At 37.3% G+C, this 121896-nt stretch overlaps 7 protein-coding genes across 9 annotated transcripts in view; 4 read left to right on the forward strand and 3 right to left on the reverse strand.

Moving 5' to 3' along the window:
- Nucleotides 1–4574, forward strand: part of phc2b (polyhomeotic homolog 2b (Drosophila)) — a 38119-nt gene extending 33545 nt beyond the window's left edge. For all 3 annotated transcript variants that reach the window (XM_067460315.1, XM_067460313.1, XM_067460314.1), the window contains exons 10-15: nucleotides 423–631; nucleotides 1469–1601; nucleotides 1890–2010; nucleotides 2102–2228; nucleotides 2342–2618; nucleotides 3069–4574. In XM_067460315.1, coding sequence (XP_067316416.1) covers nucleotides 423–631; nucleotides 1469–1601; nucleotides 1890–2010; nucleotides 2102–2228; nucleotides 2342–2618; nucleotides 3069–3223 — 1022 coding nt within the window. In that variant the 3' untranslated portion in view covers nucleotides 3224–4574. The remainder of the gene's footprint in view (nucleotides 1–422; nucleotides 632–1468; nucleotides 1602–1889; nucleotides 2011–2101; nucleotides 2229–2341; nucleotides 2619–3068) is intronic.
- A 336-nt stretch (nucleotides 4575–4910) lies between these two features.
- cttnbp2nla (CTTNBP2 N-terminal like a) lies at nucleotides 4911–24902 on the forward strand. Its single transcript, XM_067458525.1, has 5 exons — nucleotides 4911–5110; nucleotides 9359–9466; nucleotides 20973–21245; nucleotides 21418–21525; nucleotides 22621–24902. The coding sequence occupies exons 1-5, from the start codon at nucleotides 5096–5098 to the stop codon at nucleotides 23689–23691; spliced, it is 1575 nt and encodes a 524-aa protein (XP_067314626.1). The 5' UTR covers nucleotides 4911–5095; the 3' UTR covers nucleotides 23692–24902.
- A 3870-nt stretch (nucleotides 24903–28772) lies between these two features.
- On the forward strand, nucleotides 28773–40267 carry wnt2ba (wingless-type MMTV integration site family, member 2Ba). The gene is made up of 5 exons (XM_067460317.1): nucleotides 28773–29224; nucleotides 34848–35068; nucleotides 37408–37685; nucleotides 37878–38142; nucleotides 38913–40267. Exons 1-5 carry the CDS (start codon nucleotides 29055–29057, stop codon nucleotides 39140–39142), a joined length of 1164 nt encoding a protein of 387 aa, XP_067316418.1. The 5' UTR covers nucleotides 28773–29054; the 3' UTR covers nucleotides 39143–40267.
- A 9480-nt stretch (nucleotides 40268–49747) lies between these two features.
- st7l (suppression of tumorigenicity 7 like) lies at nucleotides 49748–70597 on the reverse strand. The gene is made up of 15 exons (XM_067460318.1): nucleotides 70331–70597; nucleotides 67917–67999; nucleotides 67680–67839; nucleotides 67536–67590; nucleotides 67336–67451; nucleotides 67167–67245; nucleotides 63749–63837; nucleotides 63562–63662; nucleotides 62036–62150; nucleotides 61860–61932; nucleotides 61619–61721; nucleotides 58864–59014; nucleotides 58549–58641; nucleotides 54227–54366; nucleotides 49748–49948 (listed from the first exon to the last, which is right to left on the reverse strand). Exons 1-15 carry the CDS (start codon nucleotides 70497–70499, stop codon nucleotides 49853–49855), a joined length of 1623 nt encoding a protein of 540 aa, XP_067316419.1. The 5' UTR covers nucleotides 70500–70597; the 3' UTR covers nucleotides 49748–49852.
- A 942-nt stretch (nucleotides 70598–71539) lies between these two features.
- On the reverse strand, nucleotides 71540–86226 carry capza1a (capping actin protein of muscle Z-line subunit alpha 1a). Its single transcript, XM_067460319.1, has 9 exons — nucleotides 86150–86226; nucleotides 80557–80620; nucleotides 79866–79917; nucleotides 79525–79588; nucleotides 76710–76916; nucleotides 76511–76590; nucleotides 74552–74702; nucleotides 72696–72758; nucleotides 71540–72550 (listed from the first exon to the last, which is right to left on the reverse strand). The coding sequence occupies exons 1-9, from the start codon at nucleotides 86186–86188 to the stop codon at nucleotides 72410–72412; spliced, it is 861 nt and encodes a 286-aa protein (XP_067316420.1). The 5' UTR covers nucleotides 86189–86226; the 3' UTR covers nucleotides 71540–72409.
- A 1048-nt stretch (nucleotides 86227–87274) lies between these two features.
- mov10a (Mov10 RNA helicase a) lies at nucleotides 87275–99734 on the forward strand. Its single transcript, XM_067460321.1, has 22 exons — nucleotides 87275–87467; nucleotides 87688–87793; nucleotides 87965–88137; nucleotides 88287–88528; nucleotides 88697–88952; nucleotides 89243–89383; nucleotides 90338–90500; nucleotides 90642–90793; nucleotides 91485–91655; nucleotides 91914–92061; nucleotides 92153–92314; nucleotides 92717–92820; nucleotides 92936–93033; nucleotides 93138–93236; nucleotides 93321–93432; nucleotides 93508–93625; nucleotides 94524–94715; nucleotides 94875–94937; nucleotides 95028–95153; nucleotides 95873–95961; nucleotides 98067–98179; nucleotides 98263–99734. The coding sequence occupies exons 1-22, from the start codon at nucleotides 87349–87351 to the stop codon at nucleotides 98319–98321; spliced, it is 3006 nt and encodes a 1001-aa protein (XP_067316422.1). The 5' UTR covers nucleotides 87275–87348; the 3' UTR covers nucleotides 98322–99734.
- Nucleotides 99735–100225: 491 nt separating this feature from the next.
- rhoca (ras homolog family member Ca) lies at nucleotides 100226–120580 on the reverse strand. The gene is made up of 5 exons (XM_067460322.1): nucleotides 120396–120580; nucleotides 110234–110391; nucleotides 105219–105339; nucleotides 101470–101600; nucleotides 100226–101073 (listed from the first exon to the last, which is right to left on the reverse strand). Exons 2-5 carry the CDS (start codon nucleotides 110387–110389, stop codon nucleotides 100900–100902), a joined length of 582 nt encoding a protein of 193 aa, XP_067316423.1. The 5' UTR covers nucleotides 110390–110391; nucleotides 120396–120580; the 3' UTR covers nucleotides 100226–100899.
- Nucleotides 120581–121896: the final 1316 nt, after the last annotated feature.

The raw sequence follows: 121896 nt of genomic DNA on the forward strand, positions 1-121896 counted from the left end.
CATAGTGAGTGAAAAAAATGGCTGCGGAGATCTGTATCTTGTTCAGCAGAAGAAAGATTCATACGTTCAGCAGATGAAAGATACCCATCCCCCCCCCCCCCCCCCCCCCCCCAATCTGTTTGGTTTAAAACATTCTTCCCAAATATCTTCCTTTGCGTTCAGCGAAGGAATTTATACAGGTCAGAAACAACTTGAGCGTGACTGAATGATGACAGAATTAAACATTTTTGGGTGAACTATCCCTTTAACTGTTCCTTAAACGTTTGTAAGCTATTTTATAAGCTTGCTGTATTTTATTTCCAGCAGCTGTCTCGTCCTGGCTTTCGCTTGAACACTGGTGGTGGAGACCGCTGATATTTGTGCTGCTGATGTTGTTGTGGTTGCTATGGTGATGAGTTGATGCTTTGTTTCTTTGCCACCAGGCTCTGTGGAGATGGCGCGTGACCCCACGGGAGCACCGGTAACGTCGACCGTGACCTCAGCGACCTCAAACGAGCCGCCCCCGGCAGCTGTGACCGGAAATGTGGCACAAAACGGCGAGAACAAGCCACCTCAAGCCATAGTGAAGCCACATGTCCTCACACATGTCATCGAGGGATTTGTTATCCAGGAGGGAGCTGAGCCATTCCCTGTGAGTTGCAATAATAATACAATTTTAATAATACAATTATAATTTATATTAATGGTAATAATTGTATTGTTACTCATAGTAATTAGTGCTGTTAAATCGATTAATCACATCAAACATAAAAGTTTGTAATATATATATATATATATATATATATTTATATATACATACACACACACAAACTTTTATGTTACATTCAAGTATTTGAAAGCACTAATAATAATAATACAAGACAACAACAATATTATTATTATTACTATACATAAAAATGTATGACAAAAATCAAGCTTTATTATTATGTTTATTATTACCATTAACAATAATTCAGTAAATAATATAAATGTTTAGAAAAACTAAAACAATTAAAACAGGAAATTAATGTATTATTGATAATAATAATAATATAATTGTATTGGTATTCATAATGATACTATACATATTATATAACAACATATTCATATTATTATTAGCTTCATGATTATTTTACTATTTGTAATCATTTTAATATCACAATAATAATAATAATAAATACAATTACTATTATTTTTATTGCTATTAATTCAGTCCTTTATATAAATTAATTATAAAACAAACAAAAATAAAACTGAAAATTATTTTAATAATAATATAATTTAAGTTATTATTCAGTTATTTATAATTAAATAATGATTATTTTTATTTATTTTTTGATAGAAATACTGCATGTATCCATGTATGTTAGGGAGTTGTGCTGATTTACAACATCATAATAAACTGTAGAAAAGACATTGTCTGTTGAAGGTATCCAGAGTGTTACAGTAATCACCCTGACATCAGGACTTTTGAATATTGTATCATCAGGTGGAGAGACCTCCGGTGCAGGCAGACAGCCCCAAGAAACCAGACACGCAACTTCCCTCAGATCCAGAGAAAACGGCCAGCAGCAACTCCCTCAGTGCCACAAACTCAGACATGGAGGAGGCTGGACAACCAGGTGGACATTTCACTTAGTGGATTCAAACACACTGCATGATCTTTTAAGTGTCAGGGTAAAGTTTTGAAAGATTGAAAACTTGCATCATTATGAACAAAGGAGTGTCACTCATGATGCATTAGTGATGAGAGATATGGAATTTCCTGTTTGTGAACTTTACGATTGAAACTTTGTGTAATAAGGTGTGGCAAAAAGATAAGCTTTGCACCGTTCCAAAGATTACAAAAAAACACTGTTTTAGCTAGTCATGAATAAACTGTAGCTTAATACTTTGTAATTTTTCATCAGACACTCAGGCTCAGGAGGAATTGGAGGAGCCCAAGCTCACATGCGAGCTCTGTGGATGGGTTGATTTTGCCTATAAGTTCAAACGTTCAAAACGCTTCTGTTCCATGGTCTGTGCTAAAAGGTTAGAAATTCAAAAAACTTGTGATACTGAAATAATAAATATAACTGTTTAAAGTTTTATCTTTATGCTAACATACAACACTCTTGATCAGGTACAGTGTTAGTTGCACGAAGCGGGTTGGTCTGTTCCACCCCGACAGAACTAAAACAACCAATCAGATAAATCAGTGGAGAAGGAGAAGGTCTCATAGTCCCAGAGGCAGGGAGGCCAAAAAGCAGGTGAACACCTACTTTAATCCAGTTGTGCATGCCACAATCTTTATTATTATTATTATTACTACCTCATTTTAGTGCATGCCTATAATTTCTTGTCTTATTCTTGTTCCGTCCAGCGGCTCTCTGTATCTCAGCAGTCTCAGGGAGAATCTATATCCTCACCCCTCCAATCTCAGCCTAGTCAAGGAGAGTCCAGCCCCTGTTCGGATATCTCCAGTTATGAGGAAGCAACTTCCCCACTCTCTGCAGCCAGTTCTGGCCCAATCGTTTCTCAGGGTGGGGTCGCTGGAAATGATCCAGAAGAGCTTCCTCTCCTCAATCAGCACTTCCTACCATGCGACCCCACCAAATGGAATGTGCAAGAGGTTTTTGAGTTCATCCGCTCTTTGCCAGGTAATTTGCTTTTTATAATGTATATCCAAAATATTAAGCACCACAACTGTTTTCAACATTGATAATAATAAGAAATGATTAATGGAAATCATCATATTAGAATGATCTCTGAAGGACCTTGTGACACTGAAGACTGGCGTCTTCCATCATAGGAATAAATTACATTTTTAAATATATTAAAATATAATATAACATTTAAATTTGTAATAATATTTCACAATATTGCTGTTTTTAAATAATCAGCATAAAAGACTTTCAAAAGCTATTTTACAAAATATTTCTGACCTCAAACTTACTAACAGTATTATATAAATGCACACACATTTGATATTATACATTGCCATCAAAAATTATATAATGATTATGGCAAGGAAATAAATGCAAAGCTATTTTGAAAATTGACAAATATGCTATTAAATTTATGCAATGTTTTTGTGACTCAACAATTAGGTTGCCAGGAGATTGCAGACGAGTTTCGTGCTCAGGAGATTGATGGACAGGCCATGCTGCTACTGAAGGAAGACCACCTAATGAGTGCCATGAATATTAAATTAGGACCCGCCCTCAAGATCTTCGCTCGCATAAACATGCTGAAAGATTCCTAGCCTTAAAAAGGCAGTAAGTGTATGTGTGTGTGTGTATGTGTCCTCTGATGTCACAAAAACTTGACCTAGTGACTACAGCACCCCAAACTGCACTACAATTTTTTTTTTAAATAATTAATTAATAACTACAAATTTTATATACAAAAATTGGGGCTAAGCCCAATACTGCACCTCCTCATGAGAAGAACTGATGTAAATTCAGCTGGAACAGAATCTGACCCAACTACCTATGAAGATTCGCACAAATATGGACTTATACCAAATGGAAGGCATTATGAATCAGTGATTTGGAATTCAATTCTGACTGGGACTCGCAGATCACTGGACTTCACTAGTTGTACCGGTGCTCAGAAAAAAATTCTTTGGATAATCCAAAAAGTCCAAACGGAACTAATAATATCATGTGGTTTCACAATCCCACATTTTGGCCCAGATATCTCTGGAATGTACATTTGTTGTTTTCAGGTTTGATTTTGTCTTATTGTACATGCCAGATGCTTTTGTACAGTATAAATATGTTTAAGTAAATTATTCTTACCTATGTGTGTGAGTATTTGTAACAGAGTTGAATTACAACAAACTGGTGCTATTTCACTTTCACCTTTACTTTGAGAAGACTTGAATAACAGAAGCACAGTAACAAAATATTCAACGTTGAACCTGAAAACCTATAACTTAAAGAAAGGGATCAAGACTGAACAAATCCTGTCAACAGCGCCTTATTCAGTGTGTGTCTATACTCTGCTTTTGAGATGCACATTGTATTTGTCTTGGATATTGGGAATGACATTATGTTTGGTTTTAATTGTGCACAGATTTGTCATTGTATGTTGCTAGAAATGATTGTGATGATGGGTTGTGTTTTTTTTAGTACAATGCTTTGTGAAATGCCTGTATTTATCAGATGAATGAAATTTGTAATATAACATTTTTAAGGAAGGAACTTGTTTAATTTCTTGATTTCACCTTAACCGCATACAACTTCATTTGTTCATTTTTTTATTCCACTTAATTTTTCATCACATTCATTAGAAAACAAAATACCCAACAAAGTCACATCTGAAAAACATTTGGTTTCTGGTTTCACAGACTAGGCTTATACTAGTCCCAGACTAAAATGCAAGTTTGAGCTGTTTTAGCTGAAAGCAACTTGCACTGATGGCGTAAAATATGTCAGTGCTGTTGTTTTGTCTAGTAATAGACTAGTAATGTATTTCTTTTTATGTTTATAAAAGTTAATTAAATGTCCGAATTGAACAAAGGCCTAACCCTGGCCTAATCTAAGCCCTGTCTGTGAAACGGGGCCTCAATGTTTTGACATTAACAACCCAACAAACTTTTTTAAACGTTCTGCTTTATTACTCTTTAAAATAAAATACCATGTGTAATACACATGCATTTTATTATTATTTGTAATTATGACATTGTGGATGATGTTTTTGTGCTTAGAATTACAATAAGACGCCACTAGGTGGCACACGTGCATTCCTTCAAGCTTAAAACTACCCCGTCTACATATTTTCAACATTTAAGATTACTTTTAGAGTGGTCGCCTACCTAATTCGACTCTGATAGATAAAAACGTGATTTTTCAAAGAAACCAGTACAGATATGTTAAGTCGTATGGGAGATGAGGACCAAAGAGTGCTTTCAGCTCCCACCGCCGCACAAAGAATCCCAACTTTTCACGTTAAGTCCCGCCTTCTGTCCCCCGTCTCGTTTCTCATTGGCCCCTTGCGCCGCAACACTTCCACCTCATTGGCTTCTTAAGATGTCCGTTTGCGTTCTTTCACAGCAGATGATCCTCGGTGAAGCCGATCTTCAACAACGGTGCTGCTCGATGAGCGATATTGGAAGCCGATCAAACCTGGCATGGCACCCACGACGGTGAGAATGTTTTCTTTACAACATATAACTTACTATTTATAGAGAAAGAAAGTAACGCTAGAATAAAATGAGCACAAAAGGGGGAGTAAGAGTTTTTGCAAAGACAGGATACAGATTGTATGAAAAGTTTGAATAGTTAATGCTCATTACAGTTCTGACAGAACTGTTTTAAAAACGCTGAAAGCAAAAGTGCACAAATCCTTCCTGAACGGAATTTATTATATGAGCTTTACATGGGGGAAGAAAAGGAAACTTTTTTCTCTCGCTCGGGTAAACAGTAAAAAGATTTTTCTTAACTGATTTTCTTTGTCAGATCTGCATAATTTTAAAAGGCTGTGTCTCAAAACGGAGTAAGCTGTCTACCTGGGCATCATTTTTGTCTATTAAAAGGCGCGAGCATCTATGCTGTGCACATATGATGCCCCAAACTGCATAATAACTTAGATAGGCAGTACACTAGGCTTGGAGGCACACCACCAGAGAATGCCAACTAAAAAGAGGAACTTAACTGGGCCACACTTTAGTTTAGGATCCAATTCTCACTATTAACTTTTGTCTTTCGCCTCAATAAACTTCTAATTAGTGCTTATTAATAGTTAGTAAGGTAGTTGTCGGAGAATGATTAAGGGATGTAGATTATGGTCAGGCAAAATAAGGCATTAATATGCTTTATGCTAATAAACAGCAAATATCCTAGTAATATGCATGCTAATGAGCAACTAGTTAATAGTGAGAATTTAACCGTAAACTAACTTCTTGCAGAACTTTTTTTACAGTATAGTATAAAATAAAACTACATTTTAATAAATACAGTACATTTTCAATATAGTATATGCTCAAAATACTATCATTGATTTTTTTAATGTATATTTTCGAAATCCTGTTTGTAGAATGGCAATGATGTTTTAAAGTGTTTAAAAGGTTTAACAGTAAAAAATATTAGACTTTATGCAGTATGTATACAGCTGATCACATCAACAGGCAGTTGACATTGGGCCATCTGTTTTGTAGCTCACAAGCAGCTTGAGGATTAAATTAATTACCCTCTGACATGTCGGGTGAGCTTGGACTCGAACACTGACTGCTTCAGTCTAGCTCCAGGGGAAAACGCTGGGTAATTTAAGAAGCATTTGGGCTGTTGTTGAATGCTGTAGCACCCATTAATTCAGAGAGGCATGGGCACCATTAAAGAGGAAATGCCAAATTAGTCAACCATGAAGAACACTATCGTATAATCCTCAATTGCACATTTCTTTTTTTTTATCACCTTTTCCTCATGTCCGCATAATGCTGAATTACAAGTTTTAGTAAAGAGACAAAAAAGCAAGTGAGTCTAATATTTTTCACACTTGATCTATATGACTGTTATTTAGTTAAATCATCTAGTTGAAAGCATCTTAATTTTCCTTTGGTTTTAAGTGAAGTTGTGAAATTAGCGTGTCTATAAAGTATTGCTTTGCGTTGTAACAGGCTTCAAATTAGCGCTGTTTGAATGGGTAAACCGCAAACCATGAAAGCTTTCTTGCATACTCTTGGCTTAGATCTATTGTGCAGTTCCCATCGGTGCACAATACATCAAAAGGAACCTGACTGCTATTTACACGGACAAATTTGACTAAAAGTTGCAGAACACAGATGAAAGGGAGAATTTGTGCACTGTAAAGTACAGTAATGTGATTTTTATGGGAGCTCTGACGTGGAAGTCAAGCTTCCAGATTTCAGCTGGAGCACAGTAGCTGGACGTCTTCCGTCTCTGGGCATATTATGTAACACTCAGAGACTCCTTCGTGACTTCATGATGTGGAAACTTTGGCTAACCACACAAATCTCAACATGAAGCGCCATTAAAAGCAAAGTGGGGTCAGAGCGAAGAAATCTAGATTCAGTTTCATAAGATTATTTCAGTCAAGGCTTGCAGCGCAGGGTCAAAGCATTTGGTGGGCACAGCTATATGGCAAAGTGAAATTTGATGCTTTCAAGGTTATCCATGGGCAATTACTGAGTATTTAAAAGCGAGTGCTCGGGAAGGAATTTCAGTCAATCGTACCCTGCCAACAACAAGTCTCCTTCACTAGCTGTCTATCAATAGAAAAGTTGTGGAACGCTGCTTTAGCTTTGATGTATGAAAGATGCTTTGACTCAGAAGAATAAAAAGGAAAAAATGACCTGCTTTTTTTCTTTTTCCTATGAACTGCACAACATGGGAATGGGAGTTTTTTTCTGAGATCACAGCTTTGATCTATTAGCCATTATGTTCTTGGGCAAGCCTAATAAAGGGATAGTTCAGCCTAAAATAAAATTTAAGTTATCATTTACTCACCCTGGTGTTGTTCTAATGCCGTATACCCTTCTTTCTTTAATGGAAAAAAATATTTTCTTTTATTAATAAAAATGTCCCCACTCAATATGGCAGTAAATAGTGTCCAGCATCAAGCTTTTTAAAAGTCTTTCATGTATCACAAAATGATCCTATGCGACCTGTGCTGAATATTCCAAGTGTTTCTGGGGGTACACACTAGGGTTTAGTGAAAATTTCAAGTAGGTAGGTATAGCTGCAGAGTAGAGATCTTTAAAAGTGGGCGGGGTCTCCACATGCAAAGACTTGCGCCATTGACTCTGGATTCAGCCAATTGTTATTAGCTTACTTTTTAAAAATAAAACATTCATACATTAAACATATTTGATCTAAAATAAAACAAACTTTTTACGCGTGGGAACATTTTATTCTGTTGCTTTTTTTCAAAATTATGGGTCTCAAGATTCGCAGGGTAAAAGGGGGCAGTGACGCTATTGGTGCAATTAAAAATGACCCATTCTTAGGCGAGGTCCGGTTGGAGAGTAACAGACGGCCCAGTTCGGCAATCTCATTTCGTAAGATTTAAATAACTGCTTATCTGCTGAACTGCCATTTTCTTTCGCAAGCTAGAATCCAACATGCAGCGCAAATCCGACATGCAGTCAGTTTCATTGCTTAGGGTGTTGGGTAAGTTTAGGGGTTAGCATTTGTTGTATATACACAATAAATAACACAATAAATAAATATTGGTAATATACAATATTATTCCAATAATATTGGTCGATCACTAATACCTTTGTGTACATTTTTTTTTTTAAACGGATGCTGATCGCTATTCACTGCCAATTTTTAAAAGCGCATGAGCAGGAAATAAAAAAAAACAATAAATTACATTTTTCCTTTTGTGGTCCATAAAATAAAAGAAGGGTATACGGCATTAGAACAACACCAGGATGAGTAAATCATGACTTCATTTTCATTTTAGGATGAACTATCCCTTTAACCCTTTGAATGGTCCAGGAGAACAGGCTGACTGTATTACTTTTGATGACGTATGAATGGTTGCTAACAAAAGATAAATAGACCTAATATTGTGATGGGTTTAATTCAATGTTACTATATATATATATATATATATATATATATATATATATATATATATATATATATATATATATATATATATATATATATATATATATATAATTATTATTATTATTATTTTATGCTCTATTAAAAAAAATATATGAATCTAGAACATCAATAATAATAAGAAATGTTTCTTGGCAGCAAATCAGCATATTAGAATGATTTCTGAAGGATCATGTGACAGTGAAGACTGTAGGAATGATGCTGAAAATTCAGCTTTAACAGCACAGAAATAAATTGCATTTTAAAATATATTAAAATTTCAAATGGAATTTTTTTTAATAATATTTGACAATATTACTGTTTAACTGTATTTGTTTATTAAATAAATGCCAGCATAGTGAGCATTCTTTCAAAAACATTAAAAATCTTACAGACCAAACTTTTAAACGGTAGTGTGCATGTGACAAATATGCCTGCAAGTTGAACGGCACCGTTAAGTGAAAACATTTGCATGCTGCATTCAGACTGAAAATTATTTAGTGCACTTGTTTACTATGGGTTTGCCTTGTTTATCTCCTTATTCCATGCACTGAATAAGTAGCACACTACAATCAAGACAAGCACATCAGTATTATAGTAGACTGCAGTCATTTGGTCTGCAGATGGGGAATAAAGGAGAGGATTTGTATTCTTGGATTTTGTTGCCTGACTGCATGTTTTCCAAACAATTTTTTCTAACCTTTGCTCTAATGTAGTGTACCGTCTGTTGAAAACAGTCATTAGAATCCCTGAATACATTAGAGTATTATTTTGTATTTTTTCGCCCATTTATTAGCCTTTTTGTGTTGTTCTCTTTTCAGGAGGCGAGGCTAAATGTGGAGGCTCTGAGCAAGAGAGACGTGCTGCTGCTTTTCAGTGTTCTTGAGGGAGAGCTGGAGGCCAGAGACTTTGTCATACAGGCACTCAAGGTTAGTGCAGTCCCTTCAATGCTGATGCAGGACAAAAATGTTTCTATAGTGTCTTCGTAAGCTGCAATATATGACAGTACAGGCAAATTGTGCTACTCTTGTGCTCTCTTAAAGAAACAGTTCAGCCAAAAATTAAGATTGGATTATTTTTTTATGTAGCCATATGTCATTCCATACATAACAATACCAGCATTCCCTCTAGCAGCATTTTGAGCGCTGTTGAATGAATTCTTAAAGTCCTCTGATTGGCCATTGTGTTCACATGCTCAACATATGTCTGTGATTGGCTACATTGATCAACGCTCTTCACAGAATGCTTCAGTGACATTCGCTTTTTACCAGAAACGCCCAGGAGCGTTTAAAAAGGAAGGTCTATTAGCGGATCCCTAATATATCCACTGATTGGCGAATCCGCTGATAGACGCCTGCTTTCAGACACTCCTGTGTGCATCTGTGTAAACACTTGTTGGAGAGTGTCATTGAAGCACTCGGTGAAGAGCGTTGATCACTGTAGCCAATCACAGACATATACTATATGTTGAGCACGTGAACACAATGGCCAATCAGAGGTGTTTAAGAATCTGTTCAACAGCACTTAAAATGCTAGTGAGTACTTTTGACAACTTTTTTGCTCACCAGCCACTGTGGCTAATGGTTTTCCAAATTTACTAGCCACTCAGCATTTTCACTGGCCACAATTTTGATATCAATACCATTGGCTAAAACCCCCATATAGATATTTTTAATATTATCTCATAATATGGCAGCAGGTATATTAGGGTACTGTCACTTTAAGACCTGATGCATGGATCCATTTCTGTTACATATGCGTTTTCTTTCTCAACTGTTTACGTTCATACTCACCAAGACTGGCATTTTGACATTATTTTGTGTGTATTTTATTGTTTAACTGGCAATAAGTGTTGAAAACAAGGCGGCTTTATCTGCGTGCGCACTTTGAAAAGTTTAAAATATGCACAGTCCCACATCCGAAATGTAAGCCCTGTAACACCAACAGTATTCATCCAGAGCAAATGAAATGAACGAGTATTGAGTGGTGAGTCTGTGTCTGCTCAATGTCAAAGAGATGAGAGAGTGATAAAGCGCAGCTGGTAGATATTTCAGTATCAAAAGATCTGTGCTTTATGACAACACTACATTGCATTAATTTATTTTCGATACCTTTTTAAAAGACTACAATAAAAAAATGTACATGCTATATTATTTATAACATTTAAGTGGCTAGTAGGAGTGAGTGTGTTTCACGCATTTAGCGTGTCAAGCCCTGTCTGTGTCATCATGTAGAATTTGTTCAGGAGCATCTGGACTTATTTAACCATTCAAGATGTTTAGATGTTTAGCTTCTTACAGTGCTGCATGTTTTCCGAATAGCTGCAACCTAAGTCGTACATCAGTTGCAATTTACACCATTAGGCAGTGATTGATAGTTCTTATGATCGTGTGGTGTGTATTCCTTGGAGAGTTCCCTTCATCCATACTCAACTGAGGCATTTGACTGAGAGCTAAAAACAAACAAAAACATAAACAAGCTCAGATTTTCCTGAATAATATTAATTTAACACATTTTATCAATACTAATAAATCAATACTTCAATAGTTATATGCCTCAATTATTGTTTATTGACACTCAGTAGTTCGCTGTCAAATAGATTTAACTCTTCGCACAGCATACTAGATACCCAGGATAGACATTATAGCTGCATCACTCAATGAAATCCAGATGGCTGTCTGGTTCATAGCTCAATCGTGCACGCTAGCATATTAACGCTAACATCCTGTTAGTGTATTAAACATCAGTGTACAGTTTATCTATGCCAGAAGCTCAGGTCATTTAAGATGTAAAGGCTAGACATTTATAAAGATAACTTTAGCCTTTGTGTAACTAGAAATGATGCCGTTGGCTATGCAGAGTTCTTGGCTAGCTGTGTAACGAACATCTCACATGGTTTGTGGGATAGTTGCAGAGAACCTACACTCAAATAAATGCCATAGTGATTGATATTTGATCATACCCGCCGTTTTGTTGTACTTCCTGTAACTTAAGTCTTTTGCTATTAATTTGCATTCTCAAATTATTTTCAATAAAACATTCATCAACCTTTAATTAAAGCCAACTGGATCTACCTTACCTTGCTTTTTCATCAGACTCTTTTCTGTTTCATTTTTATTTATTTATTTTTTCTGTCTACTCCTACTACATTCCAGCACTGTTGCTGAGCCCCATCCCACACTCCTGCGGGACACCAGGCTCAGCAGACAGAACTACACTTCTTTTAAAGCACTTTAAAGAACCATTTAAAAAAAAAAAAAAAAAAAAAAAAAATTATATATATATATATATATATATATATATATATATATATATATAGCAATTCAGTTCTGCTATATTGGTGAATCTCTCAAAAAACATTAAAGAACATTATATAATATATATAACATAATATTAACCAGTTAATATTTTAGTCATAATATGCTAATTATGGTCACTCTTCATATTAGGTGTCCTTAACTACCACTTACATCAAAAAATAAGTACAATGTATTTATTGGGCCCTATCATACACACCCGGCACAATGCATTGCCAGGTGCGACCAAGTGTTTTTGTTATTTTCAGGTCCAGCGCCACATGGTTTAAATAGCAAGTGCACTCGTGCCAATTTGTTTGCCCATGGGTGTGCTGGTCTGAAAACGAGAGGTGTGTTCAGGTGCATTGTTGTCACATTGTGCTATTGACACTGTATTTTTTGTGTTATTTAAAGGGCACGTTAGCTACGGGTGCACAATGTGCGTACACTCTACTTATTAGACACAGCAGCACAAATATTTTTAAATATTAAAAATAAAAGGATTCCTCTCTAGAGAAGCATTGAGTTTTCCGCGTGCAGATTTCGCCATGTAAATAGCGAATCCACCGTGGTGCAAACACAACTGGCTTTTAAAGAAAATGGGAGATGAGACTCTGATTGGTTTATAGCACGTTACGCCCAAACACACACCCATGACTCATTAAGAGAAAAGGGACAACTCAGCCATGTACCTGGACCATGCACCTGGTGCACATTTTTTTCGTCGTTAAACTAGCAAAAGTGGATTCGGACACTCCCTAAGTGCACCTGCACCATGTTCCTCAGACCATGTGATTAGATCGTTAAAATAGGGCCCATTTTTGTTCATATTGTATTGCAACACTCTAAAGAATGCTGGGTTAAAAACAACTCAAGTTGGGTTGAAAATGGACAAACCCAGAAATTGGGTTGTTTGAATGGATCCAGTCACTGTGGGTTCAAACAACCCAACTTGAGTTGTTTTTAACCCAGCATTTTTTAGAGTGAACACACTTTTGTTGCTATTAAAGTGGGATACAGGTAAGGTTATTGACAGGTTTAGTGGTATCTTTAGGTTTTAAGTGTAAGGGAAGGGCCAAAAGTGTAATTATAGATATTTACGGAAATTACAGCTGTAATTACATGCAGGTATTTTTTTAATATAAGTACAATGTAAAACATGTATGTACAACAGGGATGGGCAACTTATGTCATGGAGGGCCACTGTCCTGCAGAGTTTAGCTCTAACCCTGATTAAAAAAAACTCACCTGCCTGTACCTTTCTAATAATCTTGCTGTATCCCATTTCACATACTATCAGTATTAAATAGTGCTCAAAATTAGAACTAGTGTGTCCCAAATCGTTGCCTAAGCCATTACGTGTTGGACGAAAATGTAATAACTCAGGAAAATGTGTTAAAAAACTACAAACATGATGGATGTTTGAGGCCGACAGTTTAGCAATTAATGATCAGTATCTAACCTGACGAAAAGATATTCAACGTTATTCACATTTTATTTAATCTGCAACAGCATTATGAACTTTTTTAAATATACATTTGGTCAAGAACCTTTAAATGAATCTTTATGCAAACACATTAAGAGTCTCCGCATGAAAAAGAGCTGTCGCGCAGTTGCATGACTGCATACACGGTATAGTATAATATATTTTGGGCAAAGTATAAGTAGGCGATTTGGGACGCAGCAATTGATTAGCTTGTTAAGGTGTGTTTGATTAGGGCAGGGGTTTAACTCAGCAGGACACTGAGTACCTGATGTACACTATAAGTGCATTGTATCAAATAATTAATTTAAATGTAGGGACAGTAGTTGTACCCAAATTATATACGTACAGTATATATAAAGTGGATTTACTTATTTGGCAATTCAGGAATGACTCAGAATCAGCCAGACAGTGAGCAAGGCAACTTCCTTTTTGAGCATATCATCTGCGTCAGTACAAACGACAATACTCTGGGTCCCTGGTTTTATTCCCAAATATGCTTCGTAATGTTATTTGTCCTCTGTATAAACATGCACAAACATGTCAAACATTATTACGCACATTTCCTCTTGTCTATAATCAGCTTTAAACTTTATTGTAGTGCCGTTGGTTCATCTGATCATGGTAATAAAACTCAGCATCTGTGCTCTCAGATCATGTTTTTTTGCGAGTAAATCTGTATGGAAGGCTGCACAGATATAATCTACTGCATTCCTGTTCTTTAAAGACTGGACTGAGGCTATGTGAGTTTCACAAACAGTAGATTTTAGGTATTGACCATTCTTTTGAATCCCTAAGTGACTTCTTAAATAGCACATATTTAACCCAACTGCATATTTCTTCTAAAACTCTGTGTGGTTTTTAGGGGTGATGTTCTGGCATGCTGGGATTACAATCTCTGTCACTCAATGCCTGCTTTGAATGAGGTCATTAAGGCATGACTTTTCTGCTTTGACTGTCTCACACACATACACACATTACAATGTCCCTTATGCATTTGGTCAAAAGAAAAAGGGAAAAAGCAGGAAGGCATAAGTCACATCACGAAAGCTCCTAATCTCGGTATAACTTCATTAGTTATGCTAATCGTACATACAAACACTAATCATTAGTTCCTTGTGGTGTTTTCTCGGAAAAAAAGGGAAACTAAATCGTATTTTGCTCAAATAATTGTTTCCATACTTATTTATGCCCCTTAGCGGCTATTGACTTTTGAGGGAAAACTTGAAAACATTTAATGGCTAAGTAAATAGTTTTAAATAGTTAGACTTTGAGTTCCAGAAAGAATGCCTTCCAGGTGTCCATCTCAAAGTTTAAAGTAATATTAACATCTTATCAACCTCAGAAATAACTTCATATGCTTTTTAGCATAGCATGGAGGATTTTGGGAGTCTATGAAGTAGATAACAAAAGTATCTCATTGTTGTCTGTATGTTGTTTACCTTTATCCCCTGTTCTCTTTAATGAAGATACTTTTTATGTTATCTTTCTCTATGGGAAACACACACACACACACACACACACACACACACACACACACACACACACACACACACACACACACACTAAGGTAGTTTGAAGGCACCAGACTGGCTGACTTATCTTAAGTCATTAGTAAGGTTAATCTTCCCAAGGCCCCCATAATTGCTCAAGCTTTTAGCCTAAACACACACACACACACACACACACACACACACACACACACACACACACACACACACACATACACACACACACACACACACACACACAAATCATCATAAATATAGAATGGAAAATAGACATCCATTAACTTTTCAAACAACAGATTTTGCATTCAGAACAGCTGTTATTTATTTGGTACTTGCAGTACCTTCAAGTCCCTTTATTTCAGATTTAGTGCAATATTCTTATTGACAAAATGGAAAAATATTAAATCAAGGCAATATAATAAAATATATAGAATATAATAAAATAATATTATATCAGAGTGTTGTGTTTTAGGACTAGACTAAATTCCCCTTCTCGTCTGATTCTTCTTTTTAAACATCTAATACTGGGCTTATTTTTATTTTGTGTGAAACAAAGAGTTTCCAAGACAACAAAAAGTAGCTATGAATTCTGCAGCTCGTGAGATTTTGTTTACAAGGATGATTATTTATCTGTCACACATTAATGATCTGAAAATCTCAACTCAGAGCAAGTACAACATGTCGCTGTGCATGTGAGTGGATGTGTGCGTGCTCACAGAAAGTACAGGTCTCAGTACCATTCTGCCTTTCTTTCCTGCTTTGTTTGTGACTTCTTCTTTTTTAACTTAGTAAAAAAGGCAAATATTTTTAGTCTGGCCTTTGTTATGTTGCAATCAACTTTTGACATTTCTTTTCCCCACTTTTCTTTTTGACTTTACTATCAATTTAAATCAAAACAATTAAATAAGATTTTACTTATTATGTAACAACTCCTAGATTCTAATCTTCATGACTACTTCAGAAACGCCTTTCCTTACTTTTTCCTCCTTCATTTTCTCATTTTTTCACATAATTTACAGGATGTTTTCTAAAACAGGGAATTTAGCCATTTTTTATTTGCCCACTAACTTCCAAAATGTTTCAGTAGAGAATATGTCACAACTGGAAAGAAAATGGCATTCATCAAAGACAAATGGCATTCATCTTTAAAGCTGCTGTGTGTATTTTTTTACTGTATTTTTACAGCTTTGTAAGCACCAAGCTTTCATTGAATTATTGGTAATGTCTTATTAAGCTCCCCAAGACAAAAACACAGCTTTTACTCCCTTTCTACCTCTGTAAAGCATTTGCATCTCACGTCTCATGTGTCACGTCTGCACGGCACATTTATCTGTTCCAGCATCAGCACCACAGAGGTTCACAAAGAATCAAAGTCTACACTTATTTGCCACATCCATCATGACTAGTGTGTGATGTGAGTCTCCGATAATCCTGTTTCTGTAGAAGCAGAATCTTAGAACTGCCTCAGGTGGCAAGGTTTTATGTTGCTGAACTTGAGTAACTCATTAAAACACAAAAACTCTCACACACATTTACCATATGGACATGCGTGTTACAACTTTTGACAATGCAGTAGAGAACCTCACTGTAATTTCTGTTATTTATTTTAACCTGGTCATGGTACATGGTGTATATACATATACACATTATACACATTATATGCTCATGTACATACGTTCATGTTAAAGGGATAATTCACCCAAAAATTTAAGTTACCCCATGATTTACTTATCCTCAAGCTATGCTAGGTGTATATGACATTCTTCTTTCAGATGAACACAATCTGAGTTATATAAAAAAATGTCTGGGCTAATCCAAGCTTTATAATGGCAGTGAATGGGAACACAAAAATATTGCATACATCCATTAAATAAACAATCTATACGGCTCTAGGGGGTTAATAAAAGCCTTCTGAAGTGAAGTGATGGGTTTGTGTAAGAAAAATATCCATATTTAACATGTTATAAAGTAAAAAATCTAGCTTCCTCCAGACCATGGAGTGTATTTAAATACAAACTCCCCTTTACTTTTACTTTTTTTTTTTTTACTTTTTTTTTTTTTTACTTGTGTATTTAACGTGTATTTAACTTATCAAGAAAGTGTAAAGCCTCTTGCAAAATTCTTATGCAACGTCCGACGTCATATGTCAGTTACGTTTTTTCCATGAATTGAATATGGAAGACAATCTAGAGGAAGCTAGATATTTTACTTTATAACGTGTTAAATATGGGTATTTTTCTCACACAAACGCTTCGCTTCCAATCGTGACTGCTTAGATTAGCCAGGACATTTTTAATATAGCTCTATATAAGACTATATATTTGTCTGAAAGAAGAATGTCAAATACACCTAGCATCGCTTTAGGGTGAATCAGGGTGAACTTTCCCAGGGTGGACTTTCTAAAAACAGTCCTAAAAACATTTCTCAACTGGTTGCGTCTGTGCAGTCAAAGAAACAAAATCAACATAAAATGTAAATCTAAATGTTTTTCTGATGCAAAACTTTTATTTTGAAAGAAGTGCATGATAGCTGTTAACCCTTCTGTCAGACACAGTTTAACTAAAGCATGCCTGACAGAAGAGATATCGCTTTTCCTCAAACTGATTTTGTGATTATAAATATAAGATTGACCTGAAGAATATCAGCTAGATGCAGGTAACGCACTCGTTTAGTCACATAATACCTTCATTACTAGTTTTAGGCTCAACTGTTAAACTGTCAACTTGAGATTTGAATCAGTGACAGAACGAAGAGGTTCCACACAAAAGAGGCTTTTTAAATACGCTTCATTGTTGTTTCTTAGTTATTTACACACTTGTGCCATCGAACTGTTGTATAGCTGCAGTGATGCCAGTAACACGTTACTCTTATCTGACTACTTTATTTCAGTAACGAGTAATCTAGAGCGTTACTATTACCAAACCAGTAATCAGATTAAAGTTATTTATCCAAGTCACTGTGAGTTACTATTTTAGTCATTTTCCTTAGTAAAAAAAAACAAAACACAAAAAAACAAAAACAAAATAAATAAATATATATATATATATATATATATATATATATATATATATATATATATATATATATATATATATATATATATAATATAGGCGATATATATATATATAGGCGATATATAGTTGATGTTACTATTAAAAATGCAATTCCAATAAAGTGCGGTGTTGTCAAAAACGGTTGTCATTTCTATGTTGAGGCGGCAGGGTGTTGTCGGCAACTGCCGAATGTAACTAATAAAGTAACTTGTAATCTTACTTAGTTACTTTTAAAGTCAAGTAGTCTGTAAATTAACTAAGTTACTTTTTAAATGAGTAATCAGTAATCAGATTACTTTTTCAAAGTTACTGTGGCAACACTGATAAACGCAATATCACACTCATAGCTATGCTATATGTCTCTCTCTCTCTCTCTCTCTCTCTCTCTCTCTCTCTCTCTCAGTCGAGAGCCCCTGTTCTACTATATAAAGCTTTGTGACTGGTAATAATTATTTATGGTCAGTAAATTCTCATCCTCCATTGGCAGGTGTAGACATTTTTTTAATGTTGGTCCCTGAGAGTGTGTTTAGATGCATATCTATCTGTGTGTCTTTACCCCCTCCTCCTGACATTAATGTTCATACCTCCATTCCCTGCAGACATCTAATCATTTTTCAACAGCTCCCACTCCCACAGCTTTTAGCTGGAATCACGAAACATGCCATGTCATTTCAAACTACCCTGAAGGAGCTGGAGTATTTCATCCCTTTTTTATTTTTTATTCCAACCTCCTTTGTTACAAGCAAATGTATGATTATAAGTTTAAGTAACCACACAGAACACCCTAGCATCCACCTAGCAACAGCCCAGAACACCCAGTAACCACATAGCAACTGTCCAGAACACCCTAGCAACCACCCAGAGCATCCTTAAGGCCCCGATATACTTTAAGCAACATTGAAGCACAAACTTCAAAACAGCTTGCCAAAGTGAACTTTCCAGAAAAGTTCTGGTGATGATGTATTAGGTAGGTGTGGCTCAGAGGCTTTTAACTAATCCCTGCTGGCAAATACTCATGACCATCCGATGTGTATTATAAAATACTTTTATTTAGAACCCTAAGGGGAAATCATGTTAACTGACCTGCCCATACATAGCCAAGATTTTACGATATAATCAGCCACCATGGATTCCAAAAGAAAACCAAAAAAGCACTACTGTTTAGTCGAACAGTGAATTTTTTTAAATAAAAGGCAATTCAGACCAAGCCTGCAGCACTCCTCTCAGAAACTGAAGCCTCCCAGCCGCCCCTCTGTGTTTTCTAATGGACATGAGTCAAATACATTTTATATATACATGACATGTTAGTTTATGTCATTGTCATCAGTTATTGTCATCAGTTATCATCACGATGATTTCTAGTGTTCATTTTTTAAATAAGTTTAGTTTTAGTTAGTTATTTAATGCTATAAAAAACGGGGGGAGTGACCTCATGATTGACAGATGAGATGAACGTCTTCTCTGAGTGAAGTTGTCACTGAGGCACTAACAGACTTTTTGGGGGATTTTTGGGAGCAGATTGGAGTTTTAGCTTTAACTTCTACATTTCCATAACTGTTAATTTCACACTAACATGATAAATTGTTCTGCATCTGTGAGAGTGTGGGCGGGCTTTTGATATCACGACTGTACTTCCTGCTCTCCACTTCACAGACTCGGTCCTGAAATCACTACTGCACTTACTCCGGTCCCAAGATGTCACCGCCGTCCAAGCCATCTGAAAGCTTCAACTCTGGTCAGCGGAAACGGATGAAGTCGCCCATATTTACAGCCTATGGTTCAGACCAACATTAACCAGTGCTGAAAAAGATAATGCCTGCTTTGTCCAAACGATACCGTTTGATTTCACTGCTCGTTGTCAAACATTTCAAAAACATTCTTCCTCTCCTGAAAGATTTGTGCACATCTGTTTCCTCAGTGCTATCACGAGCCCCTACTAGCAACTCCTAACCACTTGAGAGACCTCTCGAGCTGTCTTAAATAACTAGAAGAGTATAGTGATTCTTAGCTTTAAGAAATGTGCTGAGTTGCTTTAAAACTGAAGTTTGAATGTAGGAGTACATTTCATAAATTCTCAGCACTTAAGACTAAAATGGCACTTTGAGAAGCTTGATAAATACGGGCCCTGAGCTGTGCATTAAGACTTGCTGTGTAACTTGATACTTTTTTTTTTTAATGTATTCTAAAGTGGCTTGCTTTAAAGCAATATCTTGTTGAAAGTAGTATGTAAATAAACATGACGTAGCTGGAGCACCAAATTTCTGGGCTTGTGCAAACACGTCGCTATGATCAGATGCTTTCTTAACTGCTGTTTTCTCACCGCTGGCTGTGTGTTCCCCTAAGCAAAGAATAAAAAAAGAACTTCACTGTGAGTATATTTGGCTTTATGCATCAATGGCCGGGCAACCCTGGGTAACTTTTGCCAGAAAGATTTTTTTTTTTCTGTTGGTCTGGAATTGTCAACATTACTTGAACCCTGTAATATAAGACTCTCCTCTTAGCCTTCGGTGACTCTCTCTTTACTATTCAACAGTTCCAATCCTTATCCTTGTGTTGTTGTTTTTTCTGGGTCAAATGAGCCCTATTAGTTCAGAGTCATTTCAGGAGGTATTAAATTACTCCAGCTGGAACTTTTTTTGGTGTCCCATTCACTGCATTGACCCTACCTAGACTGAAGCAATTGTTTCATCCCTATATGGACCCCTTGCTTGACCTCTTGCTTAAAACAGCAAACACAGAAAGCTGAACACGCACACACACACACAAGAGCCTTAGAGAATGGTTTATGTTGCTTTTGGCAGGGTCATATGCTCTGTATCATCTCATTTCCTGTTTAGAAAGCAAGTATGGAGTGAGTGTGTCTGTGTGAAAGAGAAAAATTGAGGCCACTTTACAAGGCTTGCAAAATGAAATGGAAGATACAAAATTGAGCCCCTAAATACTAAGATAACAGATCTCAAATAGTTGTTTCATGTCAAAAGATTATGGACATTTTGATCTCTTTAAACAGATTGTTTTTACTGAAATGCACAGAAATCTAATAAAATCCATTTACAATAATCAAATAAATCCCTGTCTCTTTCTCACTACAGGCCCAGCGTAGAGATTCCTACATGTGTGAGCGATATGGCAAATACAACCTGAGCGACCCATTCTTGGCCCTGCAGAGAGACAGTGAGGTCCTCCAGAGCTCCGGCCAGACCAGGGGAGACGGAGAAAGTTCCTCCCAGAAACGAGAGGGTGTCTGTGGGGCCACGGCTCGCTCAGACCCTTTGGCGGTGCTGAAGCTGGTGGTCGGACACTGCAGAAAGATGCAGGAGAAGATGCTGAAACAGCTGGCAGCTGCCGAGAACAGACACAGGAGGGTGAGTTTATGCTGCCTGCAAAATAGCTAAAGGCCACTGACATCAATATTAATACGAACATCATATCATTTAAATTGGATTTACCAGAGTTTAGCAAGTCAAGGTGAGATTGGATTGGTTTATAAGATACTAATCTTTGTCTCATGCTGTCGCCCCTCTGTGGTGGTTTCAGGTTATTGCTGATCTGGAGGAGGAGAAGAGAAAGCATGCTGAGGATACTGCAGAAGGAGATGATGTCACTTACATTCTGGAGAAGGAGAGAGAGCGCCTCCTGCAGCAGGTACAAAGAACTGATCATATTATAGGTAGAGGCTACAATTTTCCTTTACCTTAATCAGTTTTTGCTCTATTAAAATATACAACTTTTTTAATGATGTATGGTTTTACACATTAAAACGTCTCATCAATATTAACTGATTAATTGATCCCACTGAAAAGGTATTACACAGACCTGATTGTTAAAGCCTTTGTTTCGATTCACCAAAGAAAAAAAACCTTGAAAAAAATGTATTGTGGATTCCATAATAATATTTAAGCAGTGCAACTGTTTTCAACAAGACAGTAATGATGCTAAAATGATGAGTAATGATGCTAAAAATCCAACTTTGCATCACATGAATAAATTACATTTTAAAATATATTGAAACAAAAGACAATTTAATTTGTAATTATATTTCACAATATTTCAGTTTTTACTGTGTTTTTATTTAATTAATGCAGCCTTTTTTTTACATTTAAAAATCTTACAGACCTAGTTCACACAAAAATGGAAATTACCCCAAGTTACTCACCCTCAAGCCATCCTAGGCGTATATGACATTTTTCTTTCAGATGAATACAATCAGAGTTATATTAAAAAATGTCCTGGCTAATTCAACTTACTAAAAAGCGTAACTACCGTGGCGATGACGTTGGACGTAGCATGAGCGTTTTGAACTGCGAGAGGCGTTACATTTTCTTCATAAATTAAATATGGTAGGGTGAATGCTAGATATTTTACTTTATAAAGTTTTAAATTTGGATATTTTTCTTACACAAACCCTTCATTTTACTTCAGAAGGTTTATATTAACCCCCTGGAGCCGGTATAGATTACTTTTCAAATGGATGGATGCACTATTTTTGGGCTTCAAATCTTAGGCTGCCATTCACTATCATTATAAAGATTGAATTAGTCAGGACATTTTTAATATAACTCTGATTGTATTAGTCTGAAATAAGAATGTCATATACACCTAGAATGGCTTGAGGGTGAATAAATCATGGGGTAATTTAAATTTTGGAGTGAACCAAATTTTAAACAGTAGTGTATGTTTGTGTAAATCCATGAATTAAGTGTATTTTTAAACTGATTTAGATTTTATACATATGTTTAGTTGGAGTTTGAGAAGGGAAGAACGTCCCGAATGGAGAGGGAGAACAAACGACTGCACGATCAGTTAGAAGACCAGCGAGTCCAGCATAAACAACTCATGACGGCGCTGAGTCGGGAATGCAAACGCTCTGGCACACGCGCACACGAGGAATCCCAGCGAGCCAACGAACTCAGCCATCACCTTGACCGTGAGCGAGCGGCCAATCAGACTCTCAGGGCGGAGCTTGAGGAGGAAAAGAAGCGGGCTATGCAAATGGAGGCGAGGCGAGAGGAGCTGTTGGCCGAGTTTGACACCGAACGAGAGCAGCTTGGGCTGAGAATACGAAAAGAGGAAGCACGCTGTAACGCACTACAGGAAGAACTAGAGATGTTGAGTAGAGCGATGAGCAATGCTGAGGAGAAATCAAATAAAACCGAGACAAATATGAACGGGCATCTCACTCCTATGGAGGAAGATGGGAGTGTTGAAAAGCAGAGTATGTTAACCAATGGGAGCTCTCCAATCAGGTCCCAACCTCACAGCCCAACACCCATCAATCAGTCACCAGACATGCCCAGTATTCAAGCTGCGTACCAGGCTGGCATCAACCAGCGTTTCCACGCAGCCCGTCACAAGTTTCAAGGCACCAATGATCAAGATTCTCAGTTTGTCTCTTCCCCTCCGAACAGCCCGTGTGATCTTTCGCCCTGTGCGGCCCATGTGGCTTCACCAGACAACATTTCATCTAAACAAGCTGCCCGCAGCACCCTCACACAAGCTTTGAGTCGCTTCAGCACCCAGCAAGGTACCAGCTCACCAACATCCCCCAACAGTTCCCCTTTCGGCACAGATTATCGCACGTTGGCCCACTCTGGGATGTTGTCTCCCACCATCAGGTCTCCAACTATTCCCAGAGCAGAGAGAGGGAACCCTCCTCCGATCCCACCCAAGAAACCAGGCCTCGCCGAAACCCCTCCTTCTCCGGCCACCCTCCGAGCTGCTCACTTGGCTCAAATGTCGGCCGGTTGTGGACGCAGCAGCAACCCAGAGAACGGCAAAGAACCAGACCTGGTGCTGTCATCTAGCGGCTAGCAAGCACGAATGATGAACTTGATCACGTCAAACACTGTTAATATTTTTGTAGGGGGCGTTTCAGGTTTTTGAAATCATTTTGGAAGATTAAAATGGTAAATATTTTTCATGTAATTTGCAATGTTACAATATCTCATTCAAATGCATGTTGATTGTGTGCAAGATTACATTATACATTCAGTATTTTCTGTACATCATCCAAGAGAAACATCACCTGTTTATCGCTAACAATCACCAGCTTCTATAAATAGCTTTATATATTATTATTCTGACAACTATTTATAGACACACTACCATTCAAAGATTGGGGATTTTTTGTTAAAGAAATTAATATTTTCATTCAGGAAGGATGCATTACATTACGCATTATATAAAAAAATAATCAAATAATCCTGTATTATTCCTTTTCAACATTGATAATAATAATAATAATGAGAAATGTTTATTGAGCAGCAACTCAGCATATTAGCAGTGAAGGATCATGTGACACTGAAGACGGGTAGTGATGCTAAAAAAAGGCTTTGACATCACAGGAATAAAATACATTTTAAAACATATTAAAAGTAAAAGTAGATATTTTAAATTGTAATAATATATTACAATATTGTTTTTATTGTATTTCTATCAAATAAATGCAAATTTGGTGAGCATAAGTGACTTAAAAGCATATTAATAAACCCCAAACTTTTGACTTCTGACCATTTTACCCTTCCCTGTCATCTAGTTTATACACTGAACTATATATTTACAGATTGCATGTGCAAACAGTCCTTTGCTTTCTCACATAGCAGTTTGTTTTTGTATATCTAAGACATTGGATATTTAGTCTAAATATTCACATCTTATTGTACAATATTGTTCAGAATCATGTTACAAATGTTTGTATCACCTTATAATGTTTTGTTCTGTTTATCTTGAAATTCAATATCTGATATGAATTATTTTTTATAACCAATATCATCTATAAATTCTTTGTTAAACTTGTAGACATTGCGTGGGACAAAATATTTTAGATTTGCATCTGTATTGCCTAAATCCAGCCAGCAGGGGCCACTGGGTGGTAAAGTTACAGTACCGCCCATCCTCAGACATTTATAGGCTATATTTGGAATGGAATACTAGCAGACCAGCTTACTGCGCAGTATACACCATATACTGCCCTCTATTTTGTAAACAAATAGGATGCAAAATAAAGTTATTTTGATATTGAATCTTGGTACTTGTGGTAGTCTGTTCGAATAATGGTGGTCAAAAAAAATCACAGATGATATTCACTTGTCACTAATAAATAGATGGTCTGAGCATTATAGAGTATTCATGCTAAAGTACATACAAATTGGCTATTTTATTAGTAGACACTTTCATTAAAAGCATTCATACGATTTTATGAAGCTTAAGAGATTGGCAATATACATTCAGATGATTACAAATTTCATTAAATAATCTTTATTTTCATACATATTCATATTTGAAACCTATAATGACTTAAGTAAAAACACCTTGCAATAATGACCAATTATGTTATCCTGCATAAATGGCTATTTACCTAATTAATTGATTGAAATTTAAATATCAAGGATAAGTTAATATATTATTCAGGAATAAATAGTACAAAGTAATATAATAAACATGAAAGTAGCTCAGCTATGAAAGTAATTCAGTGTAGAAAGCTGACCAATCAGAAAAAATCCAGAGAGCCATCTAATAATGAACGTTGATATAAAGTGTTACCCCTTAACGTCATAATGAGTAGATCATATATAAGTTGCCATGAAACAGAAGTTGCTATAGTGTTTTTTTTTTTTGTGTGCCATATTTTGATGTATATCCGATTGAAATGGTTATGTAGGCCGGGACTTGATTTTGTCCCATCATGAATTGATTGGATGGTCAAGGTTTTCTATTGGTTGATCTCATACGAGTGACAGGTTGCTCCGCCCTCATGCCAGTAAACGCGTCATCAGAGGAGGATTAATAATTTATGATAAACACTGTAATATTCCATAACAAAATAAGAATTGTCCATTTAGATTTTCTTGGTAACGTTAAACACTACAAGCTCAATCCCACAGAAATGGTAAATAAATGTAAGATCCACATTTTAAAGTCATAAAAAAAAAAGCAATCCTTAGATCTTCCAGGACAAAGCGTGTGAAAAATGTGTGCATCACAAGCATCCATGTGAGACTAACAGGAGCAGGGATCACAGTTTAACCAGCCAGGAGCCTCTCCCTAAATCCTAAATCCCCTCTTTATGTGTGTGTATATGTGTGCGAGTGTGTGTGGCCCAGGAAACCGAGAGGCAAACACGCATGAAGTATGTGCCACTCTGCCCCCCCGGCCACAATGGCCTTACCAGTTTCCAGTCAAGCGCAAATTCACTGCTTATTCAGTTTAAAACTGGACTCAACTTGAAAAATCGAATTTAAAAAATGTAATCTTTAAATTATGTTTAACATTCGAATTTGAATGTGTCATTATTTAAATGATGTACTGATTATAAATAAATAATGAAGTATTTCAATTTTAACTATTCCTTTAATGTCCCCTTAAAATATCAGCGCTGCTATTTCTGCTGACTACATTGGTTTATCTGTAGATGTCCTCTGTGTCAGGGGATGGTCACCCCCTCTGGTGGATGCTGCTAATTAACATTCCTGTTTGGGACAGTAGGTCGAGGTTGCGAGGCCGACAGGGACGCATGCCTGGCCTGGTGAAATCTGTCTCCCACACACTGCTATAATCACCAGCTCCTCTAGATCAGGGGAGGGGAGAGCACTGACCCCTCAGTACAGAAAGGACATGTCACTAATTATTGGTGCACATCCTGGGTCCCAAAGGGTTAAGAATTCTGTTTAAGAGACAACCAAATGTTAAAAGTGATGCTCTCTACTCTATGAGCTCTAATAGTAGTTACCTTTGGAACCAGATTTGGTTCCAAAGGTATTTAGTGGTGGTTTCTCAGACAAGCATCACTACTGTAGCTCACACCGTGAACCTATTAAGCAATTTGGCACAACTTGTTTGTTTAATACCTCAAATAGGTTGCAATTTATTTTACAGTACCTAGTTATTTCAATTACTATATCGTATCTACATGAGAAACAGGAATGTAAAATAAAATGCTACGGTCAGTCTGTTTCCAAGTGTTTCCCAGAATTTACAAAACTTCTAATATATAATTTATTAATATAGCCTATATGTAAATAAATGGCATTAAAAAAAAACAACGGATACTATAAAATATTAACTCCTAATGTGGATATTTAATCCATTAATGATCTTGGCAGGAAGCTAAAGGACAGTCTAAAGGAGTCAACGTGACCAGAAACATTCTTTCTGGTGCTGTTTGTTGTTTACTGTGCATTACTGTGTGTAAAACAGTTCCCCCTCCGTTTATTTTATGAGCAAGGTGGAATAATTATATACATTCACAATGTCACTTCCCAAAATATATGAGCAATGGCTACTATCTTTGCTGAGAAGATATTCATGGAGTTATATATAGACTTGAATAAGCCAGTTTGGCATGTTAATACCAAAACAAACACTGGACGTCTGGGCTGATATAACATTATAGCCTATAATGAAGCATGTTATAAGGCGATAGATTATGCTCCTCGAACCATTCCTGAACCAGTTTTGCTTTGTGGCAGGGCAAATTATCCTGCTGAAAGAAGCCACAGTCACCAGGGAATACTCAGGTAATAATCGGGTGTACATGGTCTGCAACAATGCTTAGGTGGTACGTGTCAAAAGTAACATCTACATGAATGGCATGACCCAAGGTTTCCCAGCAGAACATTGCCCAAAGCATTACACTGCCTCCGCTAGCTTGCCTTCTTCCCATAGTGCATCCTGGTGCCATGTGTTCCCCAGGTTAGTGACGCACACGCACCCGGCCATCCACGTGATGTAAAAGAAAACATGATTCATCTGTTTTGTGGTCCAGTTCTGATGCTCACGTGAACGCTGTTGGCACTTTCAGCAGTGGACTTGGGTAAGCATGGGCAACCTGACTGGTCTGCAGCTAGCTACAGTTTCACTTTCTGCCTAATATATCCCACCCACTAACAGGTGCAATGATAAAGAGATAATCAGTGTTATTCACTTCACCTGTCAGTGGTCATAATATGCTTGATCAGTGTAGATAGATAAACAGACAGACGGATAGATAGATAGATAGATAGATAGATAGATAGATAGATAGATAGATAGATAGATAGATAGATAGATGATAGATAGATAGATAGATAGATAGATAGATAGATAGATAGATAGATAGATAGATAGATAGATAGATAGATAGATAGATAGATATGCATTGTTTAATTTAAATATTGTTTTTGAAATGTTGTGTTTGTGCTACACAAACAAAAAAAGGGTGTCAAAATTGTACCTTTAGGGGTACAACAGCTTGTCGCTGGGGCAGTACCATTAAAATGACATCTTTGTACCATTTTTACCACAAAAAGGTTCATTATAGTACCTTAAGGTACGCATTTGTACTCAAAGGTACTAATATGCACCTTTTAGGAGTAAAACAAAAGATGTCCTTTTAAGGGTACTGCCCCAGCGACAAGCTGTTGTACCCCTAAAGGTACAATTTTGACACCCTTTTCTCTGTGTGTATCTGCCTTTAAAATAAGTGATGCTTGGTTTAATATTTGTTAAAACTGCAAAGCCATTCGAACATTTTTAAGTGTAGGCCTAGCTTAAGTTTCCAAACACTTTCGAATAATTTAGTCACTGCGAGGCACGTCACCATTACATTACCAAAGACATACAATTATATTATTATGTTAATCCACAGAAATATCATGGTTTTACCACAATGGTAGCGTCCAAAAATGATGGTCTGCTTCTTTGTAAGTTGTCAGAGTAACGCCTCTGAGACTGACAGTGTGTTGAAAAGCGCGGCTGTTATCAGTGACAGCATCAGGAAATGTGTGTTGACGCGCGCTCATTCATCTCGTCTCCTCGTGCTGATTCCAGCCAATGAGCGCCAGGACACCCCCACCAACCAGAGATATCCCTCTGAATCTGATTCTGCGGGACAGATACTGTACCTCACCCAATGGACCGGCCCGGACGCATGAGAACCTTGATCACTATTTTAACAGACATTTTCAGATTCCTCCTGCTGCTCGAGTGAAAGGAACTCAATTGGATACTAATTCATATTTCATTAGGCTATGTCAGGCTATATGGATATTTCTTTTTTCATTCAGAGTACGTTTATCGATCCTAACGTGGAAAGATACATTATTTGAATTATGAGGAATACAGTATCTCAAGAGACGTAATGAACCTGTGACTTTCTTTTTTGGACTAAATTTGTTAACAAACTGGCCGTGCGTAACATGAGAGAGTTTGATGGAGTTGGATGCGCGTCAGCGGCGCGCAGGGACAGGCAGCGCGCGCGTAACGGCTTTCTGTCACGCCGTGAGCCGAGCGGCAGCGCTCACCGGATTTACCTGCTCTTTATCTTACAGCTGCTCGTGTTTACCCCCAGTGTGGACTCTTCTTGGTGGTAGGTGTTTCTAATTGTTTATTTAAGTGGCATAAGAGCCACTCATTGGCATTCGTTCATTTTCTTTCCGAAATCGATTTTAAAGGCCTAGAATAAACTGTCAGTAGTAGGCCTATTGGGGTTGTTTACCTTAATTTACTGCATAGATAAATAAATCTCATCATATCAAATCCTGAAAGTACAAAGTTGTATTACAATTTGGGAACAATCATAACAAGAATCCTTTAATAAAACAGGAAAATATGATGGAAATTCCTAGATTAGCTTATAAGGAAGTACTATTACAATTAAATACAATTCAAAGAAATGCATGATTTTAATTATTAACACACATTTATCGAGATAAAAAAAAGATTGTATTTAAATGTGTATTTAGTTTACATCATCGTATGTAATAAATTCACTTATATCAGTATATCAGGGAAGAACAAGTCATTTCCCAGAAAGCATTAACTGGGTTAAATTTCTTTGCATTACAGTGCAGTAAATTCCTCTTCCTGCCATTTTAATTCTTCAACTCAAGTTCTTTCCGTCCCCTTTCAATACAATGTGAGTTTGTCATTTTTCTGTTTTATGATCCACTCAGCCAGAAAATAAAAGCTTTCACACACACACTCAACCACTGGTCTATGTGGTTTACAGGGACTCTCCATAGGCGTTATTGATTTTATACCGTACAAACCGTATTTTCTATCCCCTTACACTGCCCCTACCCCTAAACCTACCCATCACAGGAAACATTCTGCATTTTTATTTTCTCCAAAAAAAAAAAAAACATAATTTAGTATGTTTTTAAAGCTATTTGAATTATGAAATGTCCTCATAAACCAGATTTATAGTGTAATACCAGTGTAATACCCATGTAGTTATACAAATTTGTGTCCTAATAAACCACCTAAACAGGCACACGCGCACACACACACACACACACACTTACACACACACACACACTTACACACACACACACACACACACACACACACACACACACACACACACACACACACACACACACACATGAATATAGTAAAGTAAATATATATTCTTTAATATATATTTTTCCCCACACCAATTCCATTCATAGTCCAGAGCATAACAAGGAAGGGTGGTCTTAGGTGGTCTTGACTACAAGTAATGTACAGTTACTTGTAGTCAAGACCACCTAATACGAGACCGAGTTGAGACCAAGACCAGACCAGCACTCCTTAAATTCATAAAGATCCACATTACTGCCTGAGAAATGACTTATTTTTAATCAATAATAGTCAATAATACATAATTAGAATAAGACACTATAGAGCTGTTACACCAATCCAATGAAATCATTAACAAACAAAAAAAAATATCTTTGCACTGGTGGTGGTACAGAAGATGCATCTGAATTGGTAAATTAAAAATGCATAAATAATGTTGAGAATAATGTAGATTTTTTTGTATTTAATGATTGTATAAAAGCAATATAATGTTTGCAGTCATGCTCAAATTTGTGAAAACATCTCTCTTGCTCTTGTGATATTGCTTAATTATAATGTGTATAAAAATCCGGATCTTATACAAATACTTTTTTGCAACAATATCTTGAATTTTGTGAGCATTTGTATTAATTTTGGTGTCATTTTTGACACAATCCCCTATTTCTGAACCGGCAAAATAAATAAATCAAAGAAGAAATAAGTAATTGTTGCATCTGAAGCAGTAAGTTTTACATCCAATCACATTAATGACGTTAATTATTAAATTAGACAATGCACTCAGCAATTTAGTAATATTCCAGGAGTTATGGTCTTGACTGGTCTTGAAACAAAATCCCGAGACCTAAGTTTGAGACCGAGACAAGACCGAGTACAAATGTGGTCCAGACCGAGACATGACCAAGACCTTCAAAAAAAATGGTCTTAAGTCTGGTCTCGAGTACTAAAAGTAAATAAAAGTACTAAAATGTAAAAAAAAAAAGAAAAAAAAGGGGGGAAATAGTTGATATAACATCATTTTCACAGATATTAGTGAAAAGATAAAACGAGACAACAAGAAAGAAGAAGAGAGTAAATTAGCTCTAGATGTCTGGCAGAAATACGCACCGTGTATTACTTCCTCAGAGCAGTTGTTAGTAAAGACAGAGGAGTCTGATGTCTTAAACTGACATTGATCATCACATTACAGACTGTTCTATAACACGTCTTGGCTGGATCAGCAGACCTACTTGTGTGCTAACACACCATATAAACACACTTGCTAGGGTGATATAGATTTGAAGTGACTTGGTTCAGAAGTTATAGCTTTTCATCTCCATTTCTTCATTGTAAAACAGCAGACATGATGACACAATGGCAGACTTCGCCTTTAAAAACGTCTAATTGCAGCATTCAAAAGTTCCCCATCACGTCTCAGAGGTAGCAATATCAACATAGTCAGCACACTGCCTAGTGCCCCACAGCTGAGTAAACAACATAATCTCAGTCCACGCTATTTTTTGATACTTTCAATTAAAACAAATGCGGGGTTTCTCTCATACACGCACGATAAGACAATAATACCGTATTTCATGAATGGGAAAAGGAGGGTTATCTTTTGTATCATCTCTGTTAAAATAACTATACGTATGGCCCCTTTTGCTCTCTATAAGGCAGTGGGGATTCGACGGCGTGAGTACGCAAGACAGCCATGGCGGCATGCCCAAATCCATGTGAGCCAGTGGTGATAAATATCTCTCAGTTCCTAAGGTAATTTATACAGTTATGGGGATTGTTGTCATCATTGCAATCAATTCACGCGTAGCGGTTTTCTGGCTCACGTGCAGCAGCCTTTCCCAATCCCAGCCGCATGCAGCTGATAAGTGTTCTGGAACAGAGAGGCAGAGCGAGATTGTGTTTCTGTGTGTCAAAGATCAACAGGGCAACCGTGCAAAGCCGGCAATAGCAGGCCCTCCCATGGATGCTATAGCGTGAGGAATAAGTCTTTCATTGGGTCGTATGTTTGCACTAGTATGTCAGTGTGCGCGAGAGAGAGAGAGAGCGATAGGGACAGGGACAGCCATAAGAGGAGTGGAAATTGTTCAGTAGATTTGTACGGAGTGCTGTCACACAAACCCAGACACGACTGACTGGATAATGAGATCCGGGAAGGAGACAAGGGCGCGTGAGCACAGCGTAAACCTCGCTGAGGGTGTCTGTGTGGTGCGCTTAAACAAAACTTGTAGAACAGAAATGACTCCAACACAAATATCCATAATGGCAGACATTTGTAGCTGGAATTCAGGTATACTAGTAAGAATTGTTTTACATTTATGCATTTGGCAGACACTTTTATCCAAAGCGACTTACATTGCATTCAAGGTACACATTTAACATTTTTGTCAATTATTGCTTTCCCTGGGAATCGAACCCATGACCTTGGCGTTGCTAGCGCCATGCTCTACTCATTGAGCTACAGGAAAGACATGGGAAATAGGATTCAATTATGCAGTAAGAAATAAAGGGATAAAAAGTCCTTAAAGAGTCCTTAAAGGGATAAAAAAAAAAAACCTGACTCTGTTCCACAGCGTAAAGAAAATCACACAGGTCTAGAATGACATGTGATGACAGATTTTTATCATGGTATTTCGTAACTATTTAACATTTTCATGAAATGGTAGCTAATTCAGATAACTTCATACAATCTCAAGTATGATTTCACCCACTTCGTACAAATCGATTAGTACAGAAGTGTAGGGTTTTTAGGTCCACCACTAATCCAAACTCTCATTGGGGTGAAATTGGACGCAATTAGATGGTAAACTATCCCTTTAAAGGATTAGATCACTCCAGAATGAAAATTTCCCAATAATTTACTCCCTCCATGTCATCCAAGATGTTCATGTCTTTCTTTCTTCAGTAGAAATAATGGTGGACATCAGGAACCAACGGGTTGAAGGTCCAAATTGCAGTTTCTATGCAGCTTGAAAGGGCTCATGATCCCTGCCAAGAAATAAGGGTCTTATTTAGCTAAACGATCTGTCAATTTCTAAAAAAAATACTCTAAACCAAAAATGCTCGTCTTGCACTAGCTATATGATTTAAATCTATGCATTACCTAATCAAGTTGGAAAGGTCACGCTTGGAAGGGCTTAAAAGCTTCTAAAGGCGTTAGAGTAGACCTGCATCCCAATGTCCATACTAACATCACAAATAGTATGTGAGATTACAATAAGTGCGACAAAGCATAGTATGTTAAAAGTCCCTGGATGGGCTAGATTTTCTGCTTTGGAGGAGGATTCGGTTCAGAACTACAAACACACTAGTAAAAAGTGTTTAAAAAAATACAAAACATGGCAGATATGTACGACCGACGAGGTTTAGATAAAGGTTTGAGTGACTAATAATACAAGTTTAACCTGATATTGATTTAATGTTATCCATGCTATATTTCATCTGCAATAGCAATGTGGACTTTTATAAAGATCTGTTTAGCCATTAACTTACAAACACATGAGGAGAGTCTCCACATAAAAGACCCGCGACTGCAGATCAAAGTGCTACTGCATTTTTCTCTGATACAGTAGGAAATTAAATTAAATGTGGAGGATTTTAACTGTTTAACTACCCTTATTCCTCGGCTTGGATCATGTAGAGCCCTTTGAAGCTGCGCTGAAACTGCAGTTAGGACCTTCAACCTATTGGTCCCGTTAAAATTCACTAAATGGAGAAAAATCGGTGAATGTTTTCCTCAAAAACTTAAATTTCTTTTCAACTGAAGAAAGAAAGACATGTACATCTTGGACAACATGGAGGTGAGTACATTTTTAGGAAATTTTCATTCTTGAGGGAACTAATCCTTTATGACTCATTAAAGCACAAACTGATTTTGGGGGGGGGGTTTACAAATTAGATTAATGAATTAATAAATGGACTTTTTTATTAAATTATTATACTACGTTAAGGTTCCTCAAACTCGGTCCTTGAGCTCCAACCCTGATCAAACACATCTGAGCTGATCACTAGGGCTGAATCTGAAATCGCCCCCTATACCCTTAAACAGCACACTTATTTGATGGGACAGCCATTTGTAGTTGTGTCCAAAACCATAGTGGACGTTATTAAGTGCTCATTCAATCCCACATTGTACCGCAATAACAAGTGTACAGCCAATGTAAACTCAACAGCTGTCCAACTTCAGGCACTCGTTTTCATTTACTCCTTCAAGTGAACTGTATTAGTGGACTGACGTAGGGAATAGTGAATGAGGGTTAAGGGAGTGATTTCAGATTCAGCCTAGAAAATCAAATCATAGGTAGGTGAGTTTGATCAGGGTTAGATCAAAAGTCTGCGGGTCAGTGGCCCTCTAGGACTGAGTCTGAGGAACCCGTGATAAAAAACAAGCTGCGAGAGACATAAAAATAGCATAGCTATTAGAAAATCAGACAATTATTAAATGTAGTGGTCTTTACGCTAAAAATATTTGACAGTCGAATGATTGACTATTCTAAAGAACCGTGTAACATGAACTTTGAAGGTTTGCTCTAACTAAAGATGACCCAGAAGTTGTAATTTTCTCTAATCACAAGACTGCCAACTACTGCAATAGAAATGCACGTTTATAATTATTCATTTATCAGATTCTTAGTCAACTAATGTGTCTGTTTCTGTAGGTACATTGGTGCATTAGGTGCACGGGTCATATGTGACAACATTCCAGGGCTGGTGAACAAGCAGAGACAGCTCTGCCAAAGACACCCAGACCTCATGCAATCCATCGGAGAGGGAGCCAAAGAGTGGATCCGAGAATGCCAGCACCAGTTCCGACACCATCGCTGGAACTGCAGCACGCTGGAGCGAGACCACACTGTGTTCGGCCGCGTCATGTTGCGCAGTCAGTATTTATGCTACACTTTATCATCTTCATCATACAGTACTTGAACTATGCAACCCTGCACTGTAAAAAAAAAAAATCAGGCCCCATTTGCAAATTTTCTAAAGAATGATCACATCTAAATTTTTTAGTTGGCCAAATTTAACTTCTTTGAATTAAATTGCATCAATTCACAGAAATTCAATTTGGCCAACTGAAAAATATAGATGTGATCAGTATTTAGAAAATTTGCAATTGGGGCCTGCATTTTGTTACAGTGCGTATCATAAAGAAAAGCACCATATTTCAAATGGTTAAATTAAAAAAAGCTGTTTGCAGAGGTAATTCTCACCAAACTCAAAGTCATGAACATATCACACCAAAATCAAAAGAACGATATAAGAAAGCATATTTTGCATAAAGAAAAAGCGGCTATACTGCCCAGAACTAGGTTTTGGCATATACTGTACCTGTACAGTAAATGCATTACAGCCATCAACAACAATCACTTCAATATATCTGTTGGACAGTGGTAGGGACAAAAAGGTCTCCACTCCAAGAATAGGTGAAAGTCTTAGAGTCAGTGGATATTCTCCAAATACAAGTGGCTAGTCAGAGGGGGTTCTCTACAAGCTGATGTATAAACAGTAATAGGAGATGTAAATATTTGTGCAGATGACTCTGGCAGACAGACAAAGTTGCTCTTTTTGACATATCACCCTCTGTTCTTGTTCAGTGCATAAGCTAGAGGAGGAAAATGAGCAAAATAGGGGTCATTTTGCACTACTTTGGCAAAAAAACACACCTCAAGGCTATGAGTGCAATCGACCAAAGAAACTAAAGGTGAAGGAGTGTCAGCTTGAATCAGTTGAATGTTACAAAACTGTAGGGTGGCCTCCTGCACTTAGTTCAGCCAAGAGGATGATGTTAGAGTTGATATAACTAAAGCACAGTGGATTTAAAATCCTATTAAGACTCTTATTGGCTTGCTTGACTCTTTTAAAACTACTGAAAAGTTACTTTTTATGTTAAAACACTTTAGGACAGCTGTAAGTTTTGTTCCAGGCAGTGTTGGTCGGGTTTCACACTCTCTTGATTCTATTGAACCCTGGCGCATTTGTGTTCATCATTCATCATCAAAAACATGCATAAAGCATGATAGAAAGCACACGCAGGTCAATTTATAATTTTTGTTAATTTGCTTAACAGCAGACTGAATGCAGAGTGAAAAGCAGAGTATGTGCATCGCATAAAGGCGGAAACTGACTTGCAAACTGACTCTTTTGAGGAGCCATTCATTTTTTGCCCAGAGTACACTCGCTCCACACGATGACACTGCATGTGTATCGATGTAGACCAGCGAGTGTGTAAACCTCACTCCCCTGGCTTGCCAGAGATGCCGGTTCAAGTCCTTCTCAAATAGGACCGGTTACATTTGGTGCCATTGACCGGGATGGGAGTAAGGTTTAGGGGGGTGAGAGTAACGGAAGTAGGTCAGTAAGAGCTGTGCATTTAAACCTCACTCCCCTGGCTTCAAGAGGAGCGCTAGTGGCTGCGGTCTTTAACGTCCTTGTTAGCACACTCGCCTCCCATACCAAAATGCCGTTTCGAGTCCCACTTGGAGCAGGTCGAGTAGGACCGGATACATTTGGTGCCATTGACCAGGATGAGAGTGAGGTTTAGAGGGGGTGAGTGTAACAGATGTAGGCCAGTAAGAGCTGTGCATGTAAACCTCACTCCCCTGGCTTCATGAGGCACGCTAGCGACTCCCGCTAGCGGCTTCGACCATTAGCATCCTTGTTAGCAAGCCTGCCTCCAATGCCGGAAACAACCGGTTCGAGTCCCGCTTAGAGTAGGTTGAGGTTGGACCGGTTACATTTAGTGCCATTGACCAGGATGAGAGTGAGGTTTAGAAGGGGTGAGTGTAACAGACGTAGGCCATACAGAGCCGTGCGTATAAACCTCACTCCCCTGGCCTCAAGGACTAGTTACACAAGCTCACTCTCATTTGTATCCAAGGTAAATCATCACCACTGTCATCCCCTACAGACGTTTTGTTGAATTAGTGATGTCATCATCAGCTAAAACACATGTGCAGGTTACCATACTTCCTGAATAAGTGCACAACCAAATCGGAGTTGTTTTCAAATCACGCCACTCAGATCATATATTGTGCTCATAACCTCTCCTGTGTCTGCATGACAGCTGTCACAGTGACCCGTTTCGAACTAAACTGCCAGTGTGAAAGCACTCTGAAGTCAACAGTATACACCATACATGAAATTCTTTTTAAAGCACAGAGATATACCACATTTTTCAACATGCTAATATGAAAAATACATATTGTTCTTCTCCATCAGGCAGCCGCGAAGCAGCGTTCGTTTATGCAATTTCCTCTGCAGGCGTGGTTTATGCCATCACCAGAGCATGCAGTCAAGGTGAGCTGAAGATCTGCGGCTGTGACACGCACAGGAGAGGTCGAGCCAGCGATGAAGAAGGGGACTTTGACTGGGGCGGCTGTAGCGACAACATTAACTACGGTATCAAGTTTGCCAAAGCTTTTGTGGATGCCAGAGAGAGGATGGTCAAAGATGCCAGAGCACTGATGAATCTGCACAACAACCGCTGTGGGAGAATGGTAAGTGTCAAGATTCACACATTGGATTGATTATCATTGCAAGATATACCCCAATAGGCAATTAGGTTCTGACCCTGAAGGGGGTTTGTTTTGTGAAACATGGGGGGTAAACCAGCAAGCTTATTATGAAAACTTTTTAATCTGTGTTATGGAGTGGTTCATAGGTCATGGGTTGAGTTTTGTTTTCTTTAGGCAGTCAAGCGTTTTATGAAGACTGAATGCAAGTGTCATGGAGTCAGCGGGTCATGTGCTCTCAGGACATGCTGGCTGGCTATGTCTGATTTCCGGCGAACGGGGGACTACTTGAGAAAGAAGTACAATAGTGCTGTGGAGGTCATGATGAACCAGGATGGTACAGGCTTCATGGTTGCAGACAGAGAATACAAGAGGACAACCAAAAATGATCTAGTATATGTTGAGAACTCTCCAGATTATTGCCTAATGGACCGATCGGCAGGTAAGCAAAAAAAAAAATCTCAGTGTTGAGTGTTTTTGTACCATTTTTCCATATTATAGTATATAAGAATGACTGGGCAAAATTTACAAAAGCTGTTAAAAAACATGTCTGAGTCATATTTCACCCAAAAGTCAAAAAGAAATCAGAAATTATATATTTTTTTAGAGAGAGACTAATTTAAGGGCTATTTGGATTTTGCATTGATACAGTTTTAAGCACATTTCTCCCCCAATTGTATTACTGCAATGACAAAACATTACATTCTACATTAAATTCTAAAATATTTATCAAAGTAATACTTGTTACACTACCTTAATTGTATAAAATATAGCATTTTTCTGTAATACAGTAATGATTTACATTTATTAGAAATTATCATAGTAATGAGAATCTAATGAGAACCACCAGAATGTGTGAGGAATAAAGTTGTACACAATCAACATTAAAATACTGTCATAATGCATAATAAGTCTTAAACATATAGTCCTAAAATATGCTTGATTTTGTATGCCTTTATTAAATATAAATAACATTTAGATTTTATTATAATTTATTTGTGTTTTTTTGGTTTTGGGGCAGAATGTGACCTAGACTTAGTGCAGTTAGTGCAGAAAATAGTGCCGTTGTCCCATGGCAAAAAACATGGTACATTTCTGCAAAGGTCGTTATCTCAGAAAACGTGTTTTAGGAATATATGAGTTGCCTATCGATTCACAATGTAACATTTTACAACTGTACCTGAAAAATCCTTTCCTGCATTTATGTTTCAGGTTCTCTGGGTACAGCTGGACGGGCGTGCAACAAGTATTCCCGAGGCATGGACGGCTGTGAGGTCATGTGCTGCGGCCGTGGGTACGACACCACCCGTGTAAAACGTGTGACCAAATGCGAGTGCAAGTTCAAATGGTGCTGCGCCGTCGAGTGCAGGGACTGTGAGGAAACGGTGGACTTCCACACCTGTAAACCACATAAGAAACCCGACTGGCTCGATTTGACTTGACTGCCGTGACCACGACCAATCAGCAGCTACTGGTGCTTTTCTGTTCTCAGGTTTTTAAAGTGGGCCGCTGCACTGTGCGTGGTGTAGTTTAAGACTATAATGCACTTGCAGAACCCTGAACTTTATTCGCCTTCAATGATGCAAGCGCAGAGATCACAGGCCAGTCTGGAGTACTGGTAGACGGCGGGTGTCATGGGAAATTAAACAATGGGCATTGTTTGGTGTTTTATAGAACGAACTGTGATCAGGACAATCATTTCACTATTTTCAAACTGTAAAACACCTTTTACTGATAATATGTGTGCCTATATACATCGAATTATGTTTTTGGACAGCTGTGATAAATGCATTAATGCACAATATACAGCATCAAGCTTCCCAAAGAACATAGCAATAAAACGCATTTCACGCAAAGAACAATTCCATTTAATTGTCCAAAAAGGGCGCTGTAAAAATATTGCTAAACAGTGATAACTGTGTATCCCTTCATTTACTTAAAGGAGCTGTATGTATGAAATGTATTTCAATTAATCATAAATGGCCCTGATGTCATTAGACATTAATAAATCATGTTAATTTCAAATACTTATATCACTGAAAACAGCAGTCCGGCCAGAATATTGTCATTTAAAAGTTTTTGTTGCAGCCCTCAACTGATGTTGTGTTTTGGCCTGAAGCTCCACCCTCCACCTATCTACCAATCACAAAGTCAGTAGAGATTCGGCATCCAGGGGGGGAGGGGGATACACCGCTCAGCAGTCATTTGAAAGTAATTGCAGTACCAGCTTTGGCCACAATCTTACATACACTTTCTTTAATAGACCATGATTTTTGATACACAAATTGTGCACAAAAGAATTAGATCAATGTATCATGACACATATACCATTGTCAGTGTATATCCGAGAAATATATTTCATCTCTTGTTATCTTTTTAATACCGAAGCACTTAAACATCCCTTCAAATATGAGCATTTTTGTTTGGTTTGGTAGAGTTTTGTTCTGCTTAACTTATATCTATGATTAAGTCAGTGATGGATTTCTCATTGAAATGTAATGTTTATTGAAATAAAATGTCCAGGCCATCAGACTATAAACTATGCACACAACATATGAAATTGTATGCTCAAATTAGTTTCTGAGAATAAAAGTGCACAGATTTGCTACAATGAGCACTTGAAAATACAGTTTTGGTTGAAGCTGTCAGTAGCAACTATACAAGATACCTTTAAGATGATATGTGCATGAAATAATAGCCAGTCTGAAGCCAAATGGCCTCTCTGAATATATTACTGCTTGCTTCATACTTATGTCCTCATGTAAAACCCACACTAAATGCCAAATCATTGCTAAAATAAGACGGCAGCTTACTGAGATTGAGCAGTAAAAATAGTCAGGTTAGCATGACTCGCATTCTTCGCCATTCATTTTGTTGGTCTGAATGAAGCACCTTGGTTTGACAACATGGTTGTTTCTAAATTTGCTGTTGAGATGGATGAGTGAAGCAATCGGGTTGTCATGCTGGTGGGTAATGCGTGTTCAAAATGGTGGCCCCATTAATCTAAAGCAACCTGAAACTTTGTCAGGTAAAGGCCATGGAAGCTTATTTTGTCACTGTACACTGTCATTGATGAAAGAGACCAAAAAGGAAAGCAGTTACTATACAGTTACTATCCATTTATTCATTTGTGTTCAAAATTGCCTCAAAGAATGAATGCGGATTCTTTTAAATAAATATTTCATTATTCAATTAACTTAATTAGCTTTACCTTGACAATACAATTATTCAGACTTCAAACTTTCCAGAGTTAGTAGACAGATTGATATGTCATTGATGATAATTCTAAACATAATCAAAAATCATTCTTACTGCTTGAATTAAACCATGTAAATGTTTGCAATATCTACATTTTTTAGCTTTATTAACTCGCCAAAGGCATTGTTTACTGATTTTTGGCTCTCAGCGAGTGTTCGCTTTGGATCCTGCACAGAAGTGATTCTGATTTCAAGCCATTAAGTGGTGTCATGCTGTAAGACAGAGTTGCTTGTTGGTGTTTGACCAGATTTGTTTTCAGCTCTGTAATTCTTATATCAAGATTGAAGTCTCAAAGTGCTCCAATAGCTCTCTATTGTTACTTCATTTTCAGCATCCCATCCAAAGATACATTTTTCCAATTGTGGAATGTCAGAAATTTCCCACAGCTCGTCTGATTATGTTTTCCGTTGTTCAACAGTCCCACCTCACGCCTTGTCTTTGCCAGAAAAACTTCTGCGTTGAGAAAGACTTGTGGAAAACATGTCAGAGTATGTTTACTTTTGAACATTGTAAAATTACCCCCTTGGCAGTGTGTAACCACGATGTGGTTAGTGTTGAAATTTATGCATGTTCCTAAACAGAATCGGCTAACATTTTAATTAGCGCACTAATCCGTACAAGGACATATTGATAGAGTCAAGGCACTGAAAGCTAAAATAGTATTCACAACTTTTTTCTTTGGAGAGGACTTTGTGTGTATTCATCCGAGTCACATGATCACGTCCTCAGAGCCCAATATGTGTGTGGTCCTTACAACTGCATTAATTTTCCGTCAATTGTCCAAGATAACAATCTTGTTATGCCGAAAAACAAACCAGCTGTTTCAAGTTGAAAACTTGAACAATTACATACTTTAAAATGTTCATATTAAGGTACTTTTTTTGGTTCTAATAACACTTAAATACTTAAATAATATCTTTATTTGTGCAAACCCTATAACCCTAATATTAAACTTTTTTATGCATAACCATATGGGAACGCCCTGACGACCACACAAAACACCCTAGAAACATAAAGCAAAACAATGAAAATGACGTGGAACACTTTAGAAAACATATAGCAACACCTTGGCGACCATTCACAAGATCTTAGCATAATGGTGGTAGGTGTTGCACAAGCAAAAAAATATAATATATAAATAAACTACACCATGACTTAAAAATACATTTGCATCCCCACGAATACCCTTGCTCGTACCAGAACGCCGCATTGGGAACTATGAACTTCCCAGTGTAGGCTTTAGTCCACAGATCCAAAGCAAGTGTTTGGTCTTGAGGGCAGATTTATAGGTGAGATAAGCGTTATATATACGTGACCTTTGGGGACGAGTGTGGCTTGGCTCCCAGAAGCGAGTGGGTGTGAGCGTTAGCACACTTGCTGTCAGACGGAGCTTACCAGGCCGCCGGCGTGGGATTAACACATAAAAACTCTTATCTTGTGAGTCAGCTGGCAAGAATGTAGCTCTTCCAAAACTTTCAATACAAAACAAAGGCACATCAACACTCCTGTGAGTAGCACCAGAGGACTTTCATTTTTGCTTAAAGACGTATGGGGAATGAGAACCATAGATGTATATACATAGATGTTTCACTAGCAGCTGCTTCTATGGGGCGCTATACCTTAGCTGTCCGCCATGTTGGAAATGTCAAACCTGGCCCGTGAACATTCGAAAATAATAATGCTGCCTTCATGTGCTCTTGGAAGTATCATAAATACCAGTTTCCAAAGTAAAAATTGCACATGAACGCCCTCCCACTTAAATGCGATGAGCTCGTAATCATGACTTCAGAAGTGGGAATAATTTCTGTGACGGTTTCTGTGATCGTGGCTCCTAATCAGTGGTCCCGTCATACAATGAGAGTGGTTCAAAGACGGCCGTTGTCAGTCTTGAGACCAAAGATAGCCTACGACCATTTTCTGACAGTGTCATAAATTAAGTATATGATCAGCGCACAGTGTTTGCTAGCTACACCCTACGTCTACGGACCAGTTAATAAAAATGCGACATGAAAACAACGCGACTTGGTGCTAAAACTTCAAAATGCTTATCTCAAGCTCTTTTCCCTTTCTCTTTCTTTCAGCACAAATAAAAACTAAAACTGCCAAAGTGTGATTCATGTTCTTTTTGTTTACCGCTAGAGAATGCTGATGACGTTTTATTCTTCTATACTAACTTGCATCGTAGCCTATGAGTAAATATAGGTGTGATTTGTAATGAATTTATGGGATTGCAAAAATTGCTCGGTGTATCCCGGGCTTAAAGGCTAGGTTTACTAACAGCTTGAGCCAGCGCAAAACCTCATGGACAGGGTAATTTTGCGGCTGACCTTATTGCATATGAATTTGTAGGAGTTTCCCTTTCAGACGCAAAATTTATGGGAGGAGAGTCTATTTACTGGTTTTTGCACCATTTTTACCACCCCAAAAAAGCATGTTTTAAACCAAATGCTAATTTGCACTATCTTGGTAGATTGGTCATTATGGAAATGATCCGGCGACGTCTGTGTTCATTCATTTACGTGTCGTCAGTAGATCACGTGTGTAACGTTTCACTTCCAAGAGCGCTTTTATGGGATTGCGCTCTCACGCTAATTTGTTCTGTTTAGAAAATCCCTAAAACTCATTAAGAACACCTTTTATACTAGGTTGCTGCAGATGGTTGTCAGGGTGTTGCTATGCATTGCTAGGCAATTACTTACTGGCCCTCCAATATCTCTTTATAATATTCTAGTCCATACCCAGACAGCAACAGTGTCGGCCCACACTCTTAGAAGAAAATGTCCTTAAAAGTTTCTATCAGGCGCTACCTATATGGGACCCCTAAAAGGTTCTATATAGAACCCTTTTTAAGGGTTCAATCAAAAGAACCCTTTAGGGTATTTATCTCATTTTATGTAGTAAATCAATATCAAGAGTGTCATTTCAGTTTTTCTCCTCCAAAAATCAGCATGATTAAAATGTGATATTAAGTTACTACAACAGTTTAATAAACAATAATTTAAATACAAATACAAAATGTTCCAGAATAATGTAATATATTAATGAATAATAGCCTAATGAATAATAACCTTTGTGCCAAAAGGTTTCTTTCTTGTCAATATAGAACCTTTTTAGCATAAAAGGTTCTTTGGAGTTGAGTTAAGAACCCTATGGTTCTATATAGGACCCCAATTAACCCTTTTTTCTAAGAGTGCAGATCCGGCCCACATCTGGTACACCAGGAGTCCACCCGTGCCAACACTACACTGCAAAAAATGCTTTTCTTACTTAGTATTTTTGTCTTGTTTCTAGTCCAAACATCTAAAAATGCTTAAAACAAGAAGTATTTACTAGACAAGTAAAATAAATTGTCTTGTTTTGTGGAAAAATAACTGCTATAACTAAGAAATAATCTGCCAATGGGGTAAACAAAATAATCTTAATTCAATCAGAAAACAAGATTATTTTGCTTACCCCATTGGCTGATTATTTATCTTATATTAAGCAAAAACTCTCTTCATTTTGAGATATTTTTTCCCAAAACAAGACAATAATTTGTACTTGTCAAGTAAATGTTTCTTAATGTAAGAATTGTTAGATATTTTGACTAGAAACAAGACAAAAATACTAATTAAGAAAAGCATTTTTTTGCAGTGTGTTGTTTTCTGGGTTTTAACTAGAATATTATAAAGACTTATGGGTGGGCCAGTAAGCAATTAACGAAAAGGATTTCGATTTTTTTTATATCTTAAATTAGGTATATATATATATATATATATATATATATATATATATATATATATATATATATATATACCTAATTTAAGATATAAAAAAAATCTAAATCCTTTTCGTTGCTGCATATATATATATATATATATATATATATATATATATATATATATATTTTTTTTTTTTGTATGATATACTTATAAGTGACTATATATATATATATATATATATATATATATATATATATATATATATATATATATATATATATATATATATATATATATATATATATATAGTCACTTATAAGTAGATCATATAAAAATGTATGAATGAGATTTACGAATGTACAATTTCATACCAATTTACCAAAAAGAAAAATAGTTACAAATTACCATGCATATGGGCTAGTAATAGGACATCTGTCATCAACAAAACTACATGATTTGAGGTATCAGTCAAGGCCGTCGCCCAAATAGTGTGGGATGAGTTACATGATTTAGTTTACTACTTAGTACTTTATAGGGCTTAAACCAAACCCTTAACTCCAAGGCAAGATGCACTTCTGAGTGTGGCATGATATGCTGTAATAGACACAGCTTTAATTTAATGTAGCAAAGATTTGTATAAGATCTCATAGGACAGTATTTGCTGTAAACATTATTTGCTTTGTTGTCACTAGGTTTTGTTACACTCTGTGGTTTAAGCCTGCAGTAAACTGCCAACTTGAACAAATCCAGACCCCTGGAGAGCGGCAGTTAAGACGCCCCCAAATGTACTTAATCCAGCTGTAGGGCACCAGCTCTGTCAGCACACAATAAACCGGCCTGTGATGGTATCAAGCAAAACATATTCTCATCCTTCACAGGCATTCGCCAGGATGTTTTCCAGGGACATTACATTCTTTAAGTAGCATCTGTTTGTAAATATGAATACATTTCTGGTTTCATTCTTTGTGGCTTTTTTTATTCTACATACAGTACCTTATGGAGCTTTATTCTGACCCTGCACGACCCAGTCTGACCATTGCATGGATGACTGCCAAAGAAAACAGGTGGTAGCGGTGGGACATTTGATGATCAGACACCATACTTTCGTCTCATATGTAGCTGTGAACATCCATGTCCATGCCAAATATGTTGAGAGGCATAGCTGTGCTTTAAAGACACTGGAACGAAACCTGAGAAAGAATTTTGAACAATACTGTGTAACTTTAGCAGCCATCTTAGGTATAAGACATATGACTTTAATAAACTCTGTAAATGATACAAAAATAGAAAGTGTCACAATGTAACTGCATAATAAGTATTGTTTCTTACACACGTTTGTGTAATATTTAGTCAAGCATTATGCTAGCATTGCATTCCAAACGGAGAAAAAATGAATTATGAAAACTATGAATCCTGGTTAGAAGACATCAGAAGAGGTGATAGCGCTCAGAGCGGGACAGGAACATGAGAAGTGTGTTTATTTACAGTAAAACCCACTTAGTGATGTTGACTATTTACAGTAGCCACATACAAATCTAAAAACAATATTTACAAAACTCAAAGTGGCACATGGAAATATGGAAATAAATTTTTTTTTACCCACGCACCCATAAATCCTCACACATTAGAGAAACTTCTTGCATTTCTATGTCTATGATGATTAATATGGAAGCTTGTTTCCACCACAGAATAATTTACATTTCTCAGAATTGCGAGTTATAAACTCAGAATTGTGATATAAACTCAGAATTTCATGATAAAGTCAGCATTGCAAGTTAAAATCAGAATTGCATGATATAAAGTCAGAACTTTGAAATAAAAAAGTTGCAATTACAATTTTTATTTTTTATTCTGTAAAAGAAACAAGCTTCCATAGATTTAGACTCAAATACACAGTGACAATTGTTAGCTGCAACTTCAGCAGAGGTCTGGGTAATAATTTACACCTCAGTAATGACTGGGAAACAGTCAAATGATAAAGAGTTCACCATTTGCACATGAAAAATCTAGACCCACCTGTACAATCCTATTTGCTGCTGTTAAAGGAGCAATAGGCCTAAGTGAATAGGTTCTCTCCAGATTATTTATTTTTTATGCTGGTTTAAAGTATCCTCATACCCTTAGAGCAATCACTATGGTGGTCTAAGTGTATTTTTATAATAGCTAGCTATTGTCTGGGGAAGACATAGATGCATAAGATGTTCGTTCAATCAATGCAGTCGTTCCTAATGTAATGAAAGCATTTGTTCCCAGTCAGTCCACGTGTGTGTGTATACCACTGTGCAGCCTGTTCACGCAGACATCATACGCTGTGCAGAGGAAGAATGGCAGGCAAAGGCAAAATGTAAACATCTTGTGTGTGTTCATGATGTGTTTTGGAGGAGGCGTGGCTTTGGACAGCGATTTGATGGATTGTATGCTAAAGTTAGCATTCCCCAGATCACCTATTGCACCTTATGGTGCATTCAAGTTATGTCATAAAGATCGTATTTACGAGTTAAACGCACATGAAAGTCGCAAATACCAGTGGAAAGTTCGGGATTTTCTTTAAGCCCCGATCTGTATGATTTGGGGCGTGTCCGTGAGAAACACGGGGGAATCAATGGATGCAACGTCTGTAGTTGAATAATGGCTATTTAGCATCGACACTGTCAGGCTTTGTCATTTACAACAAAGCAAGCTAGCATTGTAATAGAACTTAGCCTAATATATAATGATATGGCTTACAGTGGCTTCATAGATCAATTAAAAACGTAAAAGATTAAAACTCACCTGATGCACATTCTTAATTGTTAATTTTCTATATTATTTTCAGGAGATTCATTAAAGGTGTCATGAACTGGCTTTTACATTTTTTTTATACTGTTGTCTGAGATCAACTAATGACGTTTGTGTGGTTTTTACATCCAAACACATCATAACCAATAAGTAATAGGCTATTTTCTACACTGGTTTTGAGGCTCTCTCCTGAACACTGGGTTCTGATGGGCGTGTAGCACTGGAGACTTGGAAGTAAATGCCCACGGCTAGGATTGGATAAGATTTGCATATTTAATGAGCTTAAAGGTCCACTAAAATCAAAATGATCCCATAGTGAACTGAAGTGAATATGTCTTCCCCACCTGAGCTGGAACTTCATTAAAAATAAAGTTCAACCACTCATTCCTAATATTACGATCAGAAGGAAGCTTATGCAGCGACTGTGTTCTTCCACAACCAGGAATAGCGCAATATCTTAATCTTCCTCGATGTACTGTTGTTGACCAGCTGCTATCACGAGCCCTCCATGAGTCGGTGGACGGGGCTACTGGTTTAGACCTGCTGTAGAGGCGGTGTTTCATCCCCCACTGACGTCAGTATAAAGCACAGGACCGTTTGCTGAGCCTGATGTCTATAAAAGCTTTTCTTTGACTAAAAAGGAAGTAAACTTAGAGGATATTCTTATATTACCATGACCTTTTATATATCAAAAGCTCAAGGGAAAATTGATTCCTCAGTTCATCACCCCTTTAAAAGAAGGTACACCACCATCATGCTCCGACCAAAGAGACTTGAATGCACATGATGTCATAAACACGACTTCCCACCTCATAAATATGAACATCCCAGGAGGACTTTAAAACACCATAATCCTTCCCTTGGGTCATTTTGAGGGTCAAGGTTTACTCATTAGCACAAGTCCATTTGTGTACCCCTGACAGCCGGAAGCTAAATATTTTAGTTTATAAAATTTTAAATATGGATAATTTTCTTACACAAGCGCATCTCTTAAAGGAGTACTTCAGCGCTGGGAAGATAAATCTGAATTTAAACTTGTTCATTATTGTAGTAGAAGTGTGAAATTATTTTTGAATTTGGTGCTTTCTAGACTGAGAAAAGACTCATGGGGATGAAAGACTACAATTCCCAGAATGCTTCGCTGCCCTGTGAGGCCACTCCCAAAGCCACTGCTACTGAATCACTGTGACTAGATCACTTTCCCACCGTGTTCTTTCACAAAATCAGTTCAGTTAGAGAACAGACACTACAATTAAAAACTGAACGTGTCAGTTCAATATGATGTGATTCAGCCGCTGAGGGAGTCACAGCACAAACACAGCAGGAGTCAGATTACACTCATCGTGATGAATGAGCTCTCGTGATGAGAGCTGAGGTAAACGCGTCCGCGCTGGTGGCTTATACATTCACAGCGCGTGTTCAGTTCATGCCTTTAGAAGCTTAACTTTTAATAGGAATTCATTTGAGAAGTTGAAACACTCACTTTGCTCCGCCGGCCGCTCCGTTTACACGAATGCCTGCAGCTGCGAGATGAGATGCTCATTTTGTAGAACAGCACATCATCAAATATGTTTGACATTTGACTGTTTAACATTGAAGACCATAACCGCAATGCATGAACGCCTTTTCTAATGTCTTAATTACAATCTCATCAAGCCAAGACTGTCCTGCTTTATATTAGGTGTCCTTAAATACTAACATTTAAATTATCATGTACATACATGTTTTTACATTGTACTTAAAACAAAAGTATGTAATTACATCTATATTTAAACGGTTGGCCCTTCCCTTATATTTTAACCCAACATTAAATCTAACCATACTACTAGACCTGTTGCTTACCCACCTGTACTCCACCGCAATAGCAGCAAGTGATTTGCAATACAATATTAACACTAGAACATTGTAAAAAGTACATTTGATGTGAGTACATAGTAGTTAAGCACACCTAATATAAATGTAACCAGAAAGGCTATTATAGTATTGTGTGAACATACAGTTTTATCTGTGTCACCAACTCACCCTCATGCTGTGGATGTGAACTTTTGTTTAGCAAGATCTTCTAAAAACAGACACACGATTTACTGCTGAATCTTCAGGGTATAAAAAGCCAGTCTCTTTCCTCAGTGATTGCATCATATCTATATCACCGTGGCAACCTGCCCCGCAGCCATAGCAGGCATATTTAAGCAGGATTAGAGGCAGTCACGGCATAGAGGTTAAGAGACGACGTTTAGTCAACATGTTCATAATGACTTCTGCTGTTATACTCAATGCCAGACAACAATACTGTAGCAAAAGTGAAGCATGTCAAAGAGCCAAAACATTTTTTATTGTCAGTACAAGTGGGCACCTTACGCATGTTACATGTACAGTAGTGTTTTTTGAGTGCATGTATGTGTGAATTGGTGTACGTCAGACATTTGCAAGTTGATGCCACAGGCAGGAGGGCATAAAACTCTCCATCTTGTCTGCAAAAAAGCCCAGCGGTGCGAAGAGGGTGCTGAAGAACTGCAGAGAGAGAACGAGAGGAGAGAAAACGGTCAAATCGTGTGATGTGGCATTAACAAAGAACTTTATAATACTAATAACCACACACAAAGAGTTTGTGCAAGATACTAAAGAAACAAAAGTTTACATTTCTAAAGCAAATGGGTCTACTGAATGCCAAAAAAAGTTAAACATTTTTGGTTGAAAAGAGTAAATGTATGTATAAAATATAAAAAAATGCTAATTTAAATATTCATTCATTAAATAACTTCATTAACTCTATTTACGTGTACATGTAACTATGTTATATTCTGATTCACATATTCAGGATTTAAATGTATATATATTCAGATTTGTATCTATTCAAAATTTCATAACTATATATAGATCTATATCTGTATATATTCAGCTTTACACACATACATACACACAATATGTATGTATGTATGTATGTGTATATATATATATATATATATATATATACACACACACACACATACATACATACATATATACACACAGACACATACATATCTTACTTTTCGTAAAGCACTCTTGAATGTGAGAAAGGTTAAATAAAAACAGGATTATGCCTACATATGTTTTTTATACATTCATACATGCATACATAGCATATTCAGATGTATAGCTTTATATTCAGTTTTACATTTATTTACACTGTATATTTAGATCTATAACCACCACTCGTGCTCACACTCATGCACACACAACGCACAAGAGACTGAACGAGATTTAAGGCTAATTACATTCCTATAATAGTTTGATTATAAAAGTACATTTGAGAATATAGAACTGACTGTAAGACTATAATTTGAATTCATATATTTTCTTTGCATGACACATTGTCATTACAGTACAGAAAAGCTCTTTTGGCATTATTCTGAATATTGCTTAAACATACATTTCATGTGTCACTGAATGAAAGAGAGGTTCTTGTGAAACGCTGCATTATTCAATGTGTTGACGCAATTTCCACTGAAACAGGAAGACAGGGTGGGACATTGAAAAGCCAAAAGCGTATTGTTTATATCACAGCTCGGCCTGAGCCATTGAGCTCTGTAAAGCCACAGTTTCCTCCGAATCTCTAAGCGTTTCACCTCCTAATCTCCTCTAGATCGCTTCAGAATATAGCATTCTGTGCAGAATTCAAATGTGTCCGATGCGTTTTGTGGTCTGAGTCGACACTTACTGATCCGCTCTGTGCTATCGCGTCTCTGGACTGGAGCAGACTGTGTGCACGCTGTAGTGGTTTGCGTGACACCTGCGTGAAACCAGACTTAATTTACCCCAATGGAAAGCATATTTACACTGTCTGAATTATTCCCTATCCCCATAGTGCACTGTGCCATTCATCCTGAAGAAAATAATTCAGTCATAATTCAGAAAAGAATTCAGCCACAGATTTGTTTATAATATAGGGAGTGCAGCGCTTTACATTCAAGAGAGCATTTGATTGGACAGAAAATCTGATGAGAAGCTGCAGAGTGATGTCATCAAAATCATTGATCCATATTGGTGGAGAGACTACGGTTAGAATGCTTAAATCTTCTAAATGTGAATTTTGTCATTATAGGTTATAATGTATAGATAACAGTAAGGCTAAAATATTCATACTAAAACCCCAAAAAACTATTTTGATTTCATGAGGACTTTAAAAATAAGTCTACATGAATTCTAGGAAGCCTTGGAAGTCCTAGGAAGTCTCTTTCTTAAGTTACAAGCTTTGGCAATACTAAAAACAATTTGTAGATGAAAATTCTTACACATAGCCCCCCATATTTAAAATGTTTAAATATTTGAAGTTTCTTTTTCAGTCACTGGTAGTGACTGTACAGTAGTTTGATGTTTTACTACAAACAACACAACTGTTTTGTAAAATTACACTGCTATGAGTTTTAGCCCTAAACTGAATCATGGCCATGAGAAACACCTGTACACTTTTGCAAGCGCATGCACGTCGCCCTCATTCGTGGACTATTTGAGTGTCTGAGCCACAAGCTGTCAGAAAGTTGCCTTTAAAATGCCTGAAGTGCTAGACATAAGTATGATAGAGTTTATCCCTCTGGGATACTACATGGAGGTCCTGACAGACACAAACAAGAGGAGGAAAAAAATCTCTGGATGGCAACCAACTTTAAGACAGTAAAGTTTTTCCTTTGAAAAACACTGAAACCTTCACAGTTCTATCCACCATAAACAAGCCCCTAATGTGTTTATGAAGCGATACATTTCATGGATGAACAGATGTTTATGACGGAATATGGGAAAGGAAGCCCGGGACCGCATGTCGGAGAGGGAGGAAAACTGGGCAGAGTGGAGGCTGGAGAGGCATCATCCATTTTAACGCAGATCCGGGAAATAGATAGAGCTAACATAAATATGTGTTGTAAGATAACAAACGAGGTTGATAAAAAGATAAAGGCTATTGAGGCTGCATGTCCTCACATTCAGGAATTTATTGCTATTACAAATTAGGGCAATGTTCCTCGAGAAGGACAAGATGTTTGGAGTGGACAGGGAACAAAGCATGTGTGTGCGCAGGCAAATTAGGGAGTATAATGGAAACTAGAGCGACTTTGAATGCATCTCAGAAGTGAGGCCTTCCGTGCCGTCTAGTACAACAACTCAAGTGGGTTCTGAAATCAATCACTCACTAATAATTAACACAGATGAATGTAAACAATGATAAGAAAAGAACGCACCGCCACGAAATGTGCGTCCTTGCAATTAAAATGACAAAAAAATGACGTACAAACTATTTAATGGCCTGCATGTCTTCACTTCTTCTCCTTAATTTATCTCATCCATTTTCCACCCAACCTCATTGACTTGCTTGACACTGAGGACTGTACATAAGTTATTAGTTGTAGTATTGTGCATATACAGTGGTTGGACAATGAAACTGAAACACTGGCCAATACAGTGTCCGAGATCTCACTCCGTCCTATATATGCGAGGACTAGTGGCCAATCTTCACTGGTTTTACATTCCATCAGTGAGAGCAGAGCGTGAAGGTTGACCTAGCAGAGCAAAAAAACAACTATACATAAAATATTGCAATCCACACAACATAATTCAAAAGAGGACAAACTGTTGGTGCGCTTTTAACTGGCTTATTTGTGACCAGGACAGCAAGTCTTCTGGTGTATCGAGAGCTAGTAATGTCGGCATACCACCATGTAGGATGAACCACTTCCTGTAACTGTCGATGCAAGAGGAAGCTGTCTGAAAGGGATGTCCAGGTACTAAACTGGACTGTGTCCAAAAAACATAAAACCCCAGCTGTCCAACTCATTGCAAGTAAATGTGCACCTTGACTCCAAAACTCTTGGTCAGGAGCTCCATAGAGTCAATAGTCATGGTCAGGCTGCTATAGCCAAAACTTTTGGTTACTCGTGCCATTGCCAAATGTCCCAAGATGAATTGAAGCTGTATTGGCCACAAAAGGAGGCCCTACTACATACTAATAAATTATTGTGGTCTAAAACCAGGTGTTTCAGTTTCATTGCCCAACTCCTGTGTTTATATATTAGAATAGACACACACAAATATTATTCAGCAAAACTTACAGTTACAGTTATATTACAGTATATAAATCATTTTTATTAGGATTTAATATTAGTATAACAATTATTATAATTAGTAGAAGTAGTGGTAGCAGCTATAGTATTAATAAAAAATATTATAAAAAAAATTCTAAATGTAAGAGTTTCTTTGGGATGGCCATGAAAATCTTGCTGCCACAAAGCTAAAGCTTTGTTTATGCTAATTTAAAAAGTTTAGTTAGAAATATTTTCTAATTATATTAAACATTTTCATCTCATTTCATCCACATTTTTATTAAACGTGGACCTTTAGACTCGAGTGCCGGTACAGACGTACCTGCTCGGCCACCGTCGCCTCGAAGTCATGCATCTTCGGAAGCGGAGTCACATGCTAAGACTTTGTTTTTGCTGCACGCACCTTCGCATGTGTGTGGACGCAGCAAGTATAAACATGGCTTAAGATACTGTAGGGTGTTTAACCATGGTAAAAATTGAATGCACAGACTAACTATCTGTGATGTTCTAGTGAAGGAACAAAATACTGGTCTCATAAGGAGCTGTGGTTTATACCGTCCAGAGTGCTATTGACAGAGACTTCATTCTTATATTGCAACACAATGAAATGTTTATCTTGGAAGTTCAGTGATTGTGTCTCTCTCTTCTAAACAAAAAACAAATAAATCATAAGGGCAAAGAGGGATGAGAGAAAAGCCACATCAACAAAAAAACTCACGGCTTTGACGAAGACCCCCATGAGCTCTGGAAACTGGTGTGTGAGCATGGCCAACATGGCACAGAAGGAGCAAAGGCCCGCTGTGAAGAGGATGAAGAAAGGAAGCTCCTTCTTTGGGTACACTGAGACCTCGTGAAATGCTGAAAGATTTAAAAAAAAAGAGTATTTGTAGGCATGTTTTAAGGATATGCCTTTTTCAGTCTCTTTTTTTTTCTATTATTGTTAATAATTTTCACTTGACTTTTAAAGTGATAATTTCCTTAAAAATGAAAATTCTGTCATTATTTACTCACCCTCATGTCATTCTCATAAGACATGCGTTCATCTTCGGAACATAAATGAAAATCTATTTGATTAAATCTGAGATTTGCATTGACAACTACACAACTGACACTTTGACGCTTCAAAAAGTTCATAAATCACTGGAGCGGTTTAGTCCAACCTTTTCTGAAGAGACTCTATCACTTTATATGCTGGACAGATTGTATTTAGGCTTTTATTTACAAATAAACATTCATCATGTTTCTCAAGCATGTTCGCTTTATGTGCAAGCACCAGTGAGGTTCATTCTGGTGTTACACAGCACGTTTGAGCTTCTGCAAGAACCAGTGAGGTTCATTCTGGTGTTACGCAGCACGTTTGGGCTTCTGCAAGCACCAGTGAGGTTCATTCTGGTGTTACGCAGCACGTTTGGGCTTCTGCAAGCACCAGTGAGGTTCATTCTTGTGTGTTACGCAGCACGTTTGAGCTTCTGCAAGCACCAGTGACAGGGACGTGCACAGGATTTTTGAGGGGCAGTTGCTCTGACCTAAAAAAGGGCACCCCCCCCCCCCCCCACCATCTGTCCACTTACATATTATTGTTATTGCCATTATCATTATTATTTCAATGCCCCCTAGTGGTATTTATGTTCTGCTCAGGAAAAATATAATAGGTGGGGCTATTTTTTTGCAGTGGGGTCTGGGGGTTTCTCCCCCAAGATTTTTTTTTATTTCGTAGATGTGATTTCCTGTATTATGGTGCGTTTGAGGCCATTTCCCTTGCCTATACCAATAAAGAACTCAAACCAGTCAATATCAATAGTCTAATAAAAAAGACAATATTAATTTAACTGCCATCAACAGTTTATGATCGTCCGTTTGTTATACCTTTCCGACAACGTTAAGTCTCACCCGACAACCGCGACAATCTCCTTCTAGTGCCGCTCATGCAGGCTCAGCCAGGGCGGTCAGAAGGATTTTGGGGGCCCCAAGCAAAATGGACATGGCTAACCTTCTATAGATAAACGGGTAATGATTAAAAAAAAAAGAAACCATTTTTAAAACATCTATAAACATTACAGATAGACAGACCAAATATTCCTAACACTTTGTTAAGGGTTACTAGTTGGTTTGCAAACTGTCTATAAACATTATCTGGATGGTTAGGCTATTATAAAGTTGCAACAGATGACTAATACCTTGTTAAATATTTAATAAACAGTAACAGTAAAACATGTGGGTTGTCCTGATACTGTACTTCAAAATGCAACAGTGTAAAAATTTCCACACAGAATAAAGTAACTGTTCAAGATCCATTGGTAACTTATAAAAATAATATCATATTTACATAAACTGTTTAGTATATCCCGACACTAGCACATTAAGATAAGATATGAAAAAAAATCATGTTCCTCTGCCTCTTTCTGGTTAAATAATGTTTATAATAATAATTAATGCTATATTAACTATTCCAGGTTATTTATGCATAGTATAAAAATAGTTAGTAGCCTATAGCATGCTATGCAACTTTCATCAAAACCTATTACAAAGCTATAGCAATTTTAGGTCATTAAAAACGATAAACAGTTATTCTGGAACAGATCTGCGTCTTCCTTATCCCGTTAAAAAACATATTACAATGTAACCATATTCCGTCCGTTTGGAAAAAAAAATTGCACTAACTGTTCGTTACAAGTAGCATTTGCCAGGCAGGTAAGGTAAGCTAACATAAACATATTTTTGCTAGCCTACCTGCTGCAAAATTACACCATTTTTGTACAAATAGAGTTATTTTATATAGTGTAATTTATCACTTACCACTATCTTGTTTTTTCTCTTTTTTCTTTTCTGGATTCCTAAAGCATAATTCCACTTCATGAGGAGGTTTTGTATTTGCCGGCAGCAGAGATCGCGTGGTTGGGTGGCTGCTGTCAGCGACGACTGAGAGGGCCCCCTTGAGGGGGATTCCGATAACAGTGTCATTGCACTTTACTGCATTGACTATGAAAGGGGCTCTCAAGCAGTTTGTCGTTGCATTTTATTCTTAACCTGTCGTTGTCTTGAGGCCCCAGGCCAGCTCGGGGCCCCAAGCAATTGCTTGACTTTCACTTTCGGACGGGTACCCGAATATGGAAGTGAATGAGGCTTTGCGATTTTTTTATTTTATTTTTTTATTTATTTATTTTTTTGTATCTAGGCCTACGTGAAATTCTGCATCCATTGTACGATTTTTTTATTTTATTTTTTTCCACCTCGGAAGGGCAACGTGAGTCGAGAAGGGCATATGGGCAGTTGCCCGGGCAACCTGAGCAACCCCCCTGTGCACGTCCCTGACCAGTGAGGTTCATTCTGGTGTGTTACGCAGCACGTTTGAGCTTCAGCAAGAACCAGTGAGGTTCATTCTGGTGTGTTACGCAGCACGTTTGAGCTTCTGCAAGAACCAGTGAGGTTCATTCTGGTGTGTTACGCAGCACGTTTGAGCTTCTGCAAGAACCAGTGAGGTTCATTCTTGTGTGTTACGCAGCACGTTTGAGCTTCTGCAAGAACCAGTGAGGTTCATTCTGGTGCACCATGCAGCAGGTTTGGTTGAGCTTCTGTTTGTTTGCTGATCAATGATTATTTGTAAACAAAAGCCTAAATTCAATCATATAAAGGGACTGAGAAAATTTGGAGTAAACCCCTTAATTCATATGGATTCATTTTACAATGTCTTTATGAGCTTCTTGAAGTGTCAAAATGTCAGTTGCATAGCAGTCAACAGAGGGATAGAAAGCTCTCAAATTTAATCAAAAATATAGAAATTTGTGTTCCAAAGATGAACAAAGTCTTACAGGTTTGGAACGACATGAGGGTGAGGAATTAATGAAATAATTTTCATTTTGGGGTGAACTAACCCTTTAAAGGGATAGTTCACCCAAAAATGAAAATGTGATGTTTATGTGCTTACCTCCAGGGCATCAGAGATGTAGGTGCCTTTGGTTCACTGCAAAAAATGCTTTTCTTACTTTGCATTTTTGTCTTGTTTTTAGCAAAAATATCTAAATTTTTACTTTAAGAAAGATTTACTAGACAAGTAAAAATTATTGTCTTGTTTTTGGGGAAAAATAACTCAAATAAGCAAAATAATCTGCCAATGGGGTAAGATAAATAATCTAGTTGTTTGAATTAAGATTATTTTGCTTACCCCATTGGCAAATTATTTATCTTATTTTAAGAAAAAAACTCTCTTAATTTTGAGTTATTTTTTCCCAAAACAAGACAATTACTTTTGCTTGTCTAGTAAATACTTCTTGTTTTAAAATTTTTTTTAGACGTTTGGACTAGAAACAAGACAAAAATACTAAATAAGAAAATCAATTTTTGCAGTGTAGAGCACAAATGAAGATTTGTAACTCCAACCGTTTCAGTCTGCCATTCATAATGCATGTGAATGGGTAACAACTCAACATGGGTGACAACATGCACAAAAACCCTGCTGCTCGTGACAACACATTGATGTCTTAAGTCACAAACTGATCAGTTTCTGTGGAAACCGAACAGTATTTATTATTTTTTTACCTCATAGCCCGACGAATCTCATCTAGTGTTCCCATCCGCAATTACTTCCGTCTAGTAAGGTCAAAACTGGCACGATCATATATATAGATTCCTCATTAGTGGCTGCGTGGATCGGCCGAATGAGGTATCTACATAATATATATCTATGATCGCACCAGTTAAAAAAACATAAATACTGTTTAATCGGTTCGTGTCTTAAAACATCAATGTGTCATCACGAGCAGCAGGGTTTTTGTGCATGTTGTCTAAGCATGTTTTTTTAGAGTTGTTACCCATTCGCATGCAGTATGACTGGCAGACTACAACGGTTGGAGTTAAAAATCTTCATTTGTGTTCTACTGAAGAAACAAAGACTCCTACATCTCTGATGCACTGGGGGTAAGCAGATAAATATCACATTTTCATTTTTGGGTGAACTATCCCTTTAACACTAAGGGTTTTGTCTAAGGTTGTAACAGTTCGTTATTGTATATAACGACAGATATAAACAAAGTGTGAACTTACAAGGCAGAAGCTCTCTGTCTGCGGTCTCTGTGCATCCTGGGTAAGGATAGAAGAGATGACCCTTCTCCAGAGGGTATGGAATAATCCGGAAAGCTACAAGAGGCAAAAGATGACTGACATTAGGGCAGATCATTTACATTTTGTTTTACAGTAAATAGCTTCACATCAAATGCCAGGGGTTTTCAGATGGTGATAATACCATGCCATTATTTTAAGAACCTTGAAGTACCATTTCCTTTTCATGGTAAATTAATATGGTAATCATCTATTATTCAAGTAAGATGGCATAAAAAAGAAAACGTGCACTGTACGTACTGCCTTCCCAGGTACAATGTAGCAGGTTGAGCGCCCCCTCTGCCCGTTTCCAGTGCTGCAGGTGAAAGAAAGCGTACGCCACTGCCTCACTGTCTCCTCTCTTCAAAATATGCTCAGGTGGCAAAATCAGACTCTTCATCTCTAATAAATACTGCAATGACACACAAAACACTTGTATTAACATTGTGAATGGAAAGGACAATAAAACATTAAGCCCAATTCCCATTACTACGAAGCAATTTATATTATTACGAAGTAATTTTTATATTATTAAAATGATAACATATTCAAATTAATAAAACTACAGAGGAAAATAATGACAATAATATCACAATGACCAAAAAATATTAATGTTATTTAGAAAAATGTAAAATTATGCTTTATTTTCACACTGCTATATATATACACTCTGTATATTTCACACACTGTATATACATTTTCCTTCTTGATCTTGGGGTGAAATGAAATGTGACCCAGACTTTCACCCATACATGTGAGAGCTTTTATACTTATAAAGTCTGTATGTGTGTGAGGGCAGCCAGTCCCCGGCTCCGGGCCCCAGGGTGAACGTTGTAGAAGGGCAATACAGCAGGATTAAATGGTATTATCCAAAGGATAACCTTCCCAAAATCCCCTGGCTGTGATTATTGTACATTACAGCTCAATACGACCGATTCCCTCTACAACGTGTCAAGTGCACCTCCAGAATTTTGAACAAATATCCAAGCATATCTTTCTGTAACAATCACTGCAGTGGATGTGTCAGAATGTACACAAACATGTGCTTTGTAGACATGGGTAATTTAGCTTTATGATCGTGCTGACATTCGACAGGCAGCTGTCCTACGCAACATGCCCGCACACAAACACAGTCTTTTATGGCGGATCAAGTGTCAGTGATGGGTCTCTTTTATGTGGATGTTCCTCTTAAGCCCCTGCTGAACTCCCATAAGCCTCTGTCTCGGTCTGTCTCGTATCTCTTTTCACTTGACCGTACGGACCCTGAGCGATGACATCACACTCCAGTGGTCTTGGAGACGCCATGCGAAGGTGAGGTGCAGGTGTCCAGTGACAGATGACATCATTCACTATATTTTGCACATTTCTGGGCTGTCAGTTAACTGTTTAACTAATGTGTTAACTTAAGATATGTGTTAAGCAATAATTTAATGCATTTAACAAATTATACTGCCCATTTTATTTCATTTTCATAAATTAAACTTTTGGTACCACTTTTGCCCACTGTTGCAGTGAGAAACATACACTACAGTTCAAAAGTTTGAGGTGCTAATTTTTATTTTGAAAGAAAGTAATACTTTTAGTAAGCAAGGTCATATTCAATTGATCAAAAGTGACAGATAAAACTTGTATCATGCTAATTTTTAAATAGCTGCTGTTCTTTTAAACTTTCTATTCGTCAAAGAATCCTAACGAAAATCAGAATTTCCACAAACATATCAAGCAGCTTAACTGTTTTCAACATTGACAATAATAAGATGTTTCTTAAGCAGCAAAACAGCATATTAAAATTATTTCATGTGACACTGAAGACTGGAGGAATGATGCGGAAAATCCAGCTTTGCATCACAGGAATAGATTATATTTTAATATGTATGTATTTATAGATGAATTTATCATTTAATAAATGCAGCTCTAGTGAGCATTAAAAATTAAACAATCTTACAAACACCAACATTTTCAAATTATATTTCATAAAAAGTAAATATTTCCTCCAGATAATATTTTCTTTGGCTTAGTACAATGACAGTGAATTTAAGAAACAACGTCTTTATAATATCATACTAAATATGTTTCCCACACAATATAAAGATCACTATACGGCTGTTTTCATATTTTAGCAAAATGTAAATGTTCAAAAAACACTATACTGTATAGTACACTATACTGTACTATACTATAGAAAAGATTGTCATTAAGTGCCTTTTTGCTTTTATGAAACCGTTACTACATAAAAAAGATTGAAAAAGAAAAATTTTCATTTATTTGTTGTACTCACAACAATTGTACCAATTGTCTCTTGTACCTTATTGCTTATGTAACAGTGTAAAATATTAAAAAGTTCGACCACATATAACATCTTTAGGTATAACCCAAGACATATACTACTACATAAGAAACACTACTGACATTCAACACCCTCTTTGTTCATTGGGAGCGTTTTTTTTTTGCCGTAGGGCCAGATTTGGCATATGAAAGACCAGGTGTATGCGTGTGTGTTTATATTTGCTGCACATCTCAAACAGGTGCACTGTGTGTAGTCTGATACAGCATGTCTGGGGTGCACAATACCCTTTAGTCTGAGTTTGGGTTGAAGAGGTTGTGTACTTTGAAGTCAGATCTAGTGTTTTGGAAAGCGGCAAGTTGAAGCCAGGTACAAAGAAAGAAATAGATGATGGGGGTCAAAACATCTTTAAAGAGCAAACAGAAAAATCAAAGGTGATATAACTTTCACCCTAAACACAGAAATCTATGTTTGGCAAGTCGACAAACCCACCTGCAATTATGTTCAATAAAAAAACTGAACAGCACGTGTTAAAAAAGTTTCAGTTTAGTACAGAGGACCACAATGTGCTTCAGTGTAATACTACAACAGCATCACCTCCTGGCCATGACAATATGTCTGCACTCATGAATATCAGTGCGATAAAGCCAATGCTTGGCCAAGTAATCTCAATATTTGCAATATAAACCATAACAAGGTTGTTTTTTCTAAACATATCGAAATATTTCAAACCTTTGGTACATGTGGGTTGAACTCCACAGCTCTGTGTATGGCCTCCACTGCGTTCATCTCTGCTGTGCTGAGACCTCGTCTAGACGCTGCCTCAGGTGAAAACCTGCAATACAATACACATACAGATTCATTCAGCAAACTATCATCCAGAAACTTCCCCTATGTTATGATATGGTTAAATGCTACTCATTATTAGACATTAATAGATAATTTCATACTTTCAAGCATGCTGAAGACTTACTTATCTGACACCGCTCTGGCTTTCAGTAAGGCTGATGTGTAGCATATAGTAGCTGATTTTGGCAAGCTGATATCTGACGGGGGAACATCAGATAGTAAGAGAAATATCGATAGTAGCGTCACTACCTGGTCATATCTGAAGTGTACAGTAACATGACGATAGTTGATTGAGCTCACCATCATATTTTGCGAGGACTGCTTGTACATCAGCGTAGGCCTGCAGCTCTAATAACGCTTCTAGAAGGTTCTCGTGAATATTTAACATTCCCAGTAAAGGGAATTCTTTCATTAACTGTACAAGGAAACAGAAAACATAATTGAATTTCCACTTACAAAATAAAATAAAAGGTCAGTTGAGGCATATGTATGGAAGCTTGTTTTTTACCACAGAATAAAACATTTTAAAATTGCAACTTTTTATCTCACAATTGCAAGTTTACATCATGATATAAATTCGCAATTGAGTCAGAATTGCTAGGTAATGGCGAGATAATCTTAGACCTCCAAACTTTTTGTGGCCTTCAGATTAGCTCAAGAACAATGCATAGAGAGCTTCATGAAATGCTAAGTGCAATGCAAAGCGTCAGATGCAGTTGTGTAAAGCATGCTGCTACTGGCCTCTAGAGCAGTGTAGACGTGTTCTCTGGAGTGACCAATTACACTTTTCTGTCAGGCAATCTGATGGACAAGTCTGGGTCAGCCCAAATGCATTGTGTAAAGTGTAATGTTTGGTGTAGGGGGGATTGTGGTGTGTGGTTGTTTTTCAGGGGTTGGGCTTGGCCCCAACCCCTTAGTTCCAGCATACCAAGACATTTTGGACAGTTTCATGGGAACATGAAACTTTGGGGATGGCCCCTTCCTGTTCCAACTGCGCACCAGTGCACAAAGAAAGGTCCATAAAGACATGGATAAGCGAGTAGAAATGTGCTTCTAGAAGAATGGTCAAAAATTCCCATAAACACACTCCTAAACCTTGTGGAAAGCCTTCCCATAAGAGTTGAAGCGGTCCAACTCCATATTAAACCATAAGGATTAAGAATGGGATGTCACCAAAGTTCATGTGAATGTAAAGGCAGGCCTCCCAAGACTTTTGGCAATATAGTGTATCGCACAATTCTGTCTTTATAACACGCAAATGCATTTTTATACCATGCAATTCTGAGATCAAATGTCACAACCACCTTTTTTATTCTGTGGTGGAAACATGCAGCCATAGATGAGAATGTATACATTTCAATAAAGCCTGAGTTCTAATATATTTATAAAAAAGTATGTAAAATGAAGCATAAGTTACTCTTATGATTACAGAATATATTCTAGAGTTCAATTGACAAGTATAACCAACATTTTAAACAGTAAAAAAAAACCCTACATATATACAGCTATGCATTTTACATTACCAAATACTTGTTGTAAAGTAAAGTTCCTCTTTCAGTTCATAATTTTTAATGTAGCAGAATTGGAAAGGAAATCTTATGATGCGTTAGAATTGTTAATTTGCTCTAAAGATAGTTAATGTTTATATTATATATTATATCCAGTTGCTGAAATCATTTTGACTCATCCCTCGGGTCAAAAACAAAACAAAATGAATGATAGTCTATTATACTATGAGCCTATGGGGCACGACTTTGCAGTAGGATAATCATTAAAATACACACTTTATACAGCCAAGAGACCTGAACTTTATGTGCTTCACTCACATCTCTCATCATCTTTACAGCTTCTTTAATGCGACCCAGTTTTCTTGCACACATGGCTAGTCTGCGCTTGATGTAGACCACAAGATTGGTGTCTTTACCGGCTGTGAATGCAAAAGTAGTGAGCAACAGCGTGAATTAATATATCAGAGCACATATGTGTGAGTGTGACAGTGTGAAAGTTTCATACCGCTTTTAAGGGCTTGCTTGAATAGCCGTTCAGCTTCTGTGATAGTTGTGGCTTCCTCCTCGGCCAGAAGCACGTATGCTGCAGCACATCTGCAATGAACAGAATCATATGGTGGAGAGTCAGAATCTCTGTCTTCACATTTGAGATGCAAAAAAAAAAAAACTGATTACCGGCTGCGTGTGAAAGTAAGTACCGGCTTTTTTGTGTCAGACAGAATTTTAGCATATTAGTATGATTTACGGTGGATCGTGACACTGAAGACTTGAGTAATGATGCTGAACAATCAGTTTTAACACTACAGGAATAAATTGCATTTTTAAATATATTCAAATAGAAAACAGTTATTTTAAATTGTAGGACAAGTTTAATTAATCATAACATAACTTGCAGAATTAACATTTATATGCTTTTGAAAACGAATTGCCCCCAACACTGAATATGTGTCTGAATATAAACAAGAGAAAACTAAATTAGACAGCTGTTTGTATACACACACACACACACACACACACACACACACACACACACACACACACACACACACACACACACACACACACACACACACACACACACACACACACACTTAACCTCACGATTTAAACAACAAGCTGACCAATTTTGCTTTTAACAGAGAATTATGCAGAACCGATCATATTAGAGAAATATGCAATGTATCATGACACTTTATATTCTATATAAACTGTTGTACTCTTTTTGTCAGTGGGATTTTCTCAGAAATTGGTCCTCCTGGCCGCGATTTTCTGGAGTTAGTGTAACACCAGAGACCTTTATTCCCAAGCGATAGTGTTCATAGGGGGCGAGACGTCATCCGACTCAGAGTGAGGCTCTTAGGCGTCCGTGGGTTACCAATGTAGTCAGAGTAGCTATTATGCTTAGGAATCTTATGCAGTCAGAATACCAGTATTTCTAGTCCTAGGCATCTGGGTTTACCTGATGTAGTCAGAGTAGCTATTCTTAGGCGCGAGTGGTTACTGACGTGTCAGAGTGGGAGTCACCTAATGTTGGAGGTGTCAGGGGTTCTCAATTATCTGGATTTTACTGTTGACGATTTAACATGATGCAGGATTGTTAAGTTCTTTGAAGCTCATCCTGAAGTGGTATCATAGCAACAGGTCTATTTCATGTAGACAGGATTAGATTGCATCTTTGTAAGCGGAGGTGATACTTACAGTCTGTCCCAGACACTGCTACTTGCTTACAAGAATACCCTATTGAACCAGGGACAATAATAATAATCTACTAATATATTTGAAAATAATATTATAATGTTGTTTAGTCTATATAATATACACAGACAGTTTTACTATCTGAGAAATTTATTCACAAGTAATTTATTCACGAATAATTACATAATCATTTTATTGGAGGCTTACACATGATGCATTAAAGGTGCAGTGTGTAATATTTAGGATGACCTATTCACAGTAATGCAATATAATACATAACTATGTTTTCAGTGGTGTTTTAAGACCTTACATTATATACCACTGTATTTTTTTTGTTGTATGTAGATATAAATGGCTCAGAATGAGCCATTTATATCTACATACACCATGATTCCCCTGACAGTGAAGTTGGGGTATCTACATCTACATACACCATTTTGCACCGTCATGTTTCTACAGTAGCCCTAAACAGACAAAATGCTCTGCAGAGCGCTAGCTACTCTCTGCTCTCTCCGATGACAACATTTTTTGGCCCCTATATAACTTTTCTATGCGTTTCGAAAGGGAGGGGCGAGTAGTGGGTGATTGCAATTCACAACCTCACGTCTAGATGGTGCTAAAATGTACACACTGCACCTTTAATTTGAATGGGGATAGCTATTATGTTAGTGGCTTGATGCAGAGCAGGAGATGCAGATAATTTGCTGTTAGAAGATGCTGTCTGCTATGCCATTATAAAAAGGTTTTTGACCAACATCAAACTTTAATGTTGTCATGTAGCAAATCTGCTTCACAGGTAAAATGAAATGAATTACTAATTATAATTTATTGAAGTGAAAATGTAAAGCCTGTACAAATAATAATTAGGAATAATTGGGAATCATGTAGCAAACAGTACATATTCGATTCATCTAACTTTTATGCCGTTTTGGTCGCTTGGCTGTCTACTTATAAAGGTCCAGAAATTGTATTATTATGTCTTGCCACCAGCCAATCACTGCACAGCTTTCGAGTATCGATATATTGCCTTTCTACTGAACACAAGAACTCACAGTAATCTCATACAACTTAATACAGATATTGTAATCAAATCCGCAAATTTGTTTTAAGAACCAAATTAGCCAGAGTTCAGTTATCACGATTAGATCACGACTGCCATCTGTCAAATCATCTCAGATGTATTAAGTGAGGTATGAAGAACAGACCCCTGGTTTAACTCAAGTCATGTGCGTGGGTAGCCTGGATGCCAGCCGAACTCAGCCCCGCCCACAACATTTGAGCTTGTGCAGTTCAGTCTGGACTTGGTCCATAGAGGAGTAATGATGCCCGATTAGAAACAGTATGGGCCAAAGAAATCGTCAGGGCGGGCTTTAGACGATGACGGACAGATGATCAAATCCTAAACGGAGAGCTTTGAGAGAGTTTGTATATGTATTCACCTTCACAATTTCTCTCTGAAATGATGATCGTGTTGGTAATTAACTGTGTATCCTTAAATTATTATTTTTACAACACCAGCAAAGATCGTTTATTCCAGCGTGCGTGCAGACAGGGTTGTCAATTTTTTACAGACTTGGCAACACAGTGCAGTTGAGTTCTCTTGCCATTTGACAACTGATGATATGCGTCGCTTCGTTGCTCTGATTGGTTGTAGGTCTATCTAATCGAAGTCTTTCCTGGTTCAGTTGAAACACGCTTCATAATCGCAGCCCAATGGACCAGTTTCAGACTCTAGAATTTCAACCATAATTAATAACATTTCACAATAAACATTAAAATTGTTTTTAACAATTTAACATTTTTAACATTAAAAACATTTTTTTCCACCAGTGTACATGGCTTATATTAAAATTCCCTATTGTTTATATATATTAAATAAATGTATTCATTCAAAAACATTTTATTGTAATTCTAATTAATATAGACATCAAAAATTATAATGCACAGTATGAAAAATTAATATTAATTTTGATATTTGCTAAAGATCACATTTAACAGTGTTATTCAATTATTAATATGTTTATTAAAGACTAGCTTTACCTGATAGAGAAAATGAGCATTAAATATCCAATACAACAAAATCAAAGATAAATTAGCAAAATTGTACCAATATATTGTGCATCTGTAATTAATGTATTTTATTGCTTTTTATTACATATACCATTCCAGCTTCAGTTACGTCTGAAGATATCAAATTGAATATAACCACAAGGATGCGTTCAACTCACTCGCGGTTCATCTCAATTGCCTGGTAAGCTGCTCGAATACGTGCCTGCGGGTTCCTCTCCCTCCAGGCCTTCTGCATTACTGCAGAACAAACAACAGAGATAACAGCCATTATTAAACTTCAGCTCTGATTATATCTCTGTGTTGGAAGAAGAAGAGCATGAGACTAACCAGAGTCTTCTGGTCGAAGCTGCTGAGTGTCACCCAAGAAGAAGGTCTGATGATCTTGTGCTGATAAATTCATGTCATAATACGTCAGCGGCTCTTTACCCGTCACCCAGGTGTACCTGGAATAGAAGGATCATGAATATGGTCATTTTTTAAAAGCTTATATATTAAGGCAATTCACTGATGGCATTTAAGGAACATACCTGCTGTACTCTGCGCCTCTGAATAGGTTGAGTGGGTTCCTCCACACTTTACATTCTGAAAGATAAAAAAAACATAATAGCTCAATTATCATGATTACATTTACTTTGTATTTTTTAGAAAGACAGCCGGTAACTTTTAAAAACCTGCAACGTTGCTTCTCTGCTCTGCATCGCCGTTTACTGAAGAGAAGAGTCCGGCAGAGCTGCTGTTCTCCACTCCTCCCAGTAGAGGGCGCAAGTGACTGACAGACACCTGCTCGATGAACGAAGTGCCGTACTTTCTGAAGTACCACCACTCGAATATCTGAAGGACAAACGAGTGAGTGTGTTTTCACACGTTTATTTAGCATAATTATTTTACAACCAATAAGAAAAACTCACCAATATAAGGCCCGAGATGAGCGAGGAGGTTCCCGTGAGCGCAACATAAAATTTAGGCGTAAGCGTGTTTAAAAACACAGATGCTGTGGATGAATAACACGAGATAATGAGACACAGAAACAACACATATCTCAAAAACACATAACTTAAAAAAACACAAATTATTTGAGGTTGATAAATTATTTAACAATCCATATCTTGCATAAAATTATGGTTATAAAATTATTAAATGTGATGCAATCTGGAACAAACCCGTTGTATGTAGCGCTGGTACGTTTTTCAGGTAAATGGTAAAATTTCTTGGTAAAAAACTTCTTTCACAATAATCTGCCAAGTGTCTTTAAAACAAGACCAACCGTAGGTCTATATTCCAAAGCATTCTTGAATTACAACCATTTTAGTTTGGATGGTGCATAATGCGGAAAAAAAGGTGACAGTTATTAACCATGTTTTTTTTTTATATTTAAAAAATAAAATAAAAAATAAAAATTATATATATATATATATTATATTCCGTTCCTAAAAATTAGAGCAATAAGACAACTTCAAATAATCATAACTTTTGTAACAGACAAGCTATGATTTGGAAAGGGCTTGAAACCAACTTTCATGTGGAATCAAAATCTGTAATAGTTAAAATGTCAACATTGATGGGTTTTTGTTAATTGGCTATGCAAGAATGGCTCTTACACTAAATTAAATAAAATCAGTGGCGATCGATAGTGGGTAATAATATAAAAATGTATAACTGACGGTAAAAAGGCTGAAATAGAAAACAAATAAGCGCAGCACACGAAAAAATTATATAATATAGATAATAATTTAAACTGTGGAGTTTTTATATTTATAACATATGATACAGTTTGACAACACCACAGGACCATTGAGTGCGGTTTTCCTGAATACCATTATTATTGAAAAGTTAAATAAAAAAGTACTAAATATGAAGTCACTTACTTATCTTTTTAGATGCAATATTAACTGTTTTTGTTCTATATCAGCAGTGAAAATAGTTCCAAACAACGATCACAGCAGATCATAACATATCTCACAGAAATGTTTCATTACTGAATGATTCAGCATTTGAAATAAATTGGTCAAGTCAACGATTCAATGACACATTCATAAACATCTGCTGCTAAAATTCAGAAACGTGCGTACTACTAGTACTTTTACCAAATCTTCCTATGGCACAAATAATAAGAGTAGTATGCGGTTCCGAAGTCAGGATGCCTCATTCTTGGATGAATCAGCCATTTGAACGAAAGACGCTCACCGGCCGTTCAGTTTCATGTATCATTTTTTAAATTTAATTTGAAGATGAAGCATACATTTAATAAGAAAAAAATGGTCTTCGGGTAAATATCACAAATATGCAGATTTTAATATGTCAAACCAGATAGAACACTGACAAGACTTTTTCTTCAAAATATTAAAAATAAAGCATTATGAGGAGGCTTTATTTAAACCAGCTGATCTCATCTACATATTGGAGTTTAATTTGTCTAAGAATGGCATTAATGCACAAAACTTTATATTTTCCAGACTTACTGTACATGAAGACAACATTTGTTTATAAATTATATGATCTTACACAAAACAAATAATTAAAGTCACAGTACACAAAAATATTTTTGTAAACATAGGCCTATACATTTTTTCTATTATAAATCTACTAACGCAGCTCATAATACATGGTCACAAATGTTTTAGCGTACAACTTTTTTAAACATATTTAGAACAAAATAATAATAATGATTAAACCTAACTCATATCTTGCATAAAAAATATTTCCATGTGGTTTATTGTTTCATTGCACCCCGTAGTGTTGACTAATTCCTTCTCATTACTCAAACATCACATGCACACTGTACTGTACAAAAACAAAACATATTAACACAAAATTATGACAAAATTATTGACAGCATTTTATTTAAGCCTTTAGCATTTGAAACTGCAATGGAGTAAAGCTTTGTCATACTGACATTAACGTACAAACCATTTTCTAGACTTGCATTTGACAGCTGCTTTTAACTAAAGTTTTTACACAATAAATAATTCAATAGTAACTTAAATTCATGTCTGCTTATCTCACAATGCTACAGCATTACTTCAAATAAATTGTGATATAGTGCACGAGTCATATGGGCGACTGTTATGATACTTAATGGTAATTTTGAGTCAATTTGGACGCTTGACATCTTCAGTCACCATTCATTGACATTACATGGTAAACACCGACTTGAAAAGGTATGCTTTTAAATTGCACAGAAAAATAAAGTCGCATAGGTTTGCATAGGGATAAGAGAAATAATGGTAGAATGTTCATATTTGTGTGAACTTCTCCTTCAATGAACAGAAATATACCCTGTGTTGAGCTGTAAACATGCACACAGCTGATCATAAACACACACCTGCGTTGACGGTCTCCTGCAGCTTCAGAGGACTCCTCAGCACGTAAACCATCGTTAAGACCATAGCGAACCAAAGCGCACAAATGTACGTCCACGACCAGCAGAGCCACGATTTTAATTTCTCCGTGAAACCGGGTGATTGAGGATTACTGCCACTGCTGTCCGCCATCTTTCACCGACGAGCCGTAAACATTAGAATTGTGGGATACTGGAGGAGAGCGCGCTGTACTGATGCTCTCCACCAGAAGGCGCAGCTCCTGTTTATTTATACACAAGAATTCTCTGATACGATGGATACTGTATACTTTTTTTTTTAAGAGAGAGAATAGTGAAACTGAACCCCTGGTTTGAAAGACAAGGCTTAAACCTTGTCCCTGACTAAAATGCATGGTTTAACTGAAAGCAACTTGCACTGCTATATCTCAAAATGTCATTGCCATTGTTTTGTCTGAAGATGGACACCAATAATATTTTTTAAAAGACACTTAAATATCCTAATTAAACCAAGACCTAATCCTGGCTTAATCTGTGAAACCAGGCCTTAGTATTTTAACAGTATATAGTATGCATACTGTGCAATATACTCAAAACAATGCCCAAATGTTATTTCTAAGTTACAAGTTTGTAAACCTAATATATTCGAATGCAGTATTTGGCATACTTAAATGACTTTATACCTAATAAAGGCTGAAAAAATGCTCAATTCTGAGGGAAAACCACCATTAGCTAATTCAAATCAAATAATTTAGTTAATTTCTGAGGCTAATGCATGTTGGGCAGTTTTCACATTTTCTGTATGAACACACCCAGAAGACTAACATTTGCCAAAACATAATATGAACATACTTATTGTTGCATAATAATGCATACCATTTCACTTGATATTTGTACATTCTTTTTTATAGCCAGAATCAAACAAACATTTTTAACAGCAGGTATGTAGAAATGCACCAATGAAAATATGCATAAATTACAAAGTTATTATAATCTGATATATGATTTATATATGTGTAAACAAAATAGAAAACAAAACCTAGTCATTTTATTACGAATACCAGAACAACTAAATCAAACTGATCTGATTCAGGGACAAATGTCAGAATTCATGATGCAGAAATGTGTAACCCTCATTTTCAGCTAAATTTATACTACATACGAGACATTAAAATTTTATTGCCAAAATATTATAAAACAAAATAATGAAGTCAGTTTGGTGCAAATTATTTATTCCTCTGGGATCATATTTGTTCTTACATTTTGTAAAAAATAGTTAGCAATAAAAGCTAGGGAAGGAGGCTGAAGTGAGGGGTAACAAATATTTTGTGTAACTGCATACAGTATATATACCATTCTTAGACACCAGAGTACGGCGATGGGACCATTTCCACACAAAACAGTAACCTGAAATGACTTGCTGTACAAATACAATGCTCACTTTGGCACAACCCGCTCTGTGATCAATTGACAGCACATTCAAATGATGGCACCTAACGACAATGCTTTAAAAAGACCAATTATTGTGTGAAGCGCATCGCGCAAATGGTGTGAAGACATTCATTATAACCAGCCAGGGCTACGTATGGTTAAATGATATCTAATGGCTAAACATGAAGCAAAACTTTGGAGTGTCGGCTTGCTAAAAAAGGAAACGAAATGGACTCAATTGATCATATGGGCTAAGTGCAAAACGTTCAGTGTGTGTCAAGCATTGGGAGAGTTGATCTAGGGGGGCGGCGTAAGTGATATTATGTCGGGGGGTGGGGATTTGTGACGTGTACACTGGTGTCATGGGAGGTATTTGTTCAACAGCAAAAACTTTTGCTAAACCCATTAAAAGCTTGCAGCCCTCCTACAATACAGATAAGGAGGCAGTCTCTTCAGCTGAGGTCAAACCGTGGCTTCTGGAAAACAAACAAATGAAAAAAAAAAAAGGACAGACACATTTTAGCACGCTTCTCGAAGGACCTTCTCGCCTTGGCCCTGCCCTTGATTCAGGTATAGGTTCAGGTTTAGATATGGGCCCCTCGTAGCTTGTCTCTTTGCTTGTAACGCGAGCAGGAGCGGAGGCATGCCGTGTGTCTAAGCGTTTTGCATCTCTTTGCCGATCTTGTAGCTGAGGATCTTGTTCCAGTCGATCTTGGTACGGGTGACGGGAAGCTGCCGACGTAAGGCCTTGAAGGTGGTGTCAGACATGGTCTGGTAGTTCTCACTGATGGCCGTCTGGAAATCAAACAGAAAGGGAAATCTCACTCCGCACATTATAGATATGAAGGTGCTATATAAGATTTCATTTCTCCAAGAGTAACATTTAACAACAGTACTGTAAAACAATGACTAACCCATCAAAGTCAATTGGGAAACAAACCTGATATTCATTCTCAGCATTTTCAATGATTTTGACAAATTCCTTGGCAGTCTGCACCTCATTCTGTTGAAATATAAGAGCAAAAAAGATCACTAAATAACCACAAAAAACTAAAGCACCAATTTAGCTCACTTAATTCCGAATGGGAAGGTTTTTAGGAAGTTTACGGTCCCGAATCGCAATAATCTAGTGCTGCTGTCACTAATGATTATGTTGGCAATCGAGTAATCGGTCCATTATTTTGATGATTAATCATTCACTTAGGTAATATAAATACCTAAGTGAACAATAGCCTTTAAAATTACTTAATACATAAAATTACAATTAAGCAATAATAATTGGTCAATAGGCACGTAATCATATGATTTTATTAAACACTTAAAATACATAATGTAATGCACATAAAGAATCTTCTCATGAACATTATGTATTATAATTGCCTGCACAAGGCTCCAACTTGTGCAGGTTATTGTTGTTGTTACACTTTACGTCATGATCAAATCCTTGTTTATTATTGATCAAAACACATTTCATTCAAATGTCCACTTAATCTTTAATATTTGGCCACTTTGTACAAAATAAATGCTACAGCCACAGTAATCTCTTAAAGAAGAACATGTGGACATCAAAACATGCAAACTCAAAGCAAGGGTTTAAACTTCTTTTTTGAAATTGCGATGAACTGCAATTTGCATATTAAAGGTCCCGTTCTTCGCGTGTTTTCGAAGCTTTGATTATGTTTACAGTGTGCAACATAACATGAGTTCATGTTTCGCGTGTAAAAAAACAGTATTTTTCACACAATTTACTTATCTGTCCAGCGCTGTTTCCTCTGTCCTAAAAACGGCCTGATGATTTCCTTGTTCTATGAAGTCCCTCCTTCAGAAACACGTAACGAGTTCTGATTGGGCCAGCGCTTCCCGTGTTGTGATTGGACAGCAGCTTAGCGCACTTTGCCCGGAAAGGTCCCGCCTCTTACCATAACGGGGAGATGCAAGCGCTGAATGCGCGCTCTTCTCCACGTGATTTTGCCCCCTATTTTGCGTGTTCTTGTGGGCGGAGGGTTAGTCAACAAACTGTTCTAGTGACGTCATTCCTGAAGGCCGTTCGCTGTAGGCTTTGAAAGGGAACTTCTGTTAAATATCTCGCTTGGCATTGAACTTTGAGCTTTATCATTTTACAGGTATTATTTATGCTCTAACAGCAACATTTCACACTAACTAAAGTTCGAAAGATGGAATCGCGAAGAACGGGACCTTTAAGAAACATAGTGATGTGCGTTACGTCTGTGTTGGCATAGGTTTATAAATTATTTACGTAATAAATCTGGTAAAAGGACGCATGCTGTGTTCTCAGGTGAGCGTTATAAGCTACCTAAACTCACAGAATATGCAGAGAAGGAGTTTTGTTCCCAAATGAACGCTACTGGAAACCAAACAAACAAGGTTTTGCCACTAACTCAACTCCGTCATGCTGATATCGCGAAACGTGGTCACACCAGAAAGTTCAAAAGAAACCATTTATTTGATCAATTTAATGAATTCATTCTGAATAAAAGTATTCATTTCTTTTAAAACATTTACTGTCCCCAAACTTCAATACATTTTAACAATTAGCTAACTATACAAATCTAAGAACTCAACAACAAAGCTCAGAGAACAAACAATATTAGCAGATACACCAAAAAGACTTATCCATCAATGCAGTACCACACCCACTGTCATTAGAAATGTCATTCTTAGGTCAGCCGGCTGTTTCTTTCTCAGACAGGGTGTTTGTGTCGTACTGATTAACAGGAAGTCTTGGGTTCAAGGACTCTCACAAAAACCCAAGCAGCTCAGGTTCAAACAACTTACGGAGATGATCAGAGACTCTTGCACATCCTTGTGGCTGACCAGCTGCACGTTGCCATCCTCATAATAATGAACCTGGATCTTCAGCACTCCCACCACCTGAGCAGTGGCCTGAGAAATGGTGAACTTCCATTCCGATCGGCAGCGCCCGTTCCTGTAAGCAGAGAAATGGAGGAAGTTCAACATAATTAGTCTTAGGGACAAGAACAAGACTGATGGCATTTCTATGCAATCCTGCATAATCGTTCACACAGGATTATTACTATACTAAAGACCATTCACTATTTACTTCCTAGAAATCCATGTTATGGATATGACATCTCAAAGAAATATGCTCTTTTGTGCCGTTAAGCCATGCATTGTGCTGTCTGTATGTGTCAAAGAGCAAAGCTAGTTTGTCAGTACAGTGTGTAGGCGACCTTTGCCGTCTAGCACACGTTTTTCATTCAGAAGACATAATTGTATCTACATACAGCAAGGTCACAATCTGGGTGGGGCAGAGCTCATTCCACACATCTAAAGATCATATATCATAATTGGAACAAAGTCAGTCTCTGCACCAGATATACAGCCTAATTCAAAGCAAACAGTGAACAACTATTATGTTTTTTTTTTAAACTCATGAGTTTGCTTTAAAAGACCCCCATGGTAAAAATCTAGTTTTTAACATCGTTTGTATGTCTATGTAGTTAACATGCTTTAAGACAAGCTAATGAATTCATGCCAACACTATTGCTGAGTATTTTCTCCTTAAAACTACAGAAAAAAAAAAAAAAGACAAAACAAAATAAAAATAATAAATCGCTAGTGTTTCTGATGTCACAAACTATCTTGTTACCAATCACGTCATTGTGTGGGCGGGTTTAGCATATCATTAACTGTGCTTTGAAGTAAGGGAGTCTCAAGAGAAGGCAGGTTATCCCGGTATATTTTTCTGTTGATATTCAAAATCGGGTGCATTTTGTGGATTAATTATATGAAGCATATTACGATGTTATGATGAACTATATGCCTAATAGTTTGTGTAACATTAGCAACACATCATTAGCTGTTTGATATAACAGTCAAGAAAAAATATAATCATTAATTGCCGCTATGCATTTAATGTTGTAGAGCGATACATAAAATGCATAACCATACTGATACATCGACTTGTTTATGAGTTGAGCGAGCGGATATCTGAGCTGGTGCGAGTGAGTGGAGGTGGGGCTAATTTGCATATTCATGCAACAGCATATATTAAATTAAGCTAGGGTGTAGTTACAGTCAAGCTATTTTGAGGCATGAATTCACACAATTTTCACAGGAAAAAAACGGTTAAAAATGTCATCTTGGTGATCAAAGATGAGCCAGGACACACCTACTCATTCTTTATTATTAATATTTTCTGCAGTTTAGTATAATAGGCTCTCTCAATCAATTTGACCAGGCGCATCCCAGGAAATTCATACATAAGCCCTATTCAAACTGTAACTGTTTTAATGGGAATGCTAGGTATTTTCAACATTAACTGATTTTATTGCCATCAGAATCAAGGATGTTGATAACTAAAAACACAACATACCACTCCTAGAAAGTATTGTAAAAAAAAAGTTTGCATACTTTCTTTGCATCAGATGACAGTCAGAATAATTGACAGATGTGAATGTGATGACTTCTTTTTCATGTGAACGCGATGACTTTCTTTGTTGTTTTTATTCATCTTGATTTCTCACTACTTGCGTGCTTTTTTCTGGGTGAGTTGGAGTGAACTGCAGCGCTAATAGTCTGGACGAGTGAGAGCAGGACATTTAAAAAAGATCAATTCTCCTTTTGTAGTCCGAAAAAATAAATAAGGTCATACAGCATAAGAACAACACCAGGGTGAGTAAATGATGGCACTTGATTGTTATTTTTGGGTGAACTAAAGCTTTAAAGCTCAAGTCACACTATTAGAAACAGGATAAAATATAAAGAAATTACCAGAAATTTTTGGGCTGAAACTGATGACCCTCGATACAGGCAATGATGGTTTTCTGTCCATCAATGGTTTTCCCATAAACCTAAAGACAGCAATAAAAGAAATGAGCAAACGTGTGGCATAAACCACACTCTCACTTAACTGCATTATTAAATGAGCTATTCCATTAGCATAAGCTGAGATGAGATCTAGTGAACTCACAGTGCAGACTCCAGTGGGGTAATGGTCTTTGACATACGCCCTCAGAGCTTCGTCACAAGCATCCCTCCACGGCCTGAGGGCGGCCTCACCCTCATAAGACTGTGGGTCACTCGCTTCTTTCCTCAGGTGGTCAAACTTGAACGACTGTTTCTTATGAGGGTCAAAGAATCGGCCGTGGCCAAGGTCTCCATGCTCTGTGATCAAAACCTGCAGTTTGGAAGAAGTTTAAATACAATTCAATACAATATTCAGTTTAAAATACAAACTGCTGTAGATTTGAAGGGTTAGTTCACCCAACAGAGAAAATCCTGTAATTAATTATTCACCCTCATGTCATTCCAAACTCTAAGACTTTCGTTCCTTTCATCTTCATAACACAAAGATCTTTAAAGGGGGGGTGAAATGCTGTTTCATGCATACTGAGCTTTTTACACTGTTAAAGACTTGGATTCCCATCCTAAACATGGACAAAATTTCACCAAAAAAGTTGAACTTTGATGGGAGTATTTCTGTGCCAAAAATACTCCTTCCAGTTTCTCACAAGTAAGTTTCGGAAAGTTTTTTCAGAGTATGGGATCTTCTCCCGGAAGGGCGTGTGTGCGACTAAAGCGTGAGCGCGCAAATGCTTTTGGGAAGTCAACAATGTCACCAAAGAAGTGTGTTTGGGACAGTTGTGCAGGTGTTTTTGTTTGTTTCCTACATTTCGGAGACGATTGTTTTTATAAACAAGGCCCAGTTCAACTCTGGATTGATGGAGCGGTTCCAGCAATTAAGGTTCACGATCACATGTTGGAATTAGGCAGTGAGTAAAGCTGCTTCAAATGTCTTTGTGATGTTAGCTATCGAGTATCGACTCTTTCATTCAAATGCGCTACTATTCCATTGTTTTTGCAATGCCCTAGTGCTAAACACTTAAAATGCACTAGTCTGACATGTAAAACCATTCCGGCTGCTACTGCGAACATTAAATTGCAAACAATAGTCCATAAACCAAATTATGTCTTCATAAACCACAAGGAAACACACAAATGTTGTAAAACTCGTGAGCATAAGCCGCTAAGCAAATACAGTTTACAGTACATAACGTTACCATTGTGACGTACTGCTGTAGTCGTTGTTGCTGCTTCAATTTTAGCCTCTAGATCTGATTCTGGATCATATATGTATAGCTGCATTTAATTGATCTCAATGGTTTATTTAGGATACCGTTTATTTCTCCATTAAGGAGAAACATCGATTAAGGATGTCAGAGCTTTCAGACGCTCTCAACGGAATAGCTGCGCGTGCTCGTCATTCTTTAGCTCCGCCGACACGACACACATCCAGCCGCACGTTTTTTTTCCGGAAAGCTCGGTACAGCCTATCTTTCTTTATAAATATAATAAAACTAAAGACTTTTCGGAGATATGAAGGATGCAATACTACTCTACAGGTACTCAAGATTGACATGATTGACTAAAACTGAGTGTTTCACCCCCCCTTTAATGAAATCTGAGAGCTTTCTATCCCTCCATTGACAGCTATGCAACTACCACTTTCAAGCCCCAGAAAGGCAGTAAAGACATCATAAAAGTAATCCATGTGAATCCAGTGGTTTAACCACAATTTTATAAAGCAATGCAAGTGCTTTGATTGTGCAAAATCTTTTTTTTTTTATTTTTTTTTTACAAAGTCTTAATCTCCAATGGAAGTTTACGAGAACACCACGTCCTATAGAAAACAATTGTAGTAGTTTAAAGTCAGATGTATTTTGAAGGCCTCATGGACTACATGACTGTGAGAATGGGATTTTAGCTTGCAAGTTGCTTGCATTTGGCATCTGCCCTTCACACTATGTTGTTTTTTTTTGGTTTACATGGCCCTCAACATAAAAATGTATAAAAATAATTAGGCAAAAACACTGAATAATCTCTTTTTTTGGAACAATAAAAAAAAGTTTTTGACTAGTTGGCAGTCGCCCACCCTTACAAAGAGAACAGGCTATAGCCAATTAATGAAGTTACTGTGGTGAAAGTGTTGGAGAGATTCCAGGAAGAGAAAAAGAAGGAGTGCACCTGCAAATGAGATCACTGGTTAGAGAACTGTATAAAAGTGCGAGTGAGATGGTCAGATGTCCTGCAGGCATCTCGTCTTTGTTGCCCTGTCCAATAAAGTCTTATTTTTGTGTCATTACTTTTGCAAGATTGAGAAGAATTTTCTTCACGACATGTTGATGCAAGAGCAGACGTTGCAGCCTGAACACGCATTAGAGATTTCATTAGATGACCTTCGTTTGTGTTCAGAAGATGAACAAAAGTCTAACGGGTTTGGAACAACATGAGGGTGAGATTTTTATTTTTGGGGAAAAAAACCTTTAAGGGTTTTGACTAGCAGCAGATTAAAATTAAAAATCAATCGGAGCACTTTGTACTTTTCCGTTGTGCAAAATAAATGTTTTTTAAATGTTTGTTTTTTCACCAAAGGGTTTTAAGCTAGTTATTTATATCCTTTGCTGTTATGTGTCAGTAGGAAATATCAGTTTGCATTTCCAAATGTTCCTTTTACCATTAATTGTAATAATCCAGTTTGATTTTTGTATACAGAAGCATTAAACAAGCGACGGCTTTTCAATGGCATTATATGGACTTACAAAGATGGAATATTTTTATAAAAATCTTTAATTTGTGTTTATTTGAAGAAAGAAAGTCATATATATATTCGGGATGGAATGAGAATGAGCAAATGAGAGAATTTTCAGTTTTGGTTGAACTACCCCTTAAAGAAAGTACATAGGGTCCATTTCACTTCCTGTCAACGTTAGATGAACATTAATCACCTGATCTTCACTTCCATCAAGTTTAGCAGGTGTGAACTGATCCATGTTGTACTGGGCAAAGGCACTGTCACAAACAGAACACAACGTTTAGCATCACATTTAAACCATTAACAGCTAATCTCTGATTTATGATTCACAAAATTATCAAGGACTTTTGATAAAGCCACAGAGCTAAATATATAATTTCTCCATAGATATTCATTTTGGGAAGGGTATTATATAAACTGAAAGACACTGGTTGTGCACATATGGCCCGTTGAAGAAAACAGACTAATGAAAGAGACAGGGAGGATAGTAACATAATATGCATTCATAAAGTTCATATAATACAGGCTACTCACTGAGCCGCCCCTTCCCTGAGCAGATTGTCATTATTGAGCAGTAGCCGCACATCTGAAAACAAAGAAAGAGCATCATGTGATATCATGTGAACATTATGATGTTAGCGAGCAAGTTGTGACTTCAATATAGTCATTATAATTCCTCCTGACATACACTACTAATAAAAAACTTGGAGTCAGAAAGAATTTTTTTGTTGTTGGAAAGAAATTAAAACTTTCTATTCAACTAGAATGCAATGATTGAAGTAAAGATATTTATAATGTTAGAAACAAATATTTTTAATACATTGCCCTTTTGAACATTTTGCCCTTTCTATTCATTAAAGAATCACAAATTCCTAAAAAGTATTAGGCAGCACAACTGTTTTCAACATTGATAATAATGAATGTTTCTTGAGCAGCATAGACGGATTTCTGAAGGATCTTGTGACACTGAAGACAGGAAAATTCAGCTTTGCCATCACAGGAATAAATTACATTTTAAATATATTAAAATACAAAAAAGTTATTTTAAATTGCAATATTTCCCAATATTGCTGTTTTTGCTGTATTTTTGATCAAATACAAGCAATTTTGCTGGGAAAAGGAGACTTTTTTCAAAAACATTCAAACATATTAAGATTATAAAATGAAGTATGCATGCAATACGCCAGGTGTGCTCTGTATTTATGATATCTGTTTTCATGATTACCATTGAAGACTTCGTTGAACTCTCCAGGGGGGGCGTGGATGACAAAATTTGCAGCAATGCGGACCTGTGGAAAAAGAACAGTAAAACTTATGAAGAAAATGTGAGTGTTGCTTGCACATGCAAAATTTGTGTCAAGTGTTTATTCAAACCCTAAGCTTCCAGAAAACCTCTAAAACCTTAAAAATACCCAAGAAAAACGGTCACTTTTCAAGAATGGGTGAGTTGTTATGCATAACATTTCCATAGACACTAGGAGCCTCAAACAACACTTATCAGCTAAAAAGAAGCTGGTATCTTTGCACTTCATTTGAAAACAGTCAAATGGTGCCTTAATAACCAGTGGTCATATTACAGAACGATCTTAACTTTAGAATCCTATCTTATCTGTTTGGTAATCATGGCAATTTCAGTTAGAACTGAATTTGGGACAAAGGCTATTACAGAATGACATTTCTTAAAGGCCCACTGAAGTGCCTTGAAAGAAACGCGCCGCATTGCCGTAATTTCCCCTGAAACGGCTTCAGCTGTTAGCAGCTCCTCCCCTTTTTTGAAACAGCCAATAGCGTTTCGGTAATATACAGTTTGACTAGAGCGCAAGACCTTTCTGTTTGGTAAAGCCAGTTTCCTCTAACACTGTTCATCATCATAATCTCCTCCATATCGCTTTGAAATGCAGCATTCTGTGCAAAATTCAAATGGGTCCGATATGTTTGTTGTCAGCGCGGACTGTCTCGTGTCTGTAGTCTAAATTTAGACCAGAGCCGTTGGGGTGTGCGCGCTGCTGCGGTGCGTGAAACTATCGTAAAAACAGACTTTATTCACCTTAAATGAAAGCAAATTTATACTGAATCGTTTCCTATCACATATATAGTGTGTGCTATGTGCCTTTCAACATGTAGAAATTAGTAAATGTGTGTTAACAACGGACCGATTTCAGCCACAGCTTCAGCAGTCTAGGGGGCGGGCTTTAGATTATAGAGAGCATTTTGATTGGACAGAAGATTTGACGAGAAGGTGAAGTCTGCGATGATGTCACCAAAATCTGAGATTCGTTTTAACAGAAGTGAGAGACTTTACATTTTGAATGCTTATATCTCTTATTCATAACTTTAAGGCTAACAGTCATACTAAAAGCTAAAACACTTCAATTTTGATTTCAGTGGGCCTTTAATAAGCAGGGGGCATATTACAGAAAGATCGTAACTTTAGAATCCTCTTATCTGTCCTTTTTTTGGTAACCATGGCAATTTCAGGACAAAGGCTATTACAGAATGACATTTGTTAAATGCATAATCCTATCTTAACTATGGATAGGAAACGGGTATTACAGAAGCATCCTAACTCGACAAAAAATCCTAAAAGCGGTCTTAACTTTAGGAGAACCCTACTGGTGTCCTAACTTTAAACGTTTTAGAAATCCAGCGGTAAAAATTACAGTACACAAATCCTTTTTTGAGAGAGCGTTACATTTATTAATTATATAATATGAAGAGCAGCAATGTTTTGATGGTGGAGATACTTTTGGAAAACCCAGCTAGCGCTGTGCTTTGATGATGAAATGCTTGTAAATATTATACAGACTCCCACGACACGATTTTGCAGTTAGTTGACAAATTGCGACCAACATTACCGAGCCCAACGAGCCGTCACGGAGCATTAGGCTACCAGTCCACTGTGGCATAGAGTCACTGGACATTGGTATACATTAGCATTAGGGATGCACCGAATTTTCGGCCACCGAAAATGGCCCAAAAGCGCATTTTCGGTTTTCAGCCGAAATACTTTTATCACCAAAACAATACGGCCGAAATGTGATGACGCAAACAGAAACCGCGACCTGTAGGCGCTTGGGTGCATCTCAATCAGATAAGTTGTCAGGTTACTGATAAGGGAGTCAGCCCATTGACTTATGTCCTGTTCAGTGCCCTGACAACAGAACTAAGGATCTGACTGAGACGCATCCCTTCTCTAAAGCAATTATCTGCGGTGTGGACGTATGTGGTTCATCTCACATCTGAAGACGCATCTATAATATGGGTTGCAACTTGAAAATAATGCTTTGTTTATGTTTCTGTTGATGGATAAACGTAACATTACTGGATTCTCAATGATACACTAAAACAACAGCAAAAAGAAAAGAAAACCGGGCAAAACGGTCTCTCTTTGTAAACTTTGTTCAATATGCGAATGCTGCCGTATGTCCGAATATGACCAGTCATGTTTTCCTTCAGCATCCGGATGTAGAGCCAGAAGACGCAAATGAGCTTGCGTGCTGTGAGAAGATCTCTCTGTGCAATCATCCAAAAGTGCGCACTCGTCTCACAGCGCTTAAACGGACAAACTCACACAAAAAGTATGTCAACATGTCCATCTTGATGAGCATCCTCCAAGCAGACATAGTCTGAATAAGCCTTAAATGAACTTTATACGGTCAAGAAAGACGACATTTCCGTGCACTAGGTCTTAAAGGGCAAATAACCTTTACTCTGTTTCATGTCAAACATAAGATAAGGACATCACTCACTGCTCTTGATTGAATAGCTTTTGTAAGTTTAATAAGGATTAATCTTTAATTTAAACAGTTAAATATGCAGTTATTTTACATTTGATTACTTTATTAAATGTCTGTACCTTTCTGCAGGCTAGTGGGCTTGTATATTATTTAATGTAGGCTACACATGAGTGAGGTCAAGTTAAACATTTTAGTTTGAATTTTATTTTATACTGTGCATTGTTGCAATGTGCTAAATAAATGTATGCATAATTTGTTATTGTTTTATTATTTGAAACTTTATTATTAATTCATGTAATTGCAATGCCTTGATTTTTAGTAAATTTACAGTCATAGCAATAAATACAATGGTTACTGTTGGTAACAATTAGTAATAATTGGCATCATTTCTTTCTGTGTTTCGGCCAATAATTTTTATTTCGGTGCATCCCTAATTAGCATAACTCTGTCTTACTGTTTTATGCTTTATTTTCAACTAAGCATATAATAGATGCTATGCATCATCAGCTTTGAGTTGAACCACTGCGCAAGCAGTGTGGTTCGATTGTCTACAGAGAACCGTTACATATAACACTGTGCCCTCATCGGGTCACTCCTTAGAAGGTGGCAGGATTGAGGCTTTTCTTAGCAGTGCACATGTAAGCATTATGGGCCAGGCAGTGACACCGAGTCCTGCTCTGACTCCATGGACGACTCCCATTCTGGACTCATTCCAGTGGAAAGCACAGAGTCTGTCTTCACTGACCAACCTAACAGACTAGCAACAAACAACAATGTAAAGACCACCTGTCATATGAGTAGATTTTGTCACAATAATATTAACCAATATGATTAGGCTATTAGAAAATGTAATGGTTTATATCATATTGTTAGAATTATTAAAGACAGGCAAACCATTTGAGAAAATATATGTCACAACAACATACACATCATATAACAACTATTAATTCTGTGGACAGTGTAGAAGTTTCTCCAAAACATTCCTTGCATCAAAGCTAAAATATGTGCAACACAATCATGACTGAGCTTGACATTTTCTGATGGTTGCTGACTGGACTCTGGGTTGTTCTCTTGCAGGACAGCAATGCTAAAACCTCAATTTGATCAGTATGTAGAAATAAAGCAAAGCACACATTCCCATTTTCTGTTCCAATCACCCTGACAAAAAATAATTTGGTGTACAAATTTTCTAGTCACATGCTCAAACAATATTACTGATAGGCAGTGAGGTGAAATGAATGCAAAGATGTGTTAATAACCACTGGCCCACACAATATCCCAATGAAGCACTTTTAGTAGGAAGAAAGGAATCGGCTTTCAATTAATGACAAAAAATCTTCCAAAAAATCATAAAGGGATAGTTCACCCCCAAAAATAAAATTACTCACCCTCATGTAGTTTCTAATCTTGTAAGACTTTTGTTCATCTTAGGAACACAAATTAATATATTTGTGCTAACTACCACTTTGATGCTTCGAAAAGTTCATAAAGAGATTGCAAAACTAATGCACTGCATAGGAATCGAGCGATTTAGTCCACATTTTCTGAAGAGACTTGTTCATTTTAAATGAATGAATTTAGACTTTTATTCACATGTAAACATTGATCAGCAAACACAAACAGAAGCTCAAACAAACATGCTTGACAGACGAGAATGAACCTCATTGGTTCTTGCACGTCAAGCAAACAGGTACGAGTGGATGAATGTTTATGTGAATAAAAGCCTAAAATCAATCTGTTCATCATACAAAGTGATCGCGTTTGAAAATTTGGACTAAACTGCTCAATTCGAACGGAGGGGCGGAAAGCGCTCAAATTTCATCCAACATAATAATTTGTGTTCTGAAGATGCACAAAACTCTTCGGGTACGGGAGATAAGGCTGAGGAATTAATGATTGAATTTTCAGTTTTGGGCGAACTGTCCCTTTAAAACTTTCAAAGCATACCAAAATAGTGCGTCTCTAACAATGTTATCCTTTTAATATATATATATATATATATATATATATATATATATATATATATATATATATATATATATATATATATATATATATATATATATAAACTTGTGCTAGCAATATAGTTTAGGCAATCTTTGGCTCTCACGGATGTTAAACAACTTATCAGGGGTATCTAAATATCACATCTGTGCCACTAAATCTCGAGTTTGCAGCTGCAACACGCTTTCCACATCTAAGCATTTCTGAAATGCTTCTTCCCTCCTTTGACTGGCCTCAACATGACTGTTTCGTCTTTGCAGAACCGGAGGGGCGAGACCGCACATTAGAACAGCGCCGTGACTCGCATCGGCTCGGTGGCAGAGGGAGAGTGCATGAGACCGGAAGAGCCACGCGCATGTAAGAGCATGCAGAAAGAGGGCTGGGTCGCCGTCACTCAGCTGAGAATACAAACAAGACCAGGGCTGAGGTTGCGCCCCTGTTTCAGTGCAAGCAAAGCACTTCCCCTTGGTCTCAGTACCAACATACAAAACGGCAAAATACATTAAAAGAAGCCATTTATATATGCGATGAGATTGGAAACAAATACACATAGCAACAGTGCTCTAAAATAAGTTTGTTATATGACACTCAGCTGTCACAACAGGCTAAGTTGTATGACAGAGAATAAAAAGTGCAAGACTGTAAATATGCATGTTGTTATACACAACATATAAACTGTTAATCCTGATGAAGTTGTTTTCTGCCTTATTTAGATGCCTCACCAGCAAGCCTCTACTAATAAACCGTAAACTCAACAATACTTCCGATCTCGATGTGAAACCACAAATATTATCGAATAAAACACATTTTCAACAAGTAAACATCATATTAATCCTTAATCTCAGTCACCATCTACATGGTCAAGCGTCTTTTGAGAATGCGATCATCGATTAGATCGAATTTCAGTTAGCCTGCTAGCTTCCTTAGCACGCTCTACATCGCGTATATTATAGACTTTAAAATATCCAATGTCCATAATAACATATATGACATATTCATTACAATATGAAAGTTGTACAGATACTAATAACAGATTAAAGAAGATGCATCAGAAAGCCTAAATAGATAATTATATACCTTCTCCTCGTCAGTAAGCTGTTCCTCAAAGTCCGCCATCTTGGCTCAATTGGACCTGCCCTGTCTGTCAAACAGCATCACGGGAAAACATGCATAAAGAGTTCAAAATTGCATCTTTACCTACTCAACGTTGTGTTTAGCTGTTGAAGTTTGTTTATCGCATTTTGTGTCACGTAAGCTTTAATAAAGAATATATTAGAATAAGCTTTTTAGCTGAAATGTCTTGTTTTTTTTTTCTTTTAAAATGTTTTGATTCAGAAAGTTGACAATCTTTCAAGCGAAATAGTGCTTTCCAGTAGCCTATTATTTAAGCATATAACCTGTAGCCTACTTTTGTTTCATTTTATGCAGTAACTGTGTGTTTGCTCCTGAATTTCCATTATAAATTAATTATAAATCATTATACTTTTTATTATAAATTATATACTCCATTAACAATATTGTTTGTTGTTCTAAGTACCAAATATTTAAAAATACCTAATTATACAAGTTTCTTTTTTTTTTTAAAGAAATAAGCACGTCTTGTTTCTATTATGAGGTATAATATTTAATTAATTCATCAATTTTAATGTGTATTGAGGTAGGCCTACTACTAGTCGGCTTCTATCTTGCCTTGCTTTTATTGTTCGGAATGAACTATGTATGTCATTTCCATCCATTATATATTGCTCTGCTTAGAATTCTACAAATGCTATCGAGCCATATTTGGTTATGCATACACTACGCCTATTGGAATATATAGTTTCTCTGATTTTACGGAAACGAAGACGCCTAGTTTCTAAAACCAAGATCTACCACTCTTCATTGAACTTTGAATTAAATAACCCCATCCAGGTAACTAACTATCCACGAAAAGTGTCGCTCCCAAATGCATGTTATGTAATGCCACGGTTTTAGGGAGTGTCACAAAAGTTTGTTTCTCAGTATGTTTTTATTTTATTTACACCCAGTTGACCGGTAAATGTGAAATGTAAGCTAAAACATTAACTAAATCCGATGTTTATGCTATTTATGTAATGATTTTCAAGCGGTCAAGTAAATTATTTAAATAGTGAAGAAAATGTCAACTCTCTTTAGTGTGGTAATTTGTTGATGTACCCTTCCTTGGCCAGCGTTAGACTGCATACAGTCAGTTTCGATTCCGGAATCGCCTAGATAACATCCAAAAAATAAACTACTGACATATAAACAACAGCACAATGCCTTCTCTCAAAACATCATACGAAGTAGGGCTTGATTTTCTGGAGTTTCTGGGGCAGAGGATCTCGAAAACAGACAAAAACGAGCTTCGAGATATTTACAACTTTGAGTTTAAAAGGTTTGCAACAATGAAGCAGAGTCCCCGGTTCAAAGTATTATCTATTTAACGTAATCAATTCATGTCAAGTTTTGTTTTATTATGACTTTGTAATGAGAAAAGTTTGTATATGATCGTTTCGTTTGTGTATAATGTCATGTGTCAACATGTCTTTTTCATTGATGCAATAGCCTTGTTTTTCCAGGCTGAGCTCAGTTTCATGTGATCGTTTGTTTTTCAGGGATGAAAGCAAAGAACCCACATTTTCTAAAGTGATCAGTGCCTTAACATTTTTCAAAAAAGCCACTACAGTGGGTGGGAAAGTTATGTTTAGCGGGAAACCAAAGGTGAGAACCTAAATGATTGTATTTTGTGTCTTTTGGACAATTTCTATAAGCTTTGAGATCTTCTAGTGTACTCATAAATGTGACAAACTACATCAGCATCAAGCCATTTCAATACAATTTTTTAGCAAAGAAGAAAAAGCATAGCATTTTTCTCTCTTCTCCTCTTGACAGGTGCGCGTGTACTACTGCGATCAGTGGAAGTCCTTCACGCAGCAGAACGCCAACATGTCAGGCACAGATTCTGCCCCAGCATCCTCTTCCTCATGTCCTCCGACTACTAAACCTGTCCTGACTCCAAAGAGGAAGCTCGCTTCAGAAATCCTCAACAAACTCAGAGTGAAACGGTGATCATCAGAAATATAATTCCACCGTTTTTTTTGGCTGTCTAGGAAAATTACAATTCACTTTAAATACAGTATATAATTAACAGGCGTCCCTTCTCAATGGCACATTCTCCTTTTGAAACTCATTGTCGGATGTGTCTTTGTTTCAGAGCTGAGCTCATCAAAGACAAAGGAGGTGTTGAAATAACCTCTGACCCCAAGGCCACCAAAGGGAAAGTTACATTCATCATCAAGGAGCTAGGGAAGCTGTTTGTGGTGAAGTTTAACATTGTTAACCGGGGCGAGAGCTGCGTCTACTTCACATACTACACAGCTTTGCACAAGATGCGCTGCTTTACTCTCGTGGATAAGAGGAGAGTGAACCGTGTTTCTCCTCTTCTCCTCTGTCCAGGTGAGAAAAACATTGGGACTATAACCTTAGATAGATAGATAGATAGATAGATAGATAGATAGATAGATAGATAGATAGATAGATAGATAGATAGATAGATAGATAGATAGATAGACATGTAGGTTGTCAGATGTTCACAGAAATGTCACACTGATGTCTTTCTGCTAGGTGAGAGTTATGTAGTAGAAGTGCATTACAACGTCCACCATCACGGACACTTTCCAGCCACCATGTACTTTGAGTTCTGCCCAGAAGCAGATCCTCCAGCCACTGCTAAACCCTTCTGTATAGTCCGGGAACTGGAAGCAGTGGTTCAGACTGGACTCGCTGGAACACTGGGACCAGAGAGCCCGTATAATCCCAAACAGAACCGACGACTCCGTCCAGAGAACAGGATTGTGGAAGAAGGGATACCACCTGAGAGGTTAGGTCTGTCTGTCTGTCTGTCTGTCTGTCTGTCTGTCTGTCTGTCTGTCTGTCTGTCTGTCTGTCTGTCTATTTATCTATCTATCTATCTATCTATCTATCTATCTATCTATCTATCTATCTATCTATCTATCTATCTATCTATCTATCTATCTATCTATCTATCTATCTATCTATCTATCTATCTATCTATCTATCTTTTAGCAAGCATACTAGCAACTCAATTCTTAGAATGGTAAGCTTATTCAGTGTTGTTAAATCACTCTTCTCCCAATTGTATTTGTATAGTCTCATCACACATCAACTGACGATTATGGTGAAATTGAAGCCATATAACTACCCAACCTACTTGAAGCAGTTGGCCAGACACAAGCTGGAGGACTCCGACCGCCTACCACCCTCATTAAGGCAGCAACTTTCCAGAGTGAGGCAAGCACTCATGGACTCTCTTTAGAACAAAGTGGACTTTATTTGTATCCATGGGCGTCGGAAGCAAATAAAACGTGGGTGGGTCAGTAGGTGAGAGATAGAGAGATTACTCTATCTCTGTCTTCTAAGACAAAATATGATAGGTGGGGAAATTGTGTTGCGGGGGGTCTGGGGGTTCTCCCCCTGAAAAAAATGATTTCATAGATGTGATTTCCTGCATTATGGTGCGTTTTAGGCAATATCCCTTGCCTATACCAAAAAAGACCTCAAACCAATACCAATAGTCTAATGCAAAGGCTATATTCATTTGACTGCCATAGAAATCAACAGTTTCACAGATAATGATAATGAACAAGTTGCATGTTTTTTATGCTCCGTATCCAGACAGAAAAAGTGCCGTTTACTAAACGATTGATTGGGCCAGACAAAATTATAGAAATCACTAGATTATTTACCGTGGCGATAGAGTAGGGGTAAGACGAATTGCGTCAAGTTTTGACGCATATCGCGAGCATAGGTTCGAATCCGCCTTTTGCCACACTCGCTCTACTCCCTTTCCCCATCACATATCAGATCGGAAAGGTATTTATTTTCAATAAAAAAATTGAAAATATTAGAAAAGGGGAAATAAAGCGTTTAACATGTGTTTAATAATACGTTTCTTAATAAGTTTCTCGGTTAAGGGGTAGTCAATGTAAGCAGACATGTGCTGAATTAGAGACGATAAAAGTGAGTGGGTCCAATATCATTGGTCTTAAAAAGTGGGTGGGTCTTGTCCCACCCACACACAATGGTTCCGACGCCCATGTTTGTATCTCTCTCTCTCTCTCTCTCTCTCTCTCTCTCTCTCTCTCTCTCTCTCTCTCTCTCTCTCTCTCTCTCTCTCTCTCTCTCTCTCTCTCTCTCTCTCTCTCTCTCTGAATGCGCACTGGTCTGACATCTGTATGTTCTCAGGCGAGTGCTGGACACTCCTCTCTGCATGAAGATCTACACTGAGCGCTTTCACCTCCTTCTATACCTGGAAGAGATTCAGATGGAGGTGGACATCAAGAAGTACGATCTCTATGGCAAGACCATGACCCTCGACAAAGAAAACAAAAGGTTGCTCGTTCTCAAAGTGAGTGAGAAGCTAAATGATCACCAAATGTGTTCTTGTTTATGTCAGATGTTGCTACAGATTTCTTGGTCATTCACAATTATAGGTTCCTAAATATCATTTTTCATTTTTCTGATTACTCTATCTCTGTCTTTAACTCAGGTACCAGGGGTGGCAGAGAACAGACCGTCCGTACTGCGAGGAGATAAACTGAACGTGTGTGTGTCAAAGGACAGGAACCAGCCTGTCACACTCTATGAAGGCTATGTCCATCGTGTAGAACTTGAGAGAGTTAAACTCGGCTTCTCTAAAAAGTAAGAATTATGTAATATTTCAAACAATGTTAACAATGTTCCATAGATAGTAAATGTGACATATTTTTGTATGTATTATACATTTTTTAATTCATAAAATATATATTGTAACTTAATTAATAATTATGTAATAAAATAATGAATTAGTAAATACTTTTACTAAATTTACTAAACAAATCACAAACCAATTGTGTATGTATACTTCTGTTCAACAGTTTGAGATCAGTGAGGTTTGGTTTTTTTGTTTCTTTGAAAGAAATGAATACTTTTTAGCAAGGATGCATTAAATTGATGAAAAGTGACAGACTTTTCATTGACACATTGTTACAATAAACCTACAAATCTGTTCATCAAAAAATCTGGAAAAAGATGTATAATGGTTTCCACAAAAATATTAAGCAGGTCAACTGTTTTCAACATTGATAATAAGGATAAAAGTTTTTTTTAGCAGCAAATCAGCATATTAGAAGGATTTCTGAAGGATCATTTGACACAAAAGACAGGAGGAATGATGCTAAAAAAATCTGTCATAATCACAGGAATAAATTACATTAAAAAAAAAGGAAATTATAATATTAGTATATATAATTTTTTCCTCAAACTTGACAGACACTTCATTAACCCTTAAATAGTAGTCAGGTTTATTAAGACCATGAAATAACATTATTCATTTTTGGTTCTGTGTTTGCAGGCTTCTCAAGATGTTTGTCAGTGGTATGAAGTTTGATGTGGAGTTCAACATCAATCGCTTCCCCTTGAAGCTTCAGCACAGGGCAGTGGAGCTCGCTGTCCAGCACAAACTCGGCGATGTGTTGTTCCCCTCAGATAAGGGCATTGAACACACTGCACTACCACACCTCAGGTCTGCACACACACACACACACACACACACACACACACACACACACACACACACACACACACACACACTCACACATGTCTGTTTATGGACAGCTACATCCGCACGTGTTAAGAATTTTAACCTTGATGATGCCAATAAGATAGGAACCTAAATATACTGTAATTTGAGCTATGTAAAATACGTATTTTAATTTAAAAAGGTTATTTTAATTATTTGTATATTTTAATATTAATATGACTTATTGTGCTCATTCTTCAGGATGTTCAACAAAGATTTAGAGAACAACCCTGAGCAGAAGGCGGCAGTTCAACACATCCTGTCGGGCACATCCAAACCAGCACCTTACTTGATCTTTGGACCCCCTGGTACAGGCAAAACTGTCACAGTAGTGGAAGCCATAAAGCAGGTAAAGGCATTCACGAGGACTACTTCATGTGTTTGTTTCAGTGTTAAACAGCTGTGTGACTCATGAATCGTGTGTTTGTTGTTTGTATCAGGTAAATAAGTCAAAGGCCACAACCCATATCCTGGCTTGTGCTCCCTCAAACAGTGCCTGTGACCTCCTGTGTGAGAGGTTATTAGGATATGTGGACGCCCATCGCCTCTACCGACTTTATGCCCCTAGTCGAGACTCGCGCACTGTACCGCAGAAACTGCTGGTAAGAAAAATGCATGGGCTATGTCAAGAATAAGAGCATACTGCTGTTCTTCTTGTATTTGATGTAAGTATGTATAATGCTCTGTATACATGGAATATGCAGATGGTGACTGCAGAATAGAATGCAATGCATCTTGTTTCGGGATTGACAACCGATTACTGGATATATTTAAATATAATTATATTTCATGATATATTAATTAATTGTGTATATATATATATATATATATATGTGTGTGTGTGTGTGTGTGTGTATGTGTGTGTGTGTATATTTATATATCTATATATACAGACAAGCACACGTATATAATATAAACACAAACTTTTCTGTTAGTAGCGATTGTTGTTAATCGATTTGACAGCGCTAACAGAAGATGTATTCCTAAAATATCCATTCCCACAGAAACACAGTAACTGGAATAAAGCTCAGGACAGCTTCCTGCTCCCATCCAGAGATGCTTTGATGGACTACACAGTCATTGTGGTTACACTGGTCACCGCTGGAAGGTACAGCATGCCATCGTAACACTAATATAGCACCAGAATCTCTAGATGTGCACTCTAAGGGTCTCTGTGTCTGCTCTGAGGGCTAAAAATGAATATCTATTTGTGTGTTCTTCAGGCTCGTGTCAGGAGGTGTCGCTAAGGGTCACTTCACACACATTTTCATAGATGAGGCTGGACAAGCCGTGGAGCCTGAATGTATCATCGGGATTGCAGGTAAAGGAGGAAGGGTTGGGAGAGGAGAATGAGAACAAGAATTAGAACACAAACAGATAAGCAGATTGTTTATTTCTCCTTTGCGCTCGCTCTCTGTGCCCAAGGTTTGCTCGACCCTGTGAAAGGCCAGCTGGTTTTGGCCGGAGACCCGCAGCAGTTGGGCCCTGTTTTGAGATCTCCACTGGCACAATTACACGGACTGGGTACTCAAAGATTTGTCATGATTTTGCATAGGTTTCTTCTTCATTAACTTTCAGTCCTAACAAATATGGCTTGATATGATACAGGTCAGTCCCTCCTGGAGAGGCTAATGAAACACAACACTCTCTATCAGAAGAGCCAGGATGTTCCTTCTGGATATGACAGCCGCTTTGTCACCAAACTTCTCCGCAACTACAGGTGTTTTTTTTTTCTCCCATCAATTTTTGATGTTGACTGATGACTTACTGTTGAGTCATTCTTGCCCCATTCCAGGTCTCACCCCGCCATCCTCAAGATCCCCAACGAGCTCTTCTATGAGAATGAGCTACAGGTGTTTGCAAACCAGATGGAGCGGGAGGCCTTCTGCCGCTGGGAGCATCTCCCAAAGGAGGTACCAGACCACTGTACAAAAGCTCCTTTGGGTTTACGTTGTCTGACGAAGAGAGATATTTATAGATAATTTTGATATTCAGTCTGAATCAGTCTTCCTGAAATACTAAACACACTGTAAAGTGGGTATATCAGTGTAATCTTGTGTTTTTTTTAAATATGGGCCCTATCAACAGCAGTTATCATTTTGCCAATGGGTGTGGTAATCTGAAAATGAGGTGTGTTCAATTCCGCCATGTAAATAGCGAATCCGCCATGGTCCAAGTGCGACTGGCTTTTAAAAGGAATGTGAGATGAGACTCTGATTGGTTTATTGCACATTTTGCCCAAAACACACCCATGACTCATTAAGAGAAAAGGGACAACCCTTTTAACGCCAACCATTTTTTTCTGTCATTAAATTAGCAAAAGTGGATTCGGACAATACAGGACTGTCGTTAAAGCGATAGTTCACCCAAAAATTAAAAATGCTGTCATCATTTACTCACCCTTATGTTGTTCCAAACCTGGATTACTTTCTTTTTTTGTTGAACACAAAAGAAGATATTTAGAAGAATGTTGGTAATCAAACAGTTGACGGTAGCCACTGACTTCTATAGTAGGAAAAACAATACTAAGAAAGTCAATGGCTACCATTGTGTCTGGTCTTTTTAACAAGAAATTATGTCACAGCTTGAGAGTTGTAGTTAAAACCATGCAGGTTTGCAATGCTGTTTGACAATGTCTGTTGGAACTATGGTTTCGGGAGATGCCAAATTGTGAATGAAACTTGCAACCATAGTTGGTTAATGATGCTTTTGGGAGATGCAGATGAGAATCAAAAAAGGTGAAAATAGGAAGCTGCATATATATTGTACAATAAATGAATAAAGCACTTTTCTTGTTTCTGCGATGAACAGGGATTTCCTGTCGTGTTTCATGGCGTGATGGGGAAAGATGAAAGAGAGGCTAACAGTCCTTCATTCTTCAACGTGACCGAGATCGAGGTCATCGTCAGCTACCTCAACAAGCTCATGCAAACTCAGGGCAAGAAAGGCCTGCCGAAACTCAGCGCCAATGACATTGGCATTATCGCTCCTTATAGGAAACAGGCAAGACTGAGAATGGATCTCTGTATTTTGTGTTAAAAAAATTTGCTTAGAAATGTAGGATTAAAATTTGATTAAATAAATTATTTAAAAATAAACAAATAAATTAAAGGTTTAAACTCATCTTTCCTTTATAACATTTTTTTTAAAAATTCATTTAAGGTTGAAAAAATTCGTAAAGCTCTGAAGACTGTGGGGGAGTTAAACAAGTGGACAGAAATCAAGGTTGGCCAGTGAATTTTTCTTTTCCCCTAAAATTGCCTCTCTGAACCCAGAATGATTCATTTCTGCTGCTTGTTTATTTGGCTCTTCTAGGTGGGGTCAGTGGAAGAGTTTCAGGGTCAAGAGAGAAAAGTCATAATAGTTTCTACTGTCCGTAGTAGCATCAACTATGTCAAGATGGACCAAGACTTCAACATTGGCTTCCTCTCAAATGAGAAGGTATATATACTTCATCTCTATTGGATAAGTTACTATATATATATATATATATATATATATATATATATACACATACATACATACAACCATACAAGTCTTTATTTGTAAAAACATTAACATTATGAATTATTATAATATACATAATATACCATTTATAATAACTGTTTTGTATGTTAATATATTTAAAATGTAATTTATTTCTGTGCTGGTAAAGCTGAATTTTCCAGTCTTTCGTCACATGATCCTTCAGAAATCGTTCTAATATGCTGATTTGCTGCTCAAGAAACATTTCTTATTATCAATGTAGATTTTTGTGGAAAAGTGCTACTTTTTTTTAGGATTCTTTGATTAATAGAACGTAGCACTTATTTTAACTGGAAATATTTTGTGACATTATAAAGGTTTTTATTGTCAGTTTGGATCAATTTCAAGCATCCTTGCTGAATAAAACTATTAATTTCGCTCAACAACAAAAGTTCAACCAACCTCAGACTTTTGAATAGTAGTGTATATATAGAGCTAAACAAGACAAACAAGACCTACTGGTTGGCATTTGTGGAAGCGAATACTAGTTTTAGCTACAAGGGTAAAAGTTAAATAGTTTATCACATAAGCACATAATAACAGAAAAACATGTTTCTGACCATCTGTTTTATGTCCATATATTTAAGAGATAACAGAAATTATACCATCCAGTAAACCCTTTCTGTTGCCCACAGAGGTTTAATGTGGCCATGACGAGAGCCAAAGCCCTGCTCATTGTGGTTGGAAACCCAGTTATCCTAAGCAAGGATCCTACTTGGCAGAGGTAAGACTTTAGTTATGTATGTTCCTCTCAGCTTAACCTGTCACTAACCGCATGGCAACTAATCCCAACCTTTAGTGGCAAGCCCGCAGAAAACTTACAGACCTTTACATAGCATGTAGCACTCAAAATGAACCACATCCAAAAGAAAAAAACCTGACTGTTTTTCCTACACTTATATTTAGAAGCACTGCACAAAAGTTTGTCCTCTGGATCTGTGACTGAAACTAGATTTATTTGTTCATAGATTTGAAACTGGAAAGATTTCTGTTTAATTTCAGGAAATCGATCCAAAAGGTCACACTAAAGGCCAGTTGATACCAAAAAATGTTAACTGTAAAGATAACTATATCTTAACATAAATATTGTTCAGTTTATTCTAAGCGCACGCTGCAGTTTTGTCGTCTGCTGCTTTAAATTCTTAAAGGGACAGTTCACCCTAAAGTTAAATTTCTGTCATTAATAGATAAATAGACAGCAAAGCAATTAACACTTTCAAGGCCCAGAAAGGCAGGAAAGACATCAATAAAAAAGTCTATATGACTCCAGTGGTTCAACCTTAATTTTATTAAACACTTTTTGTACGCAAAAAACAAACAAAAATAACAACTTTATTCAACAATTTCTTCTTGTTTGTGTCAGTCTCCAACGCTGTTAATGTAGTAAATGCAGTGCAGCAAAACAAAGGCGTAGCTTGCTGAAGCCTTGATTTTGCTAAACTTTTAATATGCTGCAGACGATCATATATGTGGTACAGCTCTGTTTCACCATATTAGTACATTTGAGTGTGTTAAGTGTTATGTTATAATGTTACTCTGTATGTTCGTTCTGCGGCGAATATGAGATACTTGTGGCACACTGCAGTGAGCTAGATTGATATTATGCATGGTAAAACATTAGCCTGGATGCCAGCCGAACTCAGCCCCGCCCACAAAATTTTTAGGTCAGGCGGTTCGGTCTGGACTTGATCCATAGAGGAGTAATTATCCCCGAACAGAAACTGTTCAGACCAATGAAATCATCAGGGCGCGCTTTAGACGATGACGGACAGATGATCAACAGTAACGTAATCATGCACGTCATCAAAGGGGCTTGGATTATATTTGTTCGGAGAGCTTGTTTGTATATGCATTCACCTTCACAATTTCTCTCAGAAATGATTATGTTGGGTAAGTGCTCTGTGTATCATTAAATTCTTGTATTTTTTTACAACACCGGCAAAGATCGTTTATTCCAGCGCGCGTGCAGACAGGGTTGCCAAGTTTTTACAGCAAAACCCGCCAACTACTAGCCCTAAACAATAGCTTCTCGGGGGGTTCTCCGGAAAAAAAATGGTGTTTGGGGGGGTAAAATGTGTTATTTAGGCAAGGTTGCCTACTAAAATGTGCACTCATGGGTCTATATATCACATAATGGTCAACCCGCAGACATAGAAAAAAAACGGCGGAAAAAAACGCAGACTTGGCAACACAGTGTAGTTGAGCTCTGTTGACATCACTTCATTGCTCTGGTTGGTTGTAGCTCTATCCAATCGAGGTCTTTCCTGGTTCGGATGAAACAGGCCACGCCCAATGGAGCAGTTTCAGACTCGTATTCTGACTAGAATTGAGTATGACCACGTCAGGCTAGTAAAACATGGTACTTGCGATAAATTAGGAAAACTAGATTTAAACAATAAGACTAACTGTGTTGAGCAACATAACATTAACAATGATTAGTTTTCTGTCAACGAATGTCTCCAAACAAATGCTCACCTGTCTAATAAAACACATCATATATTAAAGCGTCTCCGGTGTTTCCATTGTTTCTACAAAATAAAACCGGAAACCGAGTGTAACGTAGGCATGATGTCATTGATAGGCGACGCACAGACACGATCTGTGTCCTGGTTAAAACTGCTTATTTCTCTGGATTTACACATTCTTAGAATCATTTGGGATAATGTAAGTACACAAGTCAACAAAATTGCTCTATTATTCTAGTGTAACATTGTTCATGTGATTTATTTGGGATATATGAATCCATAAATCTTACAGATTGTGCCTTTAACCGATCATCTGTTCAATCCAGTAATGCAGTATTTTATTATCGTGCATTTATTTGTGTAGGTTTATCCGGTACTGTGAGCTTGAGCAGGGCAACACTGGCTTTGACTACAAAGATGCTGAAGGAGAGGAGGATGTGGTCAGCCGGCTGGCATCTTTAAAAATCAGCTCTGATGGTACACAGCCTTACATAACACATCCAGACCTGAAGTGTGAGTGTAATATGTGCTTTTATGACTCATTGCGTGTTTATTTCTAGATATGGACGAGAGCCCACTACAGCAGCATGTGCACCCGGAGTGGAGAGCTGAACAATGAGGACCAGATTTACAAGAATCACACAAGACCATCAGTTTACATCCAGAGAAAATGGGAAATCATTTTATTTTATCAATAAAACATTATTGACTTGTCACATAAACTAATTTTAATGTTGATTCCAGCAAGTTAAACAATGCACATGTCTGATTCATTTCATAATCCAGCAAAAACTGTCAATTTATAACCTACTGAGTTAATAATGGAGAGATTCTAGGTGAGTGATCAACAGCTGTTTTTTCCAATGAACAGGATTAATTTTAATGCTTCATAGCACTTTACTGAAAGTATTTCATTGAAACAGTGTTTCTAGTGAGTAAAATGATATTAAAATCACTATAAAACTGTGGTCTCAGTCATTAAAAATGTATTTTAGTGCAATTGCAAATTATTACAATACACATCAATAACTGTTTTTTATAAGAAACTTTGTTTTAAGAAATGGGATTTATATTATGGCATTTCGAATATTTTCTGGAATGCATGACTTGATGGCTGTTATTTTATTGTTTTGTATGTCTTATGATTGTACTTAAAAAGAAAAACAGACAGAAAATACTTGGCTAATTGTTTTTCAAGTAAATTACTTAACATTTGTAAGCTGGATTACTTTTCATTCCATGTAATTTCACACAAATGGAAAAAAGTGCAACATTACTGTTTTGGAAGAAAAAAAAGTTTATTAACATAGGTTGGTTTCACTTCATTCAAACATTTACGACTAGTCCCGTTTACAAAGCACTGTTACTATGAGCGCTCAAACAAATCTGGATTAATAAATCAAATGTAATACTTCCAGAGAAAAGGAGGAGACCATATGAACACAGCAGATTGATCTCAGAGGCCAGTAAGCCTGGTTGCTGTAGTAATGTCCTCATGCAGACGATCACTTCACAAAGGACATACGTCTATTCTCACACCTGCACTGAGGATTTCATCACAGATCCCACAAATTAGTACATTAAAAAATGTCAATAACAAGTTCCTCCTTTTTTTGCGAGTAGTGTGTAGTTTGGATGTAGCCTAATGGGATGTTCCTTGTGCATTGTATTGTACAGTCAGTGCATTACAGTCAGTGTTTTAATAATGCCCTGTTTAATAAATTAAAATCCATGGCATAGTGTCCAAGGCGTCCAAAATGTATACGGATGGTTAGTTTAACGCTCTTTCTGATGGACCTAAACATAAAATACCCCAAGGAAAATTTGCCATTTTCTCACTCTTTTTGGATGAACCTCACCAAAAAAATGCCTGCATCATATTTTACCTTAAAATAAACCATATTATATTTATATGGCGTGTGTGATTTGACGGCACTAATATACGAGTGTGTGTGTGTATATGCAGACATACATATGGCATGTGAGATTTGACAGCACTAATACACACACACACATACGTGTGTGTGTGTATATATATATATATATATATATATATATATACACATACATACATACATACACACACACACACACACGACTACTGGCATGCAACATTACAACACTGATCGTGACGAAACGCATGCATTGACATAAACGTTCATTTCATCTCAACCCAGACGCATTAATGACTGATAACTAAAGGCACACAATTCTGTGGGAACCTGAAAGGCACTCAAGGCCTCTTCTAACTAATATACATTTGCTAACAATCATCAGTGTGTGTATTTACTTGATGTTTTGCAGTGCTAGAAACCTTCAAAAGTGATTGCACCTTAAATGGAAGATACTCAAGCATGTGTGCTGGCTAATGTGAGGATAAATACAGTTCAGATTATGTGACAGCATGAGCTCAGCCTGAATATGAGGCAGGTTCAACCAGTTTAGTATCTAGAGATCGGTCCATGTGCACGTGTGTGTTTATGCCTGTGTGGAGGACAAACACAACATATGTCACGCTCGTGGTTGGTTTTAGACCCGACTGAGCCTCCGAATTAAATGTAATTGGTATTTATTTGGGGAAAGAAAGCTATATACTCAACATTACTAAAGATTTTGCACTTTTAAATACAGTTAATTGGCTCATAGAGTTATTCACTACTAGAAAATTGTGTAGAAGTCAAAGAGAAGCTAAAAGCACACTTTACATTCAAATTGTGGAGGGAATGGTCATGAAGGCACTGGTTTCATTATCGAATTCTGTGCTATTAAGACATTTCTACTTGGTTAAATTCATTTCGATTACAACAAAATGAAGTTGTTCTCTTACCAGATTATAATGGTCGATTGATAAATATGCAAAAATACAATAACGTTATGACTGACGTCATCTGTATAGTACAAACTGAAGAAGAAAAAAAAGTGTATTGTGAAAAACACTGTGCCATAGAGGAAAAACAAAATCAAGATATACAGTGATATAGATATATTTTGATCTAACCTGCTTTCCTGCCCAGCCTCCGTCAATTTAATGGATATTTTATACACTTTCCTCCATTTCCCACCTGTTGGTTTGCATGAAATGTGACACACAGTCCAGTGTATTTATGTTGTTTGGTCAAAATCAAAAGTAATTTTGTCGAGTTTGGTTTTTCCTGGTCAGTGGGGAGATCATTCTGGAAAAACACCGGAAAGTTCTCTTACAACAGCAAGCATCCGTTCCTCTTCTTCCTCTTGCGGACCTGCAGCGCCGCCCTGGTGGCCATTTCAAATACTTCCCTCACGCCCTCCTTAGTCTTGGCTGAGCATTCCAGGTAGCCAAAGGCGCTAATGCGGTTAGACATGTCTCTGCCCTCCTCCGGTTTAACCGGCTCCTGCAAAACAGATGAGTTGGAACTGAATCATCACATACAATAAGATTTAGAACCAAATTACAGTTTGAACTTTGTGAATGATGGATGTCAGAGCTGCTCGACTGTCTGCAGCTAAAGGCTGACTTATGATATACAATGTCAATTCTGCTCACTAAATGGATCGATTTAACCGAGGCCATCTGCCCAGATAACCCAACGCTGTTGCTGACGCATCATTTAAGGGGGAGGCATGATAGCATCAGTCACTGGTTATTAGAGGTTGGACTGATCGCTCGAGTATGAGGAGTTTGACAAATGATAATAATCAGGCCATCTATAGTGACAGTAATGTTGGCTGCTAAGAGCTTTTTAATGGGACTCCCCGTAGTGGTGGTGCGGCTGTCCCCGGGAACACACCTGCTTCATCTTAGTCAGCTCCCTCCGCGTGTGCTCATCGTTCCGCAGATCCTTCTTATTGCCCACGAGGATTATGGGAACGTTGGGGCAGAAGTGCTTCACCTCCGGCGTCCACTTTTCTGGGATATTCTCTATAAGATCACACACATTCAAGATTAACACAAATTTGATTATTATTCTTTTTTTAAAGTAGCCATGCTATATGGCTGTATATCAGGACGGCTGTCATCCGAGCCGTAGATAATCAGTGTGCTGATATACAGCTTTATAAACAAATATAAAGAACTTTAAAAACCCTTGTGCAAAACTCTTCCTTCCACCACGGATTTAAATCTCAAGTTGACAGTTTGAGAGTTGAGCCCAAGCCTCCGTTACAAAGCCTAAAATGTCATTTTAGAACAAGTAACGTTCTCAAGTAGAGATCGACTAAATGAGTGTATTACCTGCATCTAATATTGCATTCATTCATTCAAGTCGATTTCCATAATATTATATCCATTATAAAAAAATGTTTGAATATCCGCTGATTTAAGCAATATCTTTGTCCTTTTAAAAGTTAAAAGCTGCAGTCTGTAAGTTTTACCTCTGTTTGAAACCTGCAATCGCAGTCACTTTTGGCGTTATTTTCTGTATGTGGGTTTAGCATCGACGGCACTTCAGCGCGGATGAATCTAATGTTTTAGGGTGCGTTCACACTTGTCATGTTTGGTTCGATTAAAACGAACCCTGGTGCGATTGCTCGGTTAGTACGGTTCATTTGAACATATGTGAACGCTGCCATCCGAACCCTGGTGCGCACCAAACAAGCGGACCGAGACCGCTAAAAAGATGGGTCTCGGTCCGCTTCCAAACGAACTCTGGTGCGGTTCGATTGATATATGAACGCAACACGGACCAAAGACATGTAAACGGACCAAAAACCGGACGTAATGTCACAAGATGCGACGCATAATGCAGCTGATTTGACGACGCGGAAAGATCGGTGTATCCAAAATGAGTAACTTTAACATTAGAGGGCAAACGTGGAGCAACGAGGAAGTGCCTAATCAATATTTGGTCAGACGAGCATGTTTCGAAAATGCTAGAAAAAACACACAAAAAGCATACCTGGCTCTTCTCATCAAAGTTCCTGTGTTGCCCATTATTAGCAGGTGCAGACGACAGCGGCCGTCTCTGTTCTGCACAACGGAGGATATCCTGCTGCTGTTTTGAATGTCTTGAACATTTTATGAGCTCTTCATGAGTTCTCAGCGGGTAAAAATAATGGCACATGTACACGCATAAAATGTTCGCGTTTAATCCAGCACACAGTGTTGTTTTGAACATTTCATGAGCTCTTCATGAGTTCTCTGGTAAGAAATAATGCCAAATGTGTTACACGCATAAAATGATCGCGTTTAATCCAGCACACAGCGTTGTTTTGAATGTTTTGAACATTTCATGAGCTCTTCATGAGTTCTCTGGTAAAAAATAATACCATGTACACGCATAAAATGCCCGCGCGTGTAATCCAGCACACAGCATTGTTTTGAATGTTCGGTAAACGAGCTCCTACGTCATATAAGCCGACCAATCAGGTTGTGAGTGTCTCCCTGAGCCTTTGGTTCGGTAACTTTAGGTTCGATGTTAAAAATGTCCGTGTGAACGCTAAGCGGACCAGGACTATTATATTTGTTTTTGTTTTTTGGTCCGGACCAAACGAACCAAACGAACCGAACTACAAGTGTGAACGCACCCTTAAGGAGTATGTGCAGCTTGCTGTCAATCTCTGCACCGGTGTGGATACTGTGCAGTTCATTCATGTATATTTGTTGAAATTAAAACATTATAAAATTATAAACAAAGTTATATATAATTATTACAGTGGTGGGCCTTCAGGGCCAGCAAGGCCTTCTCTGCTGGCCTAATCAGAATCACTGATTTAATTTTAATAGATTTTTTCCATGAATGTGTAAAATTGTTCCGAAAAGTCTATGTTCTCTTGCTTTTCTCTTGGTTGCGCTGCTTCAAGTAGTGTTTATTTATATTAGAGCCTTTATCCAGTCATCATGTGTTACGCTTGCCAGGGTCAAAGAAATCTGCCATGAGACCTTCAAAATCAATATTACGGGTACCTCTAGCATAAAATGAATGGTAACGAAATTGGAACCATTGTAACCATCTAGCGGGCGTACAATAATGTCGGCATTTTCACATCCTTTCATTGGATGGTCAGAGCGCGTACTATAACTAGGAGCCTAGATGGAATAACTAGCAAACAGCCCAAGATAAAACATCTGTAGATTTAATAGTGAGCTTTTTTTTTTTAAACCACAATGACTGACAGAGGACAAGAAATTAGTTTAAATCGCAGACACACTTGCAAAACCATTTTCAAAATTCCCGCCGACTAAAAGCAGAACTGACTGTAATGTATGACCACATGATGTTGTTTTCTGTACAAACAATCAGTAGCCTATTTTGTTTAGTAGGCTAAAATGCATTTTATTTACATTTTTATAGCCTACAGTCAACCCAGGATAATTCAGCCCCCGTTTTATCCGTGATGAATGTGATTTAATACATTTTTTCTTGTAAATTTAAGATGATTTTTTAAAATATTATTTTCAACATTTTCATACTGTAAAATCAAGAGTGTTTGTGGGTTTAACTCAATTTGAATGAAAAACACTTTGTAATATCTTTGAACCTCAACTGAAAAACATTTGTCATATTTTTTTTTTTGAAGAACCATTTATGCTGTTGTGTTTTCTTTCTTGTAGAATTTGCCCAAAAAAATGCGTACAATATGCCTTCATTTCAAATCCCTGTGGTCGGGGAACTCCAAAGTTAGCCTACAACAAAAATGCACGGAAAACCCTGAGTGGATCGATGCTTCTGTTCGATACGATGTGTGTGGCGCAGCTGTGAAAGGAGACTTGTTGAAATGTGGAATTCATTCTCACTTCATGAGACACATTTCTGTATAATATTGATGGTTTCTATAGCCGTGGCTTCATGATGACTTTATTAAGAGGTAGATTAACTCAGGTAGGATACCACTGAAGGCCTAAGTGTGAAATGCACAGCCCACCACTGAATTATTATATTATATAATTAGTGGTCACCTATATATCAGCATGGTGATAATAATAATATGAGGTAGTGCAATTTGAAGGAAAATGGTGAAAAAAGGTTAAATAATGCTTACAAAATGTTGTTATAAAACTTTGTTTTGTAATGTTAATGTGACCCAAAAAAGCACGAGTGAAATAAGGGATTTGCCGCAACAAATCCAATCCTATTATTGATATTAAGTCATTCATGTTCAGAGTCTTGGAAGAATAATGGTGGTTCCTTTCCACTGCTGGGGGAATCGTGACTGTTGTTTTTTATTTTTTATATATAATATTGATCTTTTGAACTCTGCTGAATCATGTGGCTGAATTCTGAATAATGTCAGAACTGTCTGCGATGACTTTTAAACACAAGCTTATATAATTTGTTCAAGCTTCCCGGCATTTATTATAACTAAGAAAAGAACTGGGACGTTCCTTCGGCAAGCTGGTGGAGATAAAGGACAGTGATGTCATGGACATAAGTGTTATCATGATACGCCTTGGCTCTTAGACAAAACACAGGAACTTCCTGCATACAGTGATGATTTAGTGAATCGTTTTTTCCAGTAAGAAAGGCCTCGACACAAATAAGGATGACTCAAAATGAAAGACATGAAGCAGATTTTGGGGTCTTTGAAAAAAATGGATTACCTAAACTGTCAGGGCTGTCTATGGAGAAACACATGAGGATGACATCGGTGTCGGGGTAAGATAGCGGTCTCAGGCGATCATAGTCTTCCTGTCCTGCTGTGTCCCACAAAGCGAGCTCCACCTGTGGATCCAAATTGGACGGGATGAGTCAAACCTCATCGCTATAGCACACTGGACTTCACATGATGGGTTTTTCATAACCAAATAATTGGAAAAAAGCAGAAGTGCACTTAATATACAGTTAAAAACCATGTAACCATCCCATTATGAGTGGGGAGTACTCATGACTTTACTCAAGTACATTTAAGAGGGCAAATATAGCACTCTTTTTTTCAGCTACATTTCTATCCATAACTGTAAGTACCCGTTACTTCTTCTAAAAAAGAAGAAAAAAAAATCTCGGAAACCCTCAATTTGTTGTTTCCCTCTAAAAAAAAAGTGATAGGGTTGTGCAGGCGCCACTGATTGGGTCAGCCTATCAGCAATCACCTTCAGCTTTCCACCAAAGTCAACTCCATGGTCAGATTTAGATAAGAGACGAAACAATGGATAAAGACGCAGCAGGTCCATCCGGGAATGTGCCGACCCGTGATGTCTTGAGTATGCGGTGTGTTTAACAGTCAGGATTAAATGTGGATGCAAAAAATCCATTAAAACTCCAGCAGAGGTTTGTCAGTGTTGCCTTTGTGCTATTGCCTTGTGGACAAGTGAGAAATGTTAAATAAAGCAACATGGTAAAAAGATAAATGACTTGATTTTACTTTCAATTCCTTTTACATTCTCCAAGTAATTAACACTTTTCATAACTCCATGCAGGGCGTTTCTGTACAAAAATGTAAGCACCTAGAGAAGCACCTGATATTTAGAAAATGCACTTTTGTACTCTTGATACTCAAGAACTTTTAAAAACAAGTACTTCAGTACTTTTACTTAAAGGGATAGTTCACTTTAAAACGAAAACTCTGTTATCCTTTACTAACCCTCAAGTTGTTTCAAACCTGTATGATTTTCTTTCTTCAGCTGAACACAAGGGAAGATATTTTGAAGAATATCAGTAACCAAAGAGTTAACTGGAGCCATTGATTTCCATAGTAGAAATAAAATACTATAGAAGTCAATGGCTGACATTCTTCAAAATATCTTCCCTTGTGTTCAGCTGAGGAAAGAAATTCATACAGGTTTGAAACAACTTGAGGGTAGGTATGAAACGATTACCGATTTCACGATAAACCACAATTAAATGTACTGACAGTTAGTAATATCGTTTAATTATCATTAAAACCATCAGTGATTATCACGATTATGAAATCCTGTCCAGTCTGGTGCAGGCGCGCGCAGCACGCAACACTGTTTTCTGAATGAGAAGAAATCAGGCAGTGACAGCACTGGGAGATTTTCAACTAAAAGTGCAAAATATGTGGTGTGGCCATATTTTGGCTTTTAAAAAAGTCCCGAGGGAAAATAAATCGAAGATGCTCTGGTCACCCTATCTGCAGCAAAACATGCCAGAAGAAAGTCGCTGTAATAGAGGGAAACACTTTAAATCTGCGAAGGTTTGCGAACGCAAGGCAAGTAGACTTTGACCTCAATACCAAAACTACGTCTGGGAAGTAATAACGTGAAGCTTGAGCCAAAGACGAACAAACACGTTCAGACACGACTAGGGTGACATTTAAGGAATAATAATCAGGGCTTGCTTGACATAACACCCGCCGTTTGTTTGGTGTATTTCGGCTGTGGCGTGTAACAGCCACTCACGTCGCTGTTGCTAGTCACCTACTTATTATAGGCTTCTCAAAAGCCATCTCTTATAATCATATTGCTCATTATAACCTATCACAAGTTTCTATTGAGTTTAGGAATGCAATGTCTAAAAATTAGCTGGAGTTTTGTTCAGAGCACGCTCCCACTCACTGAAATCTGCACTCAAACCATTTTTTCGCTGCTGAAATGGGCTAGAACTAAAACATTCAAACACTGTATGCTGAATGAATCTCCTGCATACATCGCACCGCAGAACCATAGCGATGACATTCGAGATTCGCAAATTTAGGGACCGTCTCTAAAGTTACATACAAAGCGCTTTTGTATAACTGACGGCAAACTGTTCATCTAGGTGTCGGGTATAATGCACACCTTTTGGATTTTTGATATTTAATACAATAAACTGTCAAATCAAATTAAATTATGGATATGATTTATTTTACTCGGATACTGTTTGGGCTTGTACACAAAATATGCTAGATTTAAATGCGCCATAGCTGATAGGACACGGGTGAGAATATTGGTTGAACATATTTATAGAGATAATATTAGAGATTATATTTACACCCAATTATTATTTATGCACTTTATTGTGCTATTGACGACGGCCAATATAAGGAAGGAAATCCCACAGAATACAATCTTGCTTTTAAAAAGTGCATAGAACTGCTTGATTTATTCAAATATAAAACTTATTGAAATGTTTTAAGTGTGTGCATTGGATCTCATTTTAACAAAACTGTGATAATATTGATAATCGTGATCATTTGGGTCACTATAACCATGAAGTGAAATTTCCATACCGTTTCATCCCTACTTAAGGGTGAGTAAAGGATGACAGATTTTTCATTTTAAAGTGAACTATCCATTTAAGTAGACATCTGACTGAAGTACTTGTACTTGAGTAAAATTTAGCAAAGGGTATCTGTACTTTTACTCAAGTAATGAAGCTGTGTACTCTGTCCGCCTCTGACCATAACAAAAAACATGGTCAACAATAGTGATTTTATTAAGTCATTATAAGATGCACTTCATGTTTTATGAATAAATTATCAGTGAAAAAAAAAAAAGATGTCAAAGTAGGTCAAAAATAATTTTCATTCAGAAATTGCTCATAAATATAACAAATCACAATGATTGTACAAGTGACATCATTACTTGTAGCAAAAGAAAGACCTGTAGTAAACAATCTACTGAATGTCTTTTGTCAACTGATTGCTAGTTTTATACTTTTTATAAATTAATTAAGTGTAAAAGTTAAAAATCAAAAAATAGTATTTTCCTGTTTCCTGTCAAACTTGACAATTCTTTGTTGTTTTTAAATCATATTTACAGTTTACTTTCTACTTTAAATGTTAGATCAATGCTGATCATTTAAAAAAACTATTATCGGCCAACACTGATATGGTGTCAGATTTATTGAAGATCCCTAATGTAAAGGTATCAATCTTTCACATATGTCACTCTTCGCTCACATAATCTGTACAAGGACACAACAATGCTTGGTTTATCCAATCACAAGCCTAATGAATTGAATTAGTTAAATGGGTGATTAGAGGGAATCAAACCACATCCCTTCTGCTCTCCTGTAGGATTGAAGCTTAGCTTCATAGCGCGGCTGAGTCATACACCGAGCCTGATGCCACATTATTACACAACCTTTCCTCAATTCACTGAGAGAGGAGACTATTTTTTCCTCCGTTGTGCACTGATCTGAAGCCCTACATCAAAATAATCTGTTCAGTGCAGACAAAAGACACCCGGAATGCTTTGAATGGCTCATCGTTTTTCAAAGAGTATGCATTGGTGGCTTCAGCCAAAAATGAACGGCATATCGGTTGCAGAGCGAGTCTTGGAGGAAGAATATGAAGATAAATGGGTTTCCTCTTTGGAGAAACATGCACTGCTGAATCAGGAACGTGCATTAAAAAAGTAAATAGGGCCAATTTTCATGTTGACTTTTAAATGTGTTTATTCACCGGCTCGAATATAGTAGAGAATGTTCCCAAAGGCCGGAAAGATTTATGCTCATTCGCCACTGAAAGGCATATTCTGACAAACCTAGCAGCGCAACACTGCTGCTAGAGCGAGAGAGCGAGGGGTTTTAAAAGAAATGACTCCAACATTTCCTGTGCTGGAGACAAAGAATGAGCCCACCTAACCAAAAAAACCCCTCTCCCATCACAGGAAATGAAGCGGTTGGTTTAATCATCCTATAGGGTTAGTGAGTCATAGCGACAGGGGCGGGGATATCTTGAGTCCAGTCAGGAAACCACAGTGAACAGCCATTTCCTGTTTTGCCAAGTCCCCTTTAGATTTGGTCAGGGCTGCAAAACATCAGAACTATAGGCTATCTATCAGACCCCTTCCCCTCAGCCATTCTAAAGCGGTGTTATTTATTATTTATATACTATTATAGTGTTTATTAATATTTTGAATTGGCTTTATTTTTTAATATTAACTTTATTTTTCATATTTCCAGTCAAAAGTTCAGCTTAAATGTGCTTTCTTTCTTATGAGCTTTTGTAATTTTTATTTGTTTTGTTATTTCTATATAGCTTTTCTTTACAAGGCAACAGTAAAAATTTTTTTTTTTAAATTTTTAATCAAATATTTTGATATTTTATTTTAATTACTGAAATATTTTACTGATTACATTTTTCAGTATAGTTCCAGTCACTATAACAACACTGTTCCAAAACAATGGCTATATAATTGGTAATTGTGTTATGCTTTTTTCCTTCTTTTTAAATTATTAATATATTATATTTTTTGTTTTCAGTTTTTGTTTTAATAATTATATTAAATGTAACTTATTTGAGTTAATTTCAGTTAACCATAATTAACATTTAACTTTTTTTTCCATCTAATACTTGTATATTGTTTTATTTCAGTTTTATTTCAATAACTAATTTTAATCCACACAAAAACAACACTGTTTCAAAAAGAAAAAGAAAATTGTTGCGATTGTTTGGATAAAAAGATTGGATAAGGTGTCAATAGAGGATATTCTGATATATCAGACTAAAATAACAAGAGTGTTCACAGATTCTACGCTGGTTTCAGTATCAATAAAAAAACAAAACAAAAACTGAAAACACATTCTGGGTTCTTTATAAACCTCAGCTTGGGTTTCACAATTAGCAATTTTCAAAACCAACCCAAACCTCAAAATGTCTGGAAATATTGCTAAGATGTGTTGTAGGAAAAATCTTTATGGTGTTTGGAGGCGGACAGGAATCAATACCAACCTGCTTGCTGTCGACTTCGATGTCTGCAATGTAGTTCTCGAACACAGTAGGCACGTAGACTTCTGGAAACTGATCTTTGCTGAACACTATGAGTAGACAGGTCTTCCCACATGCTCCATCTCCCACGATCACCAGCTTTTTTCTGATAGCAGCCATACCTGAAGAGGAAATATGAGATTTGCTTCAACCACAATCAGCACCATGTCATGAAAACACTTTTATAATAAGAGTTGAATGCACTATGGAAACGTACTGGAGGTTTGGCTCATGTTAGAGCGGCACGATTCTGGATAAATTCACAATTCGATTTTTTAGTTTCAAACAGAAATCACGATTCTCCTTTGATTCTCAAAACGGACAACTAAACAAAATTACACGTAATTTACTAGAGGTTCTGGTAAAATGTTCATTACTTGCATTCCATTTAAAATGCTTAATTAATCTGAATGAATCATTAAAAAAGGCTAAGTGAATGATTCAATTACTCATTCATAAATACTTTTTTTCATGACAGGATGAATCAGCGTTTTCTCAATGAATCTCTTCAATTATTAAACGAAAACACATTTTTTGTGATCGCTTTCGTAGACATCCGTGTTTATCTATAAACTTATGTTATAATATTCATATTTGCAACAGAAATAACGATAGGCCTTAGCTATAGCTATTTCATACCTATACATGACATCTCTTTCTGGCTCAACGAACACACAAATGTAGATTTGAATTTTCCGGTGTGATATTGTGGTGTAAGGTGTAATAGGCTCAGGCGAATCGTAGTCATTTAGGAATGAGATCGTGTGGGTGTTTGAATCGAGATCGCAATCTTTTAACGATTTATCATTTAGTCCAAAAAGATTGTCTTTGAGAGATAATTCCGTCTGTTGGTCACATCAAGTCTCTTCAGAAGTCGTACGGACCACTTTTAGGGTACTTTTGTGGTGTCATTTTTAAGCTTGATAGACCTGCTTTCATTCACTTTTATTATTTATAAAAGTGGCCCAGTAATTCTTTAAAATTCAAGATTAAACTACAAACAGTCGGTGTGTGAATGGGTGAATGTGAGGCAATATGTAAAGCGCTTTGGATGGCCATAGGTCTGTTAAAAGCGCTATATAAATGCAGTCCATTACCATTTACAAACAGCTCTTCGATTATTTCCATGCTTGGTACCCCAACGTGACACAAAATGTCTTGTGTTGCTCTTTTGATGTATGATATCTTTATCATTCAGCCATATGTTGTCCACCATAACAAAACAACAGACCTGAAGGCAAATTCGAGCCGCTGAATCAAGAGCAGAAGGTGAAAACGTGTACTCAAACATGAACATCTGTTTAATGTGAGCCTAATACAAAACTCACCCCGAGGACACAATACTCACGGGCAACAAAACACACATTACAACGCACGCAAGCCTTCCTAACACAAACAGACCTGTAAATATAACTTCATGGTGAAATTTGAACAATCAATACATCGTTCTTACAGTTTTATTTAAACTTTTTATTGTGTTATTTAATTTACTCAGCAAACCCATTTTTATTCACATCTGCCAGCTTTAAGTCTGGACTCTGGCTACACCATTCAAATCAATTCACATTATAAACTGCAAGATGTCAGTTAGGCGAAAGAGGAAAGCGTTTACTAAATCAACTTAGCGAGATCTCTGAGGAGAGCGTATTATCGCATTAATCTGTCACGCATTTGATCACCAACATCAATTTCTGCACTAATTCGCTTGTATAGTGTGACAATTCTGAGGAAGACGTGAGCAAGGCTGGGCTCGGGTCTTTATGTGGGCGATGAGGGAGATTTGTCCCGCATCCATGATGAATATGTGCCAGTAGGGAAGAACATCTGTGCATATCGCCGTTCCAAGCCGCCCAATGCTCATCTATTCTACCTTAGTAATCTTACAGCACACACTCTTCTACACTCTCTGTGCTCGTTTTAACACAACCACTTATCAACAGGCCTCCATCAGATTTGTGCTTCCTTGGAGCAGAAAGAACTATTTTTAGAACAGCCTGGGTTTCTTTCTCTATTGCATGAAGCCCCATCCACCCACAGGAAACGCAGGGGTTTATGTCCTAAAAACAGAGCGGGAGGGAGCACAGAAACTGTTGAATAAAAGTAGTTACCGTTTGTGTGACAGAATAAATCTCAGAAAAAAAGTTTTGTTGCTCTAATGTGATGCTATACAAAATATTTTAGGAGAATTTAATTGGAGGACAAAAAGCTAAGTTCAGTCTAAATTTGTGGTGGGACACTTGGGAGGATAAAAACAAGATGGAACTTAAAGGGATAGTTCACCGAAAAAAGAAAATTCTGTCATTAATTCCACACCCTCATGTTGTTCCAAACCCGTAAGACTTTCATTCATCCTCGGGACACAAATGAAGATCTTTTTGATTTCGTTTAAGAGCTTTTACCCTTCAGAAAGTTCAGGAAAAAATATATATCAGCGAACATGCTTGAGCTTGATGAATTTTACATGTTTACATGAAATTCTGTTCATCATAAAGTGATCGAGTCTCTTCAGAAAATGTGGACTAAACTGCTCAATTCATATGGATTCCTTTTACGATCTCTTTATGAACTTTTTGAAGCATCAAAGTGGTAGTTGCATCACTCTCAATGAAGGGACAGATCTCTCATATTTCCTCAAAAAGATATTTGTTACGAAGATGAACAAAAGAAGATTGCGCTCACACCACTGGCAGCGAGAGCCTCAAGGGGGCCGGAACGGAAGTCATTTACTTTCAATGGAAGCTGGCGGCGAGCGGCACGGCGCGTCATGGATGATGTGGGTGTCGAGGAGAGTTGAAATCAGCTCAACTTTATGGTAATGAGCTATGAATCGGTTCGGCGGCAACCAGCTGGAATGTAGAAGTGCTCCGCTTGAGAGAAATCCAGAGAACGCAGGCCTGTAAACATTGGTTCCGACCACATTAGTTCCAAAGCAAAATCTAAAAAAAGTTGATCATTGCTGTGCGGGTTTCACTATCTTTCATAGATCAGACGCACTCTCTTCCTGATGGCCGAGCGAACTGCGCAGGCTCAGACTGAGTTTGACGACGTAGATGTGACGTAAGCATCCTGTCTGACAGCTGTAGGTCTTCTAGTAGTTGTGGAAAGTGAAATCTGAATCACGTTGTTTAAATGTTTTGTCCCGTTGCTTTTGGCTCACTATCGGCTTCTCTCTATTCTTCTCCCTTGAATTTATCAGACTTTATGTCTCCACGTCCCCCCGACTGTCTCATAGACAGTAAAAGATTGCTTCTGAGCGTCTCCTCCTGTCTATACGGTAATTTCTCTACTGTGGCAGAGTCGTGTTGGTTATGACGCAATCGGGGCGATAATGTAAGATAAAAGGTAATGGAGCCTTTTATACATTGTCATGTTTCTTTAGAAATAAACAATGGTCAACAATGGTCTTTAAACGCCTCAGATGTAAAGTTATTCACTGTCAAAGTGACGCAAAAATGAATGGGAGTCAATGGGATGCTAACAGCAGGTGATGGCTTGGTTAGCAATGGCCGCCCCTATGGGTGGAACGCTTTCCGAGTGCTAGATTACCCCGTTGGGAACACCCCCTTCTTCTTCTTCTTCTTATTCTTCACCTCTTCTGCTGAACTGTTCAACATTGGCCGCTAGTTAGTTTTTCTCAAACAGAAGCTTCAAAATAAGATCTAGCATCTTGCAACATGACATCATGACTTTGTATAAACATTCACGTCACTATCTAAAGCCAAGCAATCCGCGTGTATGTCTACGCCGAAACAAACCATTACGTGTGTGTGTGATTCCACATGTATGTCTACTGTACGCCGAAAAAAAACGTGTTTGTGTGAGTCCCCACAATGTAAATGTATTCCTTCGTTTTTTTGAAAATTTAAAAACACAGAATGTTTCTTATTAGGGATCAGGGTTGGGCGTAGGTAATCGTTATTATGATTGACATGGCCAAATTAAAAAAAAATCACATATGACATCATACCCATGTGCCTTGAGAAACTCATCACGATTGGTCACTGAGATGCTACCAGAAATGGCGTTCTTGAATTATGATGGGAACGCCTAAGCCGCAGCTGGACCCTTCTTGCTAGAACGCTTGTTTTTCAGCGGGAATGCAATTCATTCTTACTTTCACATTTAAAAGATTTCATGAGGTTAACTTATACCCTACTTGTGGTCAGTCTGCCCATCAGCAAGCTTGTTTGCATTGCGGCCCCTTTAAATACAGTTTAAAAAAAGGCCAAGGTTTCGATCTATGTCAGAACGGCAGCGTGTCTTCGAAGCTTTCTACAGCGCCGTTGGCAGGGCGGCAAGAGCGAATTTTGACGCTTTTGCAGGCGGCGGGGTAAACGCATAGTTACGCATCTTACCTGCTGCAAGGAGAGATATTTCTTACAGCATGAATTGGTAATAATAAACAAATCAGTGTGTGTTAAATTGTGTTAATGATGTTTAATTATTGTAAGAAGTTAACATGATAACCTTTGTGTTTGGTTGAACACTCTTGTAAGTGTTTGGCTGTCATTTTTTTATCCACTTTTACCACATTCTCTTTGATAAGGTTTTGCTTTTTTAAACGTTACGTAACACTGCCTAAAAAAAACTCCCGTTTTATCAGACAAATCACTTTTCAAGATCATTTCTGAGCTATCAAAAGAGAAACTAAGCTCAGAGGAAATTCATTGATGCACAGGGACACTTTTATTTGAAAGTAAGCAACTGATCCAGGACAGATCCTTATAAGCATTGTATATCTATTATGTAGCAGTGTCTGAAATGCATGGAATTCCCTGCTGCTTTCCATCTTCCTGTAAATAAGCCTTAAACAGAAGTCATGATTCATGTGTTTGAAAACATGTTAAACCCTCAAATGAGTCATCTGAAAAATGTCAGCACAATTATTGACAAAAGTCCACAAATAAAAGGAAAGCAGGTAATTCTGGTTACAGAAGCAAACACACTATTGTTGAAGACTAAGTTCTTTACACTGTATAAGAGAGAAACTCTAATCCATGTGAACAGCAGCAGATTAATATTGCTTCCTGTCACACATCCTGACAGGACGCATCTCTTCAAAACAAACATTGTCTTTAGTAACACAACTAACAAGTTTCTAGTAAAGGGTGGGGGAATTGTCCAATTAATTCCAAACAAAATACATAGTAACGTGCAATACGTTGCAGAATAATATATTAGTTAAAGGGTTAGTTCACCCAAAAATGAAAAAAATGACTTTCCCTCATGTTGTTCCAAATACAAATTATTACATTTCTGTCCCTCTAATCGAAAAACGATTCCAATTCTGGAAATGGATACTTAAGGTCAGTGCGTGCATTTTAATCTCTTTTCAAAGCATTTTCAAGCACAAGACGCGAAAGAGAACTCAATTTGCCACTTGCGGCGTGCTATAGGACACAATTCACTCAGATTTCATTAAAATATCTTACTGGTTTTGAACAACATGAGGTTGAGCAAATGTTCATGTTTGGGCGAACTAACCCTTTAATAGGTAGTTTACCGATCTATATTCCCCAGGCCTAAAGCAGGGTTCCTTAAATAAGGTCCTGGAGGGCCACTGCCCTGAAGAGTTTAGTTCCAAACCTAAATCAAACACACCTGAACAAGCTAGTCATGGTCTTCAGTTACTAGTTCCTAAATGAGTTTGATCATGGTTTGATCTAAACCGTGCAAACCATACCAAGTAAAAAAAAAATGCATCACATTAAAGCCCCACTTGGCTACTTTTCCTCTCGGGGTCCCCCTACAGTTTGGAAAAAATAATGTCCTCAACTACTGTCGTGAGATCGGTCATCCTACAACAGGGGATGCCATCGCGCGTGCATTTGTTGACATGACAACCCTGATAGCCCTGAACTAGTGATGCGTGGCTCGTCTCATAACCCGCGGACCCCGTATGTCTATTTAATGGTCGCGGGTGCGCGGTGGGTTGTAAAAATATATACAGTGGTGCGGTGCGGGCCAAATAACTTCATAAAAGCGTCCCCGCGGGTTGGTGCAGCACTTACAGTTCCCCTGAACACTGCAAGAGGATTTCGAGTTCTTCTGGCGTCGCGTGTGAAATGTTTTCATCCCAGGTAACGTTACAGTCAGTGGCATATGTTTCAGCATGTCATATGAATATAATTTCATGGGTTTTATTTTTTTCAAACGCCAAATAATCACGATGCTCACGTTTACAAGCTAGCGTCATTATAGTAGTCTATTGGTTACCGTTTTACAGAATCTATATGATACTTCAGTTCAATGTTTGAGTGGTAGCTCACCGTAACAAGCAGGACAGCATCGGTCGGGCACGCCTCCTTCAGCTCACGCCGACGAGCAAACGCTGGTCACATGTTGATCCTCGTCCTGCCTTTAATCCCATCACTTTTTCGTTTCCTCTTATTGCTTTCCTCCAACAAAACCTTTTCTTTCTTATTTGTCTCTGCTGCTTCGGACATGACTATTTTATCCGACGAACAAAGTTGGGCTCGCACGTCTGAATGTAAGGAAGTGTGGGTGTTGGTGGAAGTGACGTATATGCCGTAAAGCAGTCGAATTTTGTAGTTCTTTTTGTTCTCGGGTTACTACCCGAAACCCGAAGTTTAAAAGTACGATTAAAAACGATACAGACCCCATCAGGCTATGGCAGACATGTCATTCAACCTATTGTAAGTCGATTTATCATCACAAGAGTCTTAAAAAATATATTATGAAGGTTGAAAAGTTACCTAGTGCTGCTTTAAGTTTGTAATCTATAAGGATAGAAACTTTTATATTCAACTCACATATATAAATCTTAAATTTAGATTTAAATTTAAAGACCTAAATATGTGAGTATAAAGCCACCAAAAAATCATGTTTGTTTGTGATTGTGACATGAGGAAGAGATACTACTGACTCATGTCCTAGCCTATACGATGCTGCAAGTGATACAGTGACCTCATGAACACCTCATCAACGCAGAACATAATAAACTGAAGAGATCTGGTTTAAGTAAACGCTGATAATGTCTTGGGCTTGACTTCCTCTGTCCATCAGAGTGTGTAAGAGAATCTCTCTCTGTATTCACTGTCATGTAAACTTTGTATATTTTGATTAATTTTTGGGAATGCTCAAGTCTCAGAACACTACTCTGTAATTTGGACTGACTAGTGTCTTATCTTAAAAAGTTGACAACGTGTCCTGTACTGTGACTCAAAGACGCCACATGGTAACTCTCCAAAAAAAAAAAAATGTAGGGGTTGTAGACCTAAAAATGCATTTCTACTGCAGGAAAATATTTGAAAAGTGTGGCAAAGTTCACCAGATGGCAGGTTGACAAAGGCAGCCAGAGGCTTAATGCAACAGGAAGCACACTGAGGATTCTGGGAGCAGTTTGTAATGCTGAGCTGGTCTGAAACCAGTCAATTTTCATTTTCAGCAAACCTAATCCATATTAGCTCATTTATCTCCATCTGGGGTCAGACTCCAAGTGAATTTAATGCACCAAACTAATGCATGAAAAGGGTTACTCTTGTATTAAGATTTTGATGTTTTTGCATAAAACATCAACAAGATTCACCAACAAACCTGTGATTTTTTTTTAAACTGCATATATTTGATGCATTATAAGTCTTAATCTCAATCATTCAGTCTTCAATCAGTAGTTTAACAGCATTAAAAAATGTCTTGACACAAACTTCCTCTCTCTTCAAATGCAAAATGCATTCGATAATCAGAAAAACAATGAACAAACAGAAGGTGGAAAACAACAGTTAATAAGCTTTGGATTTAGGTGGCGCTCAGTCCTTGTCATTTCCCGACAAGCCTGGTTAATAGCCTTTTAATTCTACTTGTGGCAGACATTATGTCTTACATATCCATCAATTAGCCTTCACATGTCTAAAAGTATTTTAAACAACATTTTTCTAAAGGAGCTGACTGTTCAGTTCAGTTTGTGTTCTGTAAATTAAGAATTTACAGAACACAAAGAATATCATTTTTTAGTTTATTTCTAAATTTAGGTCTGGGGTTGACAATATTTTAAGTTTTTGTCCTTAAAGGGTTAGTTCACCCAAAAATGAAATTGATGTAATTAATGACTCACCCTAATTTCGATCCTCACCCGTAAGACCTCCGTTCATTTTCGGAACACAGTTTAAGATATTTTATATTTAGTCCAACAGCGTATCCAAGTGTATGCACACTATACTGTCCAGGTCCAGAAAGGGAATAAAAGCATCATCAAAGTAGTCCACCCTCAAATAAAGATTCAAACGGTCATGAATCAGCTTATTGATTCATGATTCGGATTACCAATGTCACGAGATATCAGCAGTTTGACACGCAATCCAAATCATGAATCAATACATGGAGAGAGAAATCTTCAAGAGATTCTAACTAACCAACTGATGTCACATATGGACTACTTTGATGATGTTTTTATTCCCTTTCTGGACATGGACCGTATAGTGTGCATACACTTGCATACGCTCTCGGACTGAATCTAAAATATCTTAAACTGTGTTATGAAGATGAACGGAGGTCTTACGGGTGAGGAACAACATTAGAGTAAGTCATTAATGACATCAATTTCATTTTTGGGTGAACTTACCTTTTAATGTCCCAAAGTCAAAACCATCATATTCAAGCAACTTATGCAAAAAACAAAAACAATATGTGTTTTATGTATAACGAAACCTAAAAGTCAACTAAAAAAAATGATATTGTAAAAATCCATTAGAAATTCCCAAGTAACCTATAGCAAATTAGCCCCAAAACATATTCTGCGTACGTATATGAACATGCAAGCAAGCTCAATTTTGTGTTTAATGTGATTAAAAATAGGCTAGTGGAAATGGTGACCAGTTAGTCACAGAATATTAAAATAAACACTTTTTATGTATAAGAATCAGCTGTTTGAAATCAAACACTCTAATTTTGAAACATTAGTTAATGCAAACCCATGTTATTTAAAATAAATAAATAAATAAATATATATATATATATATATATATATATATATATATATATATATATATATATATATATATATATATATATATATTTTTTTTTTTTTTTTTTCATAAAGTGATATTATAACCCCCTCTTTCTGATCAAAGAATACCTATTTTTACAGTTGATGACTGGATAATTAAAATCATTTTATAGAGATGCTATAGTCTATATATATATATATATATATATATATATATATATATATATATATATATATATATATATATATATATATATATATATATATATATGAAAAAAATATCTACTATAGAAATTCTCACATCCTTTTACCACTTGATTTCCATGAGAAATTCTCCAGGCCTGGAAGGAAAAAAAACACTTTTGACATTCCCTTACATTTCTATGAAATCCACTTTCCAGAACCATGGGAAGACTGTCTATACTGACACAGACGACAAGTTTTCCCTTATACCGTACAAAATACTGTAAATCTGGGCATGAACTATGAAATGTCTCTAGGCTATCTGAACTCAAGGCTGGGAGTGTAAAATGGCCTACAACACCTCCAAGGATTAAAGATCAGGCCTATCTTAAGTCTTATCCAATCATTTGTTTGCCACAGAACACAGCCTTTGGCCTAAGGCAAATTTTAAGACGACAGTGCTATAGATAAGCAGACATGTCATCTTGGCAGTCTCTTCGGTGGAACAACAGGTTAGTTAGTTAGCTCGACTGGGTTTAGGAGAAAAGTTTTCAACTCAACTGAAGCGCTGTCGACTGCAACGCCCTTGTACGACTGAAGGAAACTGATTTCCGCACGACTCGAAACGCCAGCAATTAATTAACGTTAGTTCGCAATACAGCGAAGGATATCACAAAACTCGCGCGGAGCTTTATGATTCGCAACTGTGTTTTGAGTAATTTTTAATTCACTCCGTAGAACTCTAAATGTGGTTCTCACTGTTAGTAACGTTACTGGTCTTAATATCTCATCTCTTAAAGCTATAAATCTGACATAATTCCCACGTAAACATAAACTAGCTCGTATGAGAACTAGCTCACAGTTGACGAGCCACCACCTACTTTTCCCACACCGCCTCGGCAAACTTGTTTTCAACCAAAATTCCTAAAGTCAAACTGTCAAATAATAGGTCATGTATACAAATGAAAACATAAATACCTTATATCCTCGCGGGGATCAAATTCCCTGTCGATCGCGTGTCCAAGTTTTAGGGGCAGTATGTAGATATTTCGCTATTTTTGCAAAGAGACGAAGCTCGACTCACAGAAGACCCGCCCGCATTAATGGGAATCACTGTCGACCGCGCCGCTGCTGAATGTTGACTGGTGAAGGAGGCGGATCGGCGCTGGGCAGGATCACTGCGGTCCCTCCCTCCGCCACCGATAATAATGACATCATTCTGAACCGGGCCCGGGAGGATGTGTGTCGTTCACTTCACCACAGAGTCACAGACCACTAAATCAAGCTGCTGTGGTTCCTATGCTATGATCAGCATTTTTTGTAATAGCGGTTAGATAAACAGCAAGTGAGCACAATTAAATCACACTGACATGCATTGGGACAAGAACCGTATAATTAGGGTATAATCGAAATGTAGAACTGTGTTATTTTTTCATGAAAGCAAAGGGGAGTTATCAAATGAGTTTTAAATCATGGCCAAATCGCTGTGTCATAATCACTGCTTAAACTGTGCTGAAAAGTCTTGGGTCAGTAATAAAAATAAAAAAAACATTTAAGGACACATTAAAAGAACTGTATGTAAGAAATGTATTTCAATTAATCATAAAATGAAAAATCATGTTAATTTCAAATATGTATATATCACTGACAACAGTAGTCCGGCCAGGATATTGTCATTTAAAAGTTGTTGTTGCAGCCCTCAACTTATATTGATGTTGTCATGTTGTGTTTTGGCCTGAAGGTCCGCCCTCCACCTACCGACCAATCACGAAGTCAGAAGTGTTTAGGCCACCTCTGCTCTAGTTACCACAGCTGCAGCTACAAACCTTCCTTCTGGATCCTGCAGCCAATCTGGGAACCTCGAGTCGAGGGGAGGGGGAGAGGGTATACACCTGCAGTACCAGTTTTGGCACCAATCTTACATACACTTACTTTAAATTATCAAAAGTAAGCATAAAAATGCCTCAATAATCAGGGGTTCAATTGATTTGCCAATAGGGGGCGCTACAGCGATCAAATATGCAAAACTGCTCCTACTGAATCCAAAAAAATAGCCCCCTAATCCCTCATTCACAATTCCCTACGTTAGTCCACTTATACAATTCACTTGAAGGAGTAAATGACAACGAGTGTGTGAAGTTTAAGTGTACATCGGCTGTACACTCGTTATTGTGGTGCATTGTGGGATTGAATGAGCGCACTCAATAATGTCCACTATGGTTTTGGACACCACTACAAATGGCTGTTCCCTCAAATAGTGCGCAATGTGAGGATATAGGGGGCCGTTTCGGATTCAGCCCTAGAATAGACTGTTTGTCGTCATTATATCATTGGAATCCTTGGGTCAAGAAAAATGTACAAATTAATTTCCACCGTAAAAATGGTTCCGCCATTTTGAATTTTGCAATCTAAGTTTTTTGCCTGATCGAAATTAAACCGGTGCAGAAATATTCTATGGAATTTGAATATCAATAATTAT

Source organism: Pseudorasbora parva, chromosome 12, assembly GCF_024679245.1.
Source record: "Pseudorasbora parva isolate DD20220531a chromosome 12, ASM2467924v1, whole genome shotgun sequence".
NCBI classification, from domain to species: domain Eukaryota; kingdom Metazoa; phylum Chordata; class Actinopteri; order Cypriniformes; family Gobionidae; genus Pseudorasbora; species Pseudorasbora parva.

Bases quoted from the DNA above. Each gene is read 5' to 3' on its own strand.
- cttnbp2nla (XM_067458525.1), top strand. The intron at 21,246-21,417 runs GTGAGTTTATGC...TGGTGGTTTCAG, and splicing joins CCGAGAACAGACACAGGAGG to GTTATTGCTGATCTGGAGGA. The intron at 21,526-22,620 runs GTACAAAGAACT...ACATATGTTTAG, and splicing joins GAGAGCGCCTCCTGCAGCAG to TTGGAGTTTGAGAAGGGAAG.
- wnt2ba (XM_067460317.1), top strand. From the start codon at position 29,055: ATGAGAGAGTTTGATGGAGTTGGATGCGCGTCAGCGGCGCGCAGGGAC. The intron at 35,069-37,407 runs GTCAGTATTTAT...CTTCTCCATCAG, and splicing joins CGGCCGCGTCATGTTGCGCA to GCAGCCGCGAAGCAGCGTTC. The intron at 38,143-38,912 runs GTAAGCAAAAAA...TTTATGTTTCAG, and splicing joins CCTAATGGACCGATCGGCAG to GTTCTCTGGGTACAGCTGGA.
- st7l (XM_067460318.1), bottom strand. From the start codon at position 70,499: ATGGCGGACAGCAGTGGCAGTAATCCTCAATCACCCGGTTTCACGGAG. The intron at 68,000-70,330 runs GTGTGTGTTTAT...ATTCATCCACAG, and splicing joins GCAGGAGACCGTCAACGCAG to CATCTGTGTTTTTAAACACG. The intron at 49,949-54,226 runs GTGAGTTTTTTT...CTCTCTCTGCAG, and splicing joins TGGGGGTCTTCGTCAAAGCC to TTCTTCAGCACCCTCTTCGC.
- capza1a (XM_067460319.1), bottom strand. From the start codon at position 86,188: ATGGCGGACTTTGAGGAACAGCTTACTGACGAGGAGAAG. The intron at 76,917-79,524 runs GTGATTAATGTT...TCCAAACTGCAG, and splicing joins TTGATGGAAGTGAAGATCAG to GTTTTGATCACAGAGCATGG. The intron at 74,703-76,510 runs GTAATTTCTTTA...CTCTGCTTACAG, and splicing joins TTTCAGCCCAAAAATTTCTG to GAACGGGCGCTGCCGATCGG.
- mov10a (XM_067460321.1), top strand. From the start codon at position 87,349: ATGCCTTCTCTCAAAACATCATACGAAGTAGGGCTTGATTTTCTGGAG. The intron at 92,821-92,935 runs GTACAGCATGCC...TGTGTTCTTCAG, and splicing joins ACACTGGTCACCGCTGGAAG to GCTCGTGTCAGGAGGTGTCG. The intron at 95,962-98,066 runs GTAAGACTTTAG...TTATTTGTGTAG, and splicing joins AAGGATCCTACTTGGCAGAG to GTTTATCCGGTACTGTGAGC.
- rhoca (XM_067460322.1), bottom strand. From the start codon at position 110,389: ATGGCTGCTATCAGAAAAAAGCTGGTGATCGTGGGAGATGGAGCATGT. The intron at 105,340-110,233 runs GTTGGTATTGAT...TTGGATCCACAG, and splicing joins TCGAAGTCGACAGCAAGCAG to GTGGAGCTCGCTTTGTGGGA. The intron at 101,601-105,218 runs GTAATCCATTTT...GTGATCTTATAG, and splicing joins AGACAGCCCTGACAGTTTAG to AGAATATCCCAGAAAAGTGG.